This window comes from Myiozetetes cayanensis, unplaced genomic scaffold, assembly GCF_022539395.1.
Source record: "Myiozetetes cayanensis isolate MyiCay16 unplaced genomic scaffold, myiCay2020 scf1, whole genome shotgun sequence".
Lineage (NCBI taxonomy): Eukaryota > Metazoa > Chordata > Aves > Passeriformes > Tyrannidae > Myiozetetes > Myiozetetes cayanensis.
The window spans coordinates 80453873-80593313 of NW_026086604.1; the positions used below are offsets into that span (position 1 = coordinate 80453873).

Here is a 139441-nt window from a genome sequence, read left to right on the forward strand (position 1 = left end):
CACATGCAAGGAAACCAGCAGCATTCACTCACATCACGTCAGCTTGTCTGCAGGAGCTCTCAGCACTGCTGTGGTGATAGATACATTGTCGTGCAGGCTTGGGAAATTATTTTCATCCAGCTTTAATGCTGTTTTTCTTTAAAAATTTGCCTACTGCATAAGAGAGTGAAAGCAGTGATGGATCACTTTCCACCTGGCAGCTGATGCAGTCAGTGAAGGCCAACTGGAAAGGCCTTCTTGAGGAGGGAGAGGTGATAATGCCATTCCAAAGCTGTACTGGAAGGAGAACTTTTCCATAAAAGGTAATGTTACAGCTCAGAGATTTTACAGGGAGATGTTGTAATGTGCCTGGGGCAGTTTCTGCAACAGTCAGTTCCCAATTCCAAACCAATCTTGATCAGTACCAGCATGGTTCAAGTTCCGATGACTGGTTCCGACATAACAGAACACCCTCCAAAGCTCTTGGGTCATATTGTGACACAACCTGCACTTTGGGGAGATTACTTCAAACTTTCAGAAGCATTCACTGAATACAGCAGCAGTTTTCACCTCCTTAATGGATGTGGAGCCTTTATACACATCCCTTTTCATTTCAATATTTCGGATCTCTGAATAGACTCACCTGTCTTTTCACTAAAATATTTTCTATTCTTTTTTTTGTTGGGTTTTTTGGGGTTGTTTTTTTGTTTGTTTGGGTTTTTTTGTTTGGGCTTTTTTGTTTGGGTTTTTTGTGTGGGTTTTTTTGTTTGTTTTTTTTCTCTTAATTATGCCTCTAGCCTGGTAGATTTCAGAGAGGAGAAATTTCTAGACAGGTTTTCTCTTGCAAAGTACCCAAGCAAAGAAATGGAAGTACCTTGAAAATCCCAACCAAGCCAGTATAAGCTAGTGAGTCCAAAGGAAGAAAGGAACCATAATATTCTGGAGATAAAATGCAAGGGTAAGAAAGGGTCCTGTGTGTTTTTTCACCTTCTTACGTGCATAAGAGATTCATTGCAGTCTTTAATTGCTGGTACCGGTGGATAAAGGCTGAAGAAGAGTGCCAAGATAAAAATAATGGAAACCTGACCAGTGACAGGAGCTGATTACTGTTGGCAGACTGTATAGGTTTCAAGATTCATGCTGTGCCTTAGGAAATAAGTCCTGGCTGGGATGCATTTTTCTGGAATATCCCTAAGGAATATCTATCAGTGATTCATCTAAGCAGCCACTGGATATCATTACCCACTCTACCAAAAATGAGGATAAAATAACAATCTGGAAGAAATAAAAGAAAGAAGTGCCCCAGATTTTCTCTCAAACTGTAACAAAGAGATCACAAGGGTGGGTAAAAAAGGAGGGGGAAAGGAAGAGAGGGTTGAACCTTTCATCTTCATGTCCTCAGTTTGCCTTTAAGCTGTGCACTTCTAGTTTACTCTTGTCAGAAGCTACCACCACTGTACTTTGTAGCTCTCAAAGAAAGAGATAATTGCCTTTTTTCCCAGTCACATGCTTACTAATACAGAACATGATTTTTTTTTCCTCAGCCCTACACAGTAGGACCTCCATCACTCAAAATAGCATAAGCTTTGCTAGAGATGTTAATGCACTATCCAAAGCAAATACAATGCATGAGCTTTGACAGGTTCACATTTTGAAGTCCCTTTTCAACTCACAGTTTCACTCTTTTTTATCAGATGAACAGTGGCCAATTATAAATTATGGCTCTTTCCTAAGGCCCCACCCCAACCGCTCCTATGGATTATGTTCCTACTGGATGTGTGTGCTACATCAGGTTGTTTTTATGCCTCCAAATAGTTGTTGGGCATTTTCCCTACTGTGGTGTTTAGCTAATACATAGCTAGACATATGGAAGAAAATGGAAGAGCAAGAAAGAGCCTTATAAAGTTTTTTTTTTGGGGGGGTGGGGGGAGGGGCAAAGACATGCCAAGACAACTATTTTTATCCATAGCACCAGATACTCAACTGGACCTTTAACAACAGTTCACTAATTTACATCAAATGCAACATAGGGTCTATTCGATTTGCAAGTTTAAGTAGAAGATTATTATTGAAATCACTGTTCTCATATATAAATATACAGCTGATCCAAAGAGAATGTAAATATCTACCATAAACCAAATCCAGCGTAGATTCTCTGAACCTTGTAGGAATTAATTGCAAGAATTACACTTCGAAGCTTTTAAAGTAAGAGATAATTGCCTCCTTTTTCTGTCATGGGTTTACTAATACAGAACTTTAGTTTTTCCCAATCCTCCACAGTGGAACCTCCATAAGTCAAAGTAATGTAAACTGTGTGAGAGATGTTAATGTTAAGCACTACAAAAATATTCAAATAGGCTATACAGTACTTCAAGTGTGAAACAAAGCCTGTGGGTTCAGGAAACATTTCTCCATTCAACTCAAGGAGAACATGTAAACAGGTTTTTTAACTCTTTTTCGTCTGCAATGGGGCTTACTGTAGGTGCTATATCTCATAATACCTCAAGCCCTGATTCAACAAAGATCTAAGACTCCAGACTTGAGTGGACTACTCAGGTGCCCAAGGTTCAGTCTGTTTCTAATTAACCAGCAGAGCTAAAACCTGGGTCAATAAACTAATATTTCCAACAGGAATTCCAAAGCGACTACTGTCTTCCCCTGTATTATGGGTGCATTATCATGGGTGCTCGCTAGTATACTCATTTTCATTCAACTACAAGATGGTCTTTTCCTACAAAACCCTACCTCTAATTCCTGTTAAAATGTTTCCCACCCTACTAGAAGGCTGAATAAGAGATTAGAAAGAGGATTGAGTAGAGGATGTTTAGCTTTTTCCTTTTCAGTACAGTACTTATTAACGGGAACTAGGTGTATCCCACAGCGTTGCAGTTCCCAAAATAGCTACAGGAAAAGGAGACAATGAAATGCAGAAGGCAGTGTGTTAATTCTCTTGTGAATTACTATCACAGTTTGCTACTAATTGAGAAAGTAAATAAAAAAGGTCCTGACAATATGTTCTTTTCAGGTGGAGGCTATTCTCATTAAATGCAAAATAAAAGGTTGCTGCTTCTCTTTCTGTCTGGAAATCTTTTACAGAGGAGAGAATATTTCTCTTCATTTAAGGAAAAATGACCCAAAATTACATTAATATCAGGCTGAGTAGCCAGCTGCATTATGCAGTTTTAATATTTCCTTTGCATTTCATGGTAACCTGTAGTGAGATGCCTCATCCTTAGGGACTTTACTTCTCATGTTGCCCATAGGGTAGCTGTGCAATTCCATTTGAAAGGAGTAATAAAAAATTCTACCAAGAGTTTGGCTCCTGGTTTCTACAAGTTCCCTGAAACTGCCAGGGCTTAGGGGTGCAGGATGGAGGATGACCAGGTAACCACATAAGTAACCCTGAAGGATAAGGGGTTACAAGTAACCAGTATGGAAGCAGATGAGCTAGAAATATTTAAAATGTTACAGTCTCCTAGGCAAAGTATATGTATTTACAGACACTGCATAGGCATTTCTAGATTTTCAGCTGCAATCACACCTTCATTCGAAATTTAGACATCCACTTAAATTCAAAATACCCCTGCTCTCTTAAGATGCAGACTGAGATTAGTGTCACTCTCCTGCAGTAACAAAAGTTTTACATCCACAGTAGGTAGGGATAAGAAAGTTATGAAAACGTTGTGGTCACTGGACTCCAAAAACGGGGATCACAAAGAGGTCTCTAATGACTAGTTCACTTGGTGGCTTCAAAGAAAGACACAAGGACTTGTAATTTCCAAACTTCAGATAAAAAGAACAAGGATGGTAAAAAACAAACAAGCAAACAAACAAAAACAACAACAAAAAACCATACACACAAAAAACACACACACACACACACACAAAATCCAAACCATACATATTATATGGTAGAATAAAATAGCCCATGTGACACTTAATGAAGAACTTTTCTAGGCCCCTGCCTTCAGCTAAACATCAGGAACAGCAAATTATGTTCTTAGATACAGCAAGTAGCACACAAAAAACTGTAGTGCAAAGGGTGTTTGTCTCTTCTGGGATGGCATAAATAGTTGCCAAGTAAATGCTACTACAAAGCTTGCTTCAAGTTCTGTATATAGCTAGAACACTATTTTTCACAACTGTCCTAAGGATTTTTCATCATTTTAATTACTATGTTGCTACAGAATTTGTCCTGAAAAGAGGATGTATCTCTTAATGTGTGATGTGATGCTACATTTTTTCAAATGACATAGTCATTTAAGAAGTTCTCCCCAAACACCATTCTCCTGCACATACACAGAGGTGCAGTAGTTCATCATTCCCTCAGATTTTCCAATACAACAGGTGACTCAAATGGTCTGAGTAACAAAACTAACCTTGTAAAGAGTAATTTTTAACCATATTGTGTCTGTGACCAGGCGGTTTTGATGACAAAACTCTGGAGAGAGGTGAGATGGAGCAGAGGCAGGAGTGACTAGCTCACAGGCAGAGGAGGGGGAAATGACTTAAACTGCTTTAGTAAGAGAAATGCAGTGTACATTTGCAATGTTAGTGTAAGGCATGTGTGTGTCTGTGTGTGTGTCTGTGTTGCAGAATTCAGCCCTGCTGTAACCCCATAGGTCATTGCAGCCATGCAAGGAACATACTTGGGACTATATGAATCAAAAAGTAGGGGAAAGCAAAGCACCACTTTTTCGAAAACTACTCAAAAATTATCTGCTTTTCATCGTGTAGATGGTCTAACCTAACAGACAAGTGTATATGTCAACACCGTTATCAGGAAAGATGAAGATTTGGACTAAATCCTAATCCTGAGAAGGAGGCACTGATCAGCTGGGGGGAAGGACTGACCTGTGGTTCTCAGCAATACTTATCTGAGAAATGAGAAAGATATGCCTGGATTGAAACCTTTGGTAGGAACCAACCATGACAGGCACTGTGAATAAGAGGATAAAACACTGGTGTGAGCTTGAGTGGAGTAGGAATCAGGTCTGGATTTTATCCCCAGATCTAAACTGACCTGCTGTGTGAATCTTAACTCACTTCATCTCTTCATTTTCCTCTTTAGTGTCTGCCTTTCTGCTGGATTTAGGTGACAAATCCTTTGGGCCAGGAAATCTGCGAATGGATGTGCCTGTGTGTGAACTACTGAAAAATACACTGTGATTCTGATGTATTAATTATTTGCATGACTTTTATAGTGCCTTTCCTCCCATTGTACTAGGTGCTGTGCAAGCAGAGGTAGAAAAGACAGTCAATTCTCCAGAGGTTATTAAAATACAAAGTATGTTCATGTCAGACTCACAAGCAAGTTATTACTGCACAGTGAGTGGCCTACATCAGCTGAAGCATAGTACCTGTTCATATAGGCACTCTTAGCCAGGAACAAATGCAAGATAATTCTTTTTAGCCTAGTCCATAGTGAAAAGGGATTGACTAAATCAAATTACATGGTGTTCTCTACCATCTGAGAATACACAGAGACAGTCACTGTGGCTCAGGCAGTGAGGAATAACTGGTTAAACCATGGTAACTTACAGAGGAAGTCTGCGCCCTTAGAGAAGAGAGAATCGATGGATACAAACAGACAGGGGACTGGTAAGAATGTTAGCTTCACACAAATAAATAATAGATTTCATGTCCAAAGTGGAGCTTTATAACAACAAATGCAATCTTGTAGAAAAGTTCTGCAGGTTCCACAATAAATTAAAAGGATATTTTGCTTTGTTTTGTTTTGTTTTTTTCAGAAAATGAAATAATTTCTTGAAAAATGTTTATGTGTATCTTGTAAAATATTCCCAAAGCACCCAAAACTTTGACAAAGCTAGGAAAATAGCACTGACTTCCAATTTTGCTACAATTACATTGCATATGGAAAGCGGTAACATGTACAGATTCTGACTAGTGTCCGCTACTAACAACTCCTACAACAGCAGCATCAGATGATCACTGATAACATATCTTATCAGTTACAAGAAATTTATCAAGAGTCTAACCGTAGCTGGATGACTTACAGTGAAATTTGGTCACAAACTGATTTTATTGTATAATGATTATTGAGCTAGAGGGATAGAATCTGATTTTCCATTTGCTGCTATCCCATGCATGTAGATGTGTGTTAGCATCTCACTTATCCTAATGATGTAAGCTTTAGGTTTTAAAGATCATGCTAGTTGAGATTTAGTTGATCTCTATGGTGTTTTGAATGGTAAAAATTTCCATCCTTTCATGTCTTTTCTATGGTAAGTTTGGCATGTTGAAGTGCTAGCTCTTATAGGGGTGCTGATTAGAGTAATTATAACTTCATGTACCTGCTGAGGCAATGAAACTCCCAAAGCATTAACTGCTATTTGCCCATCTTATTTGATACGCTGACATTTTTATGCTTCTGTAAGGAATGATCAATCAGACATATTGGTAATGCAAAAGGTGAAAGATGCTGTTACTATCAATTTTAACAGCAGAGTTTCCTTGTAGTTTGCAATGACTGAGGGGTGAACCGTGAAATACCTGAAAGTGCAGGTCAGCTGAACATACCTAAACTAGATGTATATGTGAAACTTACCTGCCACCCTGCTTGTTACTTTCACAAAACAATTCTGTAACTACTTTCACAGCACAATTCTGTAATGAATCCACAAGCAACATAACAACAGCTGTTCTTGTGATATTCTAATACCACTGGAATTAGGAGAGGTAAAGAATTCAGAGGTGTATGACAGTTTTGAAAATATCTGTTTCAGTATGAGTTTAATCCAAAATGAGATTGGTTTTGCCATCCGCCATACCTAAGTTAAAAAAAAAAAAAAAAAAAGACATAGACTAGACACCAATAGAAAAACTCATGAAGAGCCATAATGGTCAGGATTATTCAACTCGGAATTAGTTGCTATTCCTTGAAGAAAAATTGTGCTTCTTCGAAACAATTCAGATGTACCCACAGCAGCAGAGGAATAACTAACATGTTCGTTGACTGGAAAACTAAATTTCCAGATTACTTTTGAAAATAAATTCTCATCTTCATCTTCAGCCTAGACAAGAAGACACAAGCACTAATTTGTACAGAGGAACTACACTCTTGATGAATAAATACAACTATTTCAAGGATAAATCAAAAATATTGTTACTATTTTCTAATTACCTTCATTACCTGACTTTCACCACTGAAACAGGGAAAGCTAGACATTCAAGAAGCTGTGAAACTGCAAGAATTTGCAGTGCCAGGTTCTCTACTTGGGAGGTATCTGAGAGGTTCAGACAGCAAACTAAGAAAAACCAAGCAGGTTGCATAATATCTCCACAAAATCAGCAAAATCTGATGCAAATTTTTCTTCTTAGTTAATTTGTATCTCACAGTGGGAATCTCTTCCACCTTAAACCATCCATGAAATAGGTAAAAATGGAGTAGTTCCTTGTGTGGCTTATGAAGCAACCAATCAAATCATCACCTGCTTTTCTTCGTCACTTCTAGAAGGGGCTAAAACATGTAACAAATTCAAATTAGAACAAGGCATTAAGACTTGTTGAGATAATCTCTTTCTACAATTTTGAGAACCTCAAAAGGCTCCCAAGAAGGAGAACAGAAAAAGGAGATTGACAAAGAACAAAACTATTTGTAGAAGGGGAACAGATATGTGATGCAGGCCTGCATGCAATCACTGGAATCCAGCTAGCAAACCATCACTCCTCCAGTGGTCAAGCAGATCAGAGGGAATAGAGAGGAGAAGATGCAAAAGCGTTTTGTGCTACCCTGTTTCTTTTGTATTTGCAACAGATTAGGACTAGGAAAACACAAGGGGTCTGTTTAAGTGCTATGAGAAGTGCATCTTGCTTGAGGATAGGTAAATTGTGACGTTATCTCAGCCCCTGCAATCGCCTGGCTAATCCTTGATCACTGCACATAGATCTACAGAACTGGGCTTAGAGACTTTGAGGACATAGCATTTAAGCTTGAGAAAGCAAAGCTCCCCACCTCCCTGAAAAAAAAGAAAAAAAAAAAGGAAAAGCAGAAAGAGTGAAGAGAAATTCTCTTAGACTGAGGTTTCCCCTTTATAAATTTAGAGTAAGGTCCCTCTTTACGTTTAGAAGATAAGCAGGGCTGGGAAAACTCTGAAGTATGGAGTCACAAAGTGAGACATTCATAGATACTGCAGCTTGTAGTGTACCATAGGTGTCTTTTTAGGTTTTAAATCCCACACAGACATCCTTTATTATTTGGAAACAGGATTTCCTGCATAGCTAAGATAATACCATCACATATTCCTAGCTCATGCTGTACTTTGTTTCTATGCTGGTGACTGAGATTCATGGACATTTCAGTCACTGTCTGCAGGGTTTGGGCATTTCACAAAGACTGCAGAGGCAGAAGTTGCCTCTTTGGATCTTCATTCTGGCTAATTCGGTGTCAGTCCACGGGTAGTAATGCTTGCTTCAGAGAAGACCCACAGAAAAGATAGGAGAGGGACAAGATAGGTGTATGTTTCACCTGGAGTACTCATCCTGATTTCCAAATATGAGTTTTGTTCATGACCTGAAAACAATTTATATTTTCTTTTCCAGTCTGAGTGTCTTAAACTCATAAACATTCAGTCCTTCTTTGAGCCTTTTTAAATTCTCCACCTCATGACAGGGAAGTTGTTTTCAACCAATGCTGATCTTGATCAATTTTCACAATCCTAGCTGAGCCTTTCACTCAGCTAATGTATGAGGTACAGGAACCTTCATGGGCTAATGACGTGACCTACTCTGTGAATTCAAATATCATTATAGCTGTCAATAGAAGAGGGTTGAGGACGAAAAGCACTATCCTGACAATGTCCCTCAAAAATGAAAAGAAGCTTTCTTCACACAGCTCTAGACTTAAAATTTTTAACCACGAATTCATATAATTAATTAGAAAATAAAAATCTCATGCATGTGCTCTGGATAACACTGGATAAGTTCCTGCACTAACTCTCCCTTTTTGACAAAAATACAGAAGTCCTTCTTGGACATAAATAATCCCATCCTGCCTGAGGAATTAATAAAAAAATTAGAATAAAAAAAAATAAATAAAAGCAACCTTATTAAATCTAACCAATATGTGACACATCCAGGAATGAACAATGCCCAAGGAGACCTCAGGGTCAGTGTGGGCAGTGAATCAGACATTGACAATGCAATATGGCAGGGAACAAGGAAGCCTGCAAATGTGGTCTGTCATAAAGGAGAGACAGACTGTATCCAGAAAGCTCCTGTGGGAATACTCTGCAAATACTCACTGAGCTTCTGACCTGTCACTGCTGGAAAAAAAAAATAATGAGAGAACTAGGAGAAGTTCAAAGAAGAGCAATCAGAATGATCTGGAAAAACTGTGCCATGGAAAGACTAAAATGGCCAGATAATGGCAGTGGTACCTAAGTGGCTTTTCCAGGTGATTTGCTGGAGTTTACAAACATATGTAAAGCAGAATCCAGCCTCTTTACACTGCTTTGGCTGTTGTAGGTATCACAGAGTTCCTTAAAAGCCTGATGTTGGACTGAAGAAGGACTCTGCCAACACAGAGGGGTATAGGTTGAAGGCTTCCTTAAGGAGTCTGTTGTCCAATGAAAATCTGATTCATTATCCAGTGTGTAATAAGCCAATAATTACACACTCAAGAGAGATGTTATTTATTTTGGAGTTGCACAAGCCTGGGTGTTCAGTGGTATCCCACAAATCAAACTTCAATCAATCCAATCCACAATTCCAACTATCAAAACTTTTGCACATTTCAGCAAAGGAATTGGTGCTTATCGGCTACAAGTTACGTAGTTCTCTTATTAATTAATATTCCACCTTCAACTGATTAATGATTCTCTCACTTCTTCTAATTAGTCCCACGCTCAGTCTTTCTCTTAAGCTGATGGGTTTCTTGGGTCAGTGGTCCGTATGTTGGTAGTTGCAATCTCCCAATGCCGGACTTACCTTTTACCCAGTTGGAGCTGATTTCAAGCACAATTGCTGAGTTGGCTTTAATAGTTCCTTCCTTGTCTTGGGAGTTCTGCTAGATGTCCTTGTGGCCCGCAAGTTCTTCATTCTTTGTGTCCACTATCAGAGGTACAGTCTTCTTCCCAAGCTTTGTTAACCTCCCCCTAGGTCTGAGATCACTGAGGCATGTCAAGTCCTAAACCTTAACAAGACAATTCTACCAATAAGTAATTTGTTTCTCTAACACCCGGACATCACTCAGAGCTTACATGTTACCTATTTCACAGACTAAATCTCCCTTCTTGTCGATTAGGCTTGAAAGTACACAAAGATCAAACATTAATGACTAACCTTTCTTAAGAAAATTGTACATATTCCACATTTTGCAACAAGCCCAGTTTCAGGGATAACAGCTATTCTGTGGAGATGGTGCTGCAGCACTGTAGAAATTACAGCACAAGCAGCAAGATTGCTACCTGAATTCCTGGTGCTTAGGATATCTAAATTATACTAAAAGCCTTGAAACTGTCCAGAAACAGGACACAGAGGTGGCTTAGAGCCAGCACAAACCCATCCTTAAGACATACAACAAGTAGAAATTATGAAAGGCGGATAGAAGGAAGGGCAGAAAAAGGAAAGGAAAAAGAAAGAAAGAAAAACAAGATGCCTTTAGACTGACTAGCAGGGGAAAAAAAATCATAAAGGTCAAACCTGAGGCTGTGGAGATGTGAGAGGCAAATGGCTGAAAGCTTCACTTCTTGCAACATTTGCCATGAATCTTAAGGGGACACTGTGCAGCTGAATTGGAGTACTCATGTCAGGTAAATAATAAACTGGCAGGCAATTTCCATCTTGTCATTTAATATTTAGATTAAAAAAACCTAAAGCCCTAGTTCAGGTTAGACTTAGGGGAGCCATGGGGAGGGGGGAGTTTTGTATGTGTGCAGAGGGGCTTCATGAGTCCCACAACAAACGTTGAGATTTCAGTTCATTCTGCATTAAGATTAGTCATAACCTCGTGAGCGGGGAGACCTCTGGGAAGACAGGGACCAAGCGAAGGCAGGCATCTGGAAAATCCTCCTCCGCTGATTCCCATTCACATAGAAACCGCCACATGTGATCACCCCCACGAAGTATCATCTCCATTAATAATTCACCGAAATTTCTTGATTCATCAAGTCCAAGAAGTTCCTGGGAAGTGTGGGAAAAGACCAGCGGAGCATCTCAGGTGCCGAGAGAAGGACTTAAGACCGGCTCGGAGGATGAGAAGCCGCACAACACAAGCACACAGTTCACAACACAGGAGCATGCCTCCTTTTTATTCCCCCTCCTCCGGTTTTATTCTGCTTTAGCTATCACTACCAAACGACTGGGAAGAAGCTGGCTGCCCTCCACCTCGAGCACGGAGCGGCTCTCGGGGAGGGGGGCACGGGGGGCTCCCTAGCACAACCCTCCCCCTCTGCCCTCCCACCGCATTCAGTTGCAAATCTCTTCCCGCCCAGAGGATCCGGCTCTGCGCCCGCTGCGCGCCCGCTCCGCGCCCGCCCGGCCCCAGTGCGGCAGCTCCGGCAGCCGCAGCGCTGCTGTGCGTATGTGTGCGGGTGTGTGTGCGCGCCTGCCAGGGAGGAGAGCGGGGAGGGAGGAGTTTGGCTTTTTTTTTTTTTTTTTTTCCCCCTTCTCCCTCCCCCTCCTCCTTTTTTTTTTTTTTTTTTTTTTTTTTTTTTTTTTTTTTTATTAATCAGGAGCAGTGAATGGAAACCAATCAGATAGAGAGCCCCGTCGGCTCGGGCTGCCTGCATGCCGGAGTTAAAAAGTGCTGCTGGCCGAGCGGGAGACCCAGTGCGAGGCGGGGAGGCTGAGCGGTGGGAGAAGGGGCCGGGGAGCCGCGCCGCCGACCCGGGCGAGGCTCGGCCCCGCCGTCCCTGCGTGCCGGTGAGTAGATGCTCTGCTCCGCTGTAGGGGCAAGTTCCAGCTGCCACCAGCCAGTTGCCTCCTTCTTCTCTTTTTTCTTTTCTTTCTTTTTCCTTTTTTTTTTTTTTCTTCTTTTTGCCGTGCTTATTGGGAATGCTAATTAATTGGGGGGGGGAGGGGGGGGGGATGACAACACTTATTTTGCAAAGTTGGCAGCTGTCTTGCGGAAGGCTCTGTCCGGGGTGACCCCCCCCACCCGGAGCTCCGCGGCGTACCCGGCGCTCAGGGGCGTGTGGGGACCACATTTGCTGGCGTTGTAAGTCAGGCGAAGGGATGCGGCGTTTTCCTGGGGATTGTTATCGCCAGCAAGACACTTCGGGCGAGGAGCGGTGGTGAGAGCGGGAGAAGGGTCGTGGGTGCTTGGAAGAGAATAATTGTAATAATGAGTAATAACAACAACAGAACAATGAATAACTAGAAAATAATAATTTTTAAAGTCTGTCTAGATTTCTTGACACTGCCTAGTTGCTATAACATGAATACAGGGCAGAAGCCTTTGGATCATGAGCAGAATCCGAGGCAAAGTGCAGAAGTGAATGTAGAGCACAGTTGAAATGAGGCGCTCCCTCAGCGAAAGGAAGGGGGCAGAGCGGGCAGATCTGAGGACGTTACAGGAATTGACAAATGTGAAGTCTTTTATTTGATAAAAGAAGGGGTTGGGGAGTGGTGGAGGTGGTGGGAAGTAAGAAGGTAGGCGTACAAGCATTTTTACAGAGGAGAAGTTCTGTAATTGCAGAAAGAAAGTGCTGAATTTGGTTATGTAGTAAATGTTTCTAAGGAGCTGGTAACATATTTTGTATGTCAGCTAGATTAACCTATTTATATATTCATATGTATGTACCACCTACTTATATGCACACACAGGGAAACCACTGTGCATACTACATGTGTGTATTCTCATGCAAAAGGTTGAGTCAAGAGATAAGCAATAGCAGTAGAGGTCAGTGGCCGTGGAGTCTTGTTACTGCTGCAATAAAATCCATATTTTACGGAGAGTTAAATGCAGTACTTTTTAAGTGGATGGTCGCCTAAGTAACTCCTGACATTCAAGGATGAAGAAGTTTAATGACCAGAATTACTCCCAGCATAATGGCACAACTACTACTTTTGTATGAATTGAGAAGATGGGGCACCTTTTGCCTTGTGGGTGATGTGGTAAAGTTCTGTTGGTACTGCATGAGAGATTGTGCAGCACAGATTACTTACAGAGTGTAAGGTCAGTCCTTTCTCCAAATGTACCATTCTTCTAGCACAGTTGAAATAAAGAGTACAGTTCTTGTATATTCAGGAATCTGTGAGGATGGAATGTACATCCTACATGTGTACTTCATGAGTTATGTGCATGAACATTTACACAAGGAGAACACTACAATAAAGAGCAAGGTTATTTCCCTTCCCTTTTGTCACAGGACCATATGTAATAGCAGTCTGGAAATGACATAATTCCAAGGGAATAAAATCGCTTGAATGTGTAACCTCTTTGGTTTTAATCAAAATAGACATAACTCTTCCAGTCAAGATAAAGGCTTATCTCCTGTATTTGCTTGACTGAAATCTCTATTATGCAGACAGTTCTGTGCAAAAGTGCTTGCATGTTACTTAAAACATTCCATAAAATTGATTAACATCTGTTCCTGAGCAGTATAATGCTATGGGTAATGGTGCATCCCTATTCATGTCTTTTTTTCTAATTCCTGTTTAAAGGCAATAAGTTTGCATGTCACAGGATAGTCTGGTAGGTCTTGGAGGCTTGTGATCAAGATTAAGTAGATTCCTTTATCATGGATATATACAGTTTTAAAGACCTGGCAACAATGACACAATTGGATAGCTCCTTTAAACAACCCAAACATGCTAATAAAGGCTGTAAGGCTGAACCCCTTTTACCTCTCCCCTCAGATATTATCTGACAAAGCACCAGTAAATATATAATCTCATATGCTTCTGGCTTTCAGCTGCACCATAATCTTTCTGGACATATTTCTAGTGGTTTGCAGTTGACTTTTGAGGTGGGGGAGAGAAGAGGAAAGCAGCCAGTCTTCAGAATAATGTAATTGGAGGCAGCAATTTTTTTTTTTTTTTTTAAATTTCCCAGGGAAAATGGCATTGATTCAGTCCTGTTGTAGTTCTCTGCAATTATCCTTTGCAGGCATTTAAGGAACTGGGATCCCCGTAGGGACTTATTAGTCCCTCTAGGTATTTTAGTTTTCACACCAGTTCACAGCTCTTTCATATCTCCATGCCAGCACATGAAAGATTACATTTATAGACACGGTCATCATTTTCTAACCAAGTTTTTCAGCTAGAAATACGCATCTCAACTTCTTACTCTTCCCTCCCTCCCTCCCTCTCTCCTTCCCTTGCACAGCTCTTCTATGCAAACAGTAACCTGCCGCTCAAGGCAGCCTTTCCTTTCATAAAGTTTGCATTTTGCCATCTGCTGTTTCAATAATATTTAGTTGAGAGACTTCCTTCAAAACCAAACACACACACATTCAAAAATGAGGGTTTTTTTTCCCGTGCTTTCTGCTGAAGATCTTGAAACTAATGCGAACTTAATAGAAGTTACTAATGTGCCTGTGCTGTCACCAGCTGAGATCCTTCTCTCAGAGAGCAACCCTCTACTCAAGGGCACACGAGGTTCCTCTGGGCAGGATCCTCCCTGCAGACCACTATCTCAGGTCTGCTACATCATTTTTAGTTTGACTGAAGAAGTTTTCTGTGCACTGATGTGCTGCTTGTTAATAAAATCGTGCAGTATTTGGGGGTTTGGAGGGAACCACTTTTGGGTTTTCCCAAATGCCTGTGCCCTGTGTAGTGGTCAAGCAAATCTAGAGAGCATCAACATTATCTGTTTTTACATGAAATGGTCATCTCTGTCTCTTGCTTAACTGAACTTTCTTGTGTGTCGTCTGCCCTTTGTTGACTACTTTTAAATTATGTTCCCTTTCTAGTGCAATCTTGCAGCATTAAGGCTCAAGATGTGTAGGAAATTGCTTATGGATCTCCTTCGAAATTGTGGCTAATTACTAAAATGAAAGGTAGCTGAAATCTATAAAAAAGAGTGGTTAGAATCCATTGGAAGCAGCAGGCCCCACTGTGATGGTGCCTCATCTTACATAATGGTTGCAATTCCTCTAGTGGCTCTGCCGCAGTTATACCAGAATAAAGTAGAATTGGTTTTTAGTATCTTTTGATTATCATAAGCGTGAGGGAAGGCTTTGCCTTGAAAGCTACGTGTTAAGAAGAGTTCTTCATTAACCCCTTGAAAACCTAGTTAGCTGCAATACCTGTTCTGATTTCTTCAGTCTTTGCATCATTTGGAGTTTGCTTCTTTTTCCTTTTTTTTTTTTTTTTTAATATAAATAATTACTTGGGTTCACTACTCTTAAAACAGGACTGATAAACTTAGCTGTGATTATCCTGACTGCCATGGTGGGGCCAAATTCAGGACCTTTTCAACATAAAAAGGCTTTAAAGTGAGTCCCTCGTCCTGCACGTGAAGTGAAGGGTTCTGTGCCACTCGCTGCAGGATTCAGCTTGCAGGAAAAACAGCGTTCTTAAGTTTAGGTTTGTTCTGGTTGAGATAAAAAAGCTGGTTTGCTCATGATTCTTGCTTAGTCATGCCAGTCCTTTACAGGGGGTCTGGAAAAACTGTGCTGTGTGAGGGGAGAGGTATGTCTCCTTTCCTTTGGGGTGGGGAGAGAGGAGATGTAGAGGGAATGTTTAATATGATGAAACCCAGCTCTTATCTGTCTTTATAGCTTAACAAAAGGTACAGAGCAGATTATTACTCCCTGTCTGAGTTTTAAAAACACCCTTGAAGAATGTATAATTAATGCAAAACATCAGCAGAAAAAGTCATCATCTCTGGATTGTACTGTGAGTGATGTAGCAGTGGAACTAGGTGGGGAAAGTGCTGGATAAAAGCATTTCTAAACTTGGAATGCTTCACATCCAGTTGGGCTTTCTATGCTCTAAGAGTTGCTTTTTTGTTCTTCCCCAATGACTGGCTGATATCTGTAGTGAGTCCATCCAGGCTCAGGTTCTTAAGCTTCTCCAGGGCTCTGCTGTGTATCCTAATCCTCATCACCCATCAGCAACTTCCCCTCCCCATTTCAGGCAGGGTTATCCCTCCTTGTACCTATGACCATCTCCTGTACTTACTCCAGGTGTGGCTGGTTGCCACCATTATCTTCCACTTTTTTATTTTTATTTGTGCACTTGGCACTGAAAAGCCCAAACAAAGACTGTAAATATTTGGTTTTATGCTTTTGTTTGTTTGTTAACAAGAGCATTCCCAGAAGAAACTAGGATAACTGTAGTTCAGGACTGTTTATAGAGTGGTGTGAATTAATATTATTGGTTGGTATGTCTAGTCTTGGGCAGCTGCTCACTCCTCGAGTATTCTTCTCTTTCAAAACAAAACCAGAAAAGACCCCTGTAGCAGCAGTGAGGAGCAATGCTGATGGAGAAGGGGAGCTCTTTCTGCTGAGGGGAGCCTGTGAGCCCTGTCACGATGGAAAAGGCTCATCTGGCATGGTGTTCCTCAGGAGTTATGGTGTTGGACCTCCAACAAGAAGCTTTAAGCAAAGAAGTGATTGCTTAACTGTGATGATGCCAGAGCACTTAGTAGGACCATGCTGAAACATCCAAGATGATAGTGATACTGCATTATCTTTCTTCACACCCAGCCATAAGACACCCTCTCCATACTCTCCTCTTTGCCAGGCACATAGACAAAAGTGCATATACATATCCATCTGGTCTCATTCAGGAATGGTGCCAGCCTTGCTATGTTTTAAGTAACCTGTTCAATAATAGCTTTATTTTGGCATTGTGGGCAAATATTTTATGGATTAATTAGCCTGTCTTGTCAGGATATGCATATATATTTATATATAGTCAGAAAGTACTTAATTCTAGCCAGAATGTGACTATTAGATTTGATTTGCAACATAAATACCCATCATAACCCCTCAGCTCTTCCCTAGTGACACACTGCAATGCACAGAAGAGAGCTCTTTATGAATGAGATCGGTCCTGTACTATCTGGGTATGGTAATTCCTCCCAGCTCAACTAATTTCATTATCTTGCTGTAGTGTTTACAGCTGCCTGGGAGATAATAGGTAGTGTATCTTTCCAGCATTCCCACTTCTGTATCTAATCGCAGAGCCAGAGCAGGAGGACCTGGGAGAAGGGTCAGCAGGAATTGAAAATTAGCACAGAAATTAAACACCAGTCAGGTTTCCCCAGGTACTGCAGGTGCGTGCCTGTCTGGTGTAAAACAGAGCCTCCTACTCCCTATCTGGTGCATTTCAATTGGTAGCTAATAGCTTCTGTGAGCACAAAGGCTGCTTAATCAACACAATCATTAGCATGTAGCTCTGCTTTGTTGTGCAGGTAACACCAAACTCAAAGAAAATACTCGCCTCTGATGGTAACTCCACTTAGCTTTCTTGAAGGTCATGGTCATGCAGACCTGCTTGAGAGGCTGTGGGGTGGTGGGAGAACCGTATGTAACTGTGGGTCCCAGCTGGGGTGCTGACACCGAGCAGCACGGGGGCCATTCTCTGTGCTGACACTCTCACCCAAGGGAAAGCCCTCTCCCTGAGAAAGGTATCCGTGTGTCCTCTTCCCTAATCCTCCCCCTAGATCCAATATTGTAATAAAAATAATTAAAAGCACGGTTACTTTTAGTTTTACCCTAAGAATTCAGGTGAAATCTGTTTCCTTACTGAATTGATTCTCTTTGAGTGCCTGGTGGTTTTTAACTTTAGGGTGTCATTATTCTGGCAATCATTATTTGACAAAAGTATCTTCATGGACAAAAAGAAAATGAAATAGTTATAGTAGCCTAAAAAAAAATAAAAAAAAAAATCCAATTAATAAAAGTCATTGTAAGACACTTTGTGGACATTTGGGAATCTTGCTTCAAGGAATGGACAAAGAATAGTTGATCAACATGGGGCCTTCACTCAGAAGCACAATTCCACATCTTTACCACACAGCCCCACTTGCAAGACTGGCCTGTATAATTGACTTTGTTTTACAGTAGGGGGAAGCGAATCACAACGGAGGTGAGTGACTTGCACAAGGTCACATGAGAAGGCCATAGCACATCAGGGATGCTGAACCAGGATCTTACAGCAAGTATGGCTTTCAGTTAACCCTTCTGCCTCTCTCCTGCTCACTCTAGTTGTTGGAGCTGATCAAAGAACTGATGGGGGAGGAGGGGAAGTCAGATTTGGGTCTCTTTTTTTCATCCAAAAGAAAGCCAATTATTTTTCTCAAGGACTCCTTGCAGCTGCTTTGACACTCTCCCCAAAGGATTTTCTGTTTGTTTTTTGCTTGTTTGTTCAGCCTTGTTTTTTTTGTATGGAGGGGAAGGGGGAGGCTGGGTAGCTCCAGAGCCATCTGGGACAAGACTGAATATTTTATTCCTGGGAGAAAGTAATCTGAGCTGCCCCAAGCAAGGTGGTGATGACCTTCCTATCTGCTTTGGCCCAATTGGACTGGCTACAGAGTTTCTGTACCGTTCCCTGCCTCATGCATTTCCACCTACTTATGCCTGTGTGAGAGAAGGGAATAAAAAAAAGGTCTTATAAAAGGCTGCCTATTCTGCACACTGCTGCCTGTGGTTTGGGGCAGCCAGAGGTTACACCACACTATCTCTTGTTCACATCCATGCCTATATGAATTCATTTCAAAGCACCCTTGCTTTGTAAACATCTAAGAAGTAGTATTCCTAGCACATAGATATGAAGGTGAGCCAAAGGGAAGCAACTTGAATAAGGACGTGGTGTACACCAATACCCCTGACACAGGTATTGGTCTTAGTGTAAATAAAATAGAGGGAGAAGTAGAAAAAGGCACATTAAAAAAAGACACATTTAATTTACAAGTTATATGGGTGGTTTAGGTTGAAGTAGTACCAGGTTCTGAACTGTGTGTCACCTACTGTGCCCTAATGCTTTTGGAACTGGCCTGGCAAATTGATCAACCACTGCAAGAATTCAAGAGAACTTATTTCCTCACTTGCACAGTGCAAAGAGTGCTCTGGCAGATCACAGCGTAGGAATATATAGAGTTAGAATCTCTTTCGGGGAGCAAATTTCTTTTGTGAAATTGGTGCTCAATTTATCTGTGAGGGTTGAAAGGGAAAAAGATGCTTAAAGTCCACCTTTAAGCACTTCATGCTGTGCCAACCAGTTTTATAAAACTCTCTGTTTCATCTAAACTCCATTTAAGTCTAAATAATATGAATGCCCTGCTATGGTATTTCCCTTCTCACTGCTGATAATTACCAAGTTATTTCTGCTATAAACAAAGCATGTTTTTCTATATCTCTGACTTATCATACCTGGTCCTAGAGGAGTTTGCTTTTAAACATACCAGTAAACTGCACTGAAGTTTGTAAGGCTGTTTCAATACTCAAATCCTGTTCTGGATCAAGATGTCAGGATCCTGCAATGAAGTATTTACAGCTTTGCAATTATTTCCATGGTGACCACAACATGACCTCCAACTATTTGTATAGTTGGTGTCCCTGAATAGTAGACTCGGCAAAATGACAATGGAAAAAAAAAACCTGCACAAGGAATAATCATAATTTCCCATTGAATCCCCTTCAGTGATATAGCCCTGTACTGCATGGAGAAGGATTCTCTGCTATCCTTCATCTCCCATCAGCAGCTGGGGGCAGTTGCAGAGGGGATGCATAGGATCAGACTGAGATTTTTCACTTGCTGGCTTGGTCTGCTGGAACAGAGCGGGAGCATCCTTCCTTTGTGCAAGTGTCACTATGTGTTGTATCTCTAAAACCAAGTCTTAGCTCAGATTCTTCCTTCTGGTGCTTGTGTCTTCAGGTCATCTGCACTTAAGAGGAAGCAGGGCATAAGCATCTGAGGAAAAAAAACTGGCCCAGTGTGTCAAAATTCTTAATATTTATGGCTATCAGCACCATTCTGCAGACCCTGTAATCTCAAGCAGCTTTGAAATTCAGTGCTTTTCAAAGTACCATTTTCCATTAGAAACATACTTATAGGAGGGATTTCTCTTCCTCTTGGAAAAAAAACCCACAACAAAACAACACAAAAACAGGCTCCCACTTTTCTCAACAAATAATTTATAGAATATAATTTATATTGTTATTAAATGAAATGTATTACCATATTGTAACATGGTAGAGTCTCTTTTGCAGGATTTCTGAAGCAAGCCTTCATTAAGCCACCGTAATTCATTTGTCAGATATCTCAAAGCTACTTGATATCAGAGTTACTTTAATGTATGACAGAGTTTTCCTTAGCAACAGGTTGTAATTTCAACCAGGATGGTAAATGTGAGGTCAGAAGCTGGTTGCTGCAAATCTAGAAGGTTAAAATATGCTGCACAACCTTCTTTCCTATTTCAATAACATCCTGAATTCTGGATGAGCAAAAGTAAATACTTGGATTCTTTAAGAACCACAGGTGTTGTTCTCTTGGAATAGCCATTTAATGTTAAGTGTGTTTTGTGTTTATTACATACGTATTTATGTTTGTCAGACTGGCATTAAAACCAGCCTCCACATGATGCAGGCCCCTCAGGTGCAGATTTAGTTTCGAGCCCTGACACAAGCAAGTATCTGTTACATTCTCAGAGGCTGTGGGTCACTACAGACAGAGCTGCTGGAGCTGTGGTGCTGCTGGGGGAGGTTTCAGTGTTAACAACAGGCATCCTAACATGGACAGGCATCCCAGTGCCAGGAGCAGCCAGAAAACTGACTTTTGGAGACTGAACTGAGCAGGCCAAATGCATAGACTAGAGCATACCAGGGACTTGCAGCTTCAGTAAGTGTTTGACTGGCACCAGGTTGGTGCAATCCAAAACACCAGAGGTCTTTTGTTAAGTCCCAAAGTTAGTGGGCTTTGCTAATGTGGTAGAAAGTATGACATTATGGCAGTGGCAACACTTTCCAGCTGGAATTCCAGCAGGAATGGTAGGTTCAGCATAAGAAGGAGATGCTCAACCAGATGGTGCTTCAAGTCCCATTCTTCATTTCCTTCAAAGGTGACACAGTGCAATATTTGTTATTTTTCATGTGCACTACTGATGGTAGTGCAGGACTCATGGTTATCCCAGCTTTATTTGTTTACAGGTTGTGTTGTATAAAGGGTAACGAAGACATGTTTTCAGGTACCACCCAGCTTTCATATTCTCCTTCCCTTACAAATTTGTCATCTTCCACGGAACTGTTTCATGCTCCTCCGTTGTTTTGTAAGATAATGATCCTTTTCCCAGCTGTGTGCATGTTAGAATCACGGAATTTTTTAGGTTGGAAAGAACCGCTAGATCATAAAGTTCAACAGTTAGCTGAGCACTGTCAAGTCCATGTCTAAACAAAGTCTCTCGGCGCCATTTTGCCTCTGGGAAGACAAGGCATATCAGAAAGCCAAAAGTTCAGTAGACTTCAGTGTGCTGAAAGTAGGTCTTTGTCCTCAGATGGTGCATTATGGGGCTTGCTCTGCACTTGCTGTTTTACCATTGACTCCAACTGCCTGAACAAAGCAAAGAGAGCAAGCAGGATTCAGCTGCAAGCTGGGATAGGATGAATTATTGTAAATAACTAAGCTGAGCCATTAGAAATAACTTGCTAATGTAAGCAAGATTAACTTGATGTGCTGCCTGAAATGAGATATTAGAGATGATAGGGAAGAGAGAGAAAACTTTTCATTTAGATGGAAACAGGACGGATTAATTAAGTGGTAACGAACAGGGAACCTTGCCTTGAATTGATATGAAGCTTGCAGTGCTAATTTAACACAAAGTGCAGCTCCCAATTTGTTATTAAATTAAAATGGCTTTTAAAATTGTTTACTTTCTTTTTTTCCTTTTCTGCTTCTGTGTGGCAAAATGATTACTCTGGCTAGTTAGAGAAACCAATCAGAGCAGCAGAAAGTGTAGATTGAAAAGGGGAAAGATTGTTCTGTTGTGTAATTAAGAAATATACACTAATATCCATGACATCATGAATAAGCACTTCAAAGTGTTAAGTATGCTCTGTATTGCATATTGAGTGAAACAATTAGCATGCTAACAAGCTGCTCTGGACATACACTGAGAAGGCATCACACTTCAGGAAATGACTGTTTCTTATTTTTTAATCTAAAGATCTGCTCAGCTAACTGACAAATAGTATTAAGGAATAATGGGGAAGAACCATTATCCTTTTTCTTCCTTTCTCCTTTTCTTGCAATTTTCAAAGCAGTTAATCTGGGAGACTTTGCAGTTACCCCATACAAGGGAACTTTTTCTACCCCAATCATGATGGAAGTGTGAGATATGGTTTCTGATAGACAAATCCTATGGAACAATGGGGAAAATAACCTTGTAGTGACTTTTTTTTTTTAGTCTCAAACAAAATTTACTCTTGACAGGAATGATTCCATGTAATTTATTGTAGGAATGCTCAACAGTAGCAATTTGTCATGCGTTGTGATGTAATTTGAAGGGTTCGTTTCTTAAATGAATTATGGATTATGGATTACCTCTGTATATCATCAACAGAGCTGTATCTTTTATGTAAATATTCCCTCAACTTTTCCTTCCTCTTCCAATCCATTTTCCCTCATACAGATGACTTTTTTCCATCTAATCTTTTAACTAATAAGGTGTTTAATAATTTAGCAACCTAAAAAATGAACATATTTCAAAGGAGTTGATATCAATGGTAGTCTAAGAGCCTCAGGCTACAAAGAAGTGGATGAGGTTACCAAAGTTTTAGAGTCAGGATCCCAACTGTCTTTCTGCTTCAGGCAGCTATTTTATTAAAGTTGGTATTAAACAACACTGCCTAAGGTCTGATTAACAATTTATGACTTCCTAAGAAGGATTAGCAGAAGCCTATCATTTTTATATTTAAATCTTAATTTGCATCTAAGAGGAACCATACCCAGGTTTCTATTTTCATTATTTATTATTTTTATTGTTACTGTTGCTGTCTCTGAAATATTGCTTATGCGTGAGCATTGCAAGCACCAGTTTGCTGTGCTGATCTGTTAGTACCTCATCTGTTAGTGCCTCGTGTCAGAGGGAAAACTGGCCTCTTGTGTCCTGTGATGGGCTTGATCCTGAAAAATGATGGCTTTTGTCTCATGCTGGGTTCAGTTGCTCTTTACTGTCCCCGAAGTCCATAGCGACAGAGGGTGATCTGCTCTTAGCAGTCAGGCTGGGATCTGCCAGACCAGGAGTTGAACATTGTCGAGCTAACATTACTTTGGAGAGTGAAATTCAGATGTACATGAGCAAGGCTTGCCTGACATACCTTCCCAGAGAGGAATTCTCCTTTTTGACATTTACTTTGTGCAACTAGTAGCAACAGTTTCTCAGTGTCTCAGTTTCCTATAAGCCTCCCAGCCTTGCTTTTGAGGTTGCTGCTGGGCCACTGCTGCTAGGAGAGAGGTCAGGGGGTGATCCTGCTGCCATGTTCTGGGATGCATCAGAGCAGGAGCTGTTGCTTTTGATAGTTACTGAGGCAGCCCAGAAAGGAGCATGCTATCAGATGGGAAAGAGGTGGTGAGTAGATACCAGTAAATCTGCTGGCCAAACTTTGCTCGCTCTCCTGTGTATAAAATCAGGCCAAAGATGAGCAGCTTAGTGGAACAGAGTGGAATTTATTCTACTTCTGGCAAAGCTGTTTTTGATTGTTTTGTTTGGTTGGGTTTTTTTGTTTTGTTTTGTTTAGGGTTCAAATATAAAATAATAACAATGGTCTGTTCTGTTATCTATTTTCAGAGTGACCTAATACCCCCCTCCTTAACTGTCTTCTCTGAGTTCAGCTGCTTTAGAAAATTGTGTGGCGTATTTTCTTTTTTCCCTTGTGTATTTTCATTTCTGATACTCTTCAGTGGATTTAACACTCATTTCACTAAAGGCTGGATGTGGTGGTCATAGCCTGTAGAGCTAAGGGAAAAGATTGTCAGCTAGGGGCTACGAGCTCCACTGGCTCACAGCAAGGGAGATGTTATTTTTGGTCTTCTTGAGCTTATCTAGTCAGTAAGACACTAAAAGGCTCTAAAGAAATGTTGATATTTAAGCATTTTCATTGCTTTATTTGAACTCTCAACATGTCCGTGGCTTTTCTTTTAATCAATAGCTTAGTTTTTGTCTTGGTCTTTCAAGGATCTGCTGTTAGGAGGACTCTGAGAACTGCAATCAGAGTATTTTCTTGTGATGCTTGCATTAGGCATGTGCTTGTGGGTTATTACTGTCAGTAGGATTTAAACAAATGCTCAAAAGGTTGTGCTGAATCAGGAAGCAGTACCTATGAGGAATAAGGCCCTTAGATGCTGGATTAACAAGACTGAAGGTTTCTAGCTTTTTCTTTAGTTCTGACTAAAATTTTATGTAGTCTTAGTTTCAGTTAAAAGAAGACAAGTGAATACTATTCTACTGACTTCCAGGGAGCTGTAATGATAAATATGAGCTGAAAAACCAGACCAAGGAAGCAGAAGAAAATGCGTGAATAAATTGTCAACAGTGGACATGTCCAGGAACTGAGAGTGGTCAGCTTTCCCCACTCTCTCCTCCCTCTCCTATTAAAAACTCCTCAGCCATGCAGCCAGAGAGCAGGAATGGTATCATGGGACTTCTTTGGCCAGAGACACAGCAACCAACAGTGCAAGTGAATAGTTCATACTTAATCTGTGTGGTGAATTATTCATCAAAACTATTCTACAACAAAATATATATTTATTTGGATGACATTAGTGTCTACAGGTCCTAATTGCGTCAAACACTGCTCTAACCTAATAGGGTCCCAGCTGGCAAATATGTCCAGAGAAATCAGTCTTGGCTGCAAGATTATTTGACCAAAATCTGGCTAACTTCACAGGAAATCATATTAGACGAGAGTGGTTAAGTGCATTCTACCCTGTAATAGGATGTGTAAGTTAAACATGTCAGCTATGCTTTTCTCCAGTTAAAGCATACTTATTAAAAAAGATAGCTGTATGCCTACTGTATTGTGATTCATTCTGTAGCCACTGGAATGGTTTTAAAGTCCTCTGTGTACAGAATTTTCAGGTGAGGTCAAAATGATATTTCACTCACAATGATGGCTACTTGGTTCTGTTAAATGAATCTGAAACAGGAAAAAAAAACAACCAGTAGGTCTGACCGTAACACACAAGTCTGTCTTATGTGGAGAAACAGCACGGTATCAGGCCTAATGTAGGATATCACAATTCTTTAAAGAAAGTAAGAGAAAGAACTAGGAAATAAAAAGTGAGGTACAAAACACTTTCTGGGAGCTCCTTGCGGTCAGGGGAGACCATACTATGTGACTTCAGTAGTCCTCAGGATAAATTTTGCCCTCAGGGCAAAATCTTTCCAGTCTATTTATAGGTAGGACTGTTGCCAGCAAAATGACCTGTTATTTGCTTTGTTTTTCATTTTATTTCTATTTTATGACTACACAGTCTGAACTATATAAACTGTTCAACCTTGGCCAATAGGTGTTTTGTGGTTATCCAAGGTTCCATTCTGCAGCAGGTTTTAACAGAGTTTTGTGGGAAATTTTGGCTATTTTACCACAGTTTGCAGATATGGACATGGTGTATTCATCAAAAGATGAAAACAGTCTGTCAACACCTGGTTTGTAAACATCTGTCAACTTCTGCTTTTGGTTGTTTGTTACTAGTAGAGTTCCACCGTACAACACCACTCTAGAATATTCTCATGTGGATGTCACATCCAGGTGAACATGTGGAGATCAACTTGCAGTGGAGTGTCAGCTACCCTGAATCCAAGCCATAAAGCCAAATACCTTCCCATGATGAAGGCTGTGCAAATGGCCTCATCTTGACATGACTGAATGAGGAGAATGCATGAAATTGTGATCTCTTAACATCTGCTCCGGCCTTGTTCTCTGAATCTTATCAGAATGAGCAGACACCCAACCCTGCATTTGCACACCCCAGCTTTAAATGGGTTACTGGTATTCTGCGTTTTGCTGCTTGAGTCTTTCTGCTGCTTCAGCCCAGCTCTGAAATGTGTACCTCCAGGTTAGCTTGCATAAACATAAAGCCCCAAATTAGCATTGCAAGCAACCATTGCCCTCAAAAACCAGTAGTTTGTCTGTGCTCAGTGTATATTTGCCATCTGTTAATGCATTAAAAAAGCAAAAAAAAAAAAAAAAAGGAATCTCGGCCAAGTCTTTACTTGGGAGTAAATCCATGTCTAACTCCAGTAACTTTAAGGTACTGTCATCACCTTTACCAGCTGATGTACGAGCCTCTATGACTGCAAAGCAGAGGATGCTTTGCAGCATTTTGGCTATGCATTGTTTCTGCATGCCTGAATACATGCCAAAGGGAGGGAGTACGTTTTCACAGAGGCAGCCTTCTGGTTGTTGTCCACTGTGCAGAACAGGGTGTATGCCTATGCACTGCAAGTCTTCTGCACTTCTTAGCTGCTTGGCTCTATGCACAGCTCACATACCCTGTAATATAAATACACAGCTTTGCTTTCTCAGCTCTAACCCTTCCCATGCAAAGTCAGAAGCATGGACACTGTGCCAAAAATAGGAAGCTGAATCCTAGCTCCTTGCAGAAATGATATGTTTAAAAGCCATAAGCAAAGAGGGAAAAGGATCTGGGACCATCTCACACCAGAAGGGGTATTTTGATTGTCTGTGGGATTTTTTCCTCTGTCAGAAAAACAAAAACAATTAAAATATTAAAATTACAACCTCAGTTCTTTTAGACACAGGAACGAGCATTTTACCCTGAGTCCTATTCAGGAGGAGTAGTGTGTGACAGCCTGGCTTGTGCTACACCATTGCTATTCAGGCCACTGGCACTGGAAAAAAATACAGGACTGTCAGTGCAAGAAATGTAGAATGGTGACAATTTGTAAAGAATATGATTGTGGTTTACTTTTAAAATTCTGTCTATTTTCAAAAAGAAAAAGACTTAGGATTTATCTTTTTTCCCACAATATGGGGGATTGATAAATGCCTCTGGAGGAAGGATATTTTTGGACAGAACAGAACACTTGCCAAAAGTTTTTAAATAATGCTGCTTGAACAAGGTAGTTCAGTAAGAATGTTTAAACGGCCTCACTGAAGAAATTCAGTATCTTTACTTCACAGCTCATCCTCACAGGCCTGTCTCTTCCAATAAACTATTACTCTGCCATTGAGAGCACCTGGCTTGCTGTCTGGTATCACACACCTTTCAGTATGTTGATACCAACATAGCTGTTATTCCTCAGGGGATTGGCAAGCAAAGGGCATTTTGAAAGCCCTCTACCTTCAAGGCCCCTACTCAAACCCCATCTAGAACAGATGCCAGCAGTCAAAAGCACCATTAGTACCACCTAATGGCTCTTCACAGAACTGTGTAAGCAAAACAAGTATTTAATTCCCTTTCATACAGAAAAAAAATATATAGCAGTGGGTTGTAGTAGTGGGTTGTACTAATAGCATCATCTGTTGAGAACTTCAGTGGCACTGGCCCATTAACCAGTAGCAGAAGTGGTGTGGAGCATGGCACTGCAAAGTGAACTCTAGGCTCCTTGGTGAGGTGGGCTGAATAAACGCTCATTGCTGCTGTTCTGTAGACAAATAAAAGCCTTCAGCCTCTGCAGCTGCCAGTGCCTACACTGCAGAAACATTGCATCAGTACAGAGATTTAAAGGGGGAAAAAGTGCTCATTCTGCGGTAGCTGGTTTACCTTGGGAGACAGGCATGGGAAGACACCCTGAACTTTTGAAACCCTGAGTTACTCAGAGCCTGTGGCCTGTGTTTCCTCATATCTGCAGATAGGGGAGTCTCTTATCTCAGAGTGGAATTCACTTTTCTCACATTGTACTCATGCAGTGAAAGACTTGCAGTGTGTATACCCACTTTAGACCACATCTTTAAATCATAAAACTTTGACTTTGGTATTTCCTGTGATAGAGGAGGAATGGGAAAGGGGGCACAAAAGATACTTAGTTTTGCAATGACCCATCCTGAAAAGTAATTGGGTAACTCAAGGTTTAAGTCTCAGTGCCCTCCCTTTCTTTGCATTAGTGATTTACTCATGCTGAATTCGTATTTTTTTCCTGAAGTGAATCTAATCACTACTTTTTAAGGTATACCCCAGAGCAGATGACCTGCAAATTTGCAATGGAAAAATTATTTCATTAAGCCAGTGGTGATTCACTTGAATAGGTGTTTGCAGTACTGGATGCTGAGGTTCAAAGATTGTCTGAGTATGCAAAATTTGTAGAGATGCACCTTAACAGAAGCACAGGCATGCAAAAAGAGACCATATGACATGTAATTTTAAGTAGAACTGATTTTGCCCTCACAAAAATAGATGTATGTGCTTGTAGAATGCATATATCTGTTCATCCTATGCAGACATTTTTTTCTTCCACTTAATTCCAAGTCAGATCTAAAGCTCAGCCTTAAGTCTCAGTTCTTCAGACAGACATATCAGTATTCGTCCAAGGAAAAAGCAAAGCAAAACCAAATGAAATTTATAACAGGACATGATTCTGTTTGCTGTTATTTAGACTGGTCAAATTACAGGGCCTACATTCACTCTTACTTAAATTGGATTATTGGTCATCCCTCTCCACTGGAGATCCTGGTGACATTTTCAGTGTATTTCTATGAATGTGAGATTTTACACTTAGATTCTAGTAAAATCATTGTCAGCTTATGTGTCTAGAAGCAATTAATATTTTGAATTTTAGTTTTTTGGTGGTGTTTGTTTGATCTCAAAACTTACTATGTATGTCATTCCTTGTTGTCCACTCTTAGCACTGATTTCCTTAAAGCTCTGACCTGTTAAGGTAACTATGTTATTATACAGGGATTTTACTAAAAGGTAAAATCTGTAGCTTTTGCATATAAAGAAAGCCTTGAAAACATGAAGTCTAACAAAAGAAAAAATATAAAAGAACAATCCTATTTTTAAGTCAGTCCAACTTACGATTTCTTTGAAGACTTGGGGTTTTCAATACAGTAAATTTAAGTGCAGTAAATTATTACTTTCTTGCTAACAAATTGCTTATTACATTACCAGCAAACTTATCTCTCAGCTTTCTGGAGCAAGGCAGATTTTGGGACTCCACGTTTCTATTCCTGTGGTCTCACTGGCCCACCTGTGTGCAGCCTGACCAAAGACACACAGATGCCTTGGTCACAAGTGGCCTAATAAAACAGAAATGTATCAAGTAAAGGTGAATGATAATGACTGTAACACTTAACACTTGCATGTTCCTCTGTGTCCAAGTGCTTCACAGGCCGGAACTAATTACAATATATTCAGTAATAATGGTATGTGCAGAAAGATGCTAAACTGTGCTCTTACTGTGATAAATTGCTGTGTTGGGGTAGGAATTCGCTAGATTACAAGACAGAAGGAAGCAGCTTTAGAGTAATCCCTCTGTAACCTTAGGCACCCAGGTTCCTCACTGGAGATGGCACACATCCAGACTTCCCCACAAACACCCACCTACTCAGGAGAGATTTGTACCTTTCCTGCATTGTCTTTGCTTCAGCTGTATTGGTGCAAAGGGGCTGCAGGGCTACAGGAGCTTTTTGTCTATTTGTGATAGGACACAGGAAAAGGGTTGTGAAAACATTTTTAAACGGCCATAGGTTTAAAGAAAGCTGACTAAAACCTAAAACATTTTCAGTTACATGCTGCAGAGCAAGAAAAAAAACATCTCTGCTGTAGCAGAGTCATCCTGCGGTTTTTTTCCCTTGAAATGTGTGATGTCACAAAATATTAATTACTTGAGCAAAAAGAAATAAGATTGCAGCGGAAAAAACAGATTTGCAGTATTAACCTGATTATAGCCACAGATAATAGATAACCTCATGCTTTATCTTGTGGGGAAAAGAGATATTTTTTTTTAAGTACTTAAAAAAATTTCCCATTTTTAATGAGTTGTCTAGAAACAAAGGAAAAAGCATCATCCATGTTTTTTTTCATTTAACTTTAAAGGGAAAATTCCCATTTCAGTGTCATTTTTAACTTCAGCCAATAACACTTTCCAGGAATAAAGTCCACTGCATGGAAGAGGTGGTGGCAGATACTTTCTAAGAGGTAACTAAATGGTGTGTGTTGTACTTTCTCACTACTGAACCGACTGCTCTCCAGGCTCTGTGCGGCTGCCCTGGAGCTGCTCCTTGGGGGTTCCAGGTCATGGTGATACAGTTATCCTTGTCCTCCAGCTTCCAAAGTCATTCTGGATAAGAGGGAACTGTTAACCAACAAAGTTTTAAGCATTAAACAAGCTTTGGAAACAAGCAGGGCATTCTGTTGTCTTGGCCAAGCTCCCAAACAAGTTTGTGGCTTTTCTGAGTTTGCCCAGCACACATCACTGAAGGCAGTTTTGCTTTTCCTTGTAAGGGATGGTGTGTAGATGAGCTTCCCTATCCACAGATGCTTCTGGGCATGGATGGTCTTAAAGAAATATAGAGCCACTAAATAGCAGTGGTGGATACCCTAGTTACTGGCAGTATGCAGGGTCATGGAAGAAGACCCACCCCCAACTTTAGTTTCTTGACATTAAAAATTGATCTTGAAATACCAGCCCTGTAAAATCCATAGATTACTCATTCTAATGCAAGAGATAAGGCATTTCTGAATTACTTCAGTGTTTATAATATAGATTTAATGAAGGTGGATGTTGCCATTTTCATGGGTGGTAACAGCTTGATTTGTATTCTTTCAGCTGGTCATTGCTTAAGTAGCATTCAGTGGCTGTTTCCCTGGGCTAAGTAGCTGAATGTCTTTTTCTCTCAGCTTTCTAAAAATTAAGTGTACCAGTGAATGATAGCCTGCAGATAACAACTTAGCCAAAATTCCAACTGGAGCTCCTTTAAAGAGGTCATTATTCCTTTTATTTGATTAAAAAATAAAAATTTGGTCCTTTCTTATTGGCAAGGAGTATGATTACTTTTCTCATCAGCCTACTCTATGTTCAGTAAGTCCTATAACTTAGGTGAATTCTAAAAGCAATTCTAAAAGGTATTACAGAAAAATTTTACCACAGATAACAAACATGCTGAAGCCTTATAACCAATATATACTTGACCTAAGCTTTCATGGTTATCAAAGCACTACAAACATGGAAGATATTAATTTTTTGGCAGAGTAGCATAGCCTATGATCTATTTAACTAGAAGAAGTTAACTTTCTAAAATGCTGCTTTAGGAAAACAATGGCAAACAGAAGGTGTTTACACTCAGACTGGGGTAATACATTAAACAGAAAAAAAAAAAAAGAGAAACCAAGACAACCCAAAAAAATGAAACCACCAAACAAAAAATCCCCAGTTACCCAAATAGACTCTGGAAAATGAAAATGATTAAAAAAAAAAAATCTCTGATCAAAAAACATCTGCATGCTAATCCTGGTGTTTTCAAGTGGAACAACAGAGTAAGAGGAAAAAACCCACACATTTAAAAAGAAATGTGAGAAGCAAACAAAAAAATAATGATGAATGGAAAAATACGACCAAGTCAGAAAAATTCAGAGAAAGAAACAGATTGAATCTGCGCATTCCTTCACAATAGAGCTGCTGCTGGTGTGACTGCAAATTCAGCAGTGTGAATATTATAATTAAAGAATGTCAGCTCAAGCAAAATGTTTTAAAACCTTCCTATTAATAAGCAGATAAACTGCTTAAAAATACTGATTACATTAGGAAAAAAGGGAAGTGTTTGGGTTTTATGTTTCCATTCCTTTCATCTACTAGAACACATTTAAATAGCAGATGTCTCTCCCAGGCAGTGTTTGATAGCAGTACTGTTGATTTTGATACTGAGGTGATAAGATCATCTTTAAGGAGGGGTTCATTGCTATGCTGCGGGTCCTGGCGCTTGCTGGTACCTGTGCAAGGGCCAAGTCCAGAGCCAGACAGAGATCCCACAGCAGCAGCTGAGCTGGTTGACTCTGCCCGTCAGCAGGATGGATGAGGTGCTGGTACGGCAGGGCTGCTGACAGAGGCAGGGAGGCGTGGGGGCTCTCCACATCACACTCTGCTGCACAACCCTGTAGGCTTACCCTTCCAAGTGCTGCAGACAAAGAGCACAGCTCTGCAGGATGGCAGGCAGCAGGTCCTGGGCAGCACATTGTCCCAGGTTCAGACCAGAACAGGAATGCATGAGGCCAAGCTCCCCAGCTGCTGTGAAATGGGGATGTGAGGTTGATGCCAATCTGTCTCAACTCTGGAGTCTGGAAATCTTCTCACACTACATTGCAATTAAAGTCACTGCTACTTTTTGTAATAGCAAGACAAAGCTATCAGGGTACCGGATGAGTGTAAAAAAAATTTGATTTAGCTAAGATGAGAATTAGCTCTGGCATTTACAAGTTAACTTAGATGAGATGAGCCCAATCTTGCAAATACTTCTGCAGATAGATAATTTTAGAGACACAAATAGTCTTGAACCATTATATGTGTAGCCAACTGCTTGTCATTCAGAAGATCTAATCATTACATGCAATGATCTTAAGGAAGATCATTGTTACAATGTAGCTTAAACCCACACCTTTTTACATCTCTTTAAGATACTGTTCCAACACAAATAATTCAAAGTTGGCTGAACTGTGAAAAAATGACAGTTGAAAAATAACTGCTGATATATATATTCATCCTAGGCTCGCAGGAAAACATTTGTCACCTGGAAAACCACTCTGAGCTTGCTTTTTTAGCACCCAAAAGTATCAGAGCATCTTAAGATTTCTGTCAGGTTCTACCTGTGAGGCTGCAGTGCACTTTCTCTCCCCGTTGCGGCCAGGCTCTGTGTTGTGAGCAAGACAGTTTACCTGAGGTGTCATTACAAAGTGTGAGAAAATTGTCATCATAAATCATCGATGTGAAAATAAAAGCAACCTCTGGGATTGCAGGATTTCTTCCAAAATTTGCTCCTTGCTACGAGGAGAACTGTAAGCTAGCGTTAGGTTTCTGTCTTTTATAGTTCCTAAAGTGCTGTTCTGCATTTCTGGGTTTCTAGAGAGTCACCATGGCAGTTAGACTGTTAACCCAACCTTGAAGAGCAAACAACAGCACAAGTAACAGCCTGGTTATGAATCTGTAAACATTACATCATCCATTTCAGACAAATTTTGACTCTCTTCCCCAATCAGACAAGGACATACAAACTGCTAACTCCAGTGTCAACTGTTTAGAGGCCAAAAACTTTAAACATAAAAATAATAATTTTTAAAAATCTGTAGTAATAAAACACACATAATCACAGCCTGGTGACATCCTGATTAGACTATTTTTTGTCATTTAAAGACAAAACTAAATACATTTCTCTCAGTGTATATATTTAACTTTCTTCTCTGTGGAAATCTCAACAAAAAATGACAGAAGTTTGGAATTTGGCAGGTGAGTAAAGGGAAGTGCATTCCACTATACATTCGTGTAGCAGAGCTAAGTGATGCAGTATGGTGCACATCTAGATGAACAAAAGGCTTCACATTTAATGGGTAGGATTTGGAGAGAACAGTATTTAATAATACCACTTCTGAGCATTATTTTCCCTTCGCATTCTTTCATCTAATTGTTGTCTTTTCATGCTATAGTAGTTTTATGTTTTTGTATCAGAAATTTATTTACCATCCCATCCATGGCCAGTCTCTCTTCATTCTACAGTTTGATCACCCCTGTTCGGCCACTATTTCTTGCTGTGTGCTATTCCGTTTTAGGCTACTTAATTGGAAATGGTTAATTGGCCCTGGTGTCTTATGTCAGGGAAAGTAAAAATCTTTTAACTGTATTACGCTCCCATAAATATTTCACTTCATGCTAATTTCCCTGCTTCCAGCTGAGCTGTTTAAAATGCTAATAAAACCCACCCTTTTTTGTCACAGCTAAATAGTTTACTAAGAAACAGTGAAAGGCTTAGGCATTTTTGGTTTAAAATGTGTATCAGTGAAGGAGATAGGGGTTTTTGCTTGTTTGTTTGTTTGTTTGTTTGTTTTAATACTGGCGGTCCTTTAGCCTTTTACATTATTTGCCGCTATCCCATGAAAGCACCGATTTAATTTTTTGGTAAAGCATCAGTGGACCGAGCCTGAGGACAGAGTTTAGTCCCGGGCCGGCTGCAAGGCCTGGAGCTCCCCCGCGTGGCGGCCGCGGCTGGAGCTGGGGACGGGGAATGGGGACAGGTCACGCTTCTCCCGCCTGCGAATTTTGTACAGTTCCATCAGAATTTCAGCCCCGGCATCAAATGAGAACATGCTTTGTTAAAACTGCGCTGAAGCATCGGTTTTTATTTTAGGGTGTTTTTTTTTAAACTTTTAAAACTTTTTTTCGTTGTTTCTACTGTGCCTAGTTTTGCAAGGTTTTGTCCTAGAGCAGTGAAAAACGGGGAACAAATTCCCCAGAGAGTATGATCACACTTCGGTGGCCTTTGGTCTGTGCCTCGTTTCCAGGCCCTGGGTGCTGCAGCCCTTTGGTGTGATCCAGGGGACATCGGGTGCAGTGGCAATTGTAAGACCAGGTCATGTCCCCGAAGAGAAGAGGAGCCTCCGTGAAGGAGGGCTGTGTCGTCCCACCAGGCAGACAGAACAAGCACAGCACAAGCTGTTAAGCACGGGCTGAAAATACCCATCTTTCCACTGAGCGTGGGCGGGGAAGCACTCAGCCAGGGGACAGAATGGTGCAGTGGAAATGGCTTAGAAGGTTTTTGACACTACCCGTATGTTGCCATTCTGCTACCAGCAGTTAGTATTGACAGAGCACAGTATTAGGTTCAGCTCCTGGGCTTACGCAAAAAGTCCTCCAATGATGTGTGAACGAAGTGGGCTGACTGTGCCGGAGTAGCACCTGTGTGGACCTCTCTGTGTTGAGGTATGTGGAGAAAGACTTCCCAGCTGAGGTGCTGTAATGGACCTTCTGGTATGAGCCCTGCAGAGATGGCTCCATCATCTTCCTACAGCCCTTGCCTGGGTGAGCTCCAGAACCTATGTATTGGGTCAGCCTGTGCCCACCGTGAGGAACAAGGGGGTTGTTTTTGGCCCCTCTTCACCACTTATATTAGCAACATGCAGGCCGTGGAAGATGAATTTTTTTTTTTTTTTTTGGTCAAGCACAAAAAGTCAACAAGCATGAGTGGTCACAAGGGCTGATAGCATCAACTCTTCCTCAAGTTTTTCAGTATTCTTCTTTCAATACATAGGACAAAGCAGCATAGTTTTACTGGGACACAGTGCTGCCTCTTGCAGCTTCAATTTACAACCAGCTAGTGTCCTTTCAAAATCCTGTTTTTGAATCACAGAGTGAAGAGCTTAGAGATTTCCCCTCAAACATCCCAGATTTCTTTATTTTTTACTAGCCCCAGTGAGAGCACTGAAGGAGCACTGTATCATGCTCAGTGCGTTATGTCTGTGTTCAAAGTGCAGTAACTTAGACACAATTTTGCCCATTCGTTTATATAAGATGGCTCCTTTAACAGCTTGGTAAAGTACTGATGCAATTGAGTTGCACTAATGGGGGCGAAAATTGGTTAAGTTAACGGTTTAATGAATGAAAAATCAAATACCAAAAAAAGCCCAGCCTCCAGCCAGCTAGGTCTCAAATATCAATCTTTGGCTTTAAATGATTCTTCTATTGTTATTCCCTTTCCGTATTCAGACCATGTTTGCATTAGTGTAGATTGGCACCATTCCTCTAGTATAAATCTGTCCTCACTCAGCCCTGGAAAGCTTATCCTAAAATAGGTGAATTCGCAAACTGAGCAGAGTTTTCCTAGCAAATTTTGTATTACCCTCCCTGCAGAGAGTATAAGTCAGGACTTGGTCTAAAATGTCCTTTATCACCCCGTTGAATCCCTGCTGTGTTTAGCAGCTGGCACAACTTAAAATAGCCTTCAGGCTACTCTAAATATTGCTGAATTTCTAGTGTACTTTCTAGTGCCATGTTCCCATAGCTCTAGAAGGAATCTTTTGAGACACCAAATCCAGCTTTCCCATAATCACATCTCCACATAATAGACACCAATCTGTGGGAGCACACAGCACACTTCACCCTTCACTACGCCCTGTAACTGACCCAAGACCTGAAGTATAAGATGCAGAAGCAGCTTAAAAATGGCAAAACATTGCAGTAAAGGAAAGCAAGAGATTAAGGGTATGACCTGGCAGAAACTGATGGAGAACTAGTAGTATATAAGGATGTCTTAAAGCCACCTTTATCCTTACCTTTGCTTCCCAAGTGGGTCTTAAGCCACAGCTGGGCATGAGTCAGGCTCCCCTATGCTGCTTTTGTTCAGTGCTAACTTTGTAATCCTTTCTAGAAGTCCATAGCATTGACAAAAAGATTTGTGGGACTGGTTTTAAAGACAGAAGTCTTTCACAAGTGTGTAGGAGTTTGTACCATATGGTTTCTGCTGGATCATGTAATGTTATACTGATGAGCTGAAAAATGCATGATAAAATAGGTTTGTTTGATACTGGCCAAAAGCAAGATCTTGCTCACTCTGGTGATGTACTGCCCCAAGTCTTATGTCCCTGTCAAGATATTCCCCTTCTGAAATACAGGCTCACATGACACATGAACATTGTTCTACAGTCTTTGTAATTCATGACAGTAATGAGTTATGAATGCAATCCCTCAAACTGTACCTATGCTTTTCCTACTTTCTTGCTGCATTTCCACTAAAAACGCTACCACAGGCATAGTTACTGTCTTGAATACTCTTTAGGGCCCACTGAGAAGGATTGTGATTCTGTCAGTTTCTTTTAATGAATAATTAAATATATGAACGTGAAATATGTTCAGAAATTATTTTCAGGAGCTTGAATTTTACTTACCAGCTTTTCCATTGCTTATTAGTTAGACTGACAATGGCGTGTTATTGCTCACCCAGTAAACTAATATGCAATACTGGACACAGTGGCAGAGCTGCATTTTTCCTGAGAAAGGAGTAGTCCAAAAGCAATAACTGTTTATCTTCTTCAGAAGTCTAGCTATTTGCAGAAGTGTGGAAAAGTTTATGTCCTTATTTAATGGTATGCCTACAGCTCTGTGCTGCAGTTGAGCCAAAGGAGGCAAATCAGAAGACATGTTTAAGAGCTCTAATAAGAATATGCCCAAGAAAATAGTCTCATCAGGGCACAGATAGCTGTTAGAATCAGTGATAACAAGGGAAGGATCTTGAAATTTTCTCATGTATGAGATACAGCAACCAGAAGGTCTTAGGGAAAGACTAAAAAAAAACCCGTTAGCAGTATCTGTAACATGCAGGAATCCTGCCCCCGCTCCCATTTCCTTCTCTCCCTCGTGCACTTGCAATATGTTGTAAGTGTGCAAGTGTGAAAAAGGGCACAAATGGAGTTACTCGTAGGCAGTACAGAGACACTTGTCATTTTTCTTGGTGTATGTATTTAATTTTGATGGCCAAACATCATAATTTGGCCATTATAATGGATTTAATTTGCCAGTAGGTTTTGCATCTGACGTTATTTTTTGCCCTGAAATCTCACAAAGGTATTAAAAGTTATGTTCTTACTTCTGGTGGATCATCTGGGCCTAATTTTCCCTGTAATCTGAATTTACTTTACACTGAAAGCCATCCTTACACACATCCTGATATAACCATATGCTGCCAGTCACCATTCATTCAAATAAAACCTTGTAAAAAACAGTTTTGTATAAGAATATGAATAGTTTCTGATTGTTGAATTTATTATAAAGCAAAAGGTCTTATGCTACATTATTTGTTGGAAGGGGAGGGAGTAGGCTGGTAGGTTTTTGTTTGGAGTGTTCTCACAAGTACGCATGTTTGACATGTTGTATGGGCTTGACTTACCTTGCATGTTTGTGCAGTGCTGTGGGATCAGCAGAGACGAATATTGTTTGTCAGGTAACTATGTTTTAATGGTTCTCATTTATGGTATTTTTGTAATTCCTGCTGCATTCCACTCTTATGGCTGCTTTGCAGAACTCTCCACTGCTCTAAGCTTTGCTTTATAGCTCCATCCCTAAACATATAAATGCAGAGTCTGAGAAACGCGGGTTTTTCATATAACAGGAATATATACTGCAGGAATATCTGCAACACATAATCCTGCTAAACTCAGCTTTGCTAGTGTCCAAACAGGCATGTGTGTGGACAAACAGCAGACTGTGAATGAGAATGCTCCAGGGTCCCCACGACTGCTTTTGGAAAGTCCATAATACCTCAGATTTTTGGAGTTGAAAGAAGTCTCTAACTCTACCAGATGAAGATCCCCACATGAAAAGCAGATTATCCCCATACTAGCCTGTTACTGGGATCTTTGACCATTTCTCTAAAGGCTGACCATCCACCAGATTCTGGCCACCTTCAGAGAAGAGACACCAGACTCAATATGCCATGTGTTCATTCTCGCACACTGCAACATTCCATATATGTTTTCAGTGCTTCAGGAGTTCAAATTATGACTCAGGTTGAACTCAGTTGTAATAAAACAGCTGTGGCCTAGAAGTCTTATGATGCCCAATCTTTTAACCAACGAGCTAGAAGAGACAGAAGAGCACAGATGTAGCAAATGCCACTGCACAGTGTGCTCCCCAGTTATCTGGAGGCGTTAGGCTGTACAAAAGCGTAATGTCATCAAGCACTTGGGTAATTCAACCCCTCCCCATCCTCAGTACTTACTTGGTAAGAGGTATAGTTGAGCTTTTATTTCTATTCTTTTCAGATTTTTTTGCTATGCCTTTTTGTAAAGTCAAACAAATAGGAAAATTAATGACAGCACACGAGCACACCACAGAATAATGCTATTTAAGGACTGCTGTGCCCTTGTTTCCAATTAACCTTAGTGTTCTTTATAGGTTGCAGCCAGCTGCATCAATCACAGTTCCTTGTGTTGGGGGAAAACATCCATCATTATTACAGCCACACACAGATACATACGTTATTTTCCTAAAGTATCATAGTCCGTCCTCCGCTTACCAAAGAGAGCCTGTGATAGCTGGGAGGAGATGAAACTCAATTTTCCCTCACATCCGCTTGATCCTTTGGTATAATCAGCACCACATGCACCAGGCAAGGTCACAAACTTTGGCAATGTTCATCACAACATGCAGTCTCTCCATTCTAGTGTCATTAACTGCTCAGCAACCTCTCCTCCTCTATCCTACTGTTTTTAATCTGCTAGAGCACTTCCGAGCAGGAACGGGAGAGCTTGCCTCACAGAGCTGTTTCCAAGATCACTGTCACAGACCATACTTTGAGAAGGAGTCAGCAGTGAACCACTACCCCATTTGTTTTGGTAGAATAGGGAAAAGAACGTCACAGTGTGATTTAATTTCAAGTTTGCTGATCAGCATCTGATTGTGGAAAGAGATTCTGATGGCACCAGCATTACAGGCATTGTAGTGTCTCCTCTGAGTAACAGCCTGATAGTCTGTAGAGAGCTGTTGCTGCCCTGCTGAGACAATGGGACCAAAAGCATATTTAATTTTTTTCCTTTTATTTTTTAAAAGGATAGAGAGTCAGTGGTGTTATTGCCCTCTGTTACAAAGGTGGTTATTTGCAGGATGTTATGGTCAATGATGCACTATTTCTGAAAGCCTGTTTGCTTAGCCTGCATAGTTTTGGCTGACTTTTTGTTCAAAGCCTGTAGTTTGTTTGAACCAGAAATTAAAGCAAACCGTACCTGACTTGAGCCAAGGGTAGGAGATTCTAGTGAATTTTGCCTAATATTATTTAATATGGCGTTTTTTGTACTGCAAGTTGCTTCCTTCATAAGAACAGACCTTTCCCAAGCTGCCTCCCTGTAGATCAGATGGTACAGATGCACTCCCACTGGCTTTGCTGACTGCCTCTCTCCGTGATGCTCATCGGGCTCTCCTTCCATGTACGTGTCTCCTTACATGTAAGGCCCTCCCTCCCCATCTCACAGGACAGCACCTCAGCATCACGCTGCCTCACTGTCTCTGGGTAGGTTTGCCATGTGCAGGGGTTATAGCACCCAAATATTAGCCAGTTGCTTTGAAGTTGCCCTTAGCTCAAAGGTGAGGTAAGAGCTAGCAGAAGCATTATGAAGTAAGATAGGCCACAGGTGCACAGAAATAAAAAAGATAACCAAGTCCCTGTCTTCCAAGCAGCAACAACAGCTCTAAATATCTCTCTCTGTATGTATCCAGCTGACAAGCTAACAGATCCTTCACAGCCCTCTGGCTGAGGATTTGGTTCTTATGCAAACCTGTGACTTTAGATTGCATTTATGCAAGAGGATCTGGGATTTTTATAGAACCAGATGCATCTTTTGGCAGGAGGTGTATATGGAGTGTGTGTGGAGGGGGGGCACATTCAAATTCAAATTCCCTTCTCCCTTCTCTTTCTCTGTAAGGGAAATTGTTAACTCAGGAAAGACATTTATGTTCCCAGACCACTGTTAGCTTTTTCTAGTTTCAGGAATGCTACTGTACTTTTCAAATGGCTAGGTGTGGTGGTCTCCAGTGTAGAGGATAAACAGACACCTCACTCTTGGTTTGCCAACACATAAAACAAAATGTGTCACTAGAGAAAAACTAAGGCTGCCCTGAACTTGCAGGACAATCAGAGGTATTCATTCACCTTTGTTCCTACCTGGCTCAAACAAAAAAGGCCTGCTTGGAAAGAATAAGTTAAATAAAGTTGCTGGAAACATAAAACTATTTGTTTCCATGAGCGAGAGATAAGATGCAGAAATCCATTCCTCACCTGTAAATCCCTACTGTTTTATGTGCACTGAAAAAGTACTTCTATCAGCGTGATGCCAGCCCATCATTTCTTAGATAATGATCAACATTTTCTCTGTTATGCTCTCCTTTTTAGGCCTCTATTTAGCAAAGCATTCAGGTACATCTTTAGGTCCTCTAGCAGTCTTCAGTAAAAGCATACAGTTTGAAAGCAAAGTGCTCTGCTAAATTGGGTCTTTCACAGGACTAAAGAGAGAGCTCACACAAGAGCAAAGCAGCATTGCTTTCCTTCCAGTCACACTTGGTTTATTCACTTGCTCTTGCTGTGTGCAGCTGTGGATTGCTGGCAGTGTGCTTGGATGGAATTTGCAGGATTCACAGCTTCAAACATGAGATGTGCCAGCCTTTAAAACAAGCTTGTATAAACACAGGAAAGCAAAGCATCCATGTAAACAAAGGGAAGTAATACATATATTCACACCTGAGCAAACACACACACCTACGTGCAGCAGCAGTGCTCCAGCAGGTTATATAGCATTCACTGTATCAGCAGACATAGCTCTCATTTCTGCTACTGCTTTTCTCTTTGCTTTGTGATCACAGAAGCACTGGGGCCAAGCCTGCTAGTTTTGCAGCACACTGTAAAATGGATGAAGAGTTTTCAAAAGCTCTGACAGTGTGTTATCTATACTGAGTTAGCATTATGGTTGTACTCAAGAAGTGTAATACGCTACATATAATTGAATTCCTAACTTATTTTTTTGTTGTCCATGTACTTTATATGTTTTCTATACTTTTTGCCTATAAGTGTGGATTTGTCGGTTGTCTTGCTGAGATCTTGGGGGAAGGAGATGCTGTTTGGTTTTTGAAAAGACAATGAGATTTTAAAACATATCATCTAATTTGAAAGGCTTGTAGAGGCTGTTTGTAATCGTAGAGATCAGAAGCAGAAAAAAACTTAGCATCACAAATGTTGACCATTTCTGAACTCGGACACAAAAGAGCTGCCAGGTATCTCAAGGCTTTAGAGGAAGCAGCTTGCTTCATTGTAGTCTCTACAACCTCAGTGGCTCCTTTACCCTGCCACTAACTACACCAAAAAGTGCATCTTCATTGCTGATGTAAGATGACCTAGATTGTACTTCTTGCTCCATTACAAAGTGGCATATACAAGTCACCCCAGAGATGTTTTTGGGGTCTACTGAGGGCCACCCTTAGTTCCAAATAAATACTGGTCCTGGATGCACAGCCAGAGCACGTGGAGTCTTTCGTGTCTGAGCACACTTGGCTGACTAGCATGGCAGGCTCCTGGATTATCCAGGCTGATTGTCATCCCCTTAGACTTGTGTAGGCTGACCTCTTGTATAGGCATAACTTCCATTTACTTCAATGAGAGGTAGAAACATTCAGCCCTAATCACAGTTGGCTCCAGCTTGACACACACTTCTATATGAGATTTACAAAGATTTAATGTTACTTCAAGACACTTACAAAAGCCCCTGAGGGAGTTCATCCATGGGAGTTAGATTCCTTCACGGGATGCATGGAAGTCAGATGAGTGTCTAATTCCCATTAAGTTAAGCCTGCACAAGTATTTTTGTAGGTCTCTCTTGGCACTAGTCCCTCTTGGCTTCCCTTCCCTCTTCTCCTTCCCCCTTCAATCTTTTAAATAAAGATAGCACTTAACATAAAGATGTGTTACAAGGCTCTTCTCAGTGTCTATAAAGTACTTTTCAACTCTAGCAGAACTGCCTAAGTGTACAGTGTTCAGTGAAACTGAAAACAGAGGGGATTTTTATGGAGATCATGTGCAAGCTCTGTTCTATCAGATACATTCATCTCAAATTTCCCTAGTGTCAACATCATACAGCTAAAAGAGGGTGTCGATTCCCCAGGGCTCTCCGGGCCTTTTGGCACTGCAATTAAATCCCCCTAGTCTGAGTCCCATTTCATCCATTTCTGCATGACTGAAGCAGGAGATATAGTTTTAGCAATAGAAATATTATTTAGGAGATATTTTAGCTAAAGCAACGTAGCTTAGTCTTAGTTATACTTTGCTATCTTCAAAGAAAAGACAGTATATGAGCAACTTCATTACAAACAAAAAACACAGAGAGAAAGTAGGGAAGGGCAGAAGTGTACAACTGACAAACAAGTAATTTATTAACAGGGAGATGAAGTACAACAACAGATTTGTTTATCAGACAATTTTATTGAGCCCTAATGCAATATTTCATTTTTCATAATTAAGCTTTCCATTTTGTTATTAATCCTTAATAGCTAAATTGGCATCTTGAACACCAGGCCAAAATATCCAAGCAAGCACAGGAGTTTAGACACAATTCAGCCCCATCATCTGTTCTCCATGGAAGCTGCATCGATGTGGCTTTAATCTTGTTCCTAAATCCTCTTCTGGCTGCTCTGTGCTGATGAAGGAGACATCAGTCCTCCACCTGCAGGCCACCTTCCCAGGGCTATTCACCCAGACCAATTCCGGGGGACCCTCCCCATCTCCTTTGTGTCAAGACTGTGTAGGTTTGCTTGAGATCTGCAAGCTACAATGAGTTTATTTCAACTGAGATGGGTTAAGGCATAGTACAGCCAACAACCTTCTCCTGGGAGAGTGTACAGATGAGCACTTGGTGACAAAAACGCTCTTAAGCCAACACAGCTGCAGCTGAAAGAGAACATGTGGACAAGACTTTGCTCCTCCATCTGAGCCCATTTGGTTGTGTAAGGTAGAGCTGCAGTGCAGTTTATGCTCTATCCCTTTAGGCAGGAGCAGGGAAAACAATCAGACAGGAGAAGGAGCTTGAGCCAAAACTTTCCCTTTGCTATCATGCCAAAGAAAGGCTGGGGAAGGGTCCCAAATGTGGTCGTTAGTGCAGATGGACAGTCTGGGTGCTATAAATATTAGAATAAGGTACTCAGCTTTAGCACAACCAATTGAAAAGGATTTCACTCAGAAAACCCCACCAGAGCACAGTGGCTGGAGGTGGGAAATGGACTTGAATGCCGTTCCAATTTGGTAGACACATCTTGATGTCCCAGCTGAGGCTCCTGAGGGGAAATGGGAAAAGGAGGGTGAAGCTTGTGAATCGTGCCAAGTGTTTAGCTGCCACGTTGCCTGCCTGCATCAGATTTCCATAATTTTGCCCTTTCTGAATAGCAGAAGTGCACGCACCTGGAGGGCTTTGATGACAGAAGCACAAGTGCCTGGGGAATTCTGGCACCACCAGGGTCAGCTGGCAGCTGACAAGAGGTTCAAAGGCTCTAAATTCTGAGCTTCAGGGTCCAAGTTCTCTGTCCAGGAGCACTGATCATATTGAGTATTTTATTTCAGTGGTTGGACAGATACCACTTCTGTAATCAGAAAGTTGCTTTTGCACTTTGAGGAACCCACTTTGTTCCTCAAATGTCACTAATCCATTAAAAATCCTACATAATAACCACTCTTACTCCATTCTTTTCTCCCATTTTTTTTTCTTCATGATGTAATCATCCTTTTAAAAGCAGGCAAATTAATAAAGCTTGTTCCCAAAACTCTGCCAATTATATAAGTGGAGACTGTTATCAGCCATTTTTGGGAGAAAAAAGACATCAAATTACCTAATACTAGAGCAGATAGCATGTAAAACTGGCATATTTACACCAATGATTCAGTGCACTCCATGACCATCCTCCAAGTGTTTATGAAGTGGCAGGTTTCATGAGACAGGGAAGGAAGAAGGTACCTTTTGCTAATTGAAAATAGATTCCATCCTACTGCTCTTGAAGTCCGTGTAAGAAATTGTGTGAATTTGAGTAGACATAAGAAAAAGGCAAAACCCAATGACAAAGTATTATATTCTGGCCAGTAAGAGGCTTTTGTAAAAATATTATTCAGCAGTAACAAACAAACATGAAAGCTGCAGAACTGCACTTGACGTGAATGTCTTTTTAAAAATAAACATACACGTTTGATTATTTGTAATCCAATATAATCCACTGTGCAACATTAAATATTTTAAGAGAATTTTTCATCCATTTGTTCTCAGCATGGTTGGCCTGAAGCCAAAATGTTGTTATTTTTAAAGGCAACACTCCACTAAGGGTTTTGAATTTCTTTCATGTTGGCTTTTTTGAAATTGATTGTGCATAGCAAATTCACAAGAAGTAAAAAAAAAAAGACCAATAAAAACTATGGCAGCATATATCTCTCATGTAGGTAAATTCCTGGTCTTGTTTCCCAGGGTTCTGCAGCAGGAGAAACTCTACAAAGTAGTTGCTAGGAGAAATAAAACAGTCCTGTAAGTAAGGAAGAATGGTTAAAATCCTGCTTTTACACCTACAAAGCCAAAATACAACCAGTTCCTCTCTTCACCACGCTCAGACAAGGAGAAACAGGTGGATTTTTTAAAAAACTGCAGAGCTGAGGGTGCCATTGCTGAAAAAACCTACCTGAGCCTTAACCAGGTATAGAGGTCTGAAGAGAATATGGCTTATCTATGGACTGAAACCAGGGCATAGGGGTTTTTTTTCATACAGTTTTGAATACTCTGTTTAATGGCATTTTGAAGCCAAAAGATCAAGTAAATCAATCTCTGTAAGAAACTGATTTCCTCAATAGAAGGTAACAAAGCAATTTTCTCTGATAGCTTTTCAATCCCTTGCAGAGAGCACGCTTTTCTTCCTCCTGGGGATGTGCTTAGCAGATCGAGTTTGCTATGACTGTTCTGTTCCTCCTGGTCCCTACAGGTATTTTGCACACACCACACAGCCCCCATTCGCCTCCCTACGATAGGCTGCTGGCAGCCTCTTCCATCTGTTGTTCTCAATCTCAGCATGTTTAAGGTCTTGAATTTAAACACCCAGGATTAACCATGCCACGTTTAAAAGTCTAGGGTCCAGCCCCAACGTATATTAGATTGGCTTTCCACTCAGGAGGTGCTTTGTCTCAAACAATGAAAAAGTGTTGTACATACAGATCAGCTTTCATTGCATTCGAGCCCAGGTGTTGCTAGGAGGCTAGGACACAGGTTACAGTTCCAAATATTATTTGGCAAACATCAGAGTAGAAACATACTTTCCTAAAAGAAAATGGAGATTCTCTGGGAATCACTAGTCTGCAGGAACTGGGGCTTTAATTCACATACAATTATTGCAAGACTTGTAGTGAAATTGCCAGTCAGCTGTGCTGAAGATCTCACGTTCCTGCCCTACTCAGGCTTCTAAGTTAGCATCCCTTTCTTCCTAAAACTTTCTGCAATGCAAAAAACAACCTGCATGAGCAGCCCAGTTCTCTTGTAAGATATTTGTATAGACCTATAACCTCTTTCAGGGATTTCTTCTTAATTTGTATTCATTCCCAAGCAGCAGAGAGAATGAAAAGTGTGGCAGGGAGAAACTCATTCCTGCAGTTCTGCAGCACCCTGCAGTTTAGCAAAGGTAATTTGTGTAGTTACAGCTCTTCTTTTATTGAACACATCTGCAGCAGTCATTGGATTGGGATGTTTCCTTTATGCTTCCTTGGGAGCTAGTACATGTCCTGGGTGGAAGGTTGAATTTGAAAAATTCGTGTAGCCTGTGACCAGCTATGAGAATACAAAAGCCAGACTACTTTGATCCTATCAAAACACAGAAATACTACAACACACACACAAAAAAGAAAAACGATAGAAAGGACTCTTGGGTAAACAGCTATTTATTTATTATGATCTCACCCTAAAGATTTTATTGTTAAGGCTTAATGTGGTTTGGTACAGAGGTGAGCTAGGGCATGGGGTTGGAGATCAAGCCTATAATTAACAGTAAGTACAAAAAGAGTTTAAAAAATTGTTCAAAGCTTTTTTTCTTTGTCTAAAATAGAATTTATAGATTTTACCCTTCTGCTATAAGGATGAAAATAAAGTAGGATAAAACAGCTTTAAAGTTCAATTAGAAGCAATTCAGGATAAAAAACTAATCATGACTAAAACAAGTGCAGCTGCAGGCAAAAGGCAGAAGAGGACTCACAGCCACTAGGTTGATGTTTCTCAACCAAAAGGGTAAGGAATAGGGTTGATATTCATGGGGTACTATCTCCTCACAGTGGCTGAAAGAGATGCAATGGCAGCACATACTCTCTTTTAAACCCAAGGGGAAGTTCTATTTGACCAATCCAAAGTCGTCTGCTACTCCTTTCCCATCCCTCCTGGGCTCTGAAATGATCAGAAGTAAGATGGTGACCCATTCTACTTCTGATTTTTTTCCTGCAGTTTTGCATTTTCACATAAAAATTCCTGCCAAACCTAGAACTACAAGTATTATGTTCACATATACTCAGGGAAAGAAAAGGACACTTAAAAGGTGTAGCTTCCACACTATAGAATTTTGTCAAAATTTTGACAATTAATCTTCGTGTATCCCCCAGCCAGAAGCTGTGCTTACATCCCCTCACTTCATAAAAAGCACATTCATCAATTACGTGTCTCTTTCCCATCCCACTCACCAAACAGCTGTAATAAAAAACCCCACCATATAAATTACTTCAGAACACAAAGGGAAATCTCCATTTTGTAACAACTTTGCTAATTTAAAATGGAATGAGGATTCTTTTTCCCTCGTGTTTTATGCTAACATATACTTTCTAGGACATCATGTCTTGTTACAAGAAGTATTCAACCAGATTACTACAGGGTCCTCCAGCAAATGCAGAAACAAATTGACATTAAGGAGGCCACACATTTTCTGTAGGGAGTCACCTTCTGCAAACCTTGTCTGCCCATAAGTATGCATAAAAGTGCAGCTTCTAGGAAAAAAAGATTGAATTCTTATCCTCAGGGAATGGAGGAGGGACGTTGTACTATTAATAAATCCAAATGTTAGGCTTAACAGAATATGCAGAGTTAAGGCAGGGCTGTACTTCCCCATTTGAGAAGGAATGGCAAGACAGACCAAATATTGCAATTTTTTCCTTGTAGACAGCTTATTTTCCTTCATATGCTTATTCAGGACACATGACTTGAGTGCCTTTTAACTGGGAGCCCCCACAGGAACTGCATCCTGGCCCTTTCCACAACCATGTCAGTTCAATGGGTATGCAACTCTTTGAAGTGAAATGCTCTCTTTCCCTGTTTAGCTTTCAGGAGCAGTGAGGCATGTTGTTTCTTTTCTTTTTTTATGATTGAGGAAACCAAATTGTCTGTCATACCTTGTGTTGCAATTGGATATGAATACAGACCCATCCATCACTCTCCCAGATTCCCTGTGCTTACTAAAGGATCTATTTAAGGAGCTAATAAAGAAACCTTAAAAGCACCAGACACTTCCAGGAGGGACATGTTCCCTCAAACGTCATAGTTTGCATAGGAACTGAATTTTGCAGCTCTGCTCAAGTATATTATCAACCCACGGAGCATATCTAAGGATGATCTTGGATTTGGGCATGTAGAGGCTAAACAGCAAAGCACAGGCTATTGTAGTGACTACAGAGCTCCTCAGGACTTCCTAGGCTTTGTCAGGGACCACTTCAGGCCCCAGAAGATGGCAGAAAACAAGGCTGCCTAAAGTCACCCTCCTCCATGTTTCCCTCAGACCTCCATACGGGTTGCACCTCTGAGATGTGACTCTGAATTTCAGTCAGCCTTGACTAATGAATTGATGCTGCCTGTTTTGGCGTGGGGCTTGTCCCTGCAGTGCAAAACTACTGAGAACAGAGAGCTGCTTCAGGAGCAAAAATTATCTGTGGTCAAGAGAGCAATCACAGCCCTCGTGACTGTACACAGTGCCCTGCCTCCAATGCTACTCTGAGCAGACAGCACAGGGGAGAGACACCCACTCAAATTCCTTACCGGGCTGGAACCCAACCCTTGCATTGATGGCCGATATGTCAGAGTGCTGCTGGCATGAGCTTAATATAAATGTAGTGAAAGGGTACATCTGGGGGGATGTGCCCTGAGTCTTCCTTGTCTGGCTGCATCCCAAGCTCACAGCTGGATAACCAGCTGTGTCCCAGCTCTGAAGTGCTGCCAAGCTAGAAGCCTCTTTGCTGCCACTCCTCTTTCTCCTTGCTGCTACTTACTATTTTCCCTTTTTCCACACTTCTGCTGCATAAAAATTGTCCATCTGACAAAGAGTATTACAGTCAAAATCTTATTATGGGCACAGGGACACACACCTTATATGCAGAGATAACAATTAGAGTTTATTGTTAGTCTAATTAATGTTACAACAGTAAAACCAAAATTAATCAATTATTCTAAGTCCAGCTACAATGATGCTAACATTTATGGTCCATATTATCTAATTATTGCTAATTCCCATTAATATGACAACCCAGTTCTTTAGTCACCATCTTCCTGGTATCTGCCTCTTTTTTTCATATCACACTCACCTTTCTTATGAGTAGCAACAGCAAATAATTAGTACCCTAAATTCCTCACTGGGAGGACTATGCTGTTGATCACTTTAGTCCTTGGTCTGCTTGGGGTTTTCACACAGTCTGTTAATATCACTTTTTTAGTTGGTTCTCAACTTTAGTTACAGATTATTCACTTAAGAGTTGTTGGAACAACATACATGGCATAATTTCTTTAGGGTAAAACCAGGCAATTTTACAGAGTGAAGCCATCACCAAAAATAAGTTGGACGTTAGCCACCTGTGGGGCAGTTGCTGATTCAGCTAAAACAAGCTAACGAAAGCTCAGGACCAGGCAAGACCTGAAGTGGCCTGTGTTAAGGTAAAACAACATAGGTTTGGTAGCAATGGCAACATCTTATTTCCTGAGGTGCAGGGCTACAAAAGCTGTGTCACAGTGGTACTGCTGATGCAGTCTTGTACATACCAAGTATATCAATGCTTACGTCAGTAAAACTCTTCTTACCTGTTCTTTTTCCAGTTACAGCCAAATGATCTGCAGTCAAAGTGTTCCATGGTATTACCCCAAACACTGAGGTTTTCTTTCAAGCTGAAATCGCTCAACTCTATTCACATCTGATAGAGTGGCACTTTCATTTTGAGGAACAGTGCCTTGTGGTTTTAAGCCTCCGTCCTATTCTGGATACTAACATCAAAGAAACACTTTATCTATTCAGCACTGAAATCAAAGTTCAATTCCCACCAACAATAGTAGCATTAGAATAGCCATTATTAGTATAGGTAGTAGTGTACAGCACACAGATGCAGGCTTAAATATATATATATTTTTTAAATATTATATATACACATGTAAGCTCAACACTTGGAATATGGTACTAAGTGGCAATATGTTACATTTCCAAGAAACTTCAGGCACTTTTAAACAAAAAGGAAAGAAAATTTAAAATCATAAATCTTAGATTGCTCATTTAATGAAATACCATGTTTTCCCTAGACAGCCTGAATCTTGGGTAATCCCTAGTGCTTTATAAGTGCCCCTACTTGATAAAAAGTCCTCTTACCACCTACAGTCTAAACCAGTTTGCAGTATATCAGAAGAAAGGTGTATTGGTTAGAAATTATGGGAAGGGAACAGAGCAGATAACTGTGGGGCAGACTTCTCATATTACCTGTGTGTACCTAATACCTGAATGGTTGCTAAATTGCAAGGGCTTTAAATAGGAAAAGAATCTAATTTCTGGTTTAAAACAGATAAATTAGAGATTTGTTATATAACTGAAGAAAAAAACCCACATTTAATCATAAGACAATTCAACAGATAATGTGTAGATAAAGCTAATAAACTGCTGGTGTAATCTTGATTTTGTTTTTAAACTTGTCTTCGTCCAGCATGTGAGGAATATATAAATAACACTTGAGAAAAGATCATTAAAAACACAGTTGTCAAGACTGGAGTAGAAAAACATTAAATCGTACAGAGTAATAAGAAGGAAACACATGTATGTATTTGAGTTTATCCATTTCATTCTGTAACGTCTTCTCAAATTTTTTGGTGTCCATATAGTCTTCTGTTTCTAAATTAGTGCTAAAATGTCAAGGAATAATAGGCTTAAGTGCCACTGACCTTATTGTAGTAGGAGTTAGGTTTCTAAATGCCTTTGAAGATCTGGTCTTTACAAGCACTTTCTGTGTTCAGAAATGGTAGCTTTGCAATTCTCCCAAAATTACTCTGAGGTTAAATACAGTAAAGATTACCAAGTGATCAAACTCCTTGAATTTTGGGACTATGTGGATACCTCAGGTGAATAAACACTCATGTTTGCTTTCAGGACAATTTGACAATTTTCAGCTTACATCGGTTTGCCCATAATTAGAGGTGAGAAGGAAACAGGAAAGCAGGAACTGGGAGGACTTTAGGATCAAAGCTAAGTGACCTTGACAGGAAGGAGGCTTTTATCTCTCCAGAACGAAGCAGCCTAAGCTGACGACAGTCACAGTGCACTAGAAGTGCATGTAATATTTAAGATACTGAGGTGGAATGTATGAGGAGTGCAAATAAGTGCAATTTTTAGAAATGTTTGAGATTTAATTGCACCTTTTGTTGCAAAAGCATGGATTTCCCTAGGTATAGTCAGTAAACATTTGGTCGCTACAAGTGGTAGCAAGCTCCAGTCATTTCAGCTCTAGTCATTAAAATCAGGCTAACAGAAATGTTGGCAATAAGAAAAAAGTAGCAACAATTGAAAAAAGCAATAGTAGAACTAAGAAACATTTAAAAAAATTAGGAGTTACATGCTGGCTCTAATGATACAAAATTCTCAAAAGTTTCAACAAAACTGAGGCTGGTTGGTTGTGTTTACTGCTTTCTGTAAGAGCATCAGAGAAGTTTAGTTTTGGCTCAAGAAGATACTTAAGGTGTATGGAGTAGTCTTTCCCCGAATGGAAGAGTAGCTGATTTACCCCTCTCTGTTGTGAAGGGTACTGTCAAAGATTGTACTCAGTTGATCATGTTTGGGTTTTTACTGGAAATAATTTTCTTGAGCATTAACTGCTCAGGGGAATACCTGATGAAAAGGATTTTCTGAAATAGAAGTAAGTCACTCTTGTCCAGATTAGTATCTCTTTGTTTTTTTAAACAGAGACATCTGTTTACAGGCATGAAAGCTGAAATTATGCAGATATGGTTTTTTATAATTCTGCTCCTCCCAAATTACTACTCCAGTGTTTTTGATCTTGATTATCAATCCTGGCAACTCCATGGAATTAATTCAGAAGCCAAACCAAAACTCCAGTGAGCAAAGAAGGTCAATTTTACTGTCTTCATTGGCTTTCACAGAGCAATGTTCCGCTGAATCCTGGACCAAGAACAACCACTTGAATCACACATTTTGTATTTTTATGATTAGCTCCTTCAGTTGTCTAAAACATAAAAGCAGAGCTGTCCTAGAAGCTTCTAATCCCCAATTTGCTGCCTATGATCATCACATAGTTATTTAGCATTAACAATATAGTTAAGAGTTGCAGCATGGCTCCAGCTCCCTTATGTGGAAAACAGTAGAAAAGAGTCTGTCTGGAACAGATTTTAAAAATAAAGCACCATATTCAAGTCTCCATTACTCAAGGGGAAGATTTCAGCAATTCCATTATAGACTCCACTTGCAAAAATGTAACTTTTGTGTATATCCCAAAGAGATTCCGCATGTAATTGCAAAGAATTCAATGACACTAGAAACACCAATTGTTTTAAGTCAGATCACAGTTCTTTCCTGCTTTTGTTGTTGTTTTTTCCCCCATTCCTAAGAAGCAACATTTTTACAGGGACCTGATCATATACATCTTATTGGTTTCGATGCCCAGAGGAGTATGCTTTAATAATACAAGCAAAGGGGTTAGTCACTGGTGCAGTATTTGATGTTCACAGTGTATGTATAAACCAAGATGAGAGCTGTATAAACCAAGAGAGAAGAAAAATTGTGTGACTCAAATTTCCTCAATATTCCTAATTAAACAACTCATTAAGGTTTTTCAAAGAACTAGTGACATAAGTGGCATTATTAAATACTTCAGAACCTATTCAGTCACAAGTGACATTATTCTTTTATACATTTTCATATTCTGAGAAACATAAAATTACTAGCAAAACCATATTAAAAGGCCCTTTTCAAGGAAGAAAGCCACCTCTCAGATTAATGATTTGAAAAGCATGTATGCATGTTTCCTATTCAAGAAACTTCAAGAGTTTCAGAAACATCACTCACTGTTCACAAAACCTCAGTTAAGTAATGAGTCATCGTAGCTGGAAATATACACTGAAGTGTTGAAGTTTATTGCCTCATCTGAAGTCACAGGCAGAGTGTAGATGCTTCTGGCATGCAGTTGTACAACGAATAAATATCATCCTGCTGGAACCAGAATGTCCTACTAGTCAAACTGCTAGAACATTCCTGTCAGCATGGAGCGGTATTTATTCACCCTGAATGAGGGTGAATAAAGCATGCCTTATTCCCACTTTAATACTCATCCAGTCCTAGGAGCTCTGAAGTCACGCAGAAATGGTCAGTCCCTCTTGTTGCTGCAGCTTAATTCTCATGCTAGTCCTCCTCGTCTGTCCTCAGGGCTATTTCCACTCTGCTGTTTAGTCTAGCCCTGCTTGGGAAGATCTAGATCCTTAACAGGATCCCAAGTAGGATCGAAAGATCTAAGAAGGGAGGCCAGTCCATGTGCATTAGCTCTCCTCTCTTTCGCTACAGCTTCTTAAACTGTGTAGTTAACAGAGGTAATATTAAGAGGCTTTTAAAGAAGCTATAGCATTTTAATGTAGCCAGTTACTATCATGATCAAAGAAATAACAGACTCTTTCATCAAAAAAAGAGACATGACCTACCAATACAGACTTCTTTTAATAGCACATTCGTAATGAAATTAGTCTTAATGGGCATCTCTTTATTTTCCAGTTGATTTCTCCTGTTGGAGCGTATTTGCACAAATGGAGTTCACTTGTCCACGATAAACTGAGCATTGCAGGTATTTCTGATTTGGTAGCACTCTGCATCCATTTTACACTGGTAAATGGCCATGAAAGTCCATGAGAAATAATAAAGCCTTCTACAATCAAATACAAAGCCAAAGTTTAGCTATTTCTAATATACTCCCCAGGTCCAGGACCTTATGTCCCACCTCATGTTTGCTTTCACCTAACTTTGGAATGGGAAATTAGCATATGTTTCTGTCAAGAAGTCAAGAAAAATGTAGTGAGCACTGAGCCTCTAGCAGAGAAGATGCAGCAAACAGCAGCTGGTGAATGGAAAACTGCTTAAGAAAGACAACTGCTTTGCTCTACCACAGACAAAATGGGACACACTGGGAACAGGAGTAGCCAGGAGAGTCTGTATAGCAGGGAACTGCCAAAGGTAGGCAGAAAAGATTCAGGTCACTAAAAAAAAAAAAAAAAAAGAGGCGGTAGCCATGCCATTTGGGACTGTGGCTATCCTGGAAATGTGAAGTTACAGACAGTTGTAAATAAAAAATAGGAAAGAACTATCACTTTTGTACATAAGAAAAATACATAAGCTCTAACATGCCTAAATTAGAATCATAGGAGCTTTGCTTACCTGTTTTCCCTCAGCTGTATCACTTGCTATAATGTTTCTGTTATCACAGTATGTGGGTTTCTTCTGTAGAAAATAAAGCAGGATTTTAGTAATTAATATCATGTTTGACAACAGTATACACTGCCCAAAGCACATCCAAAACACTCTTGTCAAAGAATTTTCTTTTACTTGTGTCATTGAACTGCCTAATTACTACTGTCAAAAATAGTCTTTGATAGGAAGATATCCTGGTGCCTACTGAAAAAGAAACCTTACCTCCTCCTTTCTTTTATTCTTGATTATGCATGTGGTAGTATAGTCTCTGCCTTGATTATCACACTGCAGTGCTTGCCACTGAATGCCACTAAAGCATCTGCAAGCCCAGATTTTCGTCTTGTTTTTAAAGAGTATCTTTGGCTTTGAATAATTACTGATCAGCCCAGAAAGGATTTGCTGCCTTTGGTTCTATCTTATTTATGGGAGCTTGTGGATAATTTTCTTCAGATGGCATGGAGTTAGATAGCTAATAAATGGTAGGCTGAGTGTGCATGTAATAAAGGAAAACAGGGTATCTCCCCTACCATAAGAAAAACAGATTTCAGGGAGAAGCTGGCCAGGTTTTTCTTTAATGTGTCAAAGATTTTTAATAGTTCTCTTACCACAGTGGTGGCATCCCATACCTTTCTCAGACTGGAGTCTTGTTTAAAACAGCTCTATTTTTCTTCACAATGAAAAGCCTAAAATGTTATTGATCAAGAGCCTGTCTAGGAGACTTCCCATTTTCAGTGTCGAAACAGAAACAGAAGAACAGGTATCCATACCATGTAGCTTTTTCAGTGGGGAGACAAAATACTTAGGCACTTCAAGTCACCCAAGAGCCTTTCACTTTCTATTATGTGAGTAGGGAGGCTAGGCTCCTTTTCAGACATTAATTTCTTTTTGATGACACTCTTGCTTTGAAGAGCCTGCTAGTTCCCTATTCTTAAATAAATAAATAGGGTTAGGGAAAACCCCAACTTTATAAAAGAAATTGCAAGTTACATGATATTGCATGTCTCAGAACAACAGTAACTTGCACAACAGGATGACAACATTACAGGCTTCCATCAAGTACTGCAACAAGGAATAAGGTTTTCCTGCAGCATTTTCATGGCTTCAAGCTTACTTTGGGTACTGCTGAAAACTCTTTGGCTATGGTTCCATGCACATCTGCTGCTCTCTACCATTAAGATATTGATTAGGAATAAAAGACCCATATACCAGATATGCACAGCAGTAGGAGCATTACTGATTTGTTCTCCTACTAAATATAGTTGATTGCTTGACTATTATAGTCTTCTCTCCATCAGGGAACAACTTAGTATAATTTACAGTATTAGTTTGTATTACCTGCTAGTCACATACCTGTCACCTGCTTTAGATTAGAAGGCAGCATTAGCAGGGGGACATTGAAATACTGTGGAGGCCTGTCCCCACATCACCTGCAAAAGGCAGAAGAAGCTAAAAACCTTTCCCAGGACCAGCCCCTGCTTCCTGTTAGTGCCACGGAGAGGTAGCTCTCAAAGAGTAGGATCAGCTAGAGCTGTGTCTGCCCTTCCCGTTCAATATCACTGCTTGCAGAGGTGACCAGCCTGTGATACCTGGTTGTCATTCTTGCAGCAGTTATTGCTCTTGCCTTCACACCCAGGGAATGTCAGATGCCCTTCTGGATGCTCCAGCTACAGTGTCCACACACCCTCCAGCATACACCAACATCCAGCCGGTAGGTTGCAGCAAAGGTGCACGTGGTGCTTAAAGCACAGGTATGATGTCTTGGACTTCCTTCAGAAAGGAAGAGTAATAATCTTGTGATTAAAATGCTGCTGTAAGCCTCAGGAATCTAAGTTCAGTTCCAGCCCTGCCACAGAAATATCACTCAGTGCAGCCACAGGGTGGAAACAAGATTTCTTTTTCTGTGCCATTCCTCTGTCTTCTTTGTTGAGACTGTTTATGCACAGTGGATAAAAGCCCAATGTGGCTATCTACAGAGAATGAGTGGGCATCTCTGAAGCAAGATGACACTAAGGCTCTTTTCAAATGCCAGATGGAAAAAAAAAATCAAAATATCTGAGAGCAGACAAACAACATCATCAGTTAGCTCACCAGCTGCTGAATAAAGTCATACAGTCATCTTTTGCCACAGCCATTCATGAATCAAAGCAGGAGATACACTGCTCACTTTCCCTCTTTTGTCGGTGCGTGCTTTTGTGAGGGCTGGTGCTTGTGAGCATTGAGGGTCCACTAGGATTAAATCAGTTGCATTGTGCAAAACCACCATGTTAAGAGTTCCAGTGCAGGATGGAGGTAATAGTTATCTTAGCATTTCTGCTGCATTTCGTTATTTTTATGGTTCTGGACCTTTTTTTCCTGCTGAGAGAATTGAATAAAAAAATGACTTGGAAAGACACTATAATCAACTGCTGCTGGCTGCAATTACATTGTGTACTTGATGTCTTCATAAAGTACTTCTAGTTTAAACCCACAAATCTTTCAGTCTGAATTCTCTCTTGGCTCTGTTCTGTTTTGTTATTTCAGAGGTGTATTTGCAGGAATGATCACTAGAGTATATGGGTTTATATAACAAAGACATAAAAAAAGTGATCAGAAGATTAAAATTTCATCAGCTCTCTTTATACTGGAAAAATGACATTTTGTTCCATTTATGGCTGATATTTACAAAGGAAAACCTCATGGACAATAAAGAAAAAAAAAAGGCATTTGGGTTTCAGTGCTGTAAAGGCTTACTCACACTTGAGAAAATTATTAGATGAAGACTTTCAAATTTGAATGGTCATAAGAGAGACATTATTGTAAAGTAAGCTCAAGCTCAACAACTGCTTTTTAAGTCCAAGTCAATTATGTGTTACAGTGTTACAGCTTATGAAACTTAGCTATTACTGAAAATATAATGAAATTCTTTTCTATATATGAAAATGTACTAATATATAATATATTAAAATATATTAATATGACACTGAAAAGAAGTGAATACGATAAATTTGGAAGCTTCTATTTTTTGAAGTTAGCTGGAATACTTGCTTTTCTTTTTACAACTAATGCCACTTTAACCTTTCCCCCTCCATGGTGAGAAAGCAATTTTTCTGCAGACTTTCCTTAAAGCCTTAATCATTTCTTTGCAGTCTTGCCTGTGGGCTAGCAGAATCACATACTTCACATTAGAGAGGACAGCCTCAAGGACAGCCTATGGTCCTGGCTCCTCTGGGTCATTTAAATTCTCTTAGGGACTTGGAAATTGCTCCTTAGGCTTGGTTTTGCAATAAGGAGGGGGAAAGACTGTCACACCTGACACAGCAAACACAGGAGTCACTGCTAAGCAGTTTTCCTCCTCTCCCATTAATGCTTTCCCACGTTCCATTCCTCAGGCTTTAACAATGTGATGTTGATGTCTTCCCCTCTCTCAGGCTTGAAAGGTTTAACACTTGCACCTGATATTTGATGCAAGGGAGAGTCCTTCCAGCAAGACTGCATGAGTACAGAGAGTTTCTCGCACTGCATGGTCTCGCTGAGGGACTAGAAACTGACTCTGCTGTACAGGGAAACTGTGAAGGCAAAGCCTGCAGTCCAGATACTGTGGCAAGCTCAGTTTGCCTGACAGACTCAAGTGGTGCTGGCTGGGTAAGCATATAGAAAATTATGTCAGAATACTTTTAGTGCATCCCCAAATCTTCTACAAAATTAAATATAAATTAAAGCTTCCAGGGCAGAGCTCTCTTTTTCTTTTAAAGGCCACTGGTGGCAAACACTTCATTTAATGATGAAGCCAGGGACTAGTCTGCATCTTTCCAGGAACAGACATAAATCAGACCTACTTTGGAGGCAGTAAAGGCATCTATACTTGTGCATTCGTAGTTTAATCTATTCATACTTTATTGTAGAATGAGAGAGTAGGGTCTATTCTCTGCACTTGTGCATTTTTCTCCAAGAACCTAAGCAAATTTCATAAGGATTGATACAGTATATTGTGTTACAGAAATAAATAAATAAATAAACAAGCCCCAAACCCTAAAACATTTCCCATGCTCATTTTCCTAAATTACTGTGCTAAAGCATCTATTAACTTTCACCTTCTCATTCAATCTCTGTGTGAGAATAGCAGTACATTATCATTTCTTGAAAACACAATTAATGTTCATTCCAGTGTACTAATGGACCTTAATCAAATGTGTGAAGCTTTGTATCTAACACTCAAACAATGAAACTGTACCTATCTGACTAGGGAATAAAGGATCTATTATACTGGTACTTCTGTTTGAATAAAGGTTATGCCAGAAACTTTAGAGACTCCAATGGTTGTTAGTCTATTTAGAAGCTATTTAAAATCTAATAATCAGCAACCCATAACATCCAAGATGTATAAATTCATACAGAAACATAATTGAATGAAGAAAGAAATTATGCTCACGTTCAGAGTCTAGGATGCTTTTTAAAGCATATTCCTTTTGAGAGTCTGTTGATGGAGTGAATACAATGGAGCTGAACAGAAAAGAATGAGGAAAAACTGGTTTTCCCCTCCTTGCTAATGCCTCTCATGGGAAGGCTCTTTTCTAGTCTGGTTTATTTAACAACCAGCTGGGAGTGCTGGGTAGGAGTGGAGGTGGAAACTCTTTGGGGTTCCTTATGCCAAAGATCTGTACCTGATGCCTGTCACTGTGCCAGAATGACATCTCCGGAGCAGAGCTCCTAGATTTATAGGAGTGACTCCAATGGATGCATTTCCTCTTTGATATATAGCTGAAATACTTAAGTATTTCTGTGGAAGGGCGTAAATTTGCACTGAATTCTCACATTAAAACGTTACTTACATTAATGAAGTCTTGGGGAAGAGGGTGAATAGAAAGGCTATGACTATCTCACCTGGGGGAAATAATTTTGAAGTCGATATTTATAGTGATTAAGCAATTCTCTGAGGTTTTGATCCTTCAAAGAGGAATGAACATAAACTTTAAATCTGCAACTTGTCACACTGAAGAAAGTTCTGTGGCTGCAAGTGACATTACTTTTATGTTAACAATGATCACAGCTAAAGTTAGACTGCGATCATTTTTAAGCTTGGATGTGCAGATTTCTTCTTTTCTCATAAAAAAGCTAGATTTGCTATATATTTGAGATGACAGAGCTAAGCCAGTTGTCTGAGGCTGTTGTACACTAAAGTTGTTTTTCACTCTTGACAGCTGGTTAACACAGCAAGTTCCGCAGCCAGCTGACCAACTGAAGGTTGAGAGAAATGGCATGTGTAAAGTGCTTCTTTTTACTTGTCTTTGTGCAATGTGAAGGAAAAAAAAATTAGCCCTAATCCCAAGGTCCCATCAGTTATATTTGCACATCTGCACTTAAAAAAAAAAAAAAATATCCCTGGTGAATGAAATGTTTTCAGAATGAAGAAGGGAGATTGCACAAGAGAACTGTTACATTGCAGAGATCTCTCTGGAGCATAAGATGTTGGGACTGGAGGACAAAATGGCACTTAAGAGCCACAAGAGCTCACTGTACTAATGGCTCAGCTCACAGTATAGTGCTCCTATCCTTTTTATTCACTCAACTGAATTTATCACTATGACCCATAAAACAGTTATGAGCACCTACAGGGCAAAGACACCCTGGATTCAGGTGGTACTTACCCCAGTTGCATGCTTAAGCCGAGGTCTGTAAAGGTGTGTCTCCTCTCTTGCCACTCATAGGGAAGCTGCCGGGGCTTAGCTGCTCTGCTGCAGCATGAAGACTGTGCAGTCAAGAAGGAGATTATGGGATCATGCCCTTATTTTTCAGCATTTTGGACACATCTCTGCAGGGAAGAGTAAAAGGCTGTATTTCACAGCTATGATATCATTCTTGTAAGCTATATTTCAACATGAGCCACTATAAAACCTTTCCCATGACATCAGAGTTGTGAAATATAGCTGACTTCAAGTGCAGAAAATTCCCCTGCAGGAATAATTGTTTCCTGGCAATTGGCATTTGAAGGACTGATTTTTTAAAAGGCTGGCACAAATCCTGTCTAGGTAATGCTGCTCCAGGCAGCACTTCTCAGGAAATGCTATGTGCAGGTATGGAGCCCCACCATGGGATTTGGCCATAGGGGTAATGGAACGAGCACTGGGAGAGTCTGTCAGGTGATGGTTTTCACTCCTTATGCCTCAGCAGTCCATGCAGACTTTCACTAATAGCAAAATAATAGGTTTGCTCATGTGCTGTGCTCCCTACCTCAGACTCTGCCTCCCCAGTAAGGCAAGTCACATGTGCAGTGCCAGAGCTACCGTCTAATCCATCATTTTCCATCTGCCCTCCAACACAGATCATCCTGATGATACATGTGTGCTGATACGTGGCAGCTCATGGCGTCTGCCACTGCTTAGGGCACTATTTAACTCACCTGGGCAGGCCCCAACCTCCCTGCAAAGCAACCTGGCAAGAAAATGGAGATAAAAAACATGGTGTGAGACACATTTTCTTCTTTCATATCACATGAAGGAAGATGTCAATCAGAATACAGTCCACTCAGAGCCAAGGTTTGAGTGGATGTTGGCACAGTTGTAAAGGACAAGATCCTATGCAGGTCAGAAGGGTACAGGAGGATGATAAGAGAGACTATAGACAAAGGGAGAGTCAAGGCCACCTCAGCTCTCCCTAGCCTGGTGCTTGAATCTGCTGCTCGTGTCCCCCTCCAGTGACCTGCACACTAGTTTGGCACTGCTCCATCAATTGCACTGAAGGCAATTGTTGAACACATTGTAAAGCTTAGTCATGCTGGCTTTTTCTGTTCATCCTCTGGGAAGATCTTGTACTGGTCAGCAGCTCTGTTCCTGCTGTTCTGTGTGTACATGTTTACGTGTATATGTGTACACCCATGTGTTTGTGTCTCTCTCACAACACTCAAAGCTGTATGTGGACACACCTCCCATGACCTACAGGACTGAGTTGTTTTTACCCACAGGAAGCTCACTGGCTCACAAGATCTAACTAGAAACCATCCCTTTTCTCCAGAGGAAAGTACACTGCTTCAGAATTAATTGTGCCTTTTCCATTTTCCTCTTAATGCTGAAAAACTTACTCCTTCTCACCCAGAAGTTACCTCTTAACCTCTTTTACCTTGTAAACCAATAAAGCAATATTGTTTGAACAGTCCTGTTCCATTACCTACTATTCATATAAAAGATAAGTGGTATTTCCTTATAAAAATTATTTACTAACGTGAACTGTAAGAGACTTGAGGTTATTTCATACAATTTATTACTAACAACAACAACAACCAGAAGAGCAGCTAACTGGAGGCATTGCAGGCAATTTAACTCTGTCAGTGTAGCTCAAAGGCTAAATTCTGTCTAATATACACCTTTAAAAAACCCAAACATATAGGGGGAAAAATGGTCTTTGATAGTGTATGATCCAAGTAGGTTGCATTAAATGCTTACAAAATCAAACAAAAATTTTCTTTGCAATTTGGTGTAGTCAGATTACCATTCCACAATCTTTATTTACTAAAACTGAGAGGTACTGTACTGAATTTTGAGCTGGTTTTAGTATGATTTATTGGGTTTTGATCAGAAAACTGAAAAAAACCCAAAACTTCTTCAAAGAACATCAGTGAGAAAAGAAATGAAAATAATCAAATGATCCTTTCTCTCTCAGAGCATGGATCTGTTTGGACTAAAAATTTATCAGCATGTTTATGAAAAAAATATATGTTGTGGAATGTTTCTGTCAGCTAATTCTGATTTCTTCACATTATAAAATGTTCCACAGCTGTTAGTTAGGCATTTTGCATGACTGGTTATCTGAGACACATAGTATAATTTCTTCCTCCTGAATAGAGGGTTCCAGCTTTTTTAAAAAAATAGAAGAACATTCCATGCTATACTAGGGTACTGTATGTATAGCTTTTTGTATGTTGAAAATTATGAGGTCCTCAGAGATAATTTTGTAATTATTTTGTAGGTGCACTAATAATAGGAAGCAGTAGCTAGTAAAAACCCGTAGGTAGCAATGATCAGATGGGGTTTTTTTATATTTTTAGAAGTTATTAGTGAAAACATTTACATATGTAAATGTGTATTTAAAGATCCAAAACTTGGTACAATACTCTGGCAGTAGATAATGAGAAAAGCAGTGCCCACTTCCTGTGCAGTAACAAACAGGTCTAGTATGTGTGAGATATTGACAAATATGACATTTATTTCACCAACCTGTTTAGCTAGCACTTTCTAAATTCGGTCAAAGGCAAAAGACCTTAAATGTGAGGGAAAAATCCTTGAGTTATCTAAGTCCAGTCTCTTCAGCCCACAACTATAGCAACATAATGCCTCCTGGGAAAACAGTGTGCACTTTTGCTCGCACTTCTTTGATGTAATAAGGTAACCTGATCAAGATCCACAATCAAAAAGTTATCAGTTATATCCCAAAACTCAGGCAGTAAAAAGAGAAATGCCTGATTTACCTTTGTTGACGAAGAGAAGCAAAAGGAGGGTGCCCCCACACACACATCCAAACATCATGACTCCTTCCTCCTACTCAGTATGGAGTCACTCAGATTATTTGAAGGACCATTTGCAATGTTTTGAATCAGAAACAACCCAGCTGTTCAGCAATCATTATTACTCATCTATGTGCAGTCATGACAGTTAAGTACCTTTGGAAATGCTAACAAAGTTGTTATTTTTCTTTTCAGAGCTCCTTTGAGACTACAAAGACTGTTTAAAGAAGGAAGACGGCATGAGATTGGATTCAGTGCAGTAAAGTAGGTTAGTTTGAGGACAAGACAAAAAGTCATTATTTAGACCTTCTTGTGTTGCCATGATGAGAACTTACCATTGCTTCTGGCTGCTGTTTTGGGCTAGTCAGCCCCACCAAAGCTTCTTAACTCCGTTATCCAAAAGGACTAGTGGCTTTCCAGAAAAGGAAAAGGTTTTGGTATTGTCTGGAAACAGCAGGCAAGACCTCCATCGTTCCAAAAGGAGCTGGATGTGGAATCAGTTCTTTTTATTGGAGGAATACACAGGAACGGACTACCAATACGTTGGCAAGGTAAGCTTCTTTCCTACACATCCAAGTTTTGATTTTAGAAATGCTGGAAAGCCAGCAATAAAAAGTAGGTAAGAACAAAGCCTGCTACAACTTCTGGTTCTCTTTGCTGTGCCCAGCTTCTGCTGGTTACCTTTCAGCAGAAAGGTTAGTATGCTTCAGCTTCATATTATAATCAACAAGAAGACATTCCTCATTTAACCAGGAAGTCCCATGGCAAATCATGCACAATTCTATTAAAGATTTTCCTTTTTATTTTTTTGTCTGGAAATAATGCACCTCAATTATAGGCCAGATTTTTAGCTTTAAAATGCAATATATATTCTCCCTTATGCTCAATAATTTTGCTAGAGTCAAAATATATAAACAAGAAGAGGTTTTGGTCTAAGTTAGGATTCACAATACCTACATTTTTGGTGAGGATTCTCTCTACCCGGCAAAGTCAAGTTTGTTTCTCTTTTTATTCCCCACTCCACACAACAGTGCTGCAGACATTTTCTGATGAGGTTTCGTGGTTTCACTAAGGACTCTGTGACATGACCTTCATACCACAAGCCATGCTATTACAAGCCACGGTTGAAGCACGCCGTGTGTAAACACTATGAAGCAACAGGCAGCTGAAAATTTCTAATCTCAAAGCATGCTGACAGTTAGAAAAGGGTGTGTAAAACATTATTTAAAAAAGAAAAATCACAGCCTAACTCTGAGAATCTCCACCTCCCTGAGCAGCAGACCCCGTGTAGGTCTTTATGTGAGCTTCAGAGCTAGTACACCTGTGGTAAGAGACTAGAGAGAGTCTATACTACCAAAGGTGCCATACATACTCTATAGGAGTCTGTCTTGCATAGTGCAAAAATTATGCTATTGATGATGACATTCAAAGCAGAAACAATACAGCTTGGTTTTCCAAACTAAAATGGGGTTGTGTCTGATCTAGTTTGATCTCTCAAGCCTCTTAGCAAAGGCTGCAGATCACAGTGGTTTGACATTTTATCTCCCTCTGCAAGCTTCTGAGCATTCCCATGAGAGATGGTGGCTGCTTTTCTTGCCTGCCAGTCAACTGTCAATCAAAGTTGGATGTGACACTCCTTTCCTCCTAAATGGCTGCAAGGCATGATTCAAATGAAGAGCTACTCAGCTGGTGTAATACTCATAGAGCTCCAACCAGGATAATCAGCATTCATGAAGGGTACCATTGAGCCCAATCTACAGGAAAAGGCCAAAGGCAGAGAGTCCTCAGAGAGGAGAAGTAGAGAAGGAAGATAAGAGGATAAGAAAAAAAGCCAGAAGAGAGTGAGAGGAAAGAACTAGAAATACAGAGGTGGAAAGAATGGAGAACTTTACAAAGAGGAATCAAGATGGAAAGGAAGGAAAAATGAGATCAAATGGCAGGTAGAGGATAGGAGAAAAAGTTTACCCAAAGAGAACAAAAACAAAAACAGAAGGTGAGACATTGAAGGGGAAAAAAAAAACCAATAGGTAAGAAACTTTGAGTCAAGGGGAAAGAAAAACCAAGGGAAAGACAGTAGTCCTCCACACTCTCCTGTTTCTTAGTCTACTGAGGGGATTGTCAGGGTAATGAGGATCTTTTTCTCCAAAGATAAAGCAGGTGGTCCTCGGCCAAGTCCTGAAGTCTGTCATTTTCCCTGTGAATTCTGACATTAAAGCCTGCTCAGCCCCACTTCTCTCCACTGCAGAATTAGAGTAGAGCTATTGATTTCAGATGGACTGATGGGGGAGGGAATATTCCTGCAGGATGATTTTGCTGAGAGACAGTTTTAAAATGGTCTACTTGGACCAAAAAGCCAAGAAAGTTTGAACAGGAGACATAGAAAAAAATGTAGATCTTATTTTTTAAAAGTTGTTCTTCCACCTATTTGTACTTAAATACATTTACTGTTTCAAAGCATAGAAACAACACATAATGTATAAATGTCATTGATTCTGTGTTCCTTAGAGATTCGTATGTGGCCTTTCACACATCTTTCAAATGCCAGAACTGCTCACACCCTTGTAACTGAACAATTAGCCACAAGGCATGGAAAAGCAGCCTTTTTTTTTTTTAAAGTTGGGTATTGGTGTGAAGATAAATGATAGAAACAGCTGAATTTCTCCAAATTGAGGTAACCAGTCAATTTAACTGAGCAATTAAACTTGATTGGTGTGGGTAAATGAGGATAATGAACGTTTTTATGAAGCTTTTTTTTTTCTCAGAGGACTAAATGTTAACCTTAAATATGGACTTTAAAATAGTAGGAATATAAAGAAGAAATGTGAACATCAAAATATCTTAAAACAACAACAATATATGTATGTAAAGGGGACTTGTGTTTATGTCTTAGTGTGTAAGCAGTCAGACCTGGATCTTCTGAAGTTTTTGTGTTTAGTGGTTAAAGATGGTGGGTGTCAACATCATTAAAAAAAATATTCCATATAAGCTGCAAAAAAAATCTTTTTCTTGGGCTGGTTTTACTCTTTTGCTTTTCATTTTTTTAAACATCTGTTTAATCCAAATATCTATGTAAAAATTTGAGATATAAGAAGTCCGTTGTGAAAGATTCTAACAAACAGCATTATTTCTATGAACTGCCCAAATTACAGTTGTAAAATCCTGTAACTGGTTATACTACAAAAAACACATTTACATCATAGTAGATTAAGAGAGAAGAAAAAGAACAGTAAACCATTTGAAATAATGAAAAAGAAAGGTAATCTCTCTGAAGACAGAGCTCAAGGCAGTACTGAAGACGATGCTGAATCCAAGTCATGGACCAGGGTACTATTGTGCTCCATACCTGATATACTCTTTATCCATTGAACCCAAAGCTTTCCATCCTTTAGGAGTTAATTGCCCAAGCACATATGAACCAAACTAGCTATCTTTTTGGTACCAGTGGGTACTGTCAGCTGTTAAAAAGTTCTGCCCTGTTTTTTATGCTACACACTTTACTGTCAGCCCAAGTATGCAGCTGTATCGCACTGGACAAGGATAAGTGGCTGCCAACAAGAAGCTCGCAGTGTTATAAATGCAAGTTGATTGTATGCTGTAGCTCTGACACCAGATCCATTGTTTTATTATCCATTCTTGTACTCCTGAATTTCATTCCTATATATTTGTGAAATAAACACTTTTAAAAAGAGTCAAAATTCATGCCTCCAGTCACTGTAGCCTCAGACATAATAATGAGGAACTTGAAGAAAAGTTTTAGACTGGAATTATTCATTGCACTGCTGAATAACTTGTGAACTACAGCTATGCATTGAAGTGTGACTGATGGGCACAGTGACATTTTAACCTGAAGATATCTTTTCTTCCGGTTCAGAAATTATGGCACTTGGCAGGGACTCAATCCTAAAATAGAACAAAAGAATTACATGAGCATCAAAGTAGAGCAGCATCTAGCACTACTACCTTGCCAAAATTTGCAGCATTTGAATTGGGTTCTAAAAGTGATCTAGTTGTACCGGTGGCTACTTAGTACAATTTTATAGAGGTGGGGTGAATGCATCTTTAAATCACAGGTAAACAATGAAGTGGTAGTGCAGCTGTATCTAGAAATATATGCAGCATTCCCTAGAGATCTTCAGATATGCCGGGGAAAAAAAAAAAAGTGAAAAAATCTGCCCTGTTCCAAGATTATACTCAAAAGTATCGTTATCATTTGTATGCACTTGACAGCTTTTCATGGCTGTCCCATTGGCTACATAAAATCCATGAACTGGCATCCACCATTGAGGTTAGAGCACAAACCTAGAAATCATTGTTATATAAAGGACCAGGATGCCACTTTCTTTAGGACTGAGGAAAGATCCGAACAAGTCTTAAATCTTACTCTGTAATCACAGCTTCTGGCGTCCTGCAATGGAAATGACCAACTTGCTTTCCTGGTAACAACAGGCACAACTGTGGAACAGTTTTGTAACACTCTCTCTGTCTGGCACTAAAAGGAAACTTTCAGACGTACTTTTCATTTTTGCTGTGTCTTATTGATGTTCATATAGTTCAAGCATTATGCTCGCCTGGAAGCTATCTGATGTTACTACCTGTACAAACCATCATAAATAATCAGCCTCTGCTGACAACTCCATTTTTCAAGGAAGATAAAGTCCAGGTCGTGCTGGTATGTGGCTTGGCAAAGCAAAAAGGATACTGTGTTACTGTAGGCAAACCCACAATCCTTTTGTTTGGTGTTGAAGGAACTACTGGCAAAGATAAATTCCCCTCCATCAGGAATGGTTTAAGATACTGTTTTGGAGGAGGAGGGGATCAACTAAATGTTACCATAGTATAGTTTCAGGACTGTATTTCTTTTTTTTTTATCTGATTTTACTTCTGGCCACAACTATTCTGAAGGCAAGCAGAGCAGTGTATTTCACGAGAAGCAAATCAAACAAAAGACAGAATCTCTCCGAGCTAGTTGCAAGTAAAGGTAGTAAGCAACATACTGAGTTAAAAGTATCTGGCTCTGAGCACACACAATGGGCTATTTAAACAAAGAAATTAATTGACGTGTAATACAGTCCATGTAGTACAGTCCATGTAGTATATTCCATATCTTTTCAGCACTTGAGATAGTAATGGGTCACATTACTCCAGCAGTTAAAAGGTATCATATCTTAATTGGATGATATGATAACTATCAAGAAAAATCTTCACTTTCTCTCAGATCTTTAGTATGCTAGTATTCTGTACTTACCTTCAAAATTTTTGTTCCCCAAAAAATGCAAGACATGGAAAGTCAAACTAAAATGACTCCCCATCTGCACTTTTAACATCCTTTATGCAGTTCAGTTGGAAGAAACTTGCTCAGTATTTGTTTTCCGTGCCTTGCAGCTTGCACTATGATATAAGCCTGATGCCTTCAGTTTCCTTTTCCAAACACAGTGACTATTTGTTACCTTTATGAGGACTAAAATTAAAAGTTATCCTTTTAACTTATATTTATTCAGGGAGCATATTCAAAGCAATTTTCAATTTGCGTTTGATTCTCAGAATATCCTGTCTCAGGGTCTAGATTCTGCATTCTACATTCAGAACTGGCAGCTCAAGAGCCAGTTTCGAAATGACCTCTCAGTCCTGAACAATTCCTGAGCTTGCAGTGGCTCACAACAAAACTGCAGTCAACTATCAGTCAGCCCAATGTTGCATCAGTCAATCTGAGCTTGTCTGTGGGTTGTGGCACTACCCACAGTGTACATAAAGCTCTGGGCTATATCCCTATCTCTGGCAGGTCCTCAACAGTCTTTTTCCACAGCTCAAGATGTGAAATTTGAGTTTACATTGTGCTTCTCAGAGGACCTCCACACTCTTTCCTACACAGAAGGATGAAGAGTAAAGTTTTGCACCTTTCAAGATCTGGGCTCCCTCCTGCACTTCATCTGTGTGAGGGTGCTGTGGTCCCTGGGGAGCACTAATTGCCATCTGCACCACTCTGCAGGGGAACTTCCCTCTTAGCAGGACATAGGGCTTTTGTGGGCCATTTATGGCACTCTTACTCATGCCACTGACAAGAAAGTTACAGAGTCCTTTATGTGTAACAATATGAGTTAATTATAGTGGTATGTTTAACTGTGATAAAAGAAGCATTAAGACCAGCCTTTTACACATGACAAAACTGATGTACAGGGAGGTTAATGACCTTCTGCGCAGCTAAAAGTCAGAAATTTCTAAACTGAGATTGGAAAAAAAAAATCAGAATTCTCCTTCCTTTCCCTCCCCCCCTTTTTCCCCCCCCCCCTCAGTTTATATGATTAGGTCACTTGCCTCCCACTTCAATAGGCTGAATACTTGTCATTCTCTTAAAAGGTAGAACAAATGCTGTGGCGCATCTGCACTTCCTTTATTCTTCATCCATCAGTCAAATTTTATGTTCCACCACTTGACTTTCCCAAGTGCCCTTCATTTCTGTATTGAATTGCACACACATACACACACTTGTCTTAAATTCCTCTTTGAAAGATTTACTGGCACTGATAGAAGTTCTCTGTACTGTCAGTCTCTGCGGAATGGAGATAACTCTGTAATGAGGGACAGTTGGGAGGTTAGAGGCCCAGGACAACAATCCAAAAACAGCTTGCAGATTTTAAACCATCATATGGAAGCTAAGAAAGGCGATAATGAACAACGGGTGGGGTGGGCAAGGATGTTATTCAGAAAATGAAAAGACAGGAAATATAGCATGGTTAATGTTTACGATCATCATAATTGTGAATCTACTTGGCATCATCCTTGTATCCAAATATATTACACAGTATAAGAGCCTTACAACCATCTGTTTCAAACATACCACATTACCTACATAAAGGCATATGATGGTACTTACAGTGTAACAACACATAACCTCTTTCCCGTTCTTCCCATTCCACCTAGAGAAGCAAGCAAATCCTACGACCCTCAAGGCAATATTTCTGTTAATTCTTATTTTTCATTTTTGTGTCCCAAATGAAACGATTTTGTTTTCCACAGCTAGTGACCCACTCACATTTTGGGTCACATCTTTTCACAGATTATCCTGTTCTACTCGTTTTAGCAATCTGCACATCATCCTGAATTGTGTGCCCCTAGGCTTCTAGCTATAGAAAAACAGTTGAACATATTAATCTTCCTCTCCAAGGAGACATTGTATGTAAAGTTCATGCTTTAATATGGGTTACTTAGATCACTGTTTTTTTGGGGCTGCGATTACCGTTTTCTTATTTGTTTGTATGGAACAGTAAAGTTCTCACTATGAAACTGCAACATCACAAATATAGATCTTGAAGGCTGGAGACAGCTGAAAAAAAAAATCTGTCTTTCAGGCCTTAGACAACCATTGTTAACTCCACCATTTGTTGTTTACTGAAAATAGTAAACCATAAAGCTAAAGAAATCTCTTTATTAAATTAAACATATTGTTGGTGACTCCCTTTTCTTTTGCTGCCATTTCCCTCACTGGTGAACACAGGTTCACAGTGGGGCAGCAGCGGATTGGGAGCTGTGGCCAGCCAGTGTAACATTTCAAAACACAAACTGAAAATGTGTTGTGATGTGAACACCTTCTGTTGATCCACATGCGCTAATGCAGACTGTGGCTTGCTTTCACCATTAATGGGGTGAAACAAACTCAGCATGCACTTGCAAGTACTTCAGAATTCAGTGAAGCTTGTAGTTATCATGAAAGTCTGAGGTGGCAGATGAAAGAAGGGAAAGAATTGCCCTCTGGAAAGAAAGGAGAAGGAAAAAGTATCAATCCTTTCTCTCTTTTCTCCTGATTGTACCAAAACAACAACAACAACAACAAAGCACAGAAAAAGCCCACCAAAAAACCCAAAACAAAAACAAAAAGAAAACTTAAGGATGTAAAGAAATAAAATACCATGTGAGCTGGGAATTAAAAACTTAAAGGAGAAGGGGGAAACAGATCAGCAAATGTTTGTGTTAGAACACGGTGTTCTTTAGAGAGTTGTTTATTTGGAGTCATATCACTTAATGAAGACTGCAGTTCTTCTATCCCCAACTTGCATATGCCATGCGGTACAGGGCAGGGCTCCTGGGGAGCTCAGCTGAAATGGCTTCTCTACTGACCTGGAGACAGGACTACTGTCTCTATGGCACTGTTTCTTACTTTGTCTTTCTGTGAAACATCAAGTTTCACCATTAGATGCCTGTTGGAAGAAGATGACTTTAATGTCCTGCATAGGCTCACATAATGATCATTCAGTCATCTTTAGAATGTTTGTCATCTTTGCCCATTCCCTATCTACATGTTGGAAGGCAACATCAAGTTCAGTCAAGAAATTTGTATAACTTACATTTTTAGCATCATGTTGTCATTAATGGAAGGTCAAGTTCTTCCTAAAAGACAGAACCAAACAACATAACTGTGCTTTTGGCTCTGTGACATACTTCCTCCTACCTAGCAGCCCTTGCAATCAAGCTGATCATGACACTGGCAGAGGATTTAAAGGGCATGCAAACAGAGGTGTCAGAGCATTCATTCACAGTTCCTTTCCACTTCATGTAGTTTTACACATTTCAGGTCAGTTGCTTGAAGCACTGTTAATGCTGCTTACAGCTGCTAAAATTACTCACAGAATGTCCCGTACAGCTAGGGAATAGCAACTGCCAAGGGGGTTGTGGGCAAAGAGTTAATGCCTGTGGATGAAGACTCTTACATGTGTATTCATGGTAATAGTAAACTGGTGTGAGCTTGAGCCTCATGCTACTTCCAGGTAGTAAAGCCTGTCAGGATCTACACCATTCACCTGATAAATACCTTATTTTACCTACAGAAATATTTTATGTACCATTTCCTTTAGAATTTTTAGACTGATAGTGTTATACCAATTATATGTGCTTCTGACAGAATGCTTTTCTTTCATGAATACTAGATACTATATAAATGGGAGAGCATAAACATGAATATTCTCGCTGAAGGAATTCCAGGTTCTCCGCTCAGAATGAACCTGCATGTAACAGCTATGTTGGATCTTAAACCTGAAGTCTGGGACTGAGTATCACTCCTGCCTGATAGTATCAGAGAATATTTAAGGCTGGAAGAAACCCCTAGAGGCTGCCTGGTCTAACCCCTTCCTCAAAGCAGGTCCAATTAGAACCAGTTGCTCAGGACAGCGTCTGGCCAAGTTTTGTGTATTTACAAGGATAGAGATTTCACAGCTTCTTTGGGCACTTCTCTCAATGCTTATGCATCTCTCTTTTTTTCTTTTTTTTTTCTTTTTTTTTTTTTTAAATCTGTTAATATCTAATCAGAATTTCCCTCATTGCAACTTGTGTCTATTGCCTCTCCTATCACTGCCTTCTCTAGCTCTGCCTTGCCTACACCCTCCCTTAAGGTAACTGTAAACAACAGTAAACCTTCTTGTCGTAATTCTAAACAAAACCATATCTCTCTTCTCTCCTTGTACATCATATGCTCCAGCTCCCTATACCTTCTTAGTAACCGTTCTATAAATTCGCTGCAATATGTTAATATCTTTCTTGTAGAGGAAGGGCAAAACTAGATGCAGCATTCCAGCTAAGTTTTCAAAAACTTTGAATGGAGAATAGTGATAAAGGCCCTCAAATAAACAGGCTGTACTTTTGCTAAAGCAAACCACTTAGCTTTCTTCTCAGCAAGGACACATTGCTGATTCATGTCCAATTTATTGTTTACTGAATAAATTGGACATGAATAAATATATAAATATATATATATAAAAATATACTGAATAAAATGCCCAGATACTTCACTGCTTCAAGGGATTATTCCAGCCTAGATGCAGGACTTTCTCCAGGTTGTTGAGATCCCTTCAGATAACAGCTCTATCTTCTCAATATTCAGAGTGCTTCACCCAACCAGGCTCCACTTCTTTATGATTTGCAAACCGCTGAGGATGCATTCCATAATTTGAGTCATTAAGCAGCACTGACTCCCAGTGTCACCTTCTGAGGAACATCACTAGTAATGTGTCACACCGGTTAGTCTTCATGTCCCCTTTGAACTTGGCTATCCAGAGAATTTTCCACCCTCCTTATCACCGGACATCTTTCCTGTCCATATCTCACTGATTTATCTGTCAGGATACTATGGGAGACTGGGCCAAAGGCCTTGGTAAAGTCATGCAGTATTCACTGCACTCGTCCACTGTGCCATCCATGTTGTCATGAAAGGCAAGCAGGTTAGTGAAGCATGATTTTTCCACTACTAAATCTATGTTGGGTTTTCCAAATCACCTTTTCCTTCATGTACCTGAATATAGCTTTCAAGCAGATTTGCTTTATAACCCATGCTGGAACTGAGATACAGCTGTCCACTCTCGAGTTCCTAGGTCCTTCTTCACTGGTGTGACTTTACCTATTTTCAGAATGGAAGAACCTTCCCAAAGACTGTGAATTTACAGACATTATAGGAAGAAACATTTCATCACTGTCACCGTCTTTAGATGCATCCAGTGTTTTCTTATGGAACTGAGTGTGTCCAATTTACTTAAAAGGCACCTGATTTATTGTGTTGTATCTGCTGTGGATAATGCTTTACTTTACCAGAATTTTCTGCTGGGCTTAAGGCACTTTGGGGCCTGTGGGCAAATTGCAGTTCCATATCCCTAAGCAGTTCTTCTTTTTTCATGACGAATGGGTCCAACATAACACATCTTCTGGTCGACTAATCGATCACCATGGTGAAGAAGTTGTCTTAGGACATTCTGCAGAAAACCTGGGTTGCTCACACACAGGCATATTGCCCTTCCAGCAAACATCAGAATGATTAAAGTCCCCCATGAGTATTATGACCTGCAATCACAGGGTTTCCTCCATCTATCTAAAGAAGGCTTCATCTACTTCATCTCTTTGAGCAGACAGTCTGTGGCAGAGGAGATGTCTTGTGTTGACCTGTCCTCTTACCCACAAGATCTCAACTGATTTGTCATCTGTTCCAAAGCAAAGCTCCATCCACATAAGCTAATGGTTTGCTAATCTACCTCCTTGCCTTCCTGACCTGACCTTTATAAAAGGCCTATCCTTCTGCTGCAGCATTCAAGTGATGTGAGATGTCCCCTCACTAATGCACTTCAAGAAATACTTATTTGAAAGAAGAATCTGTTCAATGCCAGACTTGACTAAAGTTTACTATAAACATTTTCCTAGTTGAGCAGTCTTCCTCAAGAGGGTCCTGTTGAAAGTTAAATGTATGGGCTTTTAGATTGCATCCACTGTCTCACAAATCCTTGATTATCTGTTTACATGATGGAAACTTTTGTTTAGAAACAAAGTCTGGGAACATGAGAGAATGGAGATATTTTTCCTTTCTCCAGCTTCTGAATTGTAGAACTAGATGATAGGGCCATACAAATAGATTAAAGACTCAACTAAACCTGTGGATGTGGATTAATCTTCTTTTTGTTTGAGTCTTCATTTAAATCTGAATGCTGGTTCTCATTTGTTTTAGTGTTTGTCTGTATCCTCCCTTCTCCATCCCCCTGCTTTCCTCCCTGGCACACACACACTTACATAGCATATAAAATTCATACACACATTTCAGGGTTTGATTGTCAGCATCAAGCACTCAGAATATCAAAGGGTCACCTTTGTCAGTAAGCAAAGGATGAGCGTTTTCTTTCAAGCGCATCCATCAGGGAGTAGTCAGAAGCTGTTACTTGTCGAAGAAGCCTGATGTTTTATTCAACTGTATCCCAGTAAAAACATTTCTGGATATTAGGCCAAGGGGTTTTTTGTTTTGTTTTGTTTTCTAGTTCATCGTTAAGAGAGATTCTCCTCTACCCCCATAGGAGAATAGAGGTTTTCACTGATTTAGAAAAGTACATGCTCATATCCCTAAATAAGGTGCTGTATTTGCTTACTATTTAATTAAGAGGCATTTTTTAAAGTTCAGTACTTCAAAGAAAACATTTTGTCAGTGATTAAATAGATAATTCTGACCACTGATAAAGAGTAATCGACTGTCCCTTGGTAAATTCACAGAGAAATGAAAGACAAACATATAATACCAAATGATTCCAGTAAGCATAAGCCTCACATAATTTTGAGACTAAGGCACATAGACTAATCCAAATTATTAATCGTAGAAGTGCATGTTTGCTGAATGCACTCTTTTCTGAAAAAAATATTTTCTCCTAATCTCAGCAGAATACCTACTGTCATCTTCTACTATGGGAGTTTCCTTTTTTAATTGACTGATGCAGTACAGGATAGAAGTCCTGTTATAGTCAATTGAAGGATATCAGAATATTGGAATTAATTTCCCTCTGAGTTGGAAAAAAAGCCATAAAGAAAGTTGTTGCTTTTGGATTGCAGGCACAATTCTAAATGAAAAATGGGGGTTTAGGCATGCATCCCTTTAGGGACTCATTTTGTTCCCACTGAACATCATTGCAAGTCAGGCACCTAATTTTCCTTAACCCCACATATGAAAGCACATATATTCCTTTTCATGGATTTTTTAAGATACCTCAGAATGTTACTTGAGCTAATACAGCCAGCCCCAGAGTGCAGAAACTCCCCTATCTACCCCACCCAAACCTGTGGTGACAGTAACCTTTACTGGTGGATAATAACAAAAACCTGAGAACAATTAGATGTTCTAGTTTTGCAGCTGCATTAAGACTAGACCATCTCCCAGACCTTTAAATGCAGCAGGCAGCGGCAAAGCCACAGTACTGCTAATCTTGATTCCAGTTAAATGGTCCTCAGTCTTTCCACAAACTACCACAGAACAAATTACACCCAAGGCTCTCAAATCATGTTATAATCATTATGTACAGAACTGGACATAGTTAACAGCCCACATTTTACTGCAGGGAGAATGTAGAAGCATCAAATAGTGATCTAAGATCAGACAGGAAGACTGTGACAAATACAATATTAAAACTTGCCAGTCCTGTATTTGCAGCTACAAGCCTGTCTTTCCCTTGCATATCTTGTGGTTTTGTCAGAGATACTCTTAAAGGTGCTTCACTCCTTGTTTGTATTTTTTTCTGTATACCAAGAAAATCATCACTGGTGAAACTAAGTTTTCCATTTAGCCTTTCAGGTGTACACTTGAATTCAATGACTGACTTTTCAGTTAAGGTGAAAGATTTGCAGTGATGGGAAGTCTGTCTCCTAAACCAAAATGACTTGTATGGCTCCTTCAAGAATTTAAAGGCTTGAATTTTCATTCCTAATCACTAAAATGTATACACGAGACAGGAAAATAAAAATAAATTTTTAATCTATTCTAATCTTCTGCTTAGCTATTCATGTAAGAGAGGTTTTAGTACCTGAGCTAGCATGTGACAAGTGTGGTATTGGCCAAGTCCTTTATGTTTTTTAGTAGGTGAATGCTAGTGTCTCCACAAAACCAAATTCTCATGTCTGCCAGGTGTTGTTTCTATCACACAGTTTCAAAACACTGGCAAAAAGAAACGATGGTTGTTATGACAAAGAAATGCCAAATGCTTAAATAGATGGACCAAAAGCATAAAACAGGGTGTTTAAACTGCCTTGGCTTTCCATCAGAGAAGAACCAGATCTCCATGCTTTTGTGAAGGTAATTGCAGAAGTCTGTACAATTCTCTATTGTTAACATCACTGCTGTTTAGCTGGAGAGAGCTCTTTGATCTTTCAAAGGCATAATGAAACCCAACTGCTCTAAGTATAACTGGGAAAATTCAGTATACAGCTGTGGATTTTTTTTTTTTTTAAGTAAGAGGTCAGTTATTACTCAGAGTCAGAATTGTTTTGGGCTTCTTAAAGTCTGAAAGGAAAACTGTCTTTCTTAGTGTTATACAGTAGTTCAAAGAAAAGCAAGAAATTTGATAAAAGAACATGAAACTCAAGAACCCATATGTATAGAAATCAGACTTGACACCACAGTCTCTTGCCTTATAAATTAAAGACCTGTTTGTCTTTGTAAAGGCAAACTTTGTAAATTCCTGCTATAATTGGGCTTAGAGATAATAGGAAAAGGAACAAATAAAAGGGCATTACTACAGAAGTGCTAAGTAGCACTCAGTTCAGGAGAACATGAGGTACCTTTACCTAGTTTGCGGCTTTGCCAAATATCCATTAAGATCTGATAATTTGCCCCTAGAGAGAAGGGCCATCAGAATAGGGTACCTACCTATTTTGGTGTACTGCAGTGCAGGACAAAAACTTGTGCCATTGTCCCTGTTTAATCATAGTGAAGAGCAGAAGCAGCTGGGGAACCAAAGAGGGGAAAGAGTTGAGAGGCCTGAGGTGATGTTGAAAGGATTGACAGGTTCCAGTTGATTTTTTGCAAAGCTGATTAGCTGTGGCTACGTTTGCACTTCAGGTTAGAAAGCCTATTTGTGATTTTGAAGGATGTGTAATAACGGTGAGAGTCACCAGAGTATGAATGTTTATTCTTAGCTTCATATATTTAAAGCAGCTTCCCAACTACTGCTTGGGCAGCCTATTCTATAAACCAAGGATCCCAACATCAGCCAGACTGTTGTCCCTGTCTGTCTCGGGACATGTGGCCTAACATATGACCCGGCACTAAATGAGAATAAAAGGAGCCTTCCAACCTGCATGAGGGGTGTGAGCCTGGGGTTCTGCAGTGAGAGAACAAGTTGGCTCTTAACCCTGATCTAATGACAAACTCTTATTCCATTGTCCTTTATACTTTATTTCTCAGTCTTTTTTTTTCTCTTCAGCACCCTATATCTTTTCTATGTTCTGTTTGTTTGTTTTGAAATCAAATGCTAATAACTTTTTTTATACTCAGTTTGCCTTTTGAGTACCAGGTTGCTTCTGAATCTTGAAATATGCTTAGTGCCTTTTGGTCCATTCATTTTCTGAAATTGTTCATCAGCACAAAACTGGTTTTAGCCTCTCTTAGAGTCATTCATTTACAGGGAACGGCTTGGCACTGCTGCTTTTGAGAATGAATGAGAAAGTTCACTGACATTTTTATACTCTCAAGAAACAGAAAGATAGCATCACCCTGATGTTTCTCTCTAGATTTTTTTTGTAATTTCTCCTGTAGTTCTTGATATCAGGACAATATTTTTTGTAGATGATACTCCTGCTACTGAACACTTCTATCTGACATATAGCTTTTCCCTGTTTGCACTGGGTGCTGTGTTTGTGTAAAAGACAGTACTTAGGTTAAAGGGGGCCCATAGAGGGTATTGTTATACACAGAGGTTGTTGTATTAATAAAGCATTTGATGTATATTTTAATAGTCCAAGTAGTGGATTCCTAAATCTTTTATTATTTTTTTATTAGTTCAGTATTTACTGAGTTTTTCTGCTAATCTGCCAGTTTGCATGCAACCATGGCTGATACAGTTTTCTTAAATGAAGTATCTTGCGGATATTTTCTTTCTATAAAAACACAGGCTTTTATGTATTATTGTATTAATGGAATTCCACAGCTGAATAAGCCAGGTATTAAAGTATTCCTGGTTTTGCTATACTAACTCTTGAGGACCAAGAAAGTAAGCACAATCAGACAGACATAGTATATTTTTCAGTAACTCCAAAGAAACCAACACTGCAAAATGCAGAAATCTTCTGTAACCTCAGTAATTCTTCAGTGCTCTGTTTCATTGGTTTTTTACAGATTTAATATTTTCATTCAGGACTTGGACTCAATGACCTTAATGGGTCCCTTCCAACTCTGCGTATTCGATGATTCTTGATTTCAGTCCTGAATCTTATCTTTTATTGCTGATAAGAATATACTACAGTAAGAAAAGGGTGATAGTAGAAATGGAAGGAATAGAAACAGGAAAAAATGCAATATTCATGAAATAGGAGTTATTAAGGAAAGAATCTAATAGACAATGCATGATCATAAAATGGAAGGAGAAGGAGCAGGAGAAGGAGAAAAAAACACCTGTGTATTTTGGTCAGGAAGAACTAGTTAGATAAAGCAGTGAAAATGGCAAATGTTTTTACTCATTTATAAGACTCATTTCCTGAGATAGGAAAATATTAACATTGTTGTCCTAAGACCCAAGTACATTTGTACAGAAGGAAGGCCAATTGAAATGCAGCAGTTACAGAAAATCAGCTAGGAGCATTAGCCCTTCACATCTGGCCTTTTCTTCACTGGCTCTTTTTGGAATCCACTTGACTTGAAAACAAGAGACTGGGGTTGTAAACAGAATTCCAGCTGAGGACTCAGAGGTGCCTATTTTGCAAGCAAAGACTGTAGCCTAGCAAGAAAGATAACAAGAGTATATGGAATTATTATCTATAAATGCAGGATGAGGAAGAATGTAGGTATGTGGGAGGAGGTTCTTAAAACAGAAAAATAATGCAAGAACAGCACATCTATTTTGGGAAACAGGTGTTTTTCTAGTCACCAGAGCAGCTATTTCTTGAAATAGGAGCTGTGTACCTTTTTCATCACTAGGCATGGTGAGAGACAAGCAAGTTAAAACAACATTAACAGACTCAAACACTCAGGAATCAGTCACACTGAGCCATATTCAGGTTTATTGTATTAACTACAGTGTAAGAACTACACTTACTATAGTAAACTGATCACTTACTATAGTTATCCAGCTTAATTATTCTGTAAACCATGACATCTGTTACATCAAGAAGGTGATGAAAAATGGAGACTGCTGATTGCTTAAGACAGAAGATCTTGGGTTAGTTAGGAGATTAAAAAAAGTGGGAATCTCCTTTAAGCGCCTGTTGGAATAATTTAAATACAGAGCTCTAGGTGAGAGTGCTGTTTCTGACAGCTGTTCATCAGGAATCATGGTGATGTGATCTGGTAATGCTGGGTCTGTTTGCATTTCTTTTTAATCTTGTCGAATATATTTTTTTTTGTTTTATATTCTTTGAAAATGCCAGTGTTTGAATCTTACTTTCAACTCTGTGTCCCCATTTTGGAGGCTATAGAGTATCAATCTTCATTTAATCTTCAAATTGTTTTACATAAGAATGAAAAGGAATCATCTGTTCCAGTTTCTGTAAACACCATCAAGATTTGGAATCACTGTAGCATCTTTCTCCTATTGTCTTCCAAATTATTTTTTAGCATCTAACCTTCCATAACTAGCTTCAGGGGTCTAGCCTCCATCCCTGTAGAGATAAATAGTCCTCTCTTCTAAATAGTTCTAAAGTCCATTAACTTACTTCACTTAAATTTTACAGAGGAATAATGGTGTCAAAATCATAAATTTCATCTACAGTTTAAAGAACAGTAGCTGCATCAGGCAAATAAACCTACATTGTGCCTTGACTATTTGGTCAGCTGGCTGTTCCATAAATAGGCACATAAACCGCCAAATGCAGCCCATGCTATTTCTTCTCCAGACAGTATGTAGGAAACATAAGAAGTACCACCATTTTGCAGTGTAGAGGATTTGAGGAAAAGGGCTGGAACAGAAAGTAAACAGCACCACACAGCGAGGTAAGGGATGTGAGGAAGAGCTGGAGGCTTTGGCTTAGGGGTGAGTTAGATAGGGAGGCTATGTGGTGTACCAAAGGATCTAGAGCATAGCGTAACTGAGGCCAAAAGAACATGGCGCACACGTCCCTGCGAAATCTGTTGCTTCTGGTGATGCTGGATCCCTATGTGGACCTTGTAGAATATCTTTTTGGAAGAAAGACTCTTTTATGTCTTGAAATAAATTATTTGTATAGGTACTTGCCCTGATGATGCATGAAATATTGTGCGTATATGTAGTATATGGAACACATATATAATGTTTTGGCAGTATTTTTTGTGCATTAGAAAGAAGCCTGTATTTAAACTCAAGCAAAATACATATAAATACTTATTACTTAATATACCAAACCAGTGACATTTTTCTTTTAACACAGAGTTACCAAGTAGAATGAAAAGTTTAGTGCTAATTATTTGATGGTATTAATGGTGCTGATTGTTATAGTAGTTGAGGGGTTGGTTGGTGCTGTCGGGGTACAGACCGGCAGGAGAGCCAATGAAGAGTACAAGGTTGTTATTACTCTTACTATTACAGTATCAGCAGTCTCATTTTGAGTGCTTTGTCTTTTCTGAACGCTTTAGCACTGCACTGTGTAACCTCAAGGAGTAAATGTGGTTGAATCTGTTCATTACTAGACAGGATTCCAGTGTTTAATATATTAAATTTGGAGCAAAATCATGTGCTATGAATACTGCCAAGAGTAAAACCATGATTCTCTTTGTTAGCTTCGTACCAACTGCTTGCTTACTATTTTAGTAATTGGTGTCTATTTCATTATTGTGTTAGGAGACGAAAATGTGACCACAGCAACCCCAGAACATCAAGTCCCTCTTATAAATACAAACAAATAAGATGCAACAGACAGTTTATTTGTGGATAATTGTAGGTTGATGCTTCAATGTGTACATCCCAAGGTCAATTGACTTTGGTCTTTGCAGAGGTTCAGTAACTGCTCTGAAATTCAGCGACTAGTGTGTAATATTCACAAAAGGAAAGAAAACTTGGTCGGAAGGGTGAATGAAAAACCATTTTACCCACCAAATTGCAAGGTATCGTAACCAGCAATATGACATTAGTGGGAGCTAAACTGCAATTTACAACTGTCTTTCATAACCTAAAGCCACTTCCTAAATGACATTAACTGCTGTTTAAATCAGTGTTACAGAGTGTGGTAGAGAAGGAGTGTTATTTAATTCTGGAGAGAATATCCACAGCCTGCAATTTCAATTTTTTGGAATTTAATTACCACAGCTGCAAAACTACATTTTCAGTACAACCTTGTTATGAATATCCATGCTAGAAAGCCACCTATCTCTAGTGTATTTCATTTAAACAGGAAAAAAAAGTTTATGGTTAGTCTTAACCTATTAAAAAATGTGGGGTCTCACTTTGATCATACAGTTTGCACTGCTATTTCATACAGTTTCATCTCAAGTTGAATTTACCATGGTTAGAGAAGGGTCCTGAGGGCACCACCCAGCCCTGACTGTTCCTGTCCATCTGCCCACAGTCCAGGACCCCATGTCAGCCCAATGGGGTCAGCAGCCCCTGCCCCAGAAACACCACAACAGGGCCAGTCTCCAGCTCCCAACAGCCCTGCCCAGCCATCACCATTCCCAGGAGGTGCCCAATACCCAGGGCTGGGGCTGGCTCAGTCACCTGGGGGTGCCCTGCTCCTGTCTGGGGCAGTGGACAGGCCATGGGACAGACCCTTCCATCACCCACCTGGGCAGACGCTATCCCCCACACTATGTCAGTTTACAGTCTTATTGCAAAAGCACATGAAACATGCCCTTAAATTCTTCCTGCTTGAATTGTCTGCTGAAGTAATTCCTGAGTGTGTAGAATGGGTCCAAATTAATTTTTAAAGCCCTGGTAAAATTTTTCTGGAATATTACTTTAAAATAAAGCAATGAACACACATGCTATTGATGTATGCACTCCAGAAATAAATTTAAAAAAATTGTGTACAAATACTTTTGAGCATAGATACCACTTGCCTTTTCCTTGTTGTCGTGCTGAAGACACCCCATTGCTACCACCATTGGAGACTTTGGAGGGTTCTGCCAGAGATACTGCAGGGAACAAGGCTACTCCAGATTGTGGTTAAATTGAAAAAAACAAACAAACAAACAAAACAAAACAAAACAAAACAAAAAAACCAAAACCAAAAAACAACCAACTTTCATTTTAAAGTAATTAAGTATATGACAACAAGCAGAATGTCTAATACAAGCAGCTAATGCTACAGCCCTGCATGGTCTTTAAACGCCTCTTCCTTCAGGAGGAATGAAACCTTCCCCATGTCCAGGCAGATATATTTGAATGGTTTGAGCCAGAACATTTGGGAGGGGCAGAAGAAAGACAAAGGCTGTAGAGTTTTTATCTGACTGTAAGTCATTAAAAGCAAGCCAGATGGTTCACTTAACAGTGGTATTAAACTGAGTAAAAGTATGCCTAGGGCATAGTAAAATCTTGAATTCATCCTCAGACTTCGCCAGTGATTGATGGATAATGTCACAGGAGTGTTCATATTAGGTTCTGAATGAATCAATTTACTATAATATTAATACAGTGCAATTGGTGATGCATTTACTTTTTATTGCATAGACTTAGTTCTTCCCAATTTTGCTTACCTTTGGGGTATTGCTCAGTTCAGCCATTGATTGAAATGAATGGTATTGAGTAACACTGAATTCCTGTGGAAGTAAAAAAATCTGTCTTAATGTGGAATCCTAAAATCTTTGGCTGAAGTAACTTTGTCTTGAGGAATGGTAATATGATACAGCCTATATGACGTGAGCTCTGTGTCCCAAACATTTTATTCTATCCCATGACTATCTGCCATGGCCCTTTTATTTGACTAACTTTATGCATAGGATAATGGACCCTCTTCTGCAACACAGGTTATAGCACAGAGTGAAGCTATAATATCATGTATTGGCTAGCATCAGCCCTGCTAAAAGCATCTGCAGTATAATTTATGAGCATACCTTGTCACTTTCTTTGCAATGAGTTGTCTGGGTAGTGAAAAATAACTTCAACTTAAAGGAAAATGGGGTTGTTATTACCATTCATTTTATCCTCATAACCTCGCAGTGGTGATTTTATATACAAATCCCCTGTATTTTTAAGCATATCTTGCCTCCAGGCCTTCCTTCTGGCCTCAACTTGCACCATTATTTTTGTCCTTTAGTTTTATTCCCAATTTATTTCTTTTTAACCTGGTTACAGTAGCTATTTCCTTCTTCATATAGATTTCACAAACAAAACATTGCTTCCAAAATAAACTGACACTTAAGAAAAAAATAAAACAGAAGATTGTCTTTGCCTGAATAAAACTTTTCTACCAAGCAAACAGTCAAGGATAAATACTGTAATCTAAAATAGTATTTTTTTTTAAATATATTTTCCTCATAAGTGAATGCTGCAAATTTATAAGAAACTTTTCCAGAGATCTATTTGGCTTTTTTCTAATATATAAAAACTATAAAAACTTCTTTCTGAATAAAAGGGAACAAAATCCAAACTATTTTGCCCCAGCAATTAAGCAATTGAAGCTGATCATGGTGTGATATAAGTCTATCCCCTTAGAGTGACAACTATCCTATCCTTTCTTGTCCTTTACTGACATCAAATAGATTTTAGTCATACATTTTTAGACCCTTTGTGAACCATGTTCCCAAGGCCACTCATAGTGACATGCTGTAAGTTTGCTGTTGGTTTGAAGAACAGGCATTCAGCCAACCTTAGCTCTGTGTGCTATACTGTATCTGTCATGTTTTAGGAAGGTTGCAAAACTAAAGATATAGAAGTTGGAAAGGATCTTGTCAGAGGGAATGTTTATTTTCAAAAGTTAGTGGTTTAGTTGGAGGTCTAGAGATTGAACCTTAGATGAAGACCAGATCCTCATTCTCAGTATTGATGACACCAAGAAATGTCTTGATGTCCAGAGTCATAATGGGTCTTACACAGGTGAATTAATTGTGGAGGAGGAGTGGAAATTTCATAAACAATTGATGTGAAAAAATCCTACAATTTTCTATTTTTAGCTCTTCAGGTGGTCTGGGCTAGGTAAAGAATATTATGGAGGACTATTCCAGTGGTTCCAACACCTTTTCTATGTTAACCTTTTTTTTGCTACTTTGTTCATTGAAACTAAGTTTAATTAAAATGATTATAAAAATGAGCTTGGGAGTTCAGCCTGTACCAAGTCTCAAAACAGCACTCTTCCATGATTCATATGAATTAATGATAGTCTGTTACTGAGGGCTGTTTTTTTTCCCAGTATGATACAAAGTTAAAGAGGCTTTCAAGGCAAACAAAAGTTGAGTTTTTGATGTGAAACAATCATAAAAATACACAGTTTTAAAGACAAAATTATTTTCATGCCTTTCTGTTGCAGGTTGCCTTTGAGAAAAACTCTAATCAAATAATCTATTGAAATTATCTCCTGCAGTAGACTTCTAGTCTAACTTCTTAACAAGCTGATAAACGTTTTTTAGAGTCTGAGGTTATGTCTAATAAATAACTCGTCTAGGCCTCATGGCCAAGGGAATTGGCCAACTGAATAGGACTCAGGAGACCTAAACTCTATTCCAAGTTTCAAGACTAGCCTTCTGGGAAACTTTGCTTTGTTACCCAAAAAGCAGAGCAAATGGTATTGACTGGTTTTGTGAAGGGTTGTTAAATCTGCTTATGAAAAAGGCTGCATAAAAGCTACTTATTGGTATTCTTATTATCAAGAAAAAGGTCTCCGTGCAAAATTACACAGAATGCCCATTTTCTTCCTGAAGGAAATTACGAAGAGTGCTTCAGCATGTCTGCTAATGATTAACCACGCTACAGTTATGATATTTTGTATTATTGGACAGTTTTGGTATGTGTGGTGACAGAGAGTTTTGCTGTTAAAGGCAAACTTGTTGCATGAAGCGAGATTTCTCTAGGGATCATAGGCATATGTACACAGAGTGGAGCACAGTGCCCTCGAGGGGGTTGGCAGTAAGTTTCTGATCTGGGCAGAAAGTTGTAGGAAACCCAAAACATTGACCATAAGGTAATGCTGGAGGCTGCCCTTCCAGCATGGTAGGGGCATAACCAGGCATCAGTGAAGTCTATGCCAACATTCTTTCAATCTACAAATCTTTCTCTTCTACAAAGCATGCTATCTAACAATGCTAAGTACTTTGCCACAGAGTCAACTAGGGTTTTTTTTTCCTAACTTTTATTCAGGGAAAGAGAAGCAAAGATACGGTTGAGAAAGTCCAGCTCTTCTAACTCATAAAAGTGCCTTCACTATGAGAGAAAAAATTCCAGGAATCTTGCTACCTAACAGATTTTTTCCCCATTGATTTTATCACTTATGCTCTGATTTTAGAAACCATTATAGTATTCCATTTTCTAAATTTTTATTTCCTCTAATGTAGCTAGCCTTGATTTAAGGGGGAATAAATAAGCCTTTATCAAAGGAATACCCATGGGGGTACGATTTAGTCAGTTACACCTTTTGTGTATGCTAAACAGCATTTCAAGAGATGTGGAAATCTTCTGGGAAAAGAAGATGATGGTTTGGGCAGTTCATGCTTTGTATGCTAATTACCATTCTCTTCTTTCTCTTTCCCTTTCCCCCACTAAGTTTCAGCTTGGTCCATGTCCCTTTGGGTAAAGCTACTGATCTCTTCCCTTCCAGTACTGTAATGCTCTAGTATGCCTGCCTGCCTGCCTCTGCCCTTAGTTAGCCAGATCTGTGAATGCATGTATTTATCTACTGTTTGTGTAGGCATTTAGTATGTTATTTTATTGTGCATTGTGTGGTAAATTACATAATGTCCATGGCATGTAAGAGCCAAGCATCCAAAATTTAAACTGAAGAAGTGGCTTGACTGGTCACTTTCTAATTTTTTCTTACTGCAATTCCTGAATCCATTGGGTTTCCACTGTAGGATCTCATTGCTCTACATATTTCTAGGATTTCACCTAGGCTACTAGCATTTAGAGTTAACTGATATATATTTAGATTGGGAAAGTGGTCTGCAGCTTGAGTTCATGGTTCACCTACGGCAGTTTCTTATAATATTGCAGACCGTTTCAATTCTGACATCAAGATACAACTCTGTCTTTTCACTGCTTCTACTGTGATATCAACTCTTTTCCCAAAAGCAGTGTACAGACTTTTGGCTGAGTATTAATAATAGTAAAGCATATATCATGATATCAGTTAAAGTATCTGGAATTGTGTCCCAGTTATTTATTTTACTTTCTTTTTATTTATTCCCATTTCACCACCAGCTGCATTCAGACCAGGATAAAGGAGATGGATCACTTAAATACATCCTTTCTGGAGATGGAGCAGGAGACCTCTTCATTATCAACGAAAACACTGGTGACATCCAGGCTACAAAGAGACTAGACAGGGAAGAAAAGCCTGTATACATACTCCGTGCCCAGGCTGTAAACAGAAGGACTGGAAGACCAGTGGAACCCGAATCTGAGTTCATCATTAAGATCCATGATATCAATGACAATGAGCCAATGTTTACAAAGGACGTTTACAATGCCAGCATTCCTGAAATGTCAGATGTTGGTAGGTGCTAACTAATAACTGATTTCAGTGTCTGGTCTGGGTTCTTTCTGTGGAGTTAATGAAGGGCCCAAAGTTTACAGGCACTGAATATGGACATCTGCTGTTTGAGTCTGGAGTTAAAAGCACCTTAGACATTTAAAAAAAAATCTAACTCCAGGAAGATAGTGACACCGGTTTGCTGGTATCAGAGATGTCAGCTGAGTGAAACATGCTCCCTCTGTTGCACTACAAAAAAATGCAAGTTAATACCCTCTGCTTTAGCTTCAGTTAAAGAGAGCTGTGTTACATGACACCCTTAGAGTTTAATAAGATTTGTTAACGTGATTTAGTAACAGTGTAATAATATGGTAATCCGTGGTCACCTGTGTCAATACCACTCCTAGATTCGTTCAGCAATCCTTCTTTAGTTAGGAAAGTAAACAAAATGGAAAAGAGCAGGTACAGAAGGTGTTGTACACATTTCAGGAGTGAAAACGGTAACTCAAGTCAACTCATCACTGATTCTGAGATATGCCAATTATTTCCTATGACCTTTGTTGCTCTTTTCATGCAAAAGAAAAGAGCTCCAGACTCTTTCAAAGTCCACTGAAATCTTTCTATTGATTTAAAATGTACTGAGCTGTAAGAATCAATCAAGAAAATAACTTCCTTGAAATATGATTTTAAGATGGGATCTTTTTCTGAGAAGTTGACAGGTTTTGATTCTTTGTCTCTGATTCTTAGGGAGGGCAGTTTGATTTCTTTGTCAAGGAGCAATGGATGGTTGAATTGCAAGAAGCACATTTCTAATTGGGAATAATGTCCAGGGAGAGAAGCATTAATTACTCATGATCAAGAATGAGTTTAAAATAAAGCTCAGGCAATATGAAAATAAAGACTTTGGGACATACTCTCTCCTCTCATTCATGGGACTTGTCACATGGATGAAACCACAACTGATGAAGCAAGAACCTAGTATTCACATTTTAAATTGGGAAGTGAATACTTTATTCACAAATGGTTTTAAATGCCAAAATCTAAGCTAAATTTTTATGTTTCGTAACACTTTGCCTAGGATTCAACACCATTTCTTTCTCTCAAAGGCACATGAAAAAAGAGATTTACATTCCTATGTCAAATACCTTACAAGTGTTAGTAAATTTGCAAAAGTATATTCTTGACCTAGATTCAAATTCTGAATGCTTTAAGTATCTGGAGAAGGGTGCGTTTCTGCTTCCTTCATAAGAAACACCAGGAAGGATCTATATATGCAGTCAATACCTGTGTGTTTTAATGAGTTGAGAATAAGACAACTATCATTTTGGGACTGTATCTGTAAAATAAGAATATCTCCACCTTCTTCCACAAATCTGACCCAACTGTGTTTTTTTTTCTATGTCATAAGTGTCTTAGCCATGAAAAAAAACCCTATTAATTTTTATTTTCTTAAATTTTTCGTTACAGGTACCTTTGTTGTGCAGGTCACTGCCACTGATGCTGATGATCCTACATATGGGAACAGTGCTAAAGTTGTCTACAGCATTCTCCAGGGACAACCATATTTCTCTGTCGAATCTGAGACAGGTCAGGGGACCTTATCTGTCATACTGTGACAATGTCTGTAATTCAAACTGACATGCTAAGCCAAGCTAGGATATAATAGGAAAAAAAAACCAAACTCAAAGAGATTACATCTTAGTGCAAAATCTGACAAACTTAATAGAGCGATACATCTGTAAACATGACACCTACGTTATTTTAATCTTACCAGCAAAGTCTAATAAATACAATTAGTACTGGATGTGAACCAGTTTTCAATCATTTTTAACAAGCAGTGGGTACAGAGGCTGCTGTAGATGTTTAAATTAAACCAAATAGCTTGGCTTTTAGATGAAAACGAGGAACAGGTGGGTGTGGAAAAAAGTGCTTATTCCTCATAGATCTTCATAATGGCTAAATTAAGACTGAAGATTTGTTCAGGTGAGTTTTTTTTGTCCTTCTGCTTCTTCAAAACTTGTTTAAAGTAATTATAATTTCTGTACATCTGCAACATATCACTTTAATGCTAATTTTATGAAAGAAATCTTAATTAAGAATAATGATAGAAGAGGTAAAATTGACTGTTGCGCTAAACTAGAGGATCACAAATAGAATCCCAAAGTTCTGAGTTCTGTTTTTGGAAGATGTTTAAATTACAGACAGTGACTAGAATTTTTAATGGTCTGAATAACATCTTTAGAATCTGTGCATGCATTCTAGCTGGCTGGATCTACAGTACCACTGACTCTCTGACTACATAGCTGGTCTCTTCACAAGCCTTATAACAAAATTTTCCAGAGAGAAACGAGATCTCAAAAATTCCTTCACTGGGAATATCCATTGTGTTAGGTATCTGGAAGCTAGAGAAATCAACTCTCCTCGGCATCCTTACAGGAAAGCAATTGATCATCCCAGACAATTAATCACGTTTTAGCATTGGTTCCTATCTTAAATAAATTGTAGAGACTCAGTCAGGGAAAAGGAGAGAGAGATTATGTATGTCTCAAACTGAAATCTGAGGTGAAAAAGTGTACACAATTCTGAAAGGAGTGAGAGCCAAGATCAAAGGGAGCTTTTCTTCAAGCGTAAGGTTTTAATAATACAAGCCAGGATTTTGCACTGGTGCACTCATTCTGACTTGGACAGTACACTATGTGCTCTTGTAGAGTTAAAAGAAGATTAAGGTAGCTGGGAGTTCACCAGTAGTAATCTTTTAGCACAAGGTTTGCATGGGGCAAGGGAAGCGAAGCAAACCACAGTCTTGATCTTGCTGCCATGAAAATCAATTGCAGAACTCCTAGAGTGAAATAAGTCTCTGTCAAAGTCACTGTGAGTTTTGTCATGGATTGCAGTACTTGAATTTCACTCCTTTTGCTTACAAAGGAGTCAGTTCTTACCTTAAGAGATCCAGTGACAAAGCAAACATTTTGCTTCATGGTAAATCTGAATGATTGAATTTCAGTAGGAATTACCCTCATAACTGATATTTGTGCCTTTGAAGAAGGAAGTGACTGGCAAATCATTCTAATCCATGTATAAATAAAAATATATACACAGGCATGTTTTTATGCTCATAATTTTCTTAATTAATTTCTCTTCTTCCATTTAATGTTGTTGCACTCTTTAATGGTATCTTATTAAAATTAGATTTTTTTTTTTTAACCACATCTGTCAAAATAAAAAACTGGAGGGAAATGATGGAGCACATTATAATGAATAAAGAGTCTTTTTCCACTTTAGTGAGAGACTCTAGCATGGAACTGAAAGAGGGTAAATATTTATGTAAAATAAATGGCTCACAAATAAGTGGAACATCTTTCTGGGGATGCCACTAATACTATGTCTGTCACGTAGGCAGTAGCCTAAGATGTGACATGACAAGTCTGTAATTTAATGAACCATCTCATAACAGTAAATATTTGTACTGGGCAAAGTTTACTTATTATGAAGAGATTGTTTTGTTTTTTAGATGTAGGGCTTTTTAATAAGAATTTCCATCAAAGTCAGTACCTTATGTGTGAATCCCTACTCTTTAATTTTTATATTTTCAGGCATTATTAAAACTGCTTTGCTAAACATGGACCGTGAAAATAGAGAGCAATACCAAGTGGTCATCCAGGCTAAAGACATGGGAGGCCAGATGGGCGGATTGTCGGGAACCACCACCGTGAACATCACATTGACTGATGTAAACGACAACCCACCTCGCTTCCCCCAGAGTATGGAAAATTTACATTCTGTGCTGTAATATTAACATGGACAAAAATTGTTCTTGTTTTGGTTTTTGTTCACCTTAGATATTGTTTCTTCTATTGTGGATTTACTGAATATCAAACTTTCTTTAGGAAGGCAAAAAAGAGCGCATAAGTAAGCAATAGCAGCATGCTAAGATCAATTGCAATAACTGGGAAACAGATATTTAATATTTTTACTTCAGCTGCAGTTGGGAGTTTGAGAGGTGAATTATTGTGCAGAAACAACTTCCGTTTTTTCTACCTGTTAAAGAGCTGTGATCAACATAATCTGTATTTCTTGTTCACCATTATTTCTTTTGGACCTTGTGGTTGATCACATTTTAAGATTTCTCTTGTAATCTAATATATTTAAGTTTTGAAACATGTTTATTTAATTATGCAAAAATATCCTAAAAGCAATTCTGTAAAAAATATTCACAACCAGAAAGCATTTGCTTCAATGGATTTTCTTATATTCTTTGCATACGGAAACAAAAGCATGTACCTAAATATACCAGGTATTTCTGCCTATTTTACTTCCCCTATCTTAAATACTTTGGTACTTATCTGTGTGATATTTATGGGAATCAGTTGAGCAAGCTCTTCCAGAAAGTAATTTCTGTTAATGACCATTCATGGCCATAAGTAATTCAAAGTGATTCAGCTTTCATCCACTTCTCTTTCCCTGTTTTTATTTCCTTCCTTTTTTCTCTCTCTTTCTTCTTGTTTTGCACTTTCTAACCACTGCTCTCTGTATGATGTGTGTGTATCACAGTGTCAGTGTGTGTCAAAGTCAAGAGCAGCTGTTACAGAAAATAATTGCAGATCCTATCAGACAAATCAGCAAGCTTTGGCAGTTAAGTCACTGGGAAAGTTATTGGAAGCAACTTGTCATTTAAGTTCATACTCTGTTCTTAGCTGTGGGCAAAGAGTTTCCATTTAAATTAGAGCAACTTAAGAAGAAATATAGCACTCTAACCCCAGTAAGTTAATTATACCTCTCTGGACATAAATGTCTTCAATATAAAACCCAAAGATACAGCTTCATAATGCTGACATTCCACAAGTAGACTTTTTTTTTCAGACGAAAATTCAACATAGCACATTTTAATAGGCATTTGAGCTGAATTCAGCTTTACTGTTACTAAACTGCATTGGCCTCTGACAGTTCTTAATATTTGTCCTTTGGCCTCAGGACATTTTTCATTTACAGTTCTGATATGGCCCACAGAGACCATGAGAATGTCATGAAAGGGACATATGTTGCTTAAGTTACATGTTTCTAGCAAAGCAAAATGCCCATCCTCCATATTAGAAAACAGATAGAGAAAGAAGTTAGTTTTATCCACATGAAAGTATGGCAAAAGGTGAAGGCTTTTGCCCCAGGAAGGCCTGAAGACACAATGACTCACTAACTCACCTGTGCATGCCCAGCATGGACAGAGGGCTGAGAGATGGTGTCCAAAGTACCATGAGACTGACTAACAAAATTTCCTGCTCTGTCTGCTGTAGGCACATATCAATTCAGAGTTCCCGAGTCTATGCCATTAGACTCACCAGTTGGCAGGATAAAAGCCAATGATGCTGACGTGGATGAAAATGCAGAGATTGAATACAGCATCACTGAGGGGGACGGATATGACATGTTTGGAATTACCACAGACAAGGACACACAGGAAGGAATTATAACTGTGAAAAAGGTAAATATCTTTACACACTTTATCCCAGCCTCTGAAATACCAGTCAAAACTTTTTCTAGCAGATACTCATTTTTCATTTTTAGTGCAAACGTGATTTTTGTTTAATTTGAATGCTGTCTGTTAGGAATGTCTACATTACCAATGTAAAGTTTCTTTTATAAGAGCAATTGGTATCCTTCCTGTTATGTTTCCTTGACTAATCCCCAGTGCACATACTTTGAAGGAGCTGAGAGAGTAAATAAGCTAAGGAGTCAGGTGGGACTGAGAAAAAAATTATACAGCCAGAACGTATCCACAGAAAAATTCAAGGAAGCACCACCATCCAGCTGTGATTTTCTCCCTGTGATGCTTACAGGATTTGCTCACTTAGCAGAAGGTGCTGTGTTAAGAACACAGAAAGAATCAATATCACATTGCCTATTTGCATTATCAGAGGATTTGAATTGTGTACCTATAATATATTACAGTACACAGACAAGTTTCTTTTGACTCACATTTTGTACAAATGTAATTAATAAATCTATCAGCCTGCTTTAGAAAAAAAAATCACAGTGCCTTGCTAGATCATAGTGGACATCATCTACTAGATTGCACACTGGCTGTCAGAAAAGGTTTGAGAAATATTGTTTACAGTGGGTTATCAGGCAAACTTGATAAGGTTACAGATATCATCCTTCATCAGTTCAGGTTCAGTCATCACTAGATAGACATTGTGTAGATTTTCCAAAGATGCACTTGCTTGTTGATATCAGTACGACACCTGTCATTACTTGTTTTTTAGGAGATGCCTTCCAGGGTCTGATTATGATATCAGTCTAACTCCATTTGCATTTCTGTCTGTTGCTGACAGAAGCTGTGAATCCTCTACAATGCAATGGAAAAATTTTTTACATTTTTACATGGGCATTTTTACAGTGGATAGGGGTGACTGCTCCCTCTCCACATTTTTCCAAGTACAGTGGCAAAGAGTTGCTAAATGCTGCTGCTTCATACATTTAACAGTGTGATATAGTCATAGCCGATCATAAATCATGTTTGACTTGATGGGTGGTCCTGGATATCCAGACACTAGATGTCACAGTTTCATTTCAGTGATGGAATGCCAATATCTAAACAAGCAATACCTAGAAAATCTTCCCTCCTTTAGTGTGTGGTGCTTATAGGCAAGGAATAGACAAGAAATCATCAAAATGCCAAAAATGACAGAATAACAGGCAAGTTAATGCTATTTGAGAAGAAAAGACTAATTGGTGTTTAGGAGTTCCAGGCCTAGAATTCCTTGAAAAAGTGGTTTTTTCTTAGTATATCATCAGTGGCATAGAGCCCTTTCTTTTTCATTTCTGCTGACATTTTAATTCCAGTTCAGGCTCTTGTTTTCTAGCTCAAGCCTCTCCATGACTTCCCACCATTCATTTGGCTCATCTGGCTGCAAGCCACAGCAATCCCCACAGACTTCTTACACCTTTTTTTTTTTTTCCTTGCAAGGCATTGGATTTTGAAAATAAAAACTTGTATATTCTCAAAGTGGAAGCTGCCAATACTCACGTGGACCCTCGATTCCTGTACTTGGGACCATTCAAGGACTCAGCTACAGTCAGAATTCAGGTGGAGGATGTAGATGAACCCCCTGTGTTCAGCAGACCAGCATACATAATGGAAGTGAAAGAAGACGTTCCAATAAACAGTGTAATAGGAACAGTAACTGCTCAGGATCCAGATGCTGCCAGGAACCCTGTGAAGTAAGCATATCCAATTTCAGCTTGTCCATAAATTTTTTACAGTGTTAATTTTGCATCTATCATGTCAGCACACACAAAGAAAAAAATAACTTCTAACAATGTGAATTGTAGGGCATGCTTAAATATGGAGTGTTGTAGATGGTAAATAATCTCTCACGCTTGAGCATATGTCGTTATGTGTGATTGTGTTTGCATGGCCTTTGCATCTGGAATTACATCCTGATCTCTTCAGTAACTAATGTCTGTCTTTATTTCTACCATGAAAGAATTTACTGCAAAAAAGAGCACTAACTTTTTCCAGTGCAGTGCAGTGCATCCTCTTGGCTATGTGACAGGGGGGTGATTCAGCAGCCTTTTCTTCTTCCGTCTATCCAGACCTGCTTAGCAGAGGTCAGCTATCTCCTCTAAACTGCAAGTAGAAATGCCTCAAAGTCAGTTCATGTGCACACAAAGGCTCTGATCTCACCTGTATCAGTGTAAGGCTAATGAGATAAAGAGTCAGTCTCATGAACTTTGTAAATCACACTTGCCATGAATCAATAAACTAGTCTTAAAGGTGGTGGAGGAAATGTTGAGACTGGAGTAGCTAAACCTAAGCCTTAATTTTTTCATAAATTAAGTGGTACATTGTTTCAGTATATGCTGGAATACTTAAGTTCATATTGGATAGAGTATAAAAGAACTTTTAAATAAATGTGTGCTTTATTTAATGTTCATTGCTACTGACAAGGCAGTGAGAGGAGGAAATGAGTAGTAGTACAGCAATATTAAATTCAGGTCAATTTTCATCATGTCTCTGGTTGGGCACCTTGGAAATGCAATAGTCATCTTTAGATCAAAATAGAACAATGCAGGTTTAATAAAAATCCAGTCCACTTCTGCAAACAACTATCTTTCATCAAGATATCTTACTATACTTAAGAGGCATGAGTACATTTTAAGCTCTTAGCTCATCTTGTGAGGGGGTAAATATTATAATCTTAATTTCCTAGATGGAGGAGCTAAATCTAAAATGTTTCTGCAGAAACTCTCATTATCTTCAGTTTGCATGGCATGCCCTACACATGAATTCTTGCTCAAGACTAAGCCTTCTAAGTTTAATTAAGGCTTTCTTTCATTTATATCGTGACATGCAACAATGATATGGTGTTCTGGGCCAGCAGAGCATAGTCGCTTACAGAGTAGCATAATGTTTTGCAGACTTTGGTGAAGCCCAGGGACAGAATAAACAACTTCTATAGCATGTTTTCATGGGCATGCTAGCATGAAGATGAAAAATTGTTTGGGGTGACACCTAGGCCCCTTGCAGACTTCATAGGAACCTGCTTTTTTATATGTAATGGCACTGGAGAGTAAGGGGAGTGCTCCCCTGCTTCCCTGTGGTGATAACTACAACCATTTGCATTTCACACCAGTGCCAGCTCCTAATTATAAGTGATTTACAGTGGATAGGGATTATGCTGTTCATTGTTGAGTACTGCCTACCAGCTTTTTGCTATTAATTGAATGTGTGTACTAAAACTTATCTAACTTTCAAAGGGCAGTTCTTTAATACAGTATATATAATACTTTGCATATTAAAGTATCAGACGGTTATTGAGCAAAATTTAGCAAAAGTGTCAAAACTGATGCAGTGCAGCAGAAATCTTGTTTTCTTTTTTCTTCAATAGCATGCAACAGTAAAGTGCAAGGAAAAGTAAAATAAAAATTATGGAAGAGGTTAGAGTGATAGAAATAAACACAGAAAGAAGAAACATGAAAATCAGTAAGAGGGGAAGGAAATCAGAAGAGAGCAGTAGCCTGAGAGATGTTAACTTGCAATAAATGTAATTTTATGGTGCTAATATCTTGGGTATCTACTAGAATTTAGGGGCATGGGTTGCATCTGCATCTTTTTGACAAGGTAATTTTTTTTTTCTATCATGCAATAGAGATACTAAATCCAATTTTCACTCTGAGCTTCGGGTGAGATGCAATTAGACTGTATATATATGTCTTGTCACTTGCTTGTCAATTTTTCGTGACGGTTAAAAATAAAATCTTTAGACACTTGATATTACAATGAAAACCTTCCATTTTCTCCTCTACTCAAGTGAAGATTTCTCTTCCTAAACAAACTGAGCCCTAACTCTGTTAGATGAAAGCCCCTTTGATCTTCCATTAAAGGAAACCTTCACAATATCATTATGAAAATGCATTATGAAAAATTCACACACACATCCCTTCCTGACCCACAAATCTTTCTGACTTGTGGTTACATTAGACAGCAAGCTGCTGAACATCAGAAGACAATGAAGCAATAGCAAAATATGAAGCAGGTATCTGCCCTGGTTCTAAGACTGCATAATCATTCCTGACCTCTATATTGGTAGAGCTAAATTTCATCAGTCTATCTCTTATAAATTAAGTTTTGCTGTGAAAATGTGGAAAAAAAAAAAGTTGAGAAAATACAAAAATACATCAGCTATATTTGAATATGCATCTATGTGTAGTGCCACTAACACAGTCCTGAGTAACACTCCACTGTCCAGATGTGTTATAAAAAAAAAAGGGTTGCATTCTGCTTCTGTTTTATCTACACAGAAATAATATAAACCACTGCATACTGAAAAAAAAATGCTGAAACTGGCACTGCAATATTGTACATCAGATCTTTTTAAATTGCTAGTTGAGTTTTTTTGCTATAGTAACTCCTCAGAGGCATAATGAAGTTCATCAGTCACTGGAACTGTCTTCCTGCTGTGATTTGATTTACTAAAGTATCCCAGATGAAAATGATCTGCAAACAAATGTAAGGCTTAATTTTGTTTGTGTATTTTACTGACAACATATTTGCATGTGTTAGATTCTCTCTTTCGCCCTTACCTTCTTCCTGTTATGTAAAAGGAGAGACTGTAATCTGCATAGATACCTTTTAACTTCCTAGCTTGTCAATTCCTCAAAGTTTGAAAGAGATGAAATCCTGGAATCTGACAAATACACATGAGTAATTTCATTAAATAAATGTAAAAATGAGTTTGATGTTATCTTCTTAATTCTTACTAGGTTATGATCCATAAGTCAGAATCCCCACCAATTCAACATAATTAAGAGTCTTGATCAAAAGAGACTGGATTATGCAAACTGAGAAACAGAAGTGACAGTCTAGCTTATTAAAATCATCCTTCTAGACCAGATTTAATGGTATAATTGGAATATACTTTAACTGCATTGACCTTGTATGTATTTTCTTTGGGATATGAAGAAATAAAATTAACATTTCATTAAGAAACTGTTCTCCGGTGAGTTTTTTTTTTTTTATGAGTTTTAAGTTTCCACTGTAGAAATGACTGAATATACGTATGGCTTTACAAATACTTACATTTTAAAATTCTTAATATCTTGAAAAAGAAGTCCTCAGTGTTACAGCTCTGGTAATCCTAGAATTTGGGAAATCCTACAAAGGGAAGATAGTGATCACAATACACTAAGACATTAAAATGTGCTAAGACAGTAAGATATTTCAAGTTCATTCAAAATATAAAGCAGGAGTGAAAGTAAAATTGAAGAAAAAAACCCCAGTGAGTGGACAACTCATGCCTAAAGCTAGTTGCTTATTTAAATATCTTGCTGAATAAGAGCCTGAAACATACTATTACAGTTGAGTGGAAAGCTAATCTATGGAAAATCCTGATACCTCATTTCGAAGAAGAATGGAAAATGTAGATTTACTGCAAAATGGAAATAAGAAAGTATTTCAGCTGAAAGATATGGAAATGAGCTACAGAATATCTGAAAAATAATTGAATTCATGAAATACCAACATAATATCATACAAAGCCTGAGTGAATGAAAGTTAAAATGAAATGTTTACCATATCAAATACTTACTTTGTAAAAATATAAACTAGCCAGACAAGTTTGTATAAATGTGTTTCCATCAAACATTTCAGCCAAGTCAACACATTCACATCTGCTATTTAGATTTGGACAAAGCAACACTTTTCAAGCTGAGGTATGCAGCATTACAGTGCTGCATAAAGAAACTAGGTTAGTGACACCACAGCTGACTTCATGCAGCCAAAATTGCAATATTGTCAGTAGAGTGACAGCAGTGAATGAAAATTAAATCTGAACTCCTGAAACACTAGCAAGATGTGCTTGTGCAAGTTCTACCAAAAAAAGTTAGCTTACTAGTCCTAGTACCTTTAAATGTCATTTGGTTCATTCCATAGGAATTTAATATGGAAAAACAGTTTAGTGCAAATAGTTAATATTTTCTATTGTTTTGTCTAGCAAGGTAGGCTACACTTAAATTCTTATTTTGGAGTAAGGCTTGTCTAATCTACTGTGGACATTATATCCCATTTTTTTATGTGCAAGGAAGAAAAAAAAATTCAGTTACAAGATAATTAGCCAGTCAGTTAATTTTAAACTTCTGTCAGAATCATGTCTCAACTAGATTCTTCTATTCCCTCCCTTGTCCATGCAAGGTCTTTCTCAGAATTTAAGGGACACTGTACAGGCAGTAGGAAATCCGTGCAGAATAAAGGACATGTCTTGTAGCTGCTCCTAGGGCAGAGAGGGAACAAAAATTTTTCTTCAGCTTCTGCATTCCCCTCAGTTCTGTAGTGGCAGTACACTCTGCCAGTCATTTTCCTGGCCCAGTTTTCATCTGACTTACCAGCTCAGCCATTATCATTATCCTAGTCTGGGCACAAGGGACAGCAGTAGCTGCCTTTGTCTCCATTGACATGGCCTGCAAGGAGACCAAGGGTACACACTGGGTGTCCTAAGGCTCTGTCCTGGATTGTACATGAGCACACAATTGGGCTTAAAACAAGAGCAGAATAATGCAATTGCATTCTTGCTTTGGCAGCATCAGAGACATATTTCTGTTAAAACATAATTTATGCAAGAATTTTCCCTTCATGAGAGATGAAACCAAGTCACCGCATTTGGATCAAGGTGGTAGCACCCTCTCCTGGGAACTGGAGAGTTCAGCTTTTAAACTTGGATTCGTTCAGTTCAGCAGAAAAAGCAAAAGATCAGATTGAAAATTTGAATCTGTATTTAGACTCTGAGCTCCCCCAGAGCTTGTTAGCATTCATTTTCACATCTAGATACCATCAAGCATGGCTGAGAATGTTAGTTTTAATGAGTTACAGCAAACCTTTGTGTGATATGTACTGTGGAATAATGAATCTCTATTCCATGCTGACTTGGTTGGGGGGAGCAGCCTTTTTAAATGCTGGGAAGTGAAAGGCAGAAATGCACCCCAGACGTCAAATTTTATATCAGAAATAATTGGGAACAGTTGAGATATCAAACCATAAAAAGAGAGTTTTATAAAGGGAAAGCAAACTCAGCCTTAAAATAAACTTCATATCTTTCAGGACACAGACTTCACATTTCTCACTAAAAACAAAGCTTTGATGATTCTCAGAGGTATGTAAATTCTGCAGCAATTCATTTATTCACTGACGATACTCCACCTTCTAAATCAAACCTCCAATGTGTCATTATCCAGTAGCTCAGAATTAGCTCTTTGTGTGAATACATAAAGACTCTGAAGCCTATGCTGAAAACAAAAGGAAACCCCATTTACTAGATGTTTGATGTCTAGTCTTAGAAAATGGTTTAAGAGCATAGAAATTAAAAGGAAAGCATTCCCCTAACCCCTGTCTCTGTATTTGCAGATACTCTGTAGATCGCCACACTGATATGGACAGAATATTCAACATCAATTCAGGAAATGGTTCGATATTCACTTCAAAACCTCTTGACCGGGAAACACTGCTGTGGCACAATATTACAGTAATAGCAGCAGAGATCAGTAAGTTAAACCTAAATACAACTCCTGTCCCTGATGTAATGAATTTAGCCTTCTCGCTGAGTGTGTGGAAAGCACAGTTGGACAGATGTCAGGTTATATGGATACTCCACTCAATACTAATGAAGAAGCAGAATCTCTGCAAGAGCTTGTCGGCAGTTTTATGTTTACTAGGGACACAGTTCACGAAGAGGTAACTTAGCTGAGCAGGAAAGAAAGAAGACAGTTCTGTGTTTTCTAATCATTAATAGCCATTTTTGAGAATGGTTGTTGAAATCAAAAACTGGCATGTAGCATACAAGATGGTTTAAAGCCATACTACATTCCTTTGCTAAATTCAGTCTCATCCAGACTGGATGTTTTCAAGTAAGGCTAAGGTGGCTGGGCTGAGCTAGGTGCCCAGATCTTAATCAGTTTTAAGGATTTCTACTTTTGACTTCTTGTGCATCCTTTTGAAATTACAAGCTGTGGTTACAAATCAGTCTGTCACTTAGTTTAGGATTTAGTGCCTTTTAGTTCTAGGTATGGGGTTTCAGCACACCAAATGCTGACTGTTAGTCAGGTGTTTGTGTTTCTATTATGTCCTTGAAGGAGTGATCCAGGGTCAAGAGTCGTACACGACAGGCAGCCCCTGGGTAGAGGAAGAGGGGAAAAATCAAACACCGAAAAAGGAAAGAATAACAATAATTAGGAAGCACACTTGCACTGATCCCAACAGGGCTGAAATAGTCTACAGTATAGAAAATTGTATAGTATCTGAAAACCAACTTAACATCCATACAAAATCTCACTTAGTTCCTTGCTTTCTCCCCTGAGCACAAACAAACTGGGCCAAACACTCTCAATTAAACATCCTGTGTCTGACACTGGCTTCTGTCTTAATTCCCATTTCTCTTTAGTCTGAATCATTCCAGGCTGCAATATTTCCTAGGGTGTGCTTTACTAAGCCTGGATCAAACTGGGCAAAACTAGGGTAGATGTCTTCCAAAGACAATTATGCTGGTTGAAATGCAGCCGCTTTTCTGATCCAGGACTAATTTTAGTCTTAATAGACTAGACTTGAAAGTACCACTGCTTATTGTTCCTAAGCTAGCTAAATCCAGTAATTTCTAGCAAGGTTACCTGAAGTCCCATCCCACTAAATTCCATAGAATCACTGATTAGCCTCAGTGGCATATTATCATGTTAAACTTCAGGTATATTTCAGTGAAGTAATTAAAAAAAAAAAAAAATCTAGTCAAGTTGCAGGCAGGATGCACATTCAGATGGGTAGATACTCCCTTGGATCTGGGGGAAAAAAATAAATTATAAAGTCATAAGGAGAAACACCTTTCAGCGATGACTGTTTTTGATTTCATTTTATGGTTAAAAAAAAAAAGATACAGAAATTGTTTTTCCTTGGTCTAAAGTTGTCAGTAAGTGCAGACTGCTCCATTTCTAAATATTCTTTTTCACCAGTATGAGCTGCAATTGCTCAGCAGCCCAGAGAATCAGTCGTGCTGCGACTGCTGCAAACAAATAGTTGGTGAAGCACCGGGTCAGTACATCTGCCATAGTCAGAAGGCAAATTGGCATTAAAACTCAGTACACATGTCTACTGAGTCACAGCTGCAGAATTACAGCTGATCTACCAGAGAGAATTCCCAGAGTATTTTTAAATATTCATTACTTAACATTTAAGGGTAAATCAAACATTGGCAGGATTTTGAGGCTGTATTCTGAAAAAACCCACTTTAACAGTTTGGTTGCTGGCTCAACAGAAATCATATCTCTATAAAGAGAAATAGATTTAAGCAGTTTGTGGAGTCTATGGAGTTTTTTTTGGAGATGGAGCCCAGAAGTAATTAAAGGATAATGCAAACAAATTAACCTACATCAATTAACCTGCACAAATAATTTGAAAGATGATGACAAAAAGAAAAATGAAAAAAGACTTGAAGACATCTTTAAACTGACATTTCCTTTAAATCAGAAAAGAAAGCTGATGTTCATAGAGCATAGAGTTTTTATGAAGCTCCTATTTATTCCAGTATCGTTTTAAATTGTGATAACCTTAAGACCTAGAAATAAAATGAAAATATGTAGTTCATGGTTCAAAAAGCAGGAGAGAAAACAATTGTATCTCTTGAGAGGAGAAGAAACACATTGGCCAATACATTTGAACGTATTTGTTAGAAAAGTATGCCCTTATGAAATAGTCTTGCCAATAGTCCTGTGACTTCAAATGAATACCTTTGATTTCTGTCTATCACAAAAAGATCACTATTTCTATTGATGTATTTTAGCATAGAATTCAGCCTAGTCTATATTATACATAAGCTGTTATTTTATACATTGAATGAATTTAGCCCAGTGGTTCATGTTAGAAAGTGGTTTATGCCTAATGGAATCATACTAACTTCAGTAGGACTGTGGAGCATTATTTTGTCCCAGTGACTGAGCTCTGTAATAGAAATACACAGTGCCAATTTTGGAGAAAGCATTTTCAAATTTATAAAACTATGATAAACACAGTTATAGGACTTTTATTAAAAGCCAACAAGCTACTATAATGAATAAATATAATAATAAAGTCAACAAGCTACTTTAATGAATGCTTGTAGAAGCATATAGAGTCTTAGATCTGCTATGTTTTATTGTGGAATTTTTTCATTGAATCATAGGTTAAAATGCATCAATAAACTATTTTAACGTGGGTAGGAAATCAACATAACAAAATTCAGTGTGAGCCCTCATGTAAGAGAGGGAGAAGGTATTTATTTTAAATGAAACTAATTTTAATCACACTCTTTCCCTCATAGACATATGGTGCATTTCCAGATGTTTTCATTTTTATCTAGAAAGATGACAATATTTTCATCAGTATTTTATACTCAGGAATATCCTTGTGAAATTCAGTCTCACAATACAGTTCTTACAGGAAAAAAAAATTGTTTACATATGGGGATCTGCAGATTCTATATAGGGCTTATGTTCTTCAGCCAATACATTTTAGTTTTACTCTAGAACACCAACCAAACCAATTCATAGCAGATTAGAAAACATCTGTGATCACAGCTGCAGTTGCTATTTCTATAACATAATGATAATCATGGTAGCTTAAGGAACTGTGTCACAAGATTTGTGGGGACAGAACATTATATTTAACAAGTAGAGAGGAAAAAAACCCACTCAGTTCTATCTTCATGACTCTTCAATATCCTGTTTCAGAGCTAAGGAATGGGATCTGTTCTAGAGACTTTGTTGCCACCAAACTCTGTCTGTGGGCTAATAAATAGATTTAATTTAGGTCCAGTATTATATATATCACAAATAAATTCATAATCATACTTGGAATGTTCAAAGGAATTTGTAAATCCTGGACTCCTATGTAGTCTTAACTATGTAGTTTACACAGAATTAGAGTAATGACACTATATTCATCCCATAATGCATTCACCAGAAATCAACAGAATATAAGTGGAGTGCTGTGAGTGAGAATTAAGGCAAGGAGCCTACAAGTCTGTCCTTTTCCTCTACTGCACTGAGCTGGAAGCTGGGCTAAATAAAATCTCTGTTCATTCTGGGTTTATCATTTCAGACAACCCAAAACAAAGCAGCCGTGTTCCAGTGTTCATTAAGGTTTTGGATGTAAATGACAACGCTCCAGAGTTTGCCATGTTTTATGAAACCTTCGTCTGTGAAAATGCAAAAGCAGAACAGGTGTGTTGTCTCCTTGTACTTAGAAAATATTCCAAATTAAATCAGTTTTGCTACTACTCTTGCATCACCTCATCAGGAGGGTGTACTTTGCATTGCATCAAACTTAATTGCAAAATTAAACAGTGGTTGCACAGTATCTGATTTCACTTAGTATTCTTGCAGCTAGCACGACGGTATGTTTTAGACTGTTATTTTCTGTACTGCACCTTGTTATCCCTGATTCATTTTCATTCTGTGATTCTCTCCTTTATTCAGGCACCTCCACTGTCTCCTTCAAAAACAGTTTCAGGGCTGTAACTGTTACAGGTCCTGTCTGTGATACAACTATTTACTGCCAGATAACTCTCACTCAACCTGTCCTATTGTTGGGTAGTTCAAAGTAGTAGATAATTTGGAAAATTCAGCCAAACTAATTCTGTGACATGAGATTTGGGCAGATAAATAAATAGTGAGCTTTGAGGACTGTCTCACCTTTTGTCTCTATTGCTTGCCACTTGCAAAGGTTTCCTACCCATCTGGAGTGGCATCAACCCAAGCCTTCTGTAGAATTCAATATGATTTTCCTGCCAACTTGCAAATTCATTATGCTACTGGCTGATGGTATAGGATACATAAGTATTGTAATCCTAAACAGCATCACTTTTGTTATGCTCCCTATAGCAACATTATCTACCTTAAAACAGAAGAAAAAAAATAAATAAAATTACTTTACAATTTACTTTACAAATTACATAAATAAACATGAAGTCCACTGACTTTCAAAATAATTCTGTTCTTATTGTTTCAGCTGATACAAACATTAAGTGCTGTTGATAAAGACGACTCTTACAATGGACATCAGTTTTCATTTTCCTTAGCTCCTGAGGCAGCCAGCAGCTCAAACTTCACACTACAGGACAACAGAGGTGAATTTCTGGGAAGACTTTTCTTTATTATCTCTTCCTTGCTTTCAATCTTCAGATGAAGATTTAATGCATGCTTTGTGTATTTCCAGATAACACAGCAGGGATTTTCACCCGAAAAACCAGATATAACCGGCATGAAACAAGTACCTACTTCTTACCAGTGGTAATATCAGACAATGATTACCCTATCCAGAGCAGCACTGAAACAGTGACTATTCGAGTATGTGCTTGTGACCATCGAGGCAAGATGCTGTCCTGCAATGCAGAAGCCTTGATTCATCCTACTGGTCTTAGCACTGGGGCTCTTATTGCCATTCTTCTCTGTATCATTATATTACTTGGTAAGTAGTTCAGGTACATTTTGTTGCTTTCGTGGTTATTTTGCATTGCTATCATGATTATTGCAAGACTAGGACAAAGGCAGAGTAAAGACATTTTGTCTTATCCTGCATATATATTATTCTATTTTCTCTTCTGAGGGCTGCTACAGATAGAGTGTATAGAATACAACCTATCCAATGTACAAGCAAGAGGAGACAGTTTGGTTCCACCCCTTGGTTGATGGAAAGAGACAGCTATAGAGAGACATTACTCCCATTCCTTATTGGTATCTGAGGAGGACCAGACTCATCACCCTCTGCAGGTGTCCATCCCTTTACGTTGACTGTAGAAGGAGGCCAGATAACGTAGGTTTAAAGAATTAACTTCCCATGTCTAAACTGAGGAGAAAAAAGTCTCAGTGCTTCTGTTCTGTTGGAAAAGTATGCTGAAAGCTTCTAAAGAACCCTCTCAGAGGCTGCAGGGTCCTCCATTTCAGGCACCTGTGAATAGGAAGAGGTTGGATCCTGGGTGTGGAAGATGTACAGAGCTCACATTTACAGGTGTCAACATTTTATATGTATATATATATATATATATAAAAGGAGATATATATATATACATATATATATAAGGACAGTTTGAAACATCTCCCACATTCCTCTGAGGTTCTACCCCTCTCGTACTGCAAAGAGAGATATGACCATTAGCCAAAGTCTGTCTGTCTGGGGAGAACTGTGCAATACAACACAGGCTGTTCTCTGGGAAATGTTGTTGGTCAGGAAAGAGAGGAGTCAAACCATTTTTATATCAGTAGGGACAATCAGGGCAGAAAATTTTTCCTCAGTGATTCTACTTTTTTTTACCATACTAATATCTTCCTTGGACATACTCAGCACCACTGCAGAATCATCCTGACCTTCACTATTAACAAAATTTCCCTCTCCAGTAATGAGTCAAAGGCCACATTGTGATTCTCAGGTTAACAATATAGTATGGCTTGTTCAAATAAGCACTATCCCATTTTCAGCAAAGATTCCCACAATAGCATCTTGTCTTTAATTCACTTTTAAATTCATTTCTCAAAACATTGTATCATTGCCCCTAAGGGTTGAGCTCACTTTGTGTTAAGTTCCTTACCAGAAAAAGAAATGTAATGCTGCAGGTAGTCTCGCACTCGTTAGTACAACTGTGCTCATTAATATCAATCTGACATTAAACGATTTCCTGTTTTATGTCAATCGAAAATAATTGATTCTGTGTGCTAAGCAGCACTTTATGTCAATTACTGCTCACGCCACCAAGCACCATAAGCAGATTTTCAATTAACTCAGCTATATAATTTTCCATTTTCAGGTTGGTTGCAGAGTTTGAATGTGCAACCACTACTGAGTGAAAAACAATACTCTGGGCAGACCTGAACCACAACTCAAAATTTAGCAGCAACTAAAAGTGACTGTAAATTGCTAGGTTTATTTGGAGTTTAAGTAAGTCTAGCAGCTTATCAAGAGGCCTCAGATACTGCTAAACACTGACATGCAAATAAAGGTGATGTACTTTATCATGTAACTTCTAATGGGCTTTTTGGCCTGCAAGTTCAGCACAAAATAATAAAATACACATATCAGACATGTGACATAATTATCAAAGTTTCATTCTTGCGTGTTTTGTGTAACACCTTTCTTGTGATGAGCTACTTCAGCAACCCTTCGATGTAAAATCTGTCATTCCTGCGCTTTCTCAGACCATTCTACCAGTCGCTATTCCAGAAGCTCATTCAAAATTGACATTGTTTTTCAAGTTCTCCAGAATATTCTCTAGCTATCTCTGTTCTGTCACGTATACCTTTCCCCAGTCCTCCCACGGAGTGTCACAGCTTTATGCTCTCGAGGAAGAGAATTATCTCTTACTGCGTTTTTGCACAGCGGCACAAAGAGGCATCGCTCAGATTAGGACCCTTTTGTGACACCACATGTGAATTCTCATCGTTAGGCTGAAAGCCTGAATTGCCACCATTTGAACCATCTCTCCTAATTCCTTTAGTTTCACCACCTCACTTATTTCCTTTCAGCTCATATTGAAAGATGTTCTTCCTTATTCCCAGTATTCCCACAATAAGACACAGCATTTTCCTACTTTATCCTGTCTTCTTGGTATCCTTCCATAGTTAATGGAGAGGAAAAACACATCTTCCACAACATGGTTGGGCACACCTATGGATAGTATCTTGCTCTAAGCAATCCTGCAGGGGAGCTCATAATTTAAAAACAAACAAACAAACAAAATCCCCCACAAAAATCCCCTAAAACCAATGAAACCAACACCACACCACCCCAGTCCCCCGCAAAAAAAACCCCAAAAACCCCAACAAACCAGCTTTTTGTCTGTCAAAGGAAGCTAAGAATGAGAAGTTTCAATGGGCTAAAGTTTTGGGCTGGGGACTCGCCATTGCCCTTTAAAAGGTTACAAAAAAGTCCTTAAAAGTTACTGTACTTTGACTCACATACCATTTTAGAAACACAGTTGACATGAAAGATAATTGTGATCCACCTTATCATCTCATATCAATGAGTTTAGGCATTTCTGCTTTCCTTTGCTATGAAAGAACTATAAAAACAGCAAGATGTGTCTTCCCTTGGAGTTTGCACAGCAGAGGTGAAATACTGGGCAATGTAGAACTCAAACTGCCAAAGCAATACTGATAGTAGAAATAACCCTGCTTCTTGCTGCTGTTCATTTGTCAGTATTCAGCCATTTACCACCTTAATGCATAATCCAGCTAATAAATCTGAAATTAGCTTCTATACAAAAGTATTTACCATATTCCTTTCCATCCTCAGTGTCCCCTTCTCCAACAGTTCTGAGAATCATTATTGAGCAAAATATTAAAATTTGGACAAGGGTCATTGAAAGAGTTCCTTCCCTCGAAATAAATGAAAAATATATGTATGCATATACGCACACTTTAAAATGAAGAACGTAAAATGTGTTTCAGAAATCTGCCTTTGGCAGATTAAAAAATAACTTTATCATGTATCATCGGTCTAAGATTTAAGTCATGTACTTTTTTAAGGTGATGTACATTGTAAAAACATTCCATGGAAGTTAATAAACTCAGACTTTATGCTGTCTCAAAATCCACTCCATATTCCAGGCTTTTTTTTCCAGAGGAGGATAGGTTTACTTATCTTGAAATTCAGCTTAGCTAAACTCAGTGGATTCCAGCCTTGTCCATAGCAGAAGTTGCATATTGTCCCAGAGGTTCAAGGTAAATAACATCTGATGTTACTTATTTTGAAAAAAGGGTTTCTTCCAACTGTTATGAAACTAGTTCTGTTCTCAAGGTATTTCAAAATTACTATTATGACTCTGGGTAACAAAAAGTGTCCCTGACAAAATGACACTCCACTTGGCTTCTTTAAAGCTTGACGTTGCCTTTTTTCTAGTGCACATCCATGCCATTTCATCTCCCAAGGAACTCACAGGCAGAGCAAGCACAGCCTGAAAACCTGCCACACACGTTTTCAGTTTTGCAAAACATTTTCTAAAACTTTAAATTTGAGTGGAGGTGCAGCATTTCTTCTGGGCTTTAATGGAGTTGGGGATTAACCTTCTTTCACTGTTGTTTTTGTTCCTAGTTACAGTGGTGCTGTTTGCAGCACTGAGACGGCAGCGGAAAAAAGAGCCTTTGATTATTTCCAAAGAAGACATCAGAGACAACATTGTCAGTTATAATGATGAAGGTGGTGGAGAGGAAGACACCCAGGCATTTGATATTGGCACGCTGAGAAATCCTGAAGCTATAGATGATAATAAATTGCGCAGAGACATTGTGCCCGAAACACTTTTTATACCACGGCGGACTGCAACAGCGCGGGATAACACGGATGTCAGAGATTTCATTAACCAAAGGTTAAAGGAAAATGATACAGATCCAACAGCCCCCCCGTATGACTCGTTAGCAACCTACGCATACGAAGGTAATGGTTCTGTGGCCGAGTCCCTCAGCTCCTTGGAGTCAGTGACTACAGATGGAGATCAGGACTACGATTACCTCAGTGACTGGGGACCTCGGTTTAAAAAGCTGGCAGATATGTATGGCTCAATGGACAGTGACAAAGACTCCTAATATGTTGCCTTTTTTTTTTTTTTTTCTTTTTGTTTCCTGTCCTCATTTTCAGAAACAGCGTTGGGATATGTGAAGTGGCTATTTCTTTCTATTTCTCCACAGCTGTGTGAAAAGGGTTCTCTATTCTACCCGTTTGAATTGTCTAATGACAGAAATCTGTGTGGGTTAGCCATCAGAAAACTTTTTCTAGTATCATTTTATGAGCTTCCAAGAGGCAAAATCCTTATTTTTTAGTGCATCCAGTTTACCAGGCTAGTCTTACAGGCACAGCAGTAGTGGAGGGGAAAGAAAGAATCAGATAAGGGGCAATATTTTTACTTGTTCTGCTTATATTGTAAATTGGAGTATATTACTGTTTAAGCTCACTTGCTTTTTTACTTATATTTAGACTATTCAGCTCAGACAATTGCTCTGTCGATTGTGTATTGCACATCCCAATGTAATGAGGTACCCTAGTTTACCCTATGTATTATAGTTAAAAGTAGTGGTGATGGAATGAAGGTTTATTATACAAGTAGAGTAAGCTGAGAAAAAACATCAAACATGCATTTTACTCATGGAGATGGTAAAAAAGGCTTAATGGTCATTTAAACCTAAGTGTTTCTCTAGAACTTGCCATGTCCCCAATGCACTGAATCACACTGACACACACATATATATAGTTCATTGACTTCTCTGTATATATTCTTCTGACCTAGCATTGCTGGAGAGATGTGTGTGTGTTGCACGCGTGTGTGGTCAGTTGCCCCAATATCTACTTCTTAGATGAATTCCCAGTTCTAACCCAGACCTGCTTTGAAATACAGGGAAAATCATCAAATCCAGCCCCAGATTAGGTCATGACTTGGACAAAGGAACAGATCATTACTGTGCTTTTGTTTGGACTTCTTCAGTTGGCCTCCACCTGCACATCAGTTCAGTGACGGTCACTGCACTGGGGAGGGTAGAGTCAGGATGTTCATGTCCAGCTACTTCTGCCTGTTGTCATGTGCAGGTGGGGAGGAGTGGCCTCAAGGTGACTCTGCCACCCACTGGGGCAAACGGAGCAATTGCAGAGGAGGACACACTGCTTTTTTTGTCCTCACCTTCTCTACCTGGATGTCCAGGGTGGATTCCTGACTTGACTCTCTGCCCAGTTTCGCTATCTATAAAATGGGGAAATAATTCCTACCTCATCAGGATGTTGCAAGAACTAAGTAAGTCATTTGGAAAATGCTTTAGAAATGGAAAACATTCTACAGTTGGCATTCTACTGAAGGAAGTAAATTGTCATGGGTTTGGATTGTGGTTTTTTTTCTTCCTTCCAGATTCAAGCCCTGAATGCACAAATAAGTGAGAATTAATTGTCATTCCAGTGGCCTGAAAAAGTAGGGTTTATAACTATAACTCATTTTTTTAAAATAAACTACACAGCCAGGTTTGTTAAAGACTTCACCAAAAGGTAAAATTTTAATCATAAGTGTCATGTTAAAATGGTCAGAAAGGAAGAATTTTCATGTTTTCAGATTTGTACTCTATGCTTTAGAGGGTACAGAATAGTTCTGTGGTGATTTAGTTTTAAAGGATTGTCAGCAAAAAAGCTGTAATTGTGTTGCCAGAAGGATCATAGGTAAAATTGACTAGATACCATCAGGATTTCAATTTTTTTTTTTAATATATATTTTTTAAATTAATTGTATTATTCCGAGTCATGTGTTGAATTTTAATAGGCAAGATGTTTTCCCTTCACCTTTCTTTTGTGATGGTAGTTGCTATTGATTGTATCCATCGGTGTGTCTGGATACATCTGAGAGTCAAAGAGACATTGGTTTGGAAGACGCTAAATGCATCTGTGATCAATTGATGATTTTTTTTCTTTTTTTTTTTTATCAATTCCCTCTCATTGAGATAACAAGTTTGTTAAAGGCCATTGATTAGTTCCCAAAGCTAAAAGGGAAAAGTTGTAGATGGTTGTTTTGATTTACTTAGGTCAGCGGTAACTGTAACCAGTTTATTAATTAATATATTAATATTTGAAAGCTCATGTTATTAGAACTTTCAATCTTGTTATATTAATTGCATTCCACATATAAGGTTGTCAGGGATAGTGTAATTGCAGAAATATTATTTTGTATCAACAGCTTGGCTCATTTAAGAATTGAAAGGCCAAGCTCTCTTGAGAGTTGGGGTCTGTTTAAAGGTATATTTTAAAGTTATGTTAGTATTCATGCTTTAAAAAGCAGGAATATCTTTTTTTTTTTTTTAGTATAGTTTACAACAATGTCTAACATTGTTGTCATGCATTTAGAGCATTATTTTTAATTTAGCGTCCTATTGAGATGATGTTTTTGTTAATTCCTTTTAGAAAGTGTTCATTTCCATTCTTCTTTGTGATGGTCCATTTCTGTTTATAAAAAGTAGTTTAAGCAAAAGTATATGTAGAAGTACACATTTTTTATTTATGACCACCCCGTCACACATATATTTTATAAAATTAAATGATAATTTTATACCATGTTTCTGTTATAAATAAGATGCAAGCATAGGTTGTGTTAAAGTAAAATTGTTTTCCCCCTTTTTTTTATTTCAGTGAGTAAATCGCTCTTATCACATTCTTTTAACAATAATTGATTAGCATAAAAAAGAGAAGTACAATAAAGTAAAAAGTACTTAGGAGAATATAAGTATTTCTTAAAAAATGGTTATAGGTATTTTTAAATTTTATTTTATTTGCAGGTCTTGTTTGCATTCTAGAGTTCTCTTTCCTTTTAGACAGGAAAAAGAAATTAGTTAAATCATTTTAATAAATCTAAAGTCTCCTGCGGAAGAATTGGAAAGTTAATACATATTTATATAATTTCAGATATGCATAAATCCTGGTATCTACTTCCAAGTTGAATTGGTTGAATTTTTAAATTTTTTTTTAATTGAAATAAAGTTATATATTCATAAGGTAAAAGTTTTTTCCACCCTATTCTCTTATTTAGTAAAGGGAAAAGAAGAGGCAAAGTGAACTAATTAAATTTTAAACTAACAATACATAAAATGGTTTGGTTTATATAACTTGGTTAATAGTTGGTCTTCCAACAAATAGTTCTTGATGAAAACACAAACAAATTACAAGAATTGATAAACTAATAATCTAAGTAATTTTTAAAAGTTTCATCGGTCTCAGGCAGTTCTGATTCACTCGTATCTTGTTCCTATAAAAAGATAAGGTGAAAATTCAACCTACTATAAATTAATCATAAAAATAAAAAAACCAAAGGAATAATTCATCAAGTGTTGACTTAGCTTCTGTGTATTACAAAAGTTAAAAGAATTTAAGAGAAGTTTGATGGCAGTCTCTTCTGTGTGTGCTGCATTCCTAGAGAAAGAGGAAAACAAAAAAAAACCCACAAAAGTCCCTAAGGCCTTTCTCTTACAGGTTATCACTTAGTGAGTCAAGTTGTTTAACACAGTGGTTAAAAGTCAAGCACTGATATTTAATTGTTTACGATAAACCAGCTAGGTAAGAGAAACAAAGAGGAAGTGTAAGATCACATCATTTTTGCTCAAGTACGCTTTCTTCTTTTTATGCGTATTCCTGTGAAACAAGCAAAAAAAAGAAATATGCTTGTTCACTCTTGAACTAGAGAGGCTGATTAGAGAGAGGTGTTTAAGATTCAAAAAAGATTTCAACTTCTGCTTCACAAAGTATTTGCCACTTAGTTTTTACAGTTTGTCTCCAAGTTTAGGGGTGGATCTCCTCTTTGATCAGAGCAAGTGAGACTGCTTATAAAAATTTGACAAGAGTCACTATTTGAGCTGGATTTCTTTTAGGGTTTTTTGCAAGCTTCTGCCTCTCGCTCTGGAGCCATGAGTTAACTTATCCGTTCAATAGGTAACACTCATTCCGTTTACTCCAGTGGCTGGATGCTGTCTAGAAAGTGGATGCAGCTTCTTAGCATCCCACTGCGTTAGTATTGACTGTATTTCAATCCTGCTTGATTTATGGTCAGATTTTGATAGTTTAATAGCAGTCAAAAATTAGTATGTAATCTTTTGCAGCAAAAGATAATGCACAATTTTCTCTTTACAGTTTTCCCTGGACAGACAGGAAAATTAACAAAGCCTGAGTGATAACTTTTTTTTTTTTTTTGATAGTTACTACCCTGTGAATACCTAAGTAGGCTTGGTGTACTTTAGTTGTTCAGTTCACGATATTAAGCACAGCAGATGCTAGTAGAAATGTGTTGGCATACAAGTGCCTATAATAAAGAGTTAATATTAATTGGTTTTCTGAGTTAGTATCAACTACTAAAATTCTCTTTCACCCTGCAGATGCCAGAGTTTTTAATCGCAAGGCTAGCAGCAAACAACTGTTTATTTCAGTGGATTTTAGTAGCTTGGCAAACACTAACTTTAGTGAGTTCAACACTTTGTAGCTTTTCTTTAATGTATGCACATTCCACAGTTCTTTTTGATTGCGTTTAACAGCAAGTAGTTTTGATGGCAATTTTTTTTCTTTTTAGCATATAACACCTCTTTTACCTGCAGCTCTTTTTGTTCGAAGCGTGCTGTAGTAAGTGAAAATTTAAGGTTGTTTGCTTCAGTTCTAAACAACTTGTTTTTAGCAACAAGTTCAGAAACTGGAGTTTTCAATTGTTCTTCTCTTTCCCCTCTTATAGGATAAATAACTTTAATACTTTATTTTCTGATTTCAAAACCACATATTCAGCATCACTAATCTGTTTGGAAGCGGGTAAATTTTTATATTTTTCTTGTGCACGAAACACACTTTGTTGTTTGAATTGTAATTCCAGTTTCTCTATATTTTCCTGCACTTTTGCCACCTCTATTGGAGAGCAGGAATCGTTTTGCAAAACAGTACATTTGTTTTCGTTAGAATTACAGTTTTCTGTGGTTTTATCATAGCAGATATCTCCTTTCCAGATTCCCATATCTGGATGAGTTACTGACTTTTGGGGCTGTTTGACTCCAACAGGAGTTTGTTTTTCCAGCAGTTGTTTCTCTTTGTGGTTTGCGAGCAGGGTTTTAAGGTGGTCCATGCATTTCAGAACTTTTCCTTTAGCTTTTCTAAACATTTCAGTGCACTCTTCCTCCACTTGGGAAGAGGTAAATATGCATTTTTGCAGAAGAATGTTCATGACACCCTTTCTTGGTATCATTTTCTGTCATGTTAAGAGGGGCAAAGAAGAAGAATTTTCTCTCCAACCTGTAGTAATTTATTTTTTGCCAATCAGTGTCCCTCCTCCAGGAGATCAAAGCCTTTTAATGTCCAAAACAGCCTGGTAGTGTCTCATCTAATGAAAACCTTCACTAATAGATTTGCTGAGATGGACAGGACATTTGATACCTTTCATAAATAGGCACTGCACTTAATAGCGGCAGAAAACCCTCTCAGCAGGTTTCCCCTATGAGTTATTTCACCATTGATGAAACTGTCAGCATCTAAGAACGGACTCACTCTAACAGTTCATGAAATAACACATTTCTTAATGCAAATTTGTGACAATTTATGGGGTTCGCTGTGTCTGGAATAGGGTCATACTGCAAAAAACCACACTTAAACTATGTAGTAATAATAATAATACAAAGCATGAGGCACACACACTAAAGTAAAAGCAACTTACGTACAACTAAGTAAGACAACTTACAAAGACTAAGTAAAGCAAAAAACTTAAGTACACACTATAAAGCAAAAGCAACATACAACAAAATAATAAGGAAAAATTTAAATTACTATGGAGCAAAAGTAAAATTAGTATATATGTATAAAGCAATCGCTGACCCCAAGGTGTCACAAGAAGGTGGAGGAAGAAAAGGTAGCCCATAGGTTACCTCCTCAGAGTTGATGGAACTTCTCCCCAATTTTTGCTTGGGTCCAGTCTTTTTTTATACCTTATTTCTTTTGGAAGTTTGAGTGGTTATAGTCAGTAAACTAATTTTGGGGTGATAGATGAAATAGGCCCAAGGGTCCACTTCCTCAGTTCCCAGTAAGCCAGGATGTCCCAAAAAAAGGCAGTGTTATCTCCTTAACACTCCTTTCTTCATTTTATTCCTTTTATCAGTTTCTGGGAATGTCTCCCCTGGTGCCGGAGTTTTCCAGGAATCTATAGGAAGGTTTTTTTCCTTCTTTTGTGTGACCTTATGTATCACCTTACCACAAGTCTCGGTGTGTGTGTTTATCTACTTTGCCAAGCTAAGTAATCTTTGTCCAGGGGTGGGGTGGGAGGAGACACCATAATTTTGGGCCAAAACTGTTTTTCATTATAGTTTGAGCACCACTCAGTATTTCAGTAGGTTTGTCAAATGTGTAATGGCTGCTCTTCAAATTCAGCCATCTAGAAGAGACTGTCTGGAGAAAATCCTGAGGGGCTGCCATGGGGCATATCCAATTTCCAGGAGCTAAAAGCCATCCTGAGTCCCAAAGTAGGAACCAACCCATGGCTCTATGTCAAGGAAAGAAGGAATTAATTTTTTTTTAATGTACCTCATACATAACTATTCTCATTTGTTTCATTTTGAAACAGTATTTAATACCATAATTGTAGGAATGGACCTATTCCCCCTTCCCCAGACCTTAAGTGAATCAGTCGGAAAACTAAACAGCTCCAATTTACTCCAGAAATAAAGAGAGATGAGGAAAAAAAGTTAATAAACAGAAAATTAAGAGGGATTAAAAATTAATCCCTGGGATTCATTACTCCAAGTGAGTTGAAGAGAGCAGTTAAGAGTCCCAAGCATTAGACTTTTACAACCACAATGACATAATTTCAGGTTTTGCAAGCCAGCTCACATGGAAGAGGATGAGCTGGCCATGCCGCGATGCCTGGCTGGGACTCCTTTTCAGTGGGGAGCACTGCACACCTATAGGTGTAGGGCAGAGTAGGTAATGGTTTTCAGATGCCCAGCATGATCGACTGTGTGGGTTTACAGAGCAGAGGAGTCCAGAGTTTCCAAGGGTCCTGAGCCCCCAGCCTCCCTGGGGCAGCCTCTCACACTGTTTTAAGGTCAGCAGAGCACAGTTCCCAACTCCATCACTTAGAGGGCCTGAGCCCATTGCACCCATCATGATGGGTGCAGCACAGCTAGATGCTTATTATGTCCTCCTGAGGGCCCCTAAGTAATTTAAGATGATAAAAGCCTTTGAAAGCCTAGCCCTTCATGGTTTCCTTGAAATCAGAGCTTCTAGGAAGCAATCTGTCCAAAAGCTGGCTCTGGCAGACAGGAGAGACCATCTGGATTTCAGATATGCGGAGGAGCAGCAGATGCTCAGCACCACCTGCCACAAGTCCCTCACTTCTGGCTGCTCCCCTCGTACAGTCACTGGGGCCAATCTATCCCTCCAGGGGTTCCTAAACCTGCGCCTCTCTCATCCTTCACTATGGGGTTGCCTCCAGCGAATAACCTCAAGCTCAGATTGCAGCTGGATGCTCAAAGCGAGCCAGTGAACTGTCCTTTCCTCTCCTTAAGCCCTGAGGAAACAGATTTATGTGTGGAGGGGATGGCAGAGGTGGCTGTGAAACTGCCCTGTGAGACACCCCCAGCTCACTGGGAAGAGGGAATCACTGGCACTTTACTGAAGCCAGACCCTGCACCCTGAAGGGGCTGGACCACCCTGTGGGTCAGCCTGCATTGGTCGCTTCTTGGGGTGGGATAATGAGACAGGAGGGTAACTTGTAACTACTTTCCTATGTTTGTACAGTGATTTTGTCTGATTTCGTGATTGTTAGTAGCAGTCCAAGCACAAGTTTTGGATTGGTTTGATTTCTTTCCTTTTAACTCAAAGCTGTTTTTTTCTTGTCCATTGAGTGACACAGTAAATAATAGAGAGTGGCTACTCGTGCCTGTTATGTAAATATATTATATATATAAAATTATGTTATGTCACCACAAATATGGTGCCTGAATAGAAAATGCATTCTTCTAAGAAAATTTGAGGCAAACTTACATCCAGATTATCATTTATGCATCTAGGTTTTAAGGTCTATTTTTTCCTGCAAATTACACAAATTTAGCATCTCTCACACAGCAAGAAGAGTTCAATTCTTCCTTTTCTTCTTGCTTGGCAGTACCACAAAGTGCAATTTATAAAATCAGTACTGCATATTAAACATTGAAAGTGCCATATTACAGTGAATACAAAACTTTTCAGTAGTATTTCTTTGCACTTTATTGCATGGCAGCGTGCTAGATGATAGAAATAAGTATTTAACAATGCTTTCACACAGTGCTACAGTTGTCATTTACAGATAAACAAGTGTTGGACTACGGGCTATGAAGTGGGTTTCAAGGCTGTTTTAAGCCTGCTCTTCTTACAACCATGCCTATTTAAGAAGAAGTAATATTATTAGGAAGTTCAGCTAAGCCAGGTAGAGAGATAGCAACACAGTTGGCTTTTAATTTGGAAAAGCATCTGACCTAACAGCAGGAGACCTATTAAAAAGATGCCAAGGAATTCAGTGGAGTCAAGATGAAACAGGGACCGGGGGGACTATTCCAGCTGTGCTACTGCAGAACAGTAGTATCTCTACATTTGGAATAATGTTTCTACTATAGCTATTTCATGCCATCTTCCAGAAGAGTCACTTTATCTCAGAAAATGGGGGGGGGGGAGGGACACGTGGTGTTTTTGTTTTGTGTTTGTTTGGGGTTTTTTTACTCCAGTAAAATGATTATTTCAGGTTAAATCCAGTTATATCCTACAACAGCACTGGTATGGGAAGACACAGCAGCCCATGACTCCAATACAGTTGTACCAGGACCTCTCTCTGTAGACAAGTGCGTGGAAGATGAGGCAGACACTTGCAGAAAGCTCTGCACAAGGGAATTTGTGTGTTTCTACAGGGCTCTACCAACAGGATCACAGGACTGGGATGTATTCCCAAAACTGACATAGATAGAGTTGTGTCTAACTGTGAGAAAAAGTTGTCTCTATTTTTCAGTTATTTCTAGTAAAAAAATTGCTGGCTAAGGTACCTAGTAGAAAAAGAACACTTCACCTGTACCGACACCAATATTTTCTAAATTTTTCCTAAGCAAAAGATATATTTTTCTGGTCTTAATTCATTCTAAAGACAGGTATTTCTTAGCTGTTAAATGTGAATGGGAGAGGCAACCTTCAAATAATCAATCCACTTTTGGAAGTAGCAGGATACATAACATCACAAAAATCCCACAAAACCAAGTAACTGAATATCTGCAGTACCATAAAAAACCAGAACAGTCATAAAGAAGTAGAGCAGAAAGAAATTGCTTTAGAAATATATGTCTACACATGTACAGTATGATTAAAAAGAAGGGAAATAACATTGGAAGCTGCCCATGTTTCAGAATTAGAATTATCCATGTTGAGCAGAACCAACACTACACAGTCACTTTTAACACTTTCAGGTTTCCTACTGCAGCCAGAGGGAGATTTGCATGGGTAGGAAGAAAGACATCAACTTTTGCAGACCAAGCAAATTAAATCCAAGCCATTTCTATGCAGATCTTTAGGAAAGAAAGTAACATGTTACATTTCTGCAGCAGAACTAGCTTGATGCAGGGTGAATTACTGACAGTCATTCTAAGCAGTAACTTTTTGCACTGTGTTAGCTCTACTTGCCACCATCTGTTAGAATCCTCTCCATGTTTTCTTTGGCTATAAGTAGTATTAAAATTTTTCAGAAGAACCATTGTCCCAATTGGATGCTGCCATCCCCTGTCCATTTGCATTTCAATTAACTCTGCAGTCTGAGCTCCCTTGTCAAATGAGAGTTGACAAATTAACAGTCATTACACTACTTCCAATGAATATGAACTATGACATAAGCTGTGAAAGGCAGGTTTTCTTCCAGCCCTTCAGACCTGTGAAACAGCAGCCTCCTTCAATAAATGTCAAAACCACAATACGTTTGTTTTTTTTGTTTTCAGTTTAGTCTTCAGAAAGACTTTTTCTCAGATATTCTTTCTGTACTTTAAGAGGAACAAAAGCATATTTAATGTCTACAGACTCATGCATTGATCCAGAAAGAAAGAAAAAAACACAACAGCCAACGCAATGCTTTAATACCAGTCTCTCCTCTCAGTTGTTTTATTTAAGCCAGCTGAAACAATCTTGATCCTGCCCATCATTTTGCAATATTACACTTTCGAACCCAAAACTCTGTTTGTCATACACTAAACACTTTCCTGAACTGTTCATGAAATTCATTGGTAGGTATCCAAAAGCTATGGCTGGGATTACAGGGAGCACAAGTGTCAGAGAACTTGGGAGTTTGAGGAAGAAGAACAGAAAGTGAATTGCATAGGAGGGTGGGGGGAGGTAATTAGTCATATGCAAGGCAGGCCGTGGCACTTAAAGCCACAAAGCTATCACGGATAGAGTTACTGGATTTCAAAGGAGTTTTTTACAGAACCTGTCCTTAGGGACATTTTTTTCTGCATGTATCTTTTGCTTTCTTTAAAAATAAATTACAAAAAAAAAGAAAGAAGGGGAAAAAAAAGGGGGGAAAAAAAGCCAAAAAAGGAGCTGCTATCTTTAAATTTCTCCGTCCCCAAAGTCAATTTGATAGATAAGGCATAAGTCCAGCATATAGAGAAATCCTTTCTACTCCCATGGGCTTTTGACCTTTCCTATGAGACTGCACTATTTATGTAAATATACTTGGAGACACTTTCTATAAGCTTTTAGTTTTCTATGATCTACCACTTTAGTGTATATTAGAGATATAAATGTATAGAATTATTAAGCATTCAGGTGAACACAACAAAGAAACAACACAGCAAACACAAAATTGTTCTGGATTTTGACACATAAAAAACTTTAAAATCACTGTACTGTTTTAATTCTGTGATTACTTTCATTGCTTTGAAAAATTAAACTTAAAAGAAAGGCCTTATAATAAATGCTATGTGCATCTGAACTGTGTTACTAAGCAAAATCAATCTGGCAAACTCCTATTGAGATTTGTGATTTTTTAAACCCTTTAAAATAAATGCTTTTTGGTATTGATTTTTTTTAATTAAAAATACTTCCAAGCATAAATTGAAACCAATGCCTCCACCTGGGAAGATTTACTTGCTGGCATGCTCCAGCCACTTAGTCTCTCATGATGTCATCCCCTAGTTGTGCCAAGGGAGCCTCAGCATTGGATGGATCTGGTCAATGCTCAGCAGAGAGGGACTTGTGGGCGATAATATTTTTGTCGCCCAAGAGATTTACACTTAGGAACTTACCTGTTTTGCAAAGGGACCCATGCTGGAATGATTATCTCTTCTGCAGTGTGAATGGGCAATTTGTTATGGTCAGACGGAAAGTGTGCACTCTCTCTCTTACATTTCCTGTTCATTGTACTGGCTTCTTTTTGGGGGGTTGGGGGGCAGGGGAAATGAAATTTAAAGATTTGATGAGAAACCAGTTTGAACAACAATTTCTCACAGACAGAGCGAACTTGCCTTTTTGCAAATTGATTTTTGTAACGAGTTATTTATATGATACTACTTAATAAATTGTTTTTTCTAACTTGTTTTTTTTTTCCTAATTCTCTTAAGCTATGTTATTTATTTACAACACTATCATAAAGATAACCCTTTGAAAAGATTCTCTGATCACTTAAAGAAAAAGGGTTAAATTAACTCAGTCTTTGAAATGCCATTCGTAAGTGTCTGGCTCGCAACATGCTATAAGCACAGTAGGATCACTGTTCAGTGATCAGTGAGGCCTCCCAAGAGTGATATAATTTCAGAAGGCAGCATTTAGTGATGCTTACTATGAAGAGGATTAGCCTATGATCACAAGCCAAATTTTGACTTGCCGAGGTTTCCCAGGAAGGCGGCAGAAGCTTTGTCAAAGTAAGGCATGTAGAATGCCTTTCTTGAAGCATATGAAGTTCGCATAATTTATAATAGCAGTGTTCAGTTATTTGTCTTTCATCGTATGAGGTTCAGAAAAGATTTAAAGTCTCAGTTCAGTTATGGAAAGTCCAAATGTCATTTGCAATATCCTTTTACATAAAGAGGGCAACCTCCAGAGAAAATTCTTCATTTTAACACTTCCTTAATAAAAGACCTGTCTCTATCTCCAGAAATTCCATCACGTTTAAAGGACAAGGACAAAGAAAATAGTGGAAAAGGTCACAGCAAAGTGGTACTTCATCAAAAGCATTAGAATGAACCACAAAAAGCAAACAGTTTAACACTGAAACCCACATATGGTTTATGACACAACTGAGTAACTTTTGTTACCAAGGAGAAATGAGCCCAAACATCCACCTGCAATCTTTGGTGAACCTCCAGAAGAAAGCCTCTGTATGAATAGCCAAAACAACCCAGCTTTTAAAAAAACTAGTAGGTCACAAGGCTATAAATACGTAAGTCTAAATAGTAATTAAAGGTGTTTATTTTTAATGATCTCATTATTTGAACACCAAATCACAGAAACTAAGCACCGCCCTGTACATGGAAGGTGTATCTACTTTCCCTCCACGCCCTCCAGTAAGGACACACAAGCACACACAGGCTGGCAGATGCAAGCAGAGGCAGGCTGCAGTTACCCCGTCTCTCAGCTCTGTTACTTCGCGCATCAGAGCAGCCCTACAAGATTTCACAGAACATCAGCTTGAGCTTTTCATCTTCTAAATAAAAACAGTAGCAGCAGCAGCAGCAAGCCTGATTGTCCACTTGCTGAAAGGGGATCCAGACTCTGCAGCCCTCCAGGCGTACTGAGGCTCCAGGAGCAGAACCACTTTTGATTTACGTGAAAGACGAATCCATCATATTACTTCTTATTTGATTTACTATATCAAAGAGCACTTTAATCACAAAGAAAAGTCAACTTAAGGGTAACATTTCAGCCAGAAAATGTATTTGATTCTCAGACATTAATTTACAAGGTTTATCTGTGTAAAATAACGCCTCCTCACAACAAGCAACACACCAATCACAACCCCTGCCAGTATTCATCTTTCATTAATACTATCAAAGTTACCTCAGAAACAAGTCAGGTAGAAAATCCATAAAAGCCAACAGTCTGTTACTTTTTTAAAGTTCATGTTGAATTTGTCTGCTCCTCTGCTCCGCTCTCGTGAGACCCCACCTGGAGTACTGCATTCAGTTCTGGGGTCTCCAGCACAGGAAGGACGTTGGCCTGTTGGAGTGAGTTCAGAGGACAGACACCAAGATTATTAGAGGGATGGAGCTCCTCTCCTGTGAAGAAAGGCTGAAAGAGCTGAACTTGTTCAGCCTGGAGAAGAGAAGGCTTTAGCATAAACTAATTGCTGCCTTCCAGTACCTGATGGTAGCCTGAAAGAAAGATGGAGAGGGACCTTTTACAGGGGCATGTGAAAGGACAAGGGAGAATGGCTTCAAACTGAAAAAGAGTAGGTTTATATTGGATATTAGAAAGAAATTCTTTATTGTGAGGTTAGCAAGGCAGTGGAACAGGTTGCCCAGAGAAATTGTAGAGTTGTGGATGCAGAAATGTTTTGAAAGTGTTCAAGGGCAGGTTGGATGGGGCCCTGAGTAGCCTGGTCCAGTGGAAGGTGTCCCTAACCATGGCAGGGATGTTGAAATTAGACGATTTTCAAGGTCCCTTCCAGTCCAAATGATTCTATGGTTCTATGAATTTCAAGGACAGCTCAAACAAGGGAACAAAGAAAAGAGAAACCATTTAACTAGTACTTTAATACTTGCATAAAAATTGCAGGAATGATCACTTACGGGAACAGCCAAGTGAGTTCAGTGTTGGTTCTTCGAATTTTAGTCTCAGATAATGTTACTTTTTATGCTGTAAATGAAATTTGAGTTTATTGGATAAGGCACATATATTTTTTTAAAAAAGGTACATATTCTTATCCAAAGTTTTGAAGCCTTTACTCTTTCTTACCCACACTAGTACATCTTTGCCTGATTATAGCACAGACAGTTATCTAGCAAATACCCACCCTCTGCTCTTTCTTTTCTCTAAACTGACTGCAACAACTAATGGTTTCTCAACAGCTGTCCGTCCCCACCTCAGATCTTGAAGCACATCTGTCCCTCCAATCAGAAAGGCTGATTCCACTTCCCTTATTCCCCACAAATTAAAAAGCAAACATGAGCATTGTTAGAAGTCCTCAGTCACTCACTATTTCTAATCACTCTGCTACTCATTACACGTTTTTTAACCTTGACAAAACAGAGAGTGCACAAAACCATGTATATTTTTACTAGCTGTGGACATACTCATGGCCTTATAGGACCTTATCATGTATGCTTTATTTAAGTACAAGAGAAGCAAACTTAAGATGCATACATCTTAATTAATAACCAAATGTATAAATCCCCCTCTGATTGCTTTTACATGTTTTTCTAAACATCTGCTTCTACCTTCATTGTTAGACAAAGCTGTGCTCTTCTACAGCTCAGCTGGGGAACTGATTTCTCTCTCTCTCTCTCTCTCTCCGAATGCAATTATTTCACGTTAACTTCCTTAATTGGAAGCAAGCTTAACCCATTTCCAAATTACAGCTCCAGCTTATTAGAACAAACAAATTCTCAAACCTTCTTTAATGAAATAAAAAAAACAAACCATCCCCAAAGAACAAACCTAAACTTTGGTAATAAGACATTAAAAAGAGGACTGAATAAAAGAGCTCCGGTAAATGAAAGAACGAGGAAGCTGGTGTAGGGATGCAAGGAGACAGTGTGTGTCCGATTGGCTTGGTCTCTGACACAGCATTCCTGTAATTTTGTTTTGCTGGCAGCTCACAGAGGGAGCACTCTTCAGCTTTTACTCATTTCATGTACGTTTCTCCCCTCACATACCAAGGTGTCCCTGTCAAAACTAAAAAACAGAGACAGATGCACCTATGCTTTGCCACTGCTGAGAATATTGATGGCCCAACTTTTTTTTATAGTTGGAGCCAGGTTCTTTCTTCGTCCTTCTTCTCACACTGGCCCCAGACTTTAACACTCACGTTCAAATAGACATGAATCTAATAACTATTGCCAAAGACAAAAAGCCTAAAGAGATAAAAGGAATCCAGTGACAAGAGGGCCAAACCACCCGCTGCTGCTATGAATTGTGGCTCAGTTAGCTGTACTTCTTCACATGGACATCATTCTTTTGCTTACACATTTTTTGTTACAGTGTCAAATGCACCAAATTCAATTTTCCACACCATGCATATCCTTTATCACATATCTGTGAAGAAAAATAGATTTCGAGCATTCTATCTGGCTTCCCATGGATGTTATCAGCTTTTTGAGAGACATCCACCTTTTATGCACACACTGGATGCTAGTCTAAGAAGCTATGTATAGAAACTATTCCAGATGTTGTACTATATACTTGCACACAGCACAGGAGATATGGGCCAAATATTTAATTTACAAAGTTGTAATATTCTTGCCCACCTACAGCATTTGCCAGGTACTGATCCAATGACGAATATTTCCCCCTTGCCAAGATCGCATGTTCAGAAATATCGATTATGATGCTATTTGGATTTTGTTGTTTTCTGGTATTGTCAACATTTCTCTAAACAATTTATACAGTTGTTTTTGAGAAACAAAGAAAACTCAAACCTACACTTTGAGATTCACTGCTCCAATATCTTGGTATTTAATCAACCTGTAATATAATATTGATTACAAATACCCTGGAGACAAGAGATGGGTACTTGTGTTTAGAGCAAATACTTCATACAGCTCTTTATTGCAGTAAGAGCCTTTCAAATGTTTTGCTACCAAATATCCATCTGGCCCACAGGCTTGTTCACTTTTGCAGTCAGAATTTTATCATTGATCCTGGCAGAAGGGAGATGGGACTCCTAAAAAACAACACAGGTTAACTGTTTGGTGACCAGTATGAAGTGCAGCAGAGGACAAAGGGACTCAGATTATAGATGTTGCTCTTGTGGACTATGAAATAAAAAAAAAAACATTGAAACAAAGATCTCTGGCAGGAAGACCATAACATATAAAACATTGTGCCAAACATTCAGCATTTCATGTTATTGCCCATTAAAAATTACCTTGCAAAACTGAAACAAAACCTTCATTGTATGTCAGCTGAGAAATCATTAAAACCTGTCAGCTCTCTGCCTTCTCTCCCTCCGTTCCTCTCCACTGGAAGGTCATGTCCCTCCTGCAGGCAGTGCTTGGTTTTTTCTGGCTCTGGCAACCCCTCCTGCATATCCAGCCTCTAGACCAACTGGACCAAAGCTGAACTGCAAACTTTATTTCATTCAGCTCTTGTTCTTGCATCTCCTTTCTTTTATCCTTTGGGTAACCTACATACATTCATAAACATTTACGTTCTATACTAACTATTTTATATATATATATGAAGCTGTTATGATGATGATTACTCAGTCTTATCATCTTACTCTTTCTTGTCTTTTGAAACCCTGATGAGTACTTAGCCTATGCTCTGATTTACCCAGCAAGTGTGATTGGACTATTTGCATTTCAGTGATGTAGATAGTTCTGGGCACTCACTAGGTACCTTTCAATCACTGGTAAATTCTAAAAAAGTTTTTCTATATGTGTAGTACTGTTAACGTAAGTTAGTGTTGTTATTGCTGGAGCTAATATGGTGATAAAGTGAGAAATTACAAACTCTGGAAAATATTTTGATTACTCAAGGGAAAACACTTTCCACTCAGACTGCCTTCTCACTGCCCAATCTCTTTGGGACAACAGTGAGTAAGAGACCACCAGAACTCTTTCTAGGCTCCTTATCAAATAAGGAACTTTTTTTTATTTGGTGTGAGGGTTGTTGAGTTTAGGGAAGAGAGACACAAATATCATCCCTCCAACACTGAAAGGAAGACCCAAAATGTAACTTTAGGAAGACCTTCTTCCTATGAAAACAATGGCCAGCTAGTGCTCTCTTCCTACCCCTCCATCTCCTTACTATCAGCCATGGAGGAGGGAGACAGAAGCCTGTGTTTGTCTCACCTAAGGACAAAAGGGGTTAACACTGAAGGAAATGTAAAGGAATGCTGAGGGTCATCTAGAGAAACATTGTTCCTGATGGAAATATAACTTGGACTGTCATAAAACATTAGTGGCCATTTACATCTCTGCCATAAATCTGAACCATTAATACTGTGGACAAGGGGAATCAAAGAGAGCTCAGAAATCCAAAGACTGCTCCAAAAAAAACCATGGAGTTGGCTTCTAGAACCTGAGGGGGGCTCAGAAATGGGCTTTTATCTTTTTTACATATGATTATTTATTCTGTGAGTTCAGTGAAACTAAAGGCACTAGTCCTGGTGCAAAAAATGAAAAATATACATAAATCTAGGCAAGATTCGTGCCCTGTTTATTCAAGTCTTGGACAAGGATTCAAACTCTAATCAGTCTGAACTGTCATTTGAATAAAACACTTCCACACCTTGAGTATTGTGTTCAGTTCTGGGCCCCTCAGTTCAGGAAGGACATTGAGGTGCTGGAGCGGGTCCAGTGGAGAGCAACGAGGCTGGTGAAGGGACTTGAGCACAAGTCCCATGAGGAGAGGCTGAGGGAGCTGGGGTTGTTTAGCCTGGAGAAGAGGAGGCTCAGGGGTGACCTCATCACTCCCTACAACTCCCTGAGATGAGGTTGTAGCCAGGTGGGGGTCGGTCTCTTCTCCCAGGCAATCAGCAGCAGGATAAGAGGGCACGGGCTTAAGCTCTGCCAAGGGAGGTTTAGGTTGTATATTAGAAAGAAGTTCTTTTACAGAGAGAGTGATCAGGCATTGGAATGGCCTGCCCAGAGAGGTGGTGGATTCACCATCCCTGGACATTTTTAAGATGAGGCTGGATGTGGCACTGAGTGCCATGAGCTAGTAATCACAGTGGGGTTGGGTCAAGGGTTGCACTTGATGATCTCGGAGGTCTCTTCCAACCCAGTTAATTCTATGATTCTATGATTCCACAATTGTGAAGATATGCTGATATGCTTCAGGTATGAGAGTTCATATTGTGACAAAATTATCAAAGGTACTGTTAAGCATTATCTATCCCAGTCCTCAAAAACCCTGCTGCTTTACTGCATTAGAGTTCTCATCTGTTTCCTGTAGTAACTTTAAGTAATTTACTATAAAGTCAGAACAAGAATACTTAGAAGGTTTGGAGAGAACTCAAAACCAGGAATATACTCTAGGCATTAATTGTGTTAATGAACCCATATTCAAAAACGTGCTGCACTGGAGGGGATGGCTATAGTGCTCACTCCTTTGAAATCAGCTCCATACAAGTGTACTAGTGTATTTCTCTGCAATAAATGACAAAATTATGTTCTGCCTAATTTCCTATTATGTTCTGGATTAATGCAATACCCTTCTTTGTTGCCAGTGGTTCTGCACCTGTATGAGAATGCTTGTCTAATCAGATATTAGTTGCCATGTCATGCTTTTATGATGTTAGCTTTGTTCTGTTGTACGGTAATTATATTTAAGTTGCGCCAGGCTGCACAGTTTAAATGAATAAATGACACTTTGGCATATAATGGTTGTAAAAGGTCTTGGAATTAGTTTGTTTAGAGGAAAAGCGGAAAAGGAAATTAACTCCTCAGTCTGCTCTTACAGTGAGTGCAGAGATCACTGCATCTGTGAAGAGTGACAGAGCAAGCCAAGGAATAATTTGCTATGCTATCAAAGAGGAAGAAATACTGATGTTACCAAATATTTAGTGTTACTGAAAAATTTATAGCCCCATCATATGAGCTATTCTGCACCTGAACAGCCTAAAACACACATATATAGGTGTTGAGGTTCTTTCTGTGTTACAGTTAATTCAATAGTCACTTTAAAAAAAAAAAAAAGTTTTTGTCAAGGAAAAAAAGGCCAAACTTCTTGTGTTTCCTCATATTTACTTCTATATATGCTAGAAAAAAATGAGTCTGCCAGGCATAAAGACATACTCTGTGACTCAGATTTGTTGATAATTCTATGGAGACTTAATGTGAATTTGTATTTTGAGCTTCCTTATCTCTGGTTGAATTGAAAGACTAGATTCTTAATTTAAAGTGGTTATTTATTTTTTAAATCATTTTAGACACTCTAAAAGAAAAATTTCATCAGGGAAGCACTAGGAGTCTTTTTAACTAGAGTGGCACAAATAATAACTTTATAATGTGGTGCCTATTGTACTTAAGGCTTGAGCTACAATAGGCACAATACTCCTTCCAATTCCCCCATCTAAAAGAAAGGTGATTTTCTTTATTCAAGCCTCTTGAACCAAGAAAGAAAAGGAGAGGAGATAGATACAGCTCTTTGTAGTAATGCTTAGATGTAAAGGTTAATCATAAAGTGTGGTGCTGTTTTTAAATGTTTCAAAATGTAAAACAGATGAATTCAGATCTTCCTCATAAATGGACCGTTCTAGTTAAAACTTTGAGAAATTAATTCCTAGCTCTGCTTCTTTTTACTGAGAAAGAAAACACAGTAGCCTTCTGGGGCAAAATCTTTAAAGATTTTCAATGAGATTTATGTGGCAGAAAGAGCTCTCAGAGACAAATCGATATAACTAAGTACAGCGCTCTCATACAATCACGCTGATCAGGAAAACTGGCTGCATCATCAGAGGGCTGTCATTTTCTCACTTGCACTGTGTGAGATTGCCTAAGGTTTCTCACAACATTGAAATCAAACCCTCTGGTTGACAGCAGCCAGTGACAACAGGGGGTTCAGGGCGAAGGAACTGTATCTTCTTGAGCTTGTGGGTTGTTAAACACATTTCTTTCTCTGACAGACTTGAGATTCCCATTCCCTGGCATCATATTACCTGCACAGACACATTCTCAGACTGCAGCTGTCTATTTTATAAACAAGTGTGAGGCCAGAGAGTGCAAGAAAAGGTACATTCTTGTACTCTTTATACATCCAACCTCTTTCTTTATTTGGGAGTATTTTTGATCAGTCTACTTGCAAAGAACAGAAACACAATGCCTCTTCTTGTATTGCCAAGATATTTCTGATCCTCATTGCTCTCATTATCAGATGAACCAATTGCATGGTGTCTTTTTGCTTGGCTCCTTCTACTTCATATTAATTTCCACTGCACGTACCCTTGGTATTGCTCTGGTTTTGTTCTAGCACTGTCAGGTTTGTGCTGCTGAGGAACTTGTCAGAGCAGGGCTCTGCTGCTCTCAGTACTGCAAGGAGAAAATTCCCATGGCAGCAAACTTTCATAGAATAGGCAGAAAATATCTGAAAGAATTTACGTGTAAACCAGTAAAATCAGGAAATTAAGAACTCAGCCTGCCTAGTCACTTCTGAAAATCCTTTTAGACAACTACATACAGGTCAACGTACTTAAATGTATCTGTAAACCTGGACAGGCATCCAAAAAGCATCTGAAGCAGGACATGCCGGCTGAATGCCATTCCTGTGTTTCTTAGTTAAGAACAAACTCTGCCTGTTTGTTCAAATGTACACAGCAGTCTCACTTATTTACCACAAGTTATGCAGAAACTGTGCAAGTCTGGACAGTCTGAAAATAACATATGCACCAGGGAGATATTAAAAATGGGAATATAAAGTCCTACTTGAAAAAATGAAGGCTAGAGATACTTATTTGTGTGTGTGTGTGCGTGTGTAACCGTGGAGACTTAATCGCAGCTGGCTTAGCGATACAAGTTTTCTGCTGATGGACATTAAAGGCATGAAGTACTGTGAAAAAGGTATTAGGCAGTATTTTTATGGAAATGTCCCTCACAGCTTTTTAAGGTCAGTTCTGCTACTTAACTATTAATCTTAAATATATGAGAAAAAAACCCACATGAAAAATTAGTCAAAATGTTAGCTGTACTGGTAGTAAGAGATGGGGAGCATACAAATTAGGGAGAGTGAAGCAAAAACAGAGGAACTGAAAAGATCGACACAGGGGAAAAAAGAAACCTCAGGAAGAAAATGAACATACCCTGTAAATATCTTCAAGGTAACAATGTAAATGAAAGCAGGAAATTACAGTAAGTCTCAGAAGAAAATAGAGAAGTAATGGCCATAAGCAAAGAAAGAAAAAGTTTAGGTTAAACATGAGCAAAAAACTAAGACTAATGAGGCTAGTGAAAAAGTTAAAGATAGTTGAGGTGCAAATAATGCACATATTCAAGGACACTGGACCAAAAATGAAATGATGAAGAGAATAAATCTGTAAAATTTAAGTTTTGAGAGGAAACAAAGAAGAAAGTCTTTCATATGGCACTCCATATGCAATTTTTCTCCACAATGATCTGATCAACTTCAGATTGGCACTCTGTTCGAATTGTGTTAGTTGCAACATACCTGTTTTCTCATTACACCTGCTTGTTCATAGTTGTTTTCTTTTGTGACAGCTGACATCAATCCTATTCTTTATTCTTGTCGTGGTTTTGCCCTGGCTCAATTTACTTTTATACCCCCACATACAATTACTACTAGTTGAGAGAAGGTTTATGCAGACAAAAAGAGACTGAATTAAAAAAAAGTATGAGTATTTATTATTAACAAACTAAAACTAAAGAATTATATTTATAACAATTCTACTTGAGTAAAAGGTACTATGTATTTACAAAAGATACTTCTCCCCCCTTCACTTCCCTTTATATCAGTCCAAGGAGGAGAAGCAGTCCTTTTCTGTTCTCAGAATTCCAGCTCTCTCTCTCTCTCTCTGGTAACTCTGCAGCACTTTTGTCGCAGTTGGAACTTCTTTATCTCTCTCTTATTCTGTGTTGGCCTCCAGGGCTGGGCCTACCCCCCTCCTGGGTTAAAACCGAAGGTTGAGGGTTACTCAGGTCCTGAAGGGTCTCCTTCCATAGACTTGCAAGGGGACACTTGCTTACTATGGATCTTCTTCCACAGGGTTACAGGGGATAATGGTTTAAGAGTTCACCCCTGTTTCCCTACGGAGGTCCCTCCCCATGGGAGAACAGTCCTTGATTGACTTCTCGGCATGGGTCCAGTCTGGATCCTTTACTCGGATCCCAATATCCCACCTGAGCCATTTTCTGCTCCAGCGTAGGTTCTCTCATGATCACAAATCTCCAGCACCAGCAGCACGGATCCCACACATGGATCCCAACATCCCTACCTGAACCGTTTTGTGTTCCAGCGTAGGTTCTAATACCCGTCAGGGTCATAAATCTTCAACAGCAGCAGCATGGATCTCTCACTGAGATCCCAAGCTTATCTGAGCCGTCTCGCTCCAGCATAAGCATCGATCCCTTCGAGGGTCACAAAGTCTTTAACAGGACTCTGCCTCATCTGAGCCGCTTTTATTCCAGCATAAGGCTTTCTCTGTTAAAGTCACAAATCTCTGGTGCATCCTCAAGCTCCTCTGTGAGCCGCATGGGGGTCTCTTCACCCCAACAAACTCCTACAGGTGGCAGGGTTTTATTTTTCAGTCTTTACCCTGCTGAAGGGAGGGAGAGCGAAAGGGAGAAAAAGCAGCTCTCCCCCTTCGAACTTTTCTTCTCTCTTCTGCGACTGCAGCTTTGACCTTGAAAATTCTGTTATCTCATGGCTGGAATTCTTCTGCAGCGGTTTCTCGTCTAAGCAGTTCGTCTTTTAAACTTTTTTTTTTCTTCACTCTCTCACAAGAGAGAAGAGAGGCTTCAGTACTACACCTGCCCCCCGGCCCAAGCCGAGAGGAGGAGGCCTTAGCCCTCCTCGGGCCTGCTACCCTCCTACATGGCTGCTGTTCTTAATTTCAACTGCGCCACAACCTTCTCTTCCGTTTTCTTAAAGATGTAATTAGCAAAGGCGTCACTGAACTTTTTGATTGGTTTTTTGTCCGGAAATCACCTGGACAAAACCATCCTCAGCCCCAGGGATGGGATGGTGGGCAAAACCACGACAATTCTTTTTATCTTATTTGACATCTCATCAGTTTACTTCAGCCACCGTGTCCTCATCTCATCATTTTGTTCCCTTTCCCTCCAGCTCCTCTAATAACTATATAGACACATTGCTTTTGCAGTGAGTACTAATTTGACTGTATGCTCCTTCAGTTGCATTTGCCTCAAGCATTTTGAATTCTGTCATGTTCCAAGAGAGCCTCCAGCTGTTCAGGTGTAGGTGACTGTAAAAAGCTATGCAAATGGGTGACCCTTTTTCAGCATGGGGCAGGTTTCCTATAGGCCTTTTCCTTCAAAAGACATCTCTGTTTCACTAAGTACATTATGATTAAGACGCAGCATAGATGCTGTTTCATCAGCAGTATCTCCTTGATATTTTGACAAACTGTAAATTCATGCTTTTAAAGTCTCAGTTACTTGCATGCCAAGGTTTCATTTCAAGGTTCAACTTTCAGCTCAATATAGACGCTTATTAAAGTCAAGGGAAAGACTGACTCAGATGAGTTTAGAATGAGACCTTATACTTCTACTCAGGCTTAAGTAACCCTGGATGTAAATTTCCCACTTGGATCCTTCACCATGCAGCCAGTAAAATAGCCTCCAATTTTGCCATCACAGATGGCATTCCAATGCCACAGTCTGTTTTAAGTCCTCACACAACTCTCCATACCTTTGTATGCAAGTGCTCAAAAGCCCGTAACAGACTTAACCTTCCAGTACTACAATGTCAAGAAGTGCTATTTTCAACTTTTGCAGATGGACAACTGACTCTCATTTAAAAAGGAGTTGGGCACCTGCACAACCTTGGTGACCACTACCAAAACGATCCAGTAGCTCTTCAGTTTTTCCTGGAAAAAGCACTTGAACCCAAGTTTCCTAGTGGTTGGTTGTAACAAAAGAGAAAGCTGGGTAGAGACGGAGCACTACTATGGATACAAGGGCAGTTTGCCTCAGCAGTAAGGAGCTTGTGCCTGCCCAGGGACACTGACAGAAGACAAAGGGGAAAGAAAGAAAAGACAAAGTTCACAGTCCCTTAACATTTTTCTCCTCATTTTGCCATTCTAAAGTTGCCCTTCCTGGGGATAATTATCAACTATGAATGCCAGTGCTAGAGGAACAAAGTAGATTGCAGTTTTTACCCCTCTCCCACATTTTCCATAGCTGTGACCAGACCTCGGGATGTAACCTCTGTAAATGCTCCCTCATTACTTTCCTACTAATTAGTCTCATTTCATTTATGAGGCATATTATCTGGGGATTTTATATGGTTTAACACATTAAAAAATAAAGCTTCTTGACATTTGAAAATACTCTCACTTTGGAGAAACTGTCACTCCTCCTCACATCTGCACATAGGGGGATGGTTGAAAGAGTCATCTGGGGATAAGAAAGTGTTCTCCTCACAGCAATGGCTATGTGAAGTGTTAAGGAGGCCATGCCATGCTGGTTTAATGTGAGCACTTGAGCTTTATTATAGCTATATGACACAAATGTTTAAAGCCTAGATTCAACTCATTTAACTATGGGCATTAGACTGTTCAGAAAGATGAAAGAGGTGTCACCCTTTGGTTCTCAGACAAGAGGGGTGATTCATCCTGCCTAAGCCATGAACTAGTCTCTGGAGATGTGGCTTTCTCTCCCCACTTATCACAGCAGGGAGCTAGAGGGGGCCACAGCTATGACTTCAGTGTCTGCTACTTGGTAGAACACATTTCAGCGTTAGAGTTTAGTATGATAAATGAACTTGCCTGATTTTGGGGTATTTTCTTTTTCTATAGGTGCAACTGACTGCAAGTTCTAACTTCAATCATGGTCCTTAAAAGCTGCTTGTACCAGCCTGTGCTTCCCTCCACAACTCTGTATGCTTACATGCATGCAAGGTAAAGGAAAATGTTACTGAAAATTCATCCTAGAGCAGCAGAAGTCCAATCAGCACACTTCCCCCACCCCTTTGTTGGTTAAGGTACTTGAAAAATCAGAGGCTATTCTACAGAGCCAAGTACATTCATAGGTCGCTGTTATTCACCTTCAGTGGCATAGCCTGTTCCTCTCTTGGAAATGTGAGAGGTATTACTGAGGACTAAACTCTGAAAGTGCCATACCAGAAGTCAAAAGAGGACCCTCTTTATCTTTGCTCACTGGAACCTCTTCTGATGGGGTGTTTCCTCCAGACTTGCCTTCCCTTCACATGCCACCTTGTAGAGAAAAATTGATGAACAAAAGAAACCGAGTTAAGGTGAACAACTTGAGTTGTATTACAAGTTTTAAGACATAAGGATGTGATCTATTCTGAAAATCCCTGATGATTTATTTAGTGGGCATATTTTTACATTGTTTCCTTTAACATCAGAGAAAATGTGCCTTTGGAGAGGCATGGCTTTTATCTCATCTCCTTTAAAACTGCACCACAGATCTCAAAAGAAAGGCTTTGCCGTGTCAGAATTTAAAATATTCACCTTATGGCTGTCACCCAAAGTAGATGAAATATGTGCCACTGAGTTTTAAATGACTGCTTATGCTGCCAGTCATAGTCAGATTCTGAACTGAATGATATAAGTTCCCTCTGTTTCCCTGAAAGTGATGAAGTTGAATCTTTTTACACCACAAAAGGATTTGGCCCTTAAGGTTCAGTGTCTTCCAAATCCAAAGTAATTTTATCCACTTGAATAATTTATCATCATAACCTATTTTTCATTAATTTGACTATGCTCTCATTCCTCTCGGGCTTGGTACTTACAACGTAGCTCTACTGCGAAAAACAATGATGTGAAATTAGCACTTTCTTACTCAGCAGATCCCTTTCCTGTGTGAAGTCAGAAAGAGTGTTGTTTAACTTACAATAAATAGTATTAAAATCTCCCTTTTCCCTTCCCTGCTTTTCACCCTACAGGGCCAGTGCAATGTGGTGTGGGGGGGGGACACAGCACACAAACCACAACAGGACTTTTGGCTTTCGTATTTATGTGACTATCAACTGAACTCTAGGGCCACTTGGGCAGCTTGTGGGTCTCTGGGCTGTGACCAGAGTGACCCTCCTGCTGCAGACAGCAGAAGGCTGCAGCTACCAGCAGACCTTGCAAAGCTGCTGCCACTGATAACATGCAAGTCAAGACAATCCGATTTTCCACTTCCAGCTGATGTACTCAACTCAACAGAGACAGTCACAAATTTAAGATTAACCTTGGGCATAAGAATTGCAGGACAATGGCCATTAAGATTCTAGGGACTGGAAACCAAATGTAGCTGTTTGTTTATGTGCTGTAAAACATCTCAGGTTTGAACACTTCTGTGCTAATCCTGAGGGATTTGCTTAGCTAAAATAGATTGTGGAATCAAATTGGGGTGCCCAGAATCAAATAAGATCTGGGGACAATTTCTTAAGAAACTGACTGTTCATTCAGAGACATAAGATCTCTTGTGGAAGACAATACAGTTTGAAGCAAGACTCCTTCCCAAAATGTACCCAAATTTTTTTTTTTCTGCTTTTCAAGATAAGTCCTTTATAAAACTTCATACTGCAAATTCAAGATTAGTTTCTCCCAAGAAAGTACATGCAACACTTAATAAAAATAGGAACTTTCAAAACAACTTTGAATTTTTCTTTGCCATAGGACATCATTTATTTCAAGAATATTCTTCAAGTTTAGACAGCCTCTAACATATGACTAAGTCTGAAGTCACTTTGTCTGTCAAAAGATAAAGGGCAAATGAGTTATAAGGGCAGTTTGGTCATCAGAAGTCATTCTCTTTGGACCCAAAGTAGTAAAAAATATCCTCAGTCTTCCAAACAACTAAAGTCCCAAAAGGCCACAAATCCTAGCTTTGCAACAGGCCAACCTATTCAACACAAAGGTCAGCATCATTAAACAGAATAACAAACCAATCCTATAGCCAGAAATGACAGATATGCCTAGGAGGCAAAGGAGTCATGCAGCTGATACAGTTGTCTCTCTGGCCCTCCTTTAGTCCCACATTTGCACAGTCCCAAACTTCTTTGTACACACACACACACGATCTTCGCTGTTTAATTCCATAGACACGCATGCCTACATATGCCTGTACAATGTGTGCATGTGCGGGACCAAGCAAAAATCCCTCCAAACATGTGAATCCACAAGATAAGCCATTACTAAACAGTATGGAAGCAGTAGCTGGTGGAACTGAGCTTTTCCGCACATGTACTGTCCTCTGGACTTCCTCTTACTCCTCACTGCTTTGCAGGAAATAATGTTTTGGTCAGAGGTTAACCACAGCTTGTGAAGTGAAGGACCTGTATGTACTTTTAGTTCTCACTACCATCTCAACAGTTTCTGCTAGTCAAGGCTGGGCTAAACCCCATGCTCAACCCTCTGCCTGCCTTCTTATCAGCTGAAAACGCACTGGATGTGTTCCCACGAGCCTGCCTCGGCAGCAGCACACATTGCCCCCAGACCAGGATAGTATTAAAGCCCCCATCTCCATCTTCCCATTACTGCCATGGGGGCTGGCAGCCACTAACCCTCCTGCAGCAACAAGCACGCATGGCAGCACAAGACTAAGAAGAGGGGGTGCTCTTTTCTTTCTGAGATGTTAACTCATGGACCCCTCTACCAATCTGTGGCCATTTCTGGAAGGTTTTCTTTCTTTTCAGGGGACCAAGGAAATAGCTTAGGCACTTCAAAGCCAAGTACTTTTCATAAACAGAGAGCACAGCTGTTCATTTGCTTATTCCCTTTTGTCACCATGCTGGAAGTATATCATATGTGCTTAGAGTCATATTAACCTCTTAAGGATTTGGTGAGGATACAATCAGGCTCAAAAAAAAACAACAGCCATTAACACCCAGCTGTGAATCCAGAAGAGAAACCTGCCTTCTCCTGCATGTGTGTAACCAGGCCAAGCTCAGCCCCAACGCAGTATGACAGTGCTGCTTGTTACTACCTGAGTGACGCTTGTCACACACACTGTTGAGACATGCTGAGCAGTGGACCTTGGAGATACAAGCTCGAGCGGCCACAGGAGGAATTCAACAGCAAAGGCAAGCAAACGCAAACCTGGAGGCTCACACCATGCAGGGCCAGCCACTTGGATTTTCTTTCATTTTTTTTAAAAATCACTTTTATAAGCTTTCACTATGAAAGACATTAGGTAAACTCCCATTCTAGGCTGCTGTGCATGAAATTTAAAATACTCACATTAATGCAGAAATAAACCAACTACAACATCTAAAGGTAAATGCTGTAAATAAGTAGCTATGCAGTATTAAGAGAGGACAAATCTCAGCTGGGACTTGACAGATTCAGGTTTTGTTCTTATTTCTACCCTTGACCTGCTCGGTGACTTTGAGTAAGTCGTTGCTTACTTTCTATTTCTTTCTGGGTCAGAAACTGCCTATTATTTTGTGTTTGTAGTGGCTGGTATGAAAGATCCTGTCCTAGGGAAGATCTCTGGACACTACTTCAATATGAACAATCTCTAAATACCTGTTAAACAATGAACACAGAGGGAAGACTTCCAATATTTCATAAGTAAATACATGCATACATATCTGCATTTACATGAAACACACATATTCAAATATGTTCCTAATTAAAATCTAGAAATCACAGCTTTGCTAGATTACTTCCCACCTCTGTATCTCTAAGATACGCAAGTTTTATTGCCTCACTTTTAATAAGTATAGATTTGTTATGTCTTACCTTTAAGATTTATTTTCTAGCTTTGCATAAAACTCAACTTTGAATTATTTTTTTAAATCCATCATTATCCCAAGCATCTGGCACAGACTTGTATTTATGTTACAATGAAACCCCATATTTTTCAGTCTGCATTTGAAAGTATTTAACATTTTTCTATCCAAATCAATCTGTTTCTCAGCAGTCACTGCTGAAATAAGCCTTTTTCTAGTGTTTCAGGCATCTATTTTGCCTTTTCTAACCTTTTTCTCCTTGCTTACATGTATAAATGTCCATTTATAAGCTGTCAGCTGAAATAGATGCCAAATTTAATCCAATTGCATAAATTCACAACATAAGCTGGAAAAAGTACATCACTACATGCCTGAAGAATTCAGAGTCTCTCTTAAAATGTCTGACAGAATCTCCCAAAACTGTACTGGAAAAATTCAGTACTTTACTTTTACGGGTGTGCAGTGAGGCTTTCGCTCTTGCTGTGGGCACTTGATTTCTGATATAAGTGTTGAGGTATGGTTTGCAAGGGCAAAGAGTTCAAGGTCATTTATTTTCTAGTCTCACAGTGAGCAAGCAATTGATGCTATATCTGCTAAGCAAAAGTGAGGATCAGGGAACCTTGAAATAGGAGGCAGTAGTGCTACAGACCACATTAAAACTAAATAAACAAGCAATGAAAACATTAAACAATAACAGTAATAGTAGTAGTAGTAATGATAATAATACCACTGGGAACAAAAGGAATGGGAAGTCTTAACAACCTGTTTCTGAAAGTTTTGAGGGCTTAGAAGGTCGGCACTGCCCACTATTTTAGATGTCTGGTCAAGCTCTGGTTCAAAAACCAGTAAGCAGTAACATATAGATTGATTGTTAATATAGAGACACCACTTGAAATGGGATATTGGTTGCAATATCTGACACATTATGACAGGTGGAACACATTTAAAACATTTTATTTGGTTTTTGGAAGAAGGAAGAAGACAACAGCATTGAATGACAGGGAATTTGAACAACAAAGACAAGGAAAAAATGTTTAATTTTTTTCCTTTGGATGGTATGATATTTTCCTTTGGATGGTATGATTTTTCTTAATAATGACCAAGTTAAGAGACTCATGTATTCGATAATGATTTTCATCACAAGAACAGAAGGTAAGAGCAGCAATTTTGGTTGACTTGTCCAATGAGGTCACTGAAAATGCTTATCTTACAGAATTTTAAATAGTTGTGGTTTTTTTTTTTTTTAATAAAGAAGAAATTTATAATTGGATATTGAATAACACTAGCATTTTCAAATGATGCTGGATTGAGAAATCACTGCCTTTTGTTTGCCAGTTCAAGTATCCCTCTGGAAACAAGGCTGCAATATTTGAATTGTAATTCTAGTTGGCAGCAAAAAATGGTCACCATGTCAAAACTGTTCTGACACAGTAAATAACTGAAGCAATGACAGGAGGAAATCTGTAGGGAAGTAACTTTATTTTTTTCGGAAATGTTGGCTGAGCTTGCATCAGTGGGGTCCCATGGGCTCCCATGACCACCATCTCCATCCTTAAATTAAGTAACAAGCTACCTCCAGTGACAAACACTTACCCATCACTGCTGCATCACTTCTGGACTACTGATGTATGAGCTGCTTCTGCCTCCAGTGAAAGTTCACAATTTGTCAGCTCAAGACTCTGCCCTTTGCTAATGGATTACTTTTGAAATGTCTGCTCTAACTGGAAGGTTCTATTTATTTATTTACTTTTTCTAAAAAGGTGTACAAGCAACCCACTGTTTGGGCTCTGGCTTCTCATAGGAGAGTCACCAGTTCTAGAGACGCTGATCATTGTTTTCGAATCCTTCACAGCACAAGGGGATGAGGGTGACAGTGGCCCAGTTCTTTTTTTCTCCCTCACAGACCCTCTAAGGCATGGCAAGAGAAATGTAGCAGACTTGCAAAGAAGATACTAAAGACACAGACTAAGGTATCCATTGGATGAATCATCATTGTCCTACTACAGACACCCCGATGCCTGGACCCAAGGGACAATTTCATCCTAGTTTTCATCCCTGAGCAATAGAATAAACAGTCCCTTATTCCCTCCACAAAGGTGGTGTGAAGAGCTTGAGGCATCCAGGTATGAATGTACTGTAAGTCACAGGTAGATATATCCTTACTCATGAAAGACTTGGAAATCCTTTTGAGAAATGCAGTGAGGATTTAGAAAAAAGGAGAAATATACCTAGTTAGCAAGATTTTGGGTGTAAGTTGGTGCTCCGTTTGTTACCTCCAGCAGGCAGGTGAAGAAAAGGGCCTCTAAGGTAAACCTGCTCCCTGATGGATAGGGAAATATGCATGGCTGGAGTATGTAACCTATTTAATCTT

At 39.1% G+C, this 139441-nt stretch overlaps 1 protein-coding gene across 4 annotated transcripts; it reads left to right on the plus strand.

The window, feature by feature from the left end:
* Positions 1 to 11684: 11684 nt before the first annotated feature.
* LOC126637933 (cadherin-6) lies at positions 11685 to 120120 on the plus strand. 4 transcript variants are annotated; one of them, XM_050311494.1, is made up of 12 exons: positions 11685 to 11862; positions 62727 to 63082; positions 86279 to 86573; positions 88017 to 88136; positions 90143 to 90310; positions 91838 to 92025; positions 93511 to 93764; positions 99442 to 99578; positions 103156 to 103277; positions 104065 to 104182; positions 104272 to 104523; positions 108139 to 120120. In XM_050311494.1, exons 2-12 carry the CDS (start codon positions 62852 to 62854, stop codon positions 108627 to 108629), a joined length of 2376 nt encoding a protein of 791 aa, XP_050167451.1. In that variant the 5' UTR covers positions 11685 to 11862; positions 62727 to 62851; the 3' UTR covers positions 108630 to 120120. The 4 variants fall into 4 exon arrangements, with proteins under 4 accessions (XP_050167451.1, XP_050167469.1, XP_050167459.1 ...); XM_050311502.1 differs by lacking the exon at positions 11685 to 11862 and adding an exon at positions 12067 to 12157; XM_050311508.1 differs by lacking the exon at positions 11685 to 11862 and adding an exon at positions 12172 to 12233.
* Positions 120121 to 139441: the final 19321 nt, after the last annotated feature.

What these genes read in the sequence shown, in the direction of transcription:
- LOC126637933 (XM_050311494.1), top strand. Translation starts at nt 62,852, where the DNA reads ATGATGAGAACTTACCATTGCTTCTGGCTGCTGTTTTGGGCTAGTCAG. An exon ending in CTCTGTCGAATCTGAGACAG is followed by an intron (nt 88,137 to 90,142) that starts GTCAGGGGACCT and finishes TTATATTTTCAG; the next exon opens with GCATTATTAAAACTGCTTTG. An exon ending in AGTAATAGCAGCAGAGATCA is followed by an intron (nt 99,579 to 103,155) that starts GTAAGTTAAACC and finishes TTATCATTTCAG; the next exon opens with ACAACCCAAAACAAAGCAGC.